Source organism: Heteronotia binoei, chromosome 17, assembly GCF_032191835.1.
Source record: "Heteronotia binoei isolate CCM8104 ecotype False Entrance Well chromosome 17, APGP_CSIRO_Hbin_v1, whole genome shotgun sequence".
Lineage (NCBI taxonomy): Eukaryota > Metazoa > Chordata > Lepidosauria > Squamata > Gekkonidae > Heteronotia > Heteronotia binoei.
In genome coordinates, this window is record NC_083239.1 from 53,585,386 (window position 1) to 53,727,385 (window position 142,000).

At 50.0% G+C, this 142,000-nt stretch overlaps 2 protein-coding genes and 1 non-coding gene across 4 annotated transcripts in view; 1 reads left to right on the forward strand and 2 right to left on the reverse strand.

The window, feature by feature from the left end:
* Positions 1-3,904: 3,904 nt before the first annotated feature.
* Positions 3,905-58,876, reverse strand: SUPT5H (SPT5 homolog, DSIF elongation factor subunit). 2 transcript variants are annotated; one of them, XM_060257885.1, is made up of 29 exons: positions 58,778-58,876; positions 52,527-52,630; positions 50,604-50,766; positions 50,416-50,481; positions 45,611-45,680; positions 44,012-44,080; positions 43,834-43,899; positions 43,597-43,627; positions 42,593-42,661; positions 38,834-39,085; positions 35,884-35,973; positions 34,728-34,798; positions 32,818-32,923; positions 31,374-31,467; positions 31,082-31,218; positions 27,261-27,416; positions 21,282-21,428; positions 18,572-18,718; positions 16,300-16,425; positions 16,102-16,186; positions 14,143-14,247; positions 13,160-13,262; positions 12,780-12,907; positions 11,309-11,414; positions 10,747-10,905; positions 8,335-8,503; positions 7,439-7,642; positions 5,788-5,883; positions 3,905-4,401 (listed from the first exon to the last, which is right to left on the reverse strand). In XM_060257885.1, exons 2-29 carry the CDS (start codon positions 52,605-52,607, stop codon positions 4,258-4,260), a joined length of 3,240 nt encoding a protein of 1,079 aa, XP_060113868.1. In that variant the 5' UTR covers positions 52,608-52,630; positions 58,778-58,876; the 3' UTR covers positions 3,905-4,257. The 2 variants fall into 2 exon arrangements, with proteins under 2 accessions (XP_060113868.1, XP_060113869.1); XM_060257886.1 differs by lacking the exons at positions 50,416-50,481; positions 50,604-50,766; positions 52,527-52,630; positions 58,778-58,876 and adding an exon at positions 48,318-48,426.
* On the forward strand, positions 16,743-16,814 carry TRNAA-GGC (transfer RNA alanine (anticodon GGC)). Its single transcript has one exon. It is a non-coding gene; the product is annotated as a tRNA-Ala (tRNA).
* A 51,307-nt stretch (positions 58,877-110,183) lies between the features above and the next one.
* The window catches only part of LOC132586440 (neuroglobin-like), a 45,359-nt gene continuing 13,542 nt past the window's right edge, over positions 110,184-142,000 (reverse strand). The window contains exons 4-7 of the mRNA XM_060258524.1: positions 133,847-133,954; positions 115,187-115,307; positions 113,806-113,886; positions 110,184-110,306 (exon numbers count right to left, since the gene is read on the reverse strand). Of these exons, the coding sequence (XP_060114507.1) occupies positions 110,184-110,306; positions 113,806-113,886; positions 115,187-115,307; positions 133,847-133,954 (433 nt within the window). The remainder of the gene's footprint in view (positions 110,307-113,805; positions 113,887-115,186; positions 115,308-133,846; positions 133,955-142,000) is intronic.

A 142,000-nucleotide genomic window follows, 5' to 3' on the forward strand; every position in this document is an offset into this window, starting at 1 on the left:
TTAAAGTTGCTTTCTTTCCACCTCCCCCCATTTCCTTCCTTCCAGCTCTCAAACATCTGATGTCCACATCTCGTGGCTCTCAAACATCTGATGTCCACGTCTCGTGGCTCTCAAACATCTGATGTTTATGTCTTGTGGCTTTCAAACATCTGAAATTTTTATGTATTATTTCAGGGGTGGCCAATGGCAGCTCTCCAGATGCTTTTTGCCTATAACTCCCATCAGCCCCAGCCATTGGCCATGCTGGCTGGGGCTAATGGGAGTTGTAGGCAAAAAACATCTGGAGAGCTATCATTGGCCACCCCTGTATTATTTTATTTTAAGCAAGTTAGGCCCCGCCCCCTGCATTAGACAGACAAACCTCCTAGCGCTTTTGGCAATGCCGCTTGCAAAGAGCATTTACAGGGTGGTCTGTTTCAGCGCTTTTTGTGGGAGGGACCAGAGGCTTCCCCTGCCTGAATCCCAAACGGCATCACCCCCGCTGGCCAAGAGGAGTTCAAGCGTGGTCCCTCTAACTGCTTTTGGAAAGCAGGGTGTTTTGAACTTAGGACGCGTGGCAAAGCCAGTTGAAATTTAGGCGCGCCAAAACCCCACTCGCCAAAAGAATTGGAAGGCTTGTAGCTTCCGGTGGTTTAGGCAAGAGAGTGGTGAGGGTTCTATGTCAGAATTCCAATTCCTCTTGAAATACGGAAGCCGAGAGGAAAGTGGAATGCCACAGGCTCGGGAAAGCTGCACTCTTTGCGCAAAGGCTGTGTGATTCTCAATATCTGGATGACCACTGCAGAACATGCAAGGCTGCACTTCGTAGTTTGCCTTGGCTGCCAAAAAACCCCCAAAACCTTGGAGGGGTCACCGTACCAAGAAAGTATGTACTTGCGGGCCACCATACTGAAAACCTTGGGAAGTGCTGGTCCAGCCAGCATAAACTGTCACTGTTGGGTCATCATAACTTGCAAATCGTCGCTTTGGGTTGCAGTACTGAATGCTTTTGGTAAGCCACTCCCCCCCCCCAAGTAACTACAGCTGACATTTTGCAAAACAGCTTCATCCCCTTCCAAAAAAGCAGTTGGTATTGAGTCAGTATTCAGACAGCCAACATGCCTGCAATCATCCCCTACTTAGGCTACAGCTCTTAACACTTGGAGGTTTTTAAACAGAGGCTAGATGGCCATCTGTCAGCAATGAAGATCCTGTGAATTTAGGGAGAGGCGTTTGTGGGTTTCCTGCATTGTGCAGGGGGTTGGACTAGATGACTCTAGAGGTCCCTTCCAACTCTATAATTCCTGATCATTAGAGCAGTCCCTCAGTGGAACAGGCTTCCTCCTTGGGAGGTGGTGGGCTCTCCTTCCTTGGAGGTTTTTCAACAGAGGCTAGATGACCATCTGACAGCAATGAAGATCCTGTGAATTTAGGGGGAAGTGTTTGTGGGTTTCCTGCATTGTGCAGGGGGTTGGACTAGATGACCCTGGAGGTCCCTTCCAGCTCTGTGATTCTAGGATTCTATCCTGTGAATTTAGGGGGAGGTGTTTGTGAGTCTCCTGCGTTGTGTAGGGGATTGGACTAGATGAACCTGGAGGTTCCTTCCACCTCTGTGATTCTATGAACTTCCTGACCATTAGAGCGGTTCCTCAGTGGAACAGGCTTCCTTGGGAGGTGGTGGGCTCTCCTTCCTTGGAGGTTTTTAAACAGAGGCTAGATGGCCCTCTGACAGCAATGAAGATCCTGTGAATTTAGGGGGAGGCGTTTGTGAGTCTCCTGCATTGTGCAGGGGGTTGGACTAGATGACCCTGGAGGTCCCTTCCAACTCTGTGGTTCTAGGATTCCACCCTGTGAATTTAGGGGGAGGTGTTTGTGAGTCTCCTGCATTGTGCAGGGGGTTGGACTAGATGACCCTGGAGGTCCCTTCCAGCTCTGTGATTCTAGGATTCTATCCTGTGAATTTAGGGGGAGGTGTTTGTGAGTCTCCTGCGTTGTGTAGGGGATTGGACTAGATGAACCTGGAGGTTCCTTCCACCTCTGTGATTCTATGAACTTCCTGACCATTAGAGCGGTTCCTCAGTGGAACAGGCTTCCTTGGGAGGTGGTGGGCTCTCCTTCCTTGGAGGTTTTTAAACAGAGGCTAGATGGCCATCTGACAGCAATGAAGATCCTGTGAATTTAGGGGGAAGTGTTTGTGCAGAGGGTTGGACTAGATGGAGGTCCCTTCCAGCTCTGTGATTCTAGGATTCTATCCTGTGAATTTAGGGGGAGGTGTTTGTGAGTCTCCTGCGTTGTGCAGAGGGTTGGACTAGATGACCCTGGAGGTCCCTTCCAACTCTATGATTCTATGAACTTCCTGACCATTAGAGCGATTCCTCAGTGGAACAGGCTTCCTCCTTGGGAGGTGGTGGGCTCTCCTTCCTTGGAGGTTTTTCAACAAAGGCTAGATGGCCATCTGACAGCAATGAAGATCCTGTGAATTTAGGGAGAGGTGTTTGTGAGTTTCCTGCCTTGTGCAGGGGGTTGAACTAGATGACTCGGGAGGTCCCTTCCGACTCTAGGATTCTGACATTTTCAGTTCACTCTTGCCTTTCGGAATAAGGAGATTAAGGAACGAGGAAAGGTTGAGGGACTTGAGATGTTCAGTCTGGAGAGGGGGAGATTGAAGTGGGGGGGAAGGAGGGCTCTCTTAAAGTCTTTGAAGAGGCGTCACTTAGAGGAGGGCAGGGAGCTGTTCCCGCTAGCAGCAGAGGAGAGGACTCACAATAGTGGGTTGAAATTAAAGGCAGGAAGGTACCAGTTAGCTATTAGGGGAATCTCTAGTCTTACAGTCAGAGTGGTTCCACAGTGGAATGGGCTGCCTAGGGTGGGGGTGAGTTTCCCCTCCCTGGCAGCCTTCAAGGAGCAGCTGGACAAACCCTTGTCAGGGATGCTCTAGGGCTGATCCTGCATTGAGCAGGGGGGTTGGACTAGATGGCCTCTAGGGCCCCCTCCCAACTCTGGGATCCTATGGATGGCATTTAGAGATTCCACTTTTTTCTTCTTTTCCTCACAAAATAAAAACCAAACCAGACATCTGGTCAGACTTTAAAGGGCTTCATCTGATGAAGTCCAGATACACAGGTGAGACTGATTTGAAACTTAAGGACCCCATTTTCACAGAACTGTCATTTACACTCTAGGTATTTTGGGGGGGGGCTCATGTGGGCCAAAGTGAAGGCATGAAACCATCACATGGGGTCATGGTAAGGGTGCTGGTCTGAGAGATCCAGGTTCAAATCCTCAGTTGGCCATGGAAGCTTGGGCCTATCAGATATATTAAGACATATTAGGGAGCCAGTTTGGTGTAGTGATGAAGTTCGTGGACTATTCTCTGGGAGAACCGGGTTTGATTCCCCACTCCTCCACTTGCAGCTGCTGGAATGGCCTTGGGTCAGCCATAGCTCTGGCAGAGGTTGTCCTTGAAAGGGGAGCTTCTGGGAGTGCTCTCTCAGCCCCACCCACTTCACAGGGTGCCTGTTGTGGGGGAAGAAGATAAAGGAGATTGGGAGCCCCTCTGAGGCTCTGATTCAGAGAGAAGGACAGGATATAAATCTACGGTCTTCGTTTTCACAAGGGTGTCGGGAGGATAAAATGGAGACTAGAATGATGGAGAGAGCATGAACAAAGTAATACAAATAATATATCTGAAGCCAGACTGGTATTTCATCTGTGCAGTATATTGAAGGGTGGCCAGGTTAGTCTGTCTGTAGCAGCAGAGAAGAGCCCAGCAGCGACTTAAAAACTAACCAAATCTGTGGCAGGTTAGGAGCTTCCATGAGTCGTGGCTCACTTCTTCAGCGTGGAAACATTTAACTGGAGATTCTGTCCCAAAGGAGGAGGCCCAGAGGTGGGGAGTTTCTTTACCCCAGGCAAACACAGCAAGTGCATGAGAAGATTTTTATTGCAGCAAGCGACACGCTAGTTGGTTCCGTCTCACAGGAGGACGCGAAGCACTGTAAGAAAGAAACAACGGCCTCCGAACCCTCTACATTCTCTGCCCGTTTTTGCGGAGGCCCCTGGACTCGTGATGCAAAAGGGGGAAAAGGCTGTTCCCGTTCCCTAAAACCCACAAATTTCCTGTAACGGGGAAGGGAGAGAAATAAACGGGGATTGGAGGGACACAGTGCGGTCAGGGGCCCCTCCGTACAAGGGCAGGTCGCGTCAAGTCTGGAGGCGACGCGCTCACAAAAATAAAACCCGCAAGATGCACGGACCAAGTCCTTCCCTGTCCCCTCCCTACGCCTCCAGCAGCTTGCCGAGGAAACGGAGGTTGAGGATCTTGAGCTGGTCGTCGAGGTCCATCCGGACGATGCCGTCCTCGCCGTCGATGCTCAGCAAGACGCCCGTGGCCTCCCGGTCCTCTCCCAAGATGACCTTCACCTGCAGGGAGAGGGGAAAGCTGAGCGACGGATCCCCCCAAAAAGAGAAGCCGCGAGGGCGTAGTGGCAGCCATAGGAATTGCCGGTTTTAAGGGCTAAGGAGAAATTGAATATCAAATTGAACACTAGGGGGAGTAAAACACCAGGCAGGATGAAACAACCCCCCCCCCCCCCAAGAAACTGGAACTTACAAGACTGATGAGAATGCAGAGAAGATCTTTGCTAGAAACAGGCCTCAGATTCAGCAGGAGCTCACAGGAGCACAGCTCCTGAACCTTTCTGACAGCTCCCCCTTTTCCTCCCCACCTACCTGCCTTGTCCATGGAATAGTAGGTGCAGCTGCATAACAATCCCTTGATTAGGAGAGCGGGCAGCCAGCCACCAGGGGCTTTGCCACACCCGCAGCAGCCCTCATTCACCCCTGGAGAAGCCCACACCACCCTTTCTCCACTTTTTACGTGATTTTAGGCGGCAGGTGGCTTGCTGGCCTTTTAACTGGGGGAGGGGGCGGCCCAGGAGAGCCCCAGGTGGGAAAGGCCTGCTTGGGCTGGCTGGATCTCTACCAGGCCTTGCTCGCCCGGGGTTCTCCTTTTTTACAGCAGGCTGCTTTTGGCTGGGGGGTGGGGAGGTATATGTTAATGAGTTATGCAAATGAGAGCTCCACCACCTATCTTCCTACAAAACGACTCCTGGTTATTTCTGTTCTTAAAAGAGTTACTTTCTCTATTAAAATTGTGTTACAGCCGGGGCGGTTTTTTTTTAATATGAAAAAGCCCAGCAGGAACTCATTTGCATATTAGGCCACACCCCCTGATGCCAAGCCAGCCGGAGCCACATTCTGGTGCGTTCCTGCTCAGCAAAAGACCTGGTTTTCTGCTGGTGAGTTCCAGTCACAGAAGGTATTTATGTGCAGGGCATCAAAACTTCAGACAGCATTCATCCAGCCAATTAAAACCTGATTTGCCATAAATTTATGTATTCAGCTCAGCTGGAGAAACGTTAGATCTGATTTCCGTTGCACGCTTCCCCCCTGTAATCGTAGGACTAGCTAGCACCCGTATCCCCTTAGCAACTTCTTACCTAATAAAAAGAGCCATGCTTTACTTTAAGGAAAATCGCTAGATGCAATGTTCTCATTTTAGCTGGCAAACCAGCCTCTGCAGAGACCCCTTAATATCCTCATTGTGCTGTACGAGAAGTCTCTCTTGGAGGGTTCATTTTAGACATATCTAACTGGGATTTTCTAGATGTGTTAAGCTAATGAGAGAAAACCCTCACGGAGCGATACGGATTCTGACTTTGGGGGCAAATGAGACCATTTCCCATGCCAGCACTGCAGCAGCGTATCACCTACAGGTGGCACTTCTCGCCAGAGCTTTCGACGTACCTTATTGTTCTTGGTGGGTGTGACCGGCTCCAGGTGCTCGCTCGAGATGCTGACCACCTTCTCGCTGTCCTTCAGGTAGACAGAGCACATCCCACCCTGGGGAGCGGAGAGGAGGCGACGGGATTAGTCAGCTGCAAATGACGGGGGCTCTGGGCTGCTTCTGGAGGCAGGGGAAAAACTCCTCCCTGAGCTGTTTTGGGACTGTCCCTGCCTTCTGTTTGCCCCCACCAATGCTAGAGTCGTGAGGGTAGAGGAGACACAAGCTGCCAAGATGCTGAAAAGGCTGCAGAAGGCCAGTTCCCGATATACATCAAGGAAAGCCCCTTGCGTTGGGGGAAAAGTGCCCGGGTCCCGGAATGGTTTGGTGCAATCCAACCTCCTATACCTTCCTCCCCCACAACAGACACCCTGTGAGGTGGGTGGGGCTGGAGAGGGCTCTCACAGCAGCTGCCCTTTCAAGGACAACCTCTGCCAGAGCTATGACTGACCCAAGGCCATTCCAGCAGCTGCAAGCGGAGGAGTGGGGAATCAAACCCGGTTCTCCCAGATAAGAGTCCGCGCTCTTCACCACTACACCAAACTGGCTCACTCTGTTGCACACACAAAAGATTCATGGATTGCATCAGATAGATTCATGGAGGAGAGGTCTATCAGTGAATACTAGACCAACGGAAACCGTTACATTCAGAGGCAGTAAAACCTCTGAATCCCAGTTCCAGGAGGCAACATCAGGGGCCATCAGGAGAAGCCCTCTGCCCCATGCCCTGTGGTTGTTCCTCTAGAAAATGTGCTTGTCCACTGTAGGAGACAGGATGCTGGAGTAGATGGGCCCCTGGTCTGATAAAGACTGTACGTTTCTTTTAAAGCTCAAACACAGTGTCAGCTCTTGGCTTATTTACTCTGCAAACCTTATGCAACTCCCAAGAGAGGCAGGCCTCACTCTTACAGGCTATCACTGCTGCCAATCGATGTCCTCTCCCCCCTTTCCAGCCAACCCACATCTACCGTCTTATTAGGAAGGGAATTGAAAACAAATCAGCCAGTATCATAATGCCCCTGTATAAATCGATGGTGCGGTCTCATTTGGAGTACTGTGTGCAGTTCTGGTCGCCGCACCTCAAAAAGGATATTATAGCTTTAGAGAAGGTGCAGAGAAGGGCAACTAGAATGATTAAAGGGCTGGAGCACTTTCCCTATGAAGAAAAGTTGAAACGCTTGGGACTCTTTAGCTTGGAGAAACGTCGACTGCGGGGTGACATGATAGAGGTTTACAAGATAATGCATGGAATGGAGAAAGTAGAGAAAGAAGTACTTTTCTCCCTTTCTCACAATACAAGAACTCGGGGGCATTCGATGAAATTGCTGAGCAGACAGGTTAAAACGGATAAAAGGAAGTACTTCTTCACCCAAAGGGTGATTAACATGTGGAATTCACTGCCACAGGAGGTGGTGGCGGCCACAAGTATAGCCACCTTCAAGAGGGGTTTAGATAAAAATATGGAGCACAGGTCCATCAGTGGCTATTAGCCACAGTGTATGTGTGTATATAACATTTTTTGCCACTGTGTGACACAGAGTGTTGGACTTGATGGGCCGTTGGCCTGATCCAACATGGCTTCTCTTATGTTCTTATGACCCTGTGTCTACTCACGGTCACGCTTCGGATGACTCCCGTCTGCCCCACGACCTGGCTGTCCAAGTATGTGTCTCGGACGATGACCTGGATGTCGGTGGTGACCCAGTCGCTAGAGCTCTGCTCGATGCCGGAGCCGGGGGTGTGAGGATTGTAGCCGCCTGGAGAGGGAGCCCCGGGGGTCATGGGGCTGTAGCCCACGGGGCTGGGGCTGGGGCTTGCCTGCAGCAGGGGGGAAAGGCAGAAGAGAATGAGAGAGCGGAAGAGCCGGCAGGGGAAAGGTCAAAACGGCCCATAGCTGGTTAAGCCCGGCAGCTTTCAAGCCCAACAGAGCAGGATGATTGCAGAAAACTGATGAACGAGCAGGGTCCTTGTGACATTTCAAACCAGCGAGTGAACTCACTGATCACGAGGCTGCTGTTTTAGAACCTCAAAGGTATATTTAGACCTCGCCTCACTGACCGGAAAGACGGGCAGGGAGGGGGAAATGTGGGATCTGCTGTTGGAGGATGCAGTGACGGACACAGGCAGAGATGGCTTTAAAGGAGCATCAGATAGATTCATGGAGTGGTCTAGCAGTGAATACTAGACTAAAGGAAACCATCACATTCAGAGGAAGTAAAATCTCTGAATCCCAGTTCCAGGAGGCAACATCAGGGGTCATCAGGACAAGCCCTCAGCCTCTATGCCCTGTGGTTGTTCCTCTAGAAAATGTGGTTGTCCACTGTAAGAGACAGGATGCTGGAGTAGATGGGCGCCTGGTCTGACCCAGCAGGGCTCTTCTGATGTTCTTCTCAGGGGAAGGCCTCTCTGCCCTGTTGTTGCCCCTCCAGAGGAACTGGTTGGTCATGCAGGGTTTCTTACTTTCAAGTTGTATCACCACCCCCTTTGAGCATCAAGTTTCCCAGCCATACCTGGTAGGCCATAGGTGACGGTGTTGGGTGGTAACTGGCCGGCGAGTGGGTGTTCTGGTAGCCAACGGGACTGGGCGCCACTTGATGGAAACTCTGAGGACTTGGGCTGGGCTGGTAGGAGCCCTGCGGGGACGGGACAGCGTAGGGAGAAAACTGGTCTGTGTTGTACCTGCAGTGGGGAAGAGAGAGAAGCAAAACCATTCAGCAGACAAAGGAGTGGTGCCAACAGCGGAGCAACCCGGATTCAGCAGAAGAAATGTAAAAGTCTGTTTCTCCTAAAAATACCTGTTTAGATCCATGAAGATAGATCCATGTGGGTAGCAACGTTCACAGGGTCTTGTGAGCAAAAATTGTGTTTTGTGAGCTACTGGCATAAAAGTTGTGAGCTATTGAATGGATTAGTGTGCTCTGGGGTTATCCTTCCTGAGCTAAGACAAAAATTGTGAGCTGGAGGCTAAAAATCTGTGAGCTAGCTCACGCTAACTCAGCATAGAGGGAACACTGGTGGGTAGCCATGTTGGTCTGAGTCCTTTAAGAGCAACAAAGTTTAATTCTGGGTAAAAGCTTTCATGTGCCATGCACACTTCTTCAGATACCTGAATGCACACGAAAGCTTCTATCCAGAATTAAACTTTGTTGGTCTTAAAGGTGCCCCTGAACTCAAACACTGACCATTTCAAATTCATGACACTGGTAACTGAACAGACTGTAAGAAAGTGAAACCCCATAGTTTTGACCACTAGGTGGTACGGCTCTGTACTCAGTGAGCTTTCCAAATTCATCCTAAGGCTGGGTTCTTGTCAGATTTAAATAAAGCTAGCTGACCCGTCAAATATTTCCTCACAACAATGTTACTAGTGCAACAACAAAATGTATGCTAATCATCTATGGTTCTGATACTTCTAATTACAAAAACAAATCCCTAAACATCTACAGGCCAGAAGAAGAAGAAGAAAGGAAGAAGAAGAAAGAAGAAGATTATGACAACCATAGAGTCTCAGAGTGGCTCACAATCTCCTTTATCTTCTTCTCCTACAACAGACACCCTGTGAGGTGGGTGGGGCTGAGAGGGCTCTCACCAAAGCTGCCCTTTCAAGGACAACTCCTATTAGAGCTATGAGTGACCCAAGGCCATTCCAGCAGGTGCAAGTGGAGGAGCGGGGAATCAAACCCGGTTCTCCCAGATAAGAGTCCGCACGCTTAACCAATACACCAAACTGGCTCTCTGAATGTCTGAAAAAAGAATCCTTTTCTCAACAGCTCATACAAATAACACGTGTATCAAAAGCGGGCACGCACACAAAAGCTTCTACCCAGAATTAAACTTTGTTGGTCATAAAGGTGCCACTGGACTCAATCATAAGAACATAAGCATGTTGGATCAGGCCAATGGCCCATCCAATCCAACACTGTCACACGGTAGCCAAAAACCCCAGGTGCCATCAGGAGGTCCACCAGTGGGGCCAGGACACTAGAAGCCCTCCCACTGTTGCCCGCCCCCCCCCAGCACCAAGAATACAGAAGATCAATGCCCAAGACATAAGAGAAGCCATGTTGGATCAGGCCAATGGCCCATCCAGTCCAAGACTCTGTGTCATACAGGGGCCAAAAAACCCCCCCAAGTGCCATGAGGAAGCTCACAGGTGGGGCTAGAAGTCCTTCCACTTTGCCCCCCCCCCCAAGCACCAATCTTTGTTCTTTCATCTTTTTTGGGGGGTGGGGAGGGTTGATCTTATATCCTTGTTTTCTGTACACCACTATGATGGTGACGTTCTTTATTTATATCTCGCTTTCCTCCCCAGTGGAAGGTCCGAACTGGCTTCCCTCCTTCTCCTCTCCTCCATGTTATCCTCAACAACAATCTTGAGAGGTAGGTTGGGCTGAGAGAGAGTGACTGGCCTAACGTCACCCAGCGAGCTGCCACGGCAGAATCGGGCAAACTGAACTGGGACAGTAACTTTTCCAGGCCCTGCAGCAATTCTGGTCGGCCAGCCAGGCCCCGGGAGGCTGCTGCACAGTACATCTGGGCCCTGCGATCCCTGCCTGGCCCCGGGGAGGCTGCTGCACAGCGCAGCTGGTCCCCCCGATCCTCGCTGGCCAGCCAGGCCCCAGGGAGGCTGCCACATGGCTCGGTTCGGCCCAGCAATCCCCGGGGGTCACACCAAGTGACCTCGAGGGCTGCATACGGCCCTCGGGACGGGGGTTCCCCACCCCTGCACTACACCAGTCAGGCTGAGGGAGTGGGGCTCAGCGAGCTGCCACGCCAGAGCAGGCTTTTGAAGTGGGGCCTCCCAGGGAACGACAACCAGCACAGCACTCTTGAGCACGACAGCGGCACCGTCCCATTTGAAGAAACACAAGCGAGGAGCTCTGCCCAGGCCCGAATCCCTTTCAACTACGGTACACACTCACATGGCAGGGGTGCCGGGCGTCTGAGGGTTGTACGGCGGGTTAACCTGCGGGGAAGATGGATCAGGATAGCCCGGAGTCTGTGGGTTGGGTGTTCCCCCATAGCCTTGTGGAGAAGGGGTGGGCTCGTCGTCAAAGCCGTAGTCGAAATCTTCTTCGGCTCTGTGGAAGAGGCAGGACAAGGAAGAGATTGGATTCATACCCCGTCCTTCACTCGGACTCTCAGAGTGGCTTGCAGTCTCCTCTCCTCTCCCCACAACAGGCACCCTGTGAGGCAGGTGGGGCTGAGAGAGCTCTGAGAGAACTTCTCTTGAGAGAACAGCTCTGAGAGAACTGGGACAGACACAAGGTCACTCCAGCAGCTGCACGTGGAGGAGGCGTGGGGAATCAAACTCAAATCTTCCATATTAGAATCTGCCACTCTCCACCGCTACGCCAAGCCGGCTGCCTCACTCCCAGGAGACAAAAGATCTCGGGCGACGCGCGGCCACCTTTCCTCCCATCAACGACTGCGTCGACCTTGAGCTCCTTTGCCGCACCCCTCCTTCCACTGAGCGGCACCCACCTGGAGGGGGTGTTGGGGTTATTGGGGTCCCAAGCCCCGCTCTGTGCGGGGGTCCGGCTGCCGTCATGCAAGGGCGTACGAGAGCCGTAGTGAGGAGTCCGGTTGCCTGGAGGAAGAGGGCATCGTTAATATGTATATCCCCCAGAGAGCACTGAGATCTAGTTCTCAAAATCTTCTAAAAATCCCTGGACCAAAGGAGGCCAAACTGAAAACAACGAGGGAGCAGGCCTTCTCAATAATGGCTCCCCAATCGAGGAATCAGCTACCAGAGGAGGTGCGAGCCCTGCAGGACTTCAATCAGTTCCGCAGGGCTTGTAAAACTGTCCTCTTTCAACTGGTTTATAAGATGGAATCCTGAAAGTGACACCTAGGCATCTTGATATATACGTACTGTTCTGAAGCACCTTCAATTTATAGTGGTTTTAATTTAACTTATTTATCTAATTGTGTTTTAACTGTATTTTATTGTATAAATTGTATTTATTATAATCATGGTACACTCCATGTCTTGTGAGCCGCCCTGAGCCTGCCTTGGCGGGAAGGGCGGGATATAAATAAAAGTTTATTATTATTATTATTATCTTCCCAGCCCTTGAAACGCGGGTTTGCGCTTGCAGACGTTTCAGTGCTTTGCTAACTTTTATTGAGGAGCAGTGTGAAATACAGCCCATTAGGAAAAAAAAAGATGCCCCGTGTGCCTACAGATTTGAAACGGGTGTACGGCTCTGGGTAGTAAGAGACTGAGGCACTGAACGGAGAAATCCACTATCAGAGGCTCAGAAACCTGTCCTTCCTGTCAAAGACAGTGTTGGAGGAAATTTATGCACCACAAGGGATGGAGTTGACAGAGAGAGAGAGAGAAGAAGATACTGGATTTATATCCCGCCCTCCACTCCGAAGAGTCTCAGAGCGGCTCACAATCTCCTTTCCCTTCCTCCCCCACAACAGACACCCTGTGAGGTAGATGAAGGTATTGGATTTATATCCCGCCCTCCACTCCGAAGAGTCTCAGAGCGGCTCACAATCTCTTTTCCCTTCCTCCCCCACAACAGACACCCTGTGAGGTGGGTGGGGCTGAGAGGGTTCTCACAGCAGCTGCCCTTTCAAGGACAACCTCTGCCAGAGCTATGGCTGACCCAAGGCCATGCCAGCAGGTGCAAGTGGAGGAGCGGGGAATCAAACCCGGGTCTCCCAGATAAGAGTCCGCACACTTCACCACTACACCAAACTGGCTCTTGAGAGAGAGAGAGAGAGAGAGAGAGAGAGTGCATTGGCTGAACAAACACTTATTAGGGATGCTTTAGGCTGATCCTGTATTCTGCAGCGGGTTGGATTAGATGCCCTTTATGGTCCCTTCCAACTCTGATTCTCAGTACTAACCTTCTCCTCCACCCCGTCTTGCTGACCCACAGGAAGGTCATTTAGTGACTCCTTTCCCGCCCCACACCAAACACGAGCCCCACTCACTCACCTTCATGCAACGGAGTATGTGAGCCATACATTGGTGTCTGGGACCCTGAGCCGTACATGGGTGTCTGAGAGCCGTACATAGAGGTGCGCCCGTAAGCTGAGGTCATGCCACCTGGCCTCTTGGAGCCGCTGTGGAAAGAGAAAGAAGCTCTGGGTCAAAGCTGGTATTCCCCACCCTGAAAAACCAAGTGAACTTCAGGTTACCCCATAGAAAGGTCCGCAAGCCACACCTGTGCCCACAGGGAATTTTTGGTGAGGTGAGAAGGATAAAAAACTAAGCAAGGGCAGAACCTGGATCTCGAGGTCCCCCACCCCCTCCCCACCCCCCGGAGGTGGATCTCTAACCCCAGCTCTGCAACAAGCCTTCAGGCTGGCTCTTACACTGTGGTGAGACGCTGCCGGTCCACAGAGATCGTCTGGCAGGTGGAGTGCAGTTCCACGCGGGCCGTGGACTCCGTGGCATCCTTGACCACGCCGATGTAGCCTGGGAGAGACAAGAGTGCCGGTCAGCCAGCAGGACACCAAAAGGGGCGGAGAAGAAGGCCCCGCAAGCAGAAGCCTTTCTGCTGGACTGTTGGGAAACCAGATCTCTAAACCATGTGGAGTCTCTCAAGACCATGTCAGGCTGGGCCATGTGTGTATTTAAGATTAGGTAGCAGTGATATAAATTTCATAAAGGACACAGACAAACACAAATATATATATTTTTAAAAACTTAAAACACGCTTAAAACGTTACACTCATTAGCCTTAAAGATGTTTCTTTATATTTCTCCCATGGGATCCAGAAAACTCTGGCTTTCCTTCCTTCCTCAGGGGATGGAGGGGAGCCTCAGCCAATAGAAGAAAGAGAGGATTGGCTCAGTAGCTCTGCTGTGCGATTGAGAAAGCCTGGCAAAGCAAGCTCTCCCTCCCCCCTTCCTCCCCAAGGGAGGAGCCTCAGCCAATGAAGAAAATAAGAGGTTTTGCTCTGTAGCTCCTGTGCGATTGAGCAAGCCTGACAAAGCAAGCTGTTATGCAGAAGGAAGCAAGAGAGAGGGAGAAGGAAGCAGATGACAGCCAGTTGCTCGGGGTCCGGATAGGAGCCCTCCGAGGGCCTGATTCGGCCCCCGAACTACATGTTCGACACCCCTGCTCTAACCCATTTCTACAGAGTTTTCCCACCTTTCCTCCAAAGAGTTCAGGACAGTGTATGGGCTCCTCCCTTCAAGCCCGCTTTATTTGCACGACTCCACAGCAATGTAGGTCCTGTCACCCAGTGTACTTCTGAGCCCAGTAGGAATCTGTCAGCACTGCCCTGCCCTGGTTCTTCCGGGTACCCGGTCGATGCCAACTCCCCTCTCTCCCCAAAGAAGGCAACCTCACCTTTGTAGGGCCCTTGTGAAATCCGCACGGTCTGCCCAATGAGGTCATTGTCTCTGCGCCCACGACCCCGGCTCATTCCGCCTCCTCCAAAGCCGCCACGTTGCCCTGCAGGGGCGAGGAAGAGGGGGCAGAAAATAAAGACAGGTCTGGATCCAACCGGTCACTGACTCCCAAAAGAGCACCAAGATGCACAGGCTAAAGACCCCAATCGTCATCTCTAGAGAACACCAGTCTGCTGTTCCCGTGCTTAGTGCTGTGTGAGTGATCCATGAGCAAGCTGACAGGTGGGAGAGGCCTTTTTGACAAAGGGAAACGCTAATATATGCTCGTTCCCGTCAAAGGCTTCTTTCTGCGCCCACTAGCCTTTGGAAAATATGAACTTATATGGAAAGCCTCGACTTCGGCTTGGTTGAAGGAACAGTTCATAGTTCCATATAAGTTCATATTTCAAAAGTGCCTAAAATTTGAATGGCTGCGGAGCCGTTGTGAGCACCAGCACTTTAAATCCACCGCTTTGCAACGGTCAGAGCGACTTTGAAGCTTTTCAGAGCTGGAAACTGACATGTGCACAGACAAGGACTATTAATGCCGTAGGAACTGTGCAATCCAATAACTGAAGACGTGTATTTAGCGTATGCTATATTGTGAAGTCTGTCTGCGTATTTAACAACGCTGAGTATTTTTCAACAGCTCTGCTCGAAGTCTGCTGTTTCCGTTTAAAACGCATCTTCGGAGGGATTATTTATATTTTCGTTATTTATGTTTTTCGTTATTTCCCACGGTTTTGTGTTTGTTCACAGTTCCCCAAGAAAGCCTGCAAGTGGGGAATATTCTTTCTCAGCCAGCAGCAGCAGAAAACCTCCACGTGGGCCGTGTCCCCTTTGGGAGAGGGGAGTGACGTGCAATTTGATAGGAGTGCCTTTAATCTCAAGAGCGCCAATCACCCAGCATCTTCCAGGAGGGACCGTAATTCAGAAGAATGGCATGCACTCTGAATTTAATAGATCTGAGGTCCGCTGCTCAGTATTCCCAGCTTCAATACTCTGAGGCTGAGACCACATGCAACCAATGTTCCCACATGCAACCAATGTTCCCACGCTTCAATGCTCTGAGGCTGAGACCACATGCAACCAATGTTCCCACATGCAACCAATGTTCCCACGCTTCAATGCTCTGAGGCTGAGACCACATGCAACCAATGTTCCCACATGCAACCAATGTTCCCACGCTTCAATGCTCTGAGGCTGAGACCACATGCAACCAATGTTCCCACATGCAACCAATGTTCCCACGCTTCAATACTCTGAGGCTGAGACCACATGAAACCAATGTTCCCACATGCAACCAATGTTCCCACGCTTCAATGCTCTGAGGCTGAGACCACATGCAACCAATGTTCCCACATGCAACCAATGTTCCCACATGCAACCAATGTTCCCACATGCAACCAATGTTCCCACGCTTCAACGCTCTGAGACCACATGCAACCAAATGTTCCCACGCTTCAATGCTCTGAGGCTGAGACCACATGCAACCAATGTTCCCACATGCAACCAATATTCCCACGGTTCAATGCTCTGAGGCTGAGACCACATGCAACCAATGTTCCCACATGCAACTAATGTCCCCACGCTTCAATGCTCTGAGGCTGAGACCACATGCAACCAATGTTCCCACATGCAACCAATGTTCCCACGCTTCAATGCTCTGAGGCTGAGACCACATGCAACCAATGTTCCCACGCTGCAGAGTCTTGTGAGAAAAAAATTCTAGTTTGTGAGCTACTGCAATTAAAGTTGCGAGCTACTGCATCAATTAGTGTGCTCTGGGGTCATCCTTTCTGAGCTAAGACAAAAATGTGTGAGCTGGAGGCTAAAAATCTGTGAGCCGCCTCATGCTAACTCAGCTTAGAGGGAACAGTGCATGCGACCCGTCCCCTCTGACTGTACTCTGACCCACCTCCTCCACTGGGGTGCATGGGGCTGTTGATCCGAGGGCTCATCGGGGCGAACTCGCCGATGGTGAAGTTTATTACGTCCCGGGGCTGCGGAAAGTGGAGGGGAAAGCAGGTTATTTCGAAAAAGGCAATGGACGGCGAGTGCTTGCGCCCCCCCTCTGTACGGATCTCCTCGCTCTGCCCCAAAAAGCATCTCTCACCTTTGAGCCTCCAGCCAGAACCAAGTGGCGCGTCCTGCAGACAAACATGCCTCCGTTTTCCACCAGCTTCTTGCAGTGCAAAAAAGCAAAGCCCCGGAAGAGGTGACGGATCTCCCCCTCGCGCCCCTACAAGGAGAGAAGGAGCAAGTCATCGGGACATGCCGGGCTTTTCTATCTTTTCCTACTTAGAGGAGGAAAGGGATAATGAAAGGTCCCAGGTTCAATCCCTGGCATCTCCAGTTAAAAGGACCAGGCAGGAGGTGATGGGAAAGACTTCAGCTTGAGACCCTGGAGAGCCATGGAGAGGGGCCACAGCTCAGTGGCAGAACATCTGCTTGGCATGCGGAAGGTCCCAGGTTCAATCCCTGGCATCTCCAGTTAAAAGGACCAGGCAGAAGGTGATGGGAAAGACCTTAACTTGAGACCTGGGAGAGCCATGAAGTGGGGCTGTGGCTCAGTGGTAGAGCCTCTGCTTGGCATGCAGAAGGTCCCAGGTTCAATTCCTGGCATCTCCAGTTATAAAGAACTAAGCCAGGGGTGGCCAGACTGTGGCTCGCAAGCCACATGTGGCTCTTTTACACATACTGTGTGGCTCTCGAAAATCCCACTGTCCCCGTCAGCTGACTTTGAAAAGGCATTTCTCTCTATAAATCACTTCTCCAAGTCAAGCCAGCATTTAAAAGGGAAAGGAAAGGAAAGGTCCCCAGTGCAAGCACCAGGCGTTTCCGACTCTGGGGTGACGTTGCTCTCACAATGTTTTCACAGCAAACTTTTTTTTAACGGGGTGGTTTGCCATTGCCTTCCCCAGTCATCTGCACTTTTCCCCCAGCAAGCTGGGGACTCATTTGACCGACCTCGGAAGGATGGAAGGCTGGGTCAACCTCGAGCTGGCTATCTGAAAACCCAGCTTCCGCCGGGGATCGAACTCAGGTCCACGGGGCTTGCCTAGCATTTAAAAAGCCATGCATTTAAAGTTGTTTTCCTTCCACATTTTCCTCCCCATCTATTTTCCTTCCTTCCTTCCTTCCTTCCTTCCTTCCTTCCTTCCTTCCTTCCTTCCTTCCTTCCTTCCTTCCTTCCCACCTACATCTGACATTCATATCTTGCTGCTCTCAAACATCTGACATTTATTCTAAGTGGCTCTTACATTAAACAGGTTTGGCCACCCCCGGACTAGGCTGCAGGTGATGGCGAAGACCTCTGCCTGAGACCTTGGAGAGCTGCTGCCAGTTGAGTCAACAAAACTGAGCGTGGGTATCTGGGGCTCTGGGGGGGGCTTTTTTTTAGGCAGAGGCATTAAATTTTCAGCATAGCATCCAGTGCCTCTCCCCAAAATACCCTCCAAGGTTCAAAAGGACTGGACCAGAGGGTCCAGTTCTATGAGCCCCAAAAGAAGGTGCTCCTACCCTTCATTATTTCCAATGGAAGGCATTTAAAAGAATAAGAACTGCAGCTTTATACTTCGCCCTTCTCTATGAATCAGAGTCTCAGAGTGGCTTACAATCTCCCATATCTTCTCCTTCCACAACAGACACCCTGTGTGGTGGGTGGGGCTGAGAGGGCTCTCCCAGCAGCTGCCCTTTCAAGGAAAACTCCTGCCAGAGCTATGGCTAACCCAAGGCCATTCCAGCAGGTGCAAGTGGAGGAGTGGGGAATCAAACCTGGTTCTCCCAGATAAGAGAGCTCTGGCTGACCCAAGGCCATTCCAGCAGGTGCAAGTGGAGGAGTGGGGAATCAGACCCGGTTCTCCCAGATAAGAGTCTGCATATTTAACCACTACACCACAGGGAGGCAAAGAGGTTGAATTGACCAGCCTCCAAAAGGTGTGCAGCCCCTTTAAATGCGACGGGCAGAACTCCCTTTGGAGCTTAATTGTCTTTGTTACAACCTTGCTCCTGGGCTCCACCCCCAATGTCTCCTGGCTCCGCCCCCGAAAGTCCTCCGATATTTCTTGAACTGGACTTCGCAGCCATTGTCCTCCCTTGCGGTCCCCCATCTAAGTGCCGAGGTCTGACCAGACCAACCCCTGTTGTGCCGCCTCCCCTCCCCCATCCCGCCTTACGTGGGGCCGAAAGGACAGCCCTGGAGCTGAGCAGACATGAGAACACGGCAGCGTCCACGGCCCGCGTGCTGCCAGAGAGGCATGCCCCGAGAAGTGGCGGCCCTAGCGCTACAGCGACGCCCCAGCAGGGTAGGCTACCTCCACTGCGCGGCCCAAGCGAGGCTCAGAGCCCTTCAGAGGCCGGCTCACTCAGCCCCTCCTCCTCCTCACCAAGTATGGCCCGTCAATCACTTTCACGATGTCCTTCACGTGGATGTTGTTCTGCTCCGAGTCCAGGGCCACCGCGAACCGGTTGTCCTTCTTCCGGTTCACTGCCTGGTGCCGCACCGTCACCACCTTGCCGTACATGTTGAGGACCTTGGGGGAGGGGAAGGAGAAGAAGATCGGAGCGAAGGGCGGGGGGAGGAAGGCCCCGCCTGGTGGGGAAGGGAGTGGGGCACCAGACCCGAACGTAGGAGCTCTGGCTCAGCTCTTGCTTTGCAGGCTGAAAGCAAATGCAAGAATGGTCTCTCCGGCCTCCGGTGACGAGAAAGACTTGCCTCAGCCTGAGACCCCAGAGAGCTGCTGCCAGCCCAAACGAAACAAGTCTCCCGTAGAGCAGGGGGCTGCAGCGTGGTGGCCCCCAAGAGCTTTCCTGGTGCCTCCCAAGCGGGAAGAGTCAGGTAAGGCTTGTGTCCAGCAAAACTTCTCATCGGCCACTGGAGGCTTCATTGGCTGCGCGTCTTTAAAAACTGCTTTGGCAGCATTCATGGCGTTCCTCGGCATCCACACACAGCCTGTTTGTCTCTTTTTTCATATGTGCATGTGTCCGGGGGGGGGGGGGGATTGTGGGAGCCTGTGTGCACCTGGGAGTCACGGTGACCTCTCGTGACTGACCTCTCCTGGGGACCTGAAGGATATTCAGAGAGGTGGCTGAATAAAGCCTGCCCCCGCCTCCTGACTGCTGATATTCCAAGAAGGTCTCCCATCTAAGTTCTTGCCTGAGTTAGCCCTGCTTAGCTTCCACATTAACACATGGAATTCCAGATCAACACGTGGAACTCACTGCCACTGGAGGTGGCGGCGGCTAAAAGCACAGGCAGCTTCAAGAGGGGATTGGATCAACATCTGGAGCAGAGGTCCATCAGTGGCTATTAGCTACAGCGTATCATTGGAACTCTCTGTCTGGGGCAGGGATGCTCTGGATTCTTGGTGCTTGGGGCGGGGCACAGTGGGAGGGCTTCTAGCCCCACTGGTGGACCTCCTGATGGCACCTGGGTTTTTTGGCCACTGTGTGACACAGAGTGTTGGGCTGGATGGGCCACTGGTCTGATCCAACATGGCTTCTCTTATGTTCTTCTGTGACACAGAGTGTTGGACTGGATGGGCCATTGGCCTGATCCAACATGCCTTCTCTTATGTTCTTCTGTGACACAGAGTGTTGGACTGGATGGGCCATTGGCCTGATCCAACATGGCTTCTCTTATGTTCTTCTGTGACACAGAGTGTTGGACTGGATGGGCCATTGGCCTGATCCAACATGGCTTCTCTTATGTTCTTATGTGACACCGAGTGTTGGACTGGATGGGCCATTGGCCTGATCCAACATGGCTTCTCTTATGTTCTTCTGTGACACAGAGTGTTGGACTGGATGGGCCATTGGCCTGATCCAACATGGCTTCTCTTATGTTCTTCTGTGACACAGAGTGTTGGACTGGATGGGCCATTGGCCTGATCCAACATGACTTCTCTTATGTTCTTATGTGACACAGAATGTTGGACTGGATGGGCCATTGGCCTGATCCAACATGGCTTCTCTTATGTTCTTATGTGACACAGAGTGTTGGACTGGATGGGCCACTGGTCTAATCCAACATGGCTTCTCTTATGTCCTTATGTCCGGGGCAGTGATGCTCTGTCTTCTTGGTGCTTGGGGGCACAGTGTGAGGACTTCTAGTGTCCTGGCACCACTGATGGCCCTCCTGATGGCACCTGGGTTTTGGCCACTGTGTGACACAGAGTGTTAGATTGGATGAGCCACTGACCTGATCCAACATGGCTCCTCTTATGTTCTTATGTCTGGGGCAGGGATGCTCTGTGTTCTTAGTACCTGGAGGGCAACAGTGGGAGGGCTTCTAGTGTCCTGGCCCCACTGATGGCCCTCCTGATGGCACCTGGGTTTTTTTGGCCACTGTGTGATACAGAGTGTTGGACTGGATGGGTCATTGGCCTGATCCAACATGGCTTCTCTTATGTTCAGAGATCTGACGAGATTAGTTTTGCCTGGGTTATCCAGGGCAGGGTCACACACAGCCTGTTTCAAACATTTTATCATTATGAATCACCAAAGCTTTTTAGGATTTTTTTTTTTTGGGGGGGGGATTCTTCTAGCCCAAATTTATCTCTGGCGAGGTCAGTGTTTTCTACTGAAGCCCTCACTGAGCACCAACCCACCGACAACTCACATACGCCATTTCAATATTCCGCCCCCCTCCACCAGTTTCCCTTTGCAAAAATGCTTGTTTTTATCTCTGTGCATTAGAGAGCAGACGCTTCCACTCCCAAAAAGAAACCCTGCGGCTAAACCAGTAGATCTGGGAGGCTTGTCTGACTGCCCGACCTGCTCTTCTGTTTACAAAAAGGACAATTAAATCAGGGGTGGCCAACGGTAGCTCTCCAGTTGTTTTTTGTCTACAACTCCCATCAGCCCCAGCCATTGGTTATGCTGGCTGGGGCTGATGGGAGTTGTAGGCAAAAAAACATCTGGAGATCTACTGTTGGCCACCCCTGAACTAAATGATTAAGCGGCTGCACTTCTGGAACTTTGTGTTCCGACATGCGGGTCGCTGTGTCCTCAAAGGACAAGGCAGAGAGCTGCTTCTCGAGGCAAGCCGCTCTCCTTCAAAACCACAACCGTAGAGAATGCGTGGCGCACACCCACCTGGAAGGTCTCCCGCTCCAGACGGACGATCACCCCGACGGTCTGGGGGTCCAGCTGCACCAGCTCCCCCCACTCGTGCTGGCCGCCCACGTCCACACCGGAGGCCGTCTCCGAGCAGAGCTGCAGGTCCCGGGGGAGGACTTTGAGCTGCGGGAGGAGCAGAGGCCGTGGGAAGGAGGGCAGGGATGACACGAGAGAAGTTTACAAGATGATGCACGAGATAGAGGAGGTAAAGAAGCGTTTTTCTCCCTTTCTTACAATACAAGAACTTGTGGGCATTCAATGAAATTGCTGAGCAGTTGGGTTAGAACGGATAAAAGGAAGTCCTTCTTCACAAAAAAAGTGATTGACACATGGAATTCACTACCACAGGAGGTGGTGGAAGCTACAAGCATAGACAGCTTCAAGAGAGGGGATTGGATAAGCATATGGAGCAGAGGTCCATCAGTGACTATTAGTCACAGCTTATTGTTGGAACTCTCTGTCTGGGGGCGTGATGCTCTGTATTCTTGGTGTTTGGGGGGAGGCACAATGGGAGGGCTTTTAGTGTCCTGGCCCCACTGTTGGACCTCCTGATGGTGCCTGGGTTTTTTGGTCATTGTGTGAGACAGAGTGTTGGACTGGATGGACCATTGGCCTGATCCAACATGGCTTCTCTTATGTTCTTCTGTGACACAGAGTGTTGGACTGGATGGGCCATTGGCCTGATCCAACATGGCTTCTCTTATGTTCTTCTGTGACACAGAGTGTTGGGCTGGATGGGCCATTGGCCTGATCCAACATGGCTTCTCTTATGTTCTGTGACACAGAGTGTTGGGCTGGATGGGCCATTGGCCTGATCCAACACGGCTTCTCTTATGTTCTGTGACACAGAGTGTTGGACTGGATGGGCCATTGGCCTGATCCAACACGGCTTCTCTTATGTTATGTGACACAGAGTGTTGGACTGGATGGGCCATTGGCCTGATCCAACAGGGCTTCTCTTTTGTTCTTAACTTTGGAAAAGACCCTTCCTGCGTTCGACACGGTCGACCATCGGCTACTGACCCGCCGCCTCGCCGATGTAGGGGTGAGGGGGTCTGCCTTACAATGGCTTGCCTCCTTCCTCGAGGATCGGGGACAAAGGGTGGCAATTGGGGGCGAGCTGTCCCAGAGGCGCACACTGGATTGCGGAGTGCCTCAGGGGGCAGTTCTCTCACCGATGTTATTTAACATCTACATGCGCCCCCTTGCCCAGATTGCCAGGAGACACGGACTTGGGTGCCATCAATACGCAGATGACACCCAACTCTATCTGCTAATGGACGGCCGGCCTGACTGCGTCCCAGAGAATTTAGACCGGGCCCTGCAGGATTTGGCAATCTGGTTGAGGAAGAGCGGGCTGAAACTGAATCCAGCGAAGACAGAAGTCCTTTGTCTGGGTCGGGGCGCTCGGGGAGGGGAAATACTTCTCCCGGTCTTCGACGGGGCGCCGTTGAAAGCGGCGCACCGAGTTAAGAGCCTGGGAGTTTTACTGGAGCCTGCATTATCAATGGAGGCCCAGATTGCAGCCACTGCCAAGTCAGCCTTTTTCCATCTAAGGCGGGCAAAGCAGTTGGCTCCCTTCCTAGAGCGCCAAGATCTGGCAATGGTGCTTCATGCAACGGTCACCTCGAGACTGGATTACTGTAATGCCCTCTACATGGGGCTGCCTCTGTGCCGAACCCGGAAGCTGCAACTGGTGCAGAACGCAGCGGCTAGACTGTTGCTGGGACTCCCTAAATGGGAGCACATACAGCCTGGGCTGCGCGAACTGCACTGGCTGCCAGTTACATACCGGGTTCGTTACAAAGTGCTGGTCATTACCTTTAAAGCCCTATATGGTCGAGGACCTGTCTACCTTAGGGACCGTCTCTCCTCATATGAACCCCAGAGAGCACTGAGGTCAGCCGGGAAAAACCTGCTGACTGTCCCCGGACCGAGAGAGGTGAAGCTGCAAAGCACCCGTAACCGGGCCTTCTCCTCTGTAGCCCCGAGCCTATGGAACCAACTTCCAGAGGAAATGCGGGCCCTGCGGGACCTAGAACAGTTCCGCAGGGCCTGCAAGACCTTCCTCTTCAGACTGGCTTTCCCTGATCGAAATGGAAATTACGAAGGAAACCGCCATCAGAAAAAGTAAATGTAGCACTAGCACTTTTAAAAAATTAACTTAATTTTAAAGCCTAACCAGATTTTAATTAAATGTTTGATGTTTGATGTAGTTTTATTCACCTGTATAATCTGGCTCTGAGCCATGTTGTTAGCCGCCCTGAGCCTGCTCCGGCGGGGAGGGCGGGATACAAATAAAATTTGTTGTTGTTGTTGTTGTTGTTCCTGCTGGGAACTCCCGGCCTCTGCTCGAGACCGGGCAGCAGGTAGGCCAGGGGCATGCGTAGTCCACAACTGCAAACCATGAAACCGGAGAGCACGCAATCGGCTGCTGCTACTTTTATTGCAACGGTTGTTTAAACAAGGCTGCGTAAACAGAACGGAGCTCTTGGGAAGCCACCCCCTGTGAATGTGTCACTTCTTTCCCTGGAGAACGCCAGTGTTTTGCTCCTGGCAAGGAAAGGCTGGGACAGTTGGGGGCACAGTGATCTCATAAAAAAGAGGCAGAGTGGAGAACCAGCAGGCCAGGATTTGGAAAGGGCATGAAGCCAGGCCACCCAGGCAAAAGCTGTTGGAGGCGCAGGGTGACGGCCTCACATATCAAGGGATTTAAAAAAAAGGGGGGGGGGAGAAGCCAAACTGCAACACAGCGAAGACTAAAATAAGAGCGAAATCCAAGAAAAAAAGCCATATAAACCCTTGTGTTAAAAGCAACCAATACGATTACAACACCGCATGCAAGCTTTTCAAGTTTTCCAAAACTCAGAAGTAGAACCCTTTCCCCATCTCTGCTTTTTAAAAAAAAACAAGTACCGTATTTTTCGCTCCATAAGACGCACCTGAGCATAAGACGCACCTAGTTTTTAGAGCCGTTTGTGTGAATTTAGAGGCATTTGTGTGAATTTTTTGCAGTATTCGCTCCTTAAGACGCACACACTTTTCCCTCCACTTTTTTGGGGGGAAAAAGTGAGTCTTATGGTGCAAAAAATACTGTAAATCTCATTTTTTTTAAACATCCATCTAGATGGAAGGAAGGGCTTTGGAGGTCGAAAGCCTGCACCCTGTGATAGGGTATATTGGATAATCAGATTTATACCCCACCATTTTCTCTGAATCAGAGACTCGGAGCAGCTTACAATCTCCTATATCTTCTCCCCCCCACAACAGACACCCTGTGAGGCAGGTGGGGCTGAGAGGGCTCTCACAGCAGCTGCCCTTTCAAGGACAGAGTCTCAGAGCTGCCTACAATCTCCTTTCCCTTCCTCCTCCACAACAGACACCCTGTGAGACTCATGGTAAATCAATGGTGCGATTTTCCCTATGAAGAAAGGTTAAAACGCTTGGGGCTCTTTAGCTTGGAGAAACGTCGACTGCGGGGTGACATGGTAGAGGTTTACAAGATAATGCATGGGATGGGAGAAAATAGAGAAAGAAGTCCTTTTCTCCCTTTCTCACAATACAAGAACTTGTGGGCATTTGATGAAATTGCTGAGCAGTCAGGTTAAAACGGATAAAAGGAAGTACTTCTTCACCCAAAGGGTGATTAACATGTGGAATTCACTGCCACAGGAGGTGGTAGCGGCTACAAGCATAGCCAGCTTTAACAGGGGATTGGATAAAAATATGGAGCAGAGGTCCATCAGTGGCTATTAGCCACAGTGTGTGTGTGTTTATGTGTCTGATCCAACATGGCTTCTCTTATGTTCTTATGTGAGGTGGGCTGGGGCTGAGAGAGTTCTTCTAGAAGCTGCCCTTTCAAGGACAACTCCTGTGAGAGCTATGGCTGACCCAAGGCCATTCCAGCAGCTGTAAGTGGAGGAGTGGGGAATCAAACCCAGTTCCCCCAGACAAGAATCCGCACACTTAACCACTACACCAATCTGGCTTTCTATTTACCATATTAACACCAATAATTATTCATATTAATGAAAAGTATTTTATGGCTTTTGCTTTTGGATAATAAGGACCAGGGCTTTTTTTTGTAGCAGGAGGTCCTTTGCTTATTAGGCCACACCCTCTTGATGTAGCCAATCCTCCTGCAACTTACAGTAGGCCCTGGAAGAAGTCCCCTGTAAGCTCTTGGAGGATTGGCTACATCAGGGGTTTGTGGCCTAATATGCAAAGGAGCTCCTGCTAGAATCCCACCCCTGGGCCACACCCCCTGATGTAGCCAATCCTCCTGGAGCTTACAGTAGGCCCTGGAAGAAGTGCCCTGTAAGCTACTGGAGGATTGGCTACATCAGGGGGGCATGGCCTAATATGCAGAAGAGCTGCTGCTACCAAAAAACAAAAAAAACCCTGATAAGGACTGTGCTTCTGCAGGAGCAATACACAGGATGACGTACAGAATTCAGCTGCTCACAAAAAGAGCAAGTTTCCAGCCCTCAGTTGTGCAGATGCTTCAATATGCCTGCTGACATCTCAGATCACAGTGGGGATATCAAAGAACTACCACCAAGAGGTTTCTTTGGGGGGATGGGGAGGGTGGGGGAGCTGTCCGCCGCACAAGCAGATGGCACAAAAATAACACAAAACTGTTTACCCCCAATTGGAGGAAAGTGTTAAACTGCTAATTTAAACAGGTCTCGGAGCTGAGCTGTTCTTGGAGCCAGCGCTCCCTCTAAACTGAGCGAATGTGAGCCAGCTCGGTTTTTTAAGCCTCCGGCTCACATATTTTTGCCTTTGCTCAAGAAAAATGGCCCCAGAGCAATTAGCCAAATCGCTTACTCGCAACTTCAATGCCAGCAGCTCATGAAGTAGAACTTCTGTTGACAAGACTCCACAGCTTGAAGGGAGCACTGCTCGGAACCGAGAGCACCCAGCTTCAAGCTTATATTTTATATCGCCGTAAAGATATGTCGGCCTGAAGCAGCAGAACAAATTAGGGTTTGTAGAATCTTTCGGGATCAAGTGCTGTGTTCTACTGGAGAAAGTTTTCCTTCCAGACGTTTCGTTCTCAGCTGCGGAGAACATCCTCAGTGGCGTTGCAGCCGGAGCAGGCGCTCTGACCTTCTTGGCTGCTGTGCATTGAGTGGGGCCAGGGCTGCTGGAGAGCTGCTATTTCTAGGCTGGAGGGGGTGTGATGAAAGGGCAATTGGTTTGTGGATGTGCCCATTGTTTGGTGGGGCTTCCTGGAAGGGTAGTGATAAGGAAACTGGCTGTTGAATGTGACCATTGTTCTGTGTTAATTGCTGGGAGGGTTGGAAGGGGTTTGAAGATAAGGAAGATGGTTGTTGACTGTGCTGATTGTTCTGTGGAATTTGTTGGTTATTCTGAGACTTTCTGCAATTTATAGTCTGTAGGGTGTTTTGCAGAGCTGGGTACCAAGATTGGTGGATGAAAATGCCTTCTTCCTTTCTGTTAAAATAGCAGCTCTCCAGCAGCCCTGGCTCCACTCAATGCACAGCAGCCAAGAAGGTCAGAGCGCCTGCTCCGGCTGCAACGCCACTGAGGATGTTCTCCGCAGCTGAGAACGAAACGTCTGGAAGGAAAACTTTCTCCAGTAGAACACGGCACTTGAGCCTGATAGATTCTACAAACCCTAATGATGTTACCAGCCGTGAAAACCTGAAATCTTTGACAGCAGAACAAAGTTTGAGTCAGCGGCCCCTTGAAGACCTACAAAGCTTACTAATTCCGGGCCTAGGCTTCCATTTGCGTGCGCACAAAAGCTGGTATCCAGGATTCAACTTTGCTGGCTTTAAAGGGGGCCCACTGGACTCAAACTGTGTTCTCCATTGCCGGAACGCTTCAGAGAGCAAGCCACAAAATGACTAAGTGCCACCGTGCCCTCTCCAGGCTCCGCCTCTCCCGTTGCCGCCCAGGTTTTCGCTCTGCCCGGCTGCCGCTCACCTCATGCATCGTGAGGTCTGAGAAGAGGACGACGAAGTTCTCTTCCACGCACACAATCAGCCCCGTGTCGCCCTCAAAGCGGCCTGCGATCACCTTCACGTGGTCCCCCATCTTGAAGTATTTGCGCAGCTCCTGAGCAGGGAACTCCAACATGTCCTAGGGAGAGAAGGAAAGAAGCACGGACGGGAGGAGGAGGAGGAGGAGGAGGAGGAAGAATTGCAGATTTATACCCCTCCCTTCTCTCTGAATCAGAGACTCAGAGTGACTCATAATCTCCTTTATCTACCTCCCCCACAACAGACACCCTGTGAGGTGGGCGGGCCTGGAGAGGGCTCTCAGAGCAGCTGCCCTTTCAAGGACAGCTCTGCCAGAGCTATGGCTGACCCAAGGCCATTCCAGCAGGTGCAAGTGGAGGAGTGGGGAATCAAACCCGGTTCTCCCAGATAAGAGTCCACACACTTCACCACTACACCAAACTGGCTCTCTTGTGGTGGGGCTGAGAGAGCTCTCACAGCAGCTGCCCTTTCAAGGACAACCTCTGCCAGAGCTATGGCTGACCCAAGGCCATTCCAGCAGGTGCAAGTGGAGGAGTGGGGAATCAAACCCGGCTCTCCCAGATAAGAGTCCACACACTTCACCACTACACCAAACTGGCTCTCTTGTGGTGGGGCTGAGAGAGCTCTCACAGCAGCTGCCCTTTCAAGGACAACCTCTGCCAGAGCTATGGCTGACCCAAGGCCATTCCAGCAGCTGCAAGTGGAGGAGTGGAGAATCAAACCCGGTTCTCCCAGATAAGAGAGCTCTGGCTGACCTAAGGCCATCCCAGCAGGTGCAAGTGGAGGAGTGGGGAATCAAACCTAGTTCTCCCAGATAAGAGTCCGCGCACTTCACCACTACACCAAACTGGCTCTCTAAGAAGAAGATATTGGATTTATACCCCACCCTTCACTCTGAATCTCAGAGCGGCTTACAATCTCCTGTATCTTCTCCTCCCACAACAGACTGAGCCACTGAATGGAGAAATCCATTATCAGAGGCTCAGAAACCTGTCCTTCCTGTCAAAGACAGTGCTGGAGAAGACCGCAGAAGAAGACCGCCGATTTATACCCTGCCCTTCTCTCTGAATCACAGTCTCAGAGCAGCTCACAATCTTCTTTATCTCTGTCCCCCGCAACAGACACCCTGTGAGGTGGGTGGGGCTGAGAGAGCTCTCCCCAGCAGCTGCCCTTTCAAGGACAACCTCTGCCAGAGCTACAGCTGACCCAAGGCCATTCCAGCAGCTGCAAGTGGAGGAGTGGGAAATCAAACCCGGTTCTCCCAGATAAGAGGGCTCTGGCTGACCCAAGGCCATTCCAGCAGCTGCAAGTGGAGGAGTGGGGAATCAAACCCGGTTCTCCCAGATAAGAGAGCTATGGCTGACCCAAGGCCATTCCAACAGCTGCAAGTGGAGGAATGGGGAATCAAACCCGGTTCTCCCAGATAAGAGTCCACACACTTCACCACCACGCCAAACTAATAGAAATAAAGTGCACGACTGTATCATCCCGAAACCACTGCCCTCACCACCCCACTCCCTGGAAAAATTGTCTTCCACAAAACTGGTCCCTGGTGCCATAAAGGTTGGGGACTGCTGCCACTACAGACCGTCCCAACCTTCATTTATTTATGTAGTGGATTTATAGTCCGCTCTTCCCTATAATGGGCTCAGGGCGGATCGCAAGCATTATGAAACAGTAAAACTGAAACTGATTCACTATCTTGGAATGGACTGACATTGACCTATGCAATGTATATTTCATTGTAGGATTTTAACTTTTACTTGCTTATGGTATGTTCCTTCTGCTGTTTGGGCACTTTGAGCCCTGCTTGCAGGGAAGGGCAGCCTAAAAATCGAATCAAAATCTAAAGAAAACTATTTTATTTATACTGTAAGCCACCTTGAGCTCCGTAAGGAGGAAGTGTGGCTAAGGAAGGAAGGATCTTTTTCCCTTTGAGCCTTCTGTGGCCTGACACCGGCATACAGAGGCAATTTTGATAGACTTTTCTGCATAGATGGGGAAGAGAGCCATTAGCCACGAGATGCAAAAGGCAGGTTTCTTCTAAAGGTCAAGGTAGTCCCCTGTGCAAGCACCAGTCATTTCCGACTCCGGGGTGATGTCGCATCACGACATTTTCACGGCAGACTCTTTATGGGGTGGTTTGCCATTGCCTTCCCCAGTCATCTCCACTTTCCCCCCAGCAAGCTGGGGACTCCTTTTACCGACCTCAGAAGGATGGAAGGCTGAGTCAACCTCGAGCCGGCTACCTGAAAACTCAGCTTCCGCCGGGGATCAAACTCAGGTCGTGAGCAGAGCTTAGTACTGCGGCTTTAACACTCTGCGCCAAGGGGCTCTTGCTTGCAGGGAAGGACGGCCTAAAAATCTAATCTAAATCAAATTGTTTTATTTATACTGTAAGCCACCATGAGCTCCGTAAGGAGGAAGTGTGCTAAGGAAGGAAGGATCTTTTTTTCCTTTGAGCCCTCTGTGGCCTGACATTGGCACACAAAGGGAATTTTGATAGACTTTTCTGCATAGATGGAGAAGGGAGCCATTAGCCACGAGATGCAAAAGGCAGGTTTCTGCAATCCGCAAAAGGTAGGTTTCTTCTGCAGCCATTGCCTTCCCCAGTCATCTCCACTTTCCCCCCAGCAAGCTGGGGACTCCTTTTACCGACCTCAGAAGGATGGAAGGCTGAGTCAACCTCGAGCCGGCTACCTGAAAACTCAGCTTCCGCCGGGGATCAAACTCAGGTCGTGAGCAGAGCTTAGTACTGCGGCTTTAACACTCTGCGCCAAGGGGCTCTTGCTTGCAGGGAAGGACGGCCTAAAAATCTAATCTAAATCAAATTGTTTTATTTATACTGTAAGCCACCATGAGCTCCGTAAGGAGGAAGTGTGGCTAAGGAAGGAAGGATCTTTTTTTCCTTTGAGCCCTCTGTGGCCTGACATTGGCTCACAAAGGGAATTTTGATAGACTTTTCTGCATAGATGGAGAAGGGAGCCATTAGCCACGAGATGCAAAAGGCAGGTTTCTGCAATCCGCAAAAGGTAGGTTTCTTCTGCAGCCCGCAAAACCCGTTGACAAGGGTTTGTTTGTTTGTTTGTTTGTTTATTTATTTATTTATTCTATGACTTATATCCCGCCCTTTATTTATTTATTCTATGACTTATATCCCGCCCTTCCCATAAAATGGCTCAGGGCGGCTCACAACAAACGATAAAACAATAAACAAAGTGCAAAATTATTACAATTAAAAAGTCAAAGCATTTAAAAACCTTAAAATCTTAACATTAAAACTATACCGTATATTTCACTAAAGTCTGATAAGCTACCTTAATCTAGTCAGGCGTAGGCTAGCCGGAAGAGGCTTGTTTTACAGGCCCTGCGGGACTGAGTAAGATCCCGCAGGGCCCTCACCTCTTCCGGCAGCTGGTTCCACCATGTGGGGGCCATTGTAGAAAAGGCCCTGTCTCTGGTTGTCTTGAGACGGACTTCTTTGGGCCCGGGGATGGTGAGAAGGTTTTGCGTCCCAGACCTCAGTACTCTCTGGGGAACGTGTGGGGAGAGACGGTCCCTCAGGTAGGCAGGTCCCAGGCCATATAGGGCTTTAAAGGTAATGACCAGCACCTTGTACCGGACCCGGTATATTATTGGAAGCCAGTGCAGAGTCCTGCATTACACGTCAGAGTTATCGCGCAGCGGAGGGACTCGAGGAGATCCGACCACTCGCTTGGGAGTCTCGTGCCAGAGGGGGGGGGGGGACGGAAGCTGGAGGGTCACCTTGAGGTCTTCGTGCTTCGGCATGATGGTGATCTTGTTCCCGTCCACGCTCAGGATCTTGCCCTGCAGGTTGATCAGCTCCCCTTCGCACACCTCCACGTTGTCCCCGGGCTGGAAGTTGTGCTCCCGCTCCTTGCCTACAGCGACAGGGAGAGAAGGGAAACTGGGAGAACGCACCAAGTTAGGCACTTCCAGACAGGAGAGGGGGGAGGCCTTCTGGAGGCCCGAAACCCAGGTGCAGTTATGCCGTCATATGCTGGAACAGCGGAAGGGGCTTTTGGGGGCAGCCTACCTGTGCTTTCTATGACCACCTCCAAGTCGATGCCTTCTGGCTGGTCTTCAAATTTCTCCAGCTCGGACAGAGTAGGCTTCACACCTTCCGTGATCTGAGGCCCACAAAGAAGAAGAATTGCAGATTTATACCCCGCCCTTCTCCCTGAATCAGAGACTCAGAGGGGCTTACAATCTCCTATATCTTCCTCCCCCCACAACAGATACCCTGTGAGGTGGGTGGGGCTGAAAAGAAGTAGAAGACGACTGCAGATTTATACCCCACCCTTCTCTCTGAATCGGAGACTCAGAGGGGCTCACAATCTCCTGTATCTTCTCCCCCCAACGACACCCTGTGAGGTGGGTGGGGCTGAGAAGAAGTAGAAGAAGACTGCAGATTTATACCCCGCCCTTCTCTCTGAATCGGAGACTCAGAGGGGCTTACAATCTCCTGTATCTTCTCCCCCCACAACAAACACCCTGTGAGGTGGGTGGGGCTGAGAAGTGGAAGAAGACTGCGGATTTATATCCCGCCCTCCTCTCTGAATCAGAGACTCAGAGCGGCTTACAATCACCTATGTCTTCTCCCCGCACAACAGATACCCTGTGAGGTGGGTGGGGCTGAGAGAGCTCTCACAGCAGCTGCCCTTTCAAGGACAACTCCTGCCAGAGCTATGGCTAACCCAAGGCCATCTCAGCAGCTGCAAGTGGAGGAGTGGGGAATCAAAGAAGAAAATATTGGAAGATATTGGATTTATATCCCGCCCTATACTCTGAATCTCAAGAGACTTAGGGCAGCTTACAGTCTCCTATATCTTCTCCCCCTACAACAGACACCCTGTGAGGTGGGTGGGGCTGAGAGAGCTCTGACAGAAGCTGCTCTTTCAAGGACAACTCCAGCGAAAGCTAAGGCCGACCCAAGGCCATTCCAGCAGCTGCAAGTGGAGGAGTGGGGAATCAAACCCGGTTCTCCCAGATAAGAGTCTGCACACTTAACCACTACACCAAACTGGCTCTCAAACAAGGCAAGAGAATAGAAAGGGACACGGAGGAGATGGAAGGGTTCGGAACCAGAGATGGGACGACTCACGAATGTGAGACCTGGAGAGGTTTCCAAAGGCTCTCCCAAGTTTCAGGCTCTCTCTTTGCCTAGCAGGTGAACGTCAGGACAGGGACTGGGGTCACTCTCAAGGCCTGGAACTTTTAAAACAAACCAGTTGCTTGGGAGTCCTGAGAACTGATTTTGTTTACAGGAGGTTGGAGGACGGTTATGTTCAAGCGTGACAACAGGGCTGTAAAGGGTAAGTTTTAGTGGGGGTGGGGGGAGTTTGAAAAGTGCTCAGGAAAACGTTTCTATGACTCAGGGAAGAAAAGGTGCCCAAGCCCTTCATAGCCCCTGCTAATCCCTTCCCAGCGTCCAAATCTCATGATTCTTCCCCCAGCTTCTCCCAGAGCCCTGCACTCACCACAGCAGACATAGCAAAACTCTTGAAAAGGAAACCCTTCCGGCTGTAACGGTTCCCTTCAAAGATGAGGAAATCCCCGTCTGAGGCGACGTCTCCACCCAGAGACCTGGAATGAACACATTCAATAGGCTGAATCAGTCGGTCCATCGAGGGAGGTATCATTGATTCAGGCCGGGTCTCAGGCAGAGGTCTTTCCCATCCCCTCCTGCCTGGTCCTTTTGAACTGGAAATGCCAGAGATTGAACCTGGGACCTTCTGCATGCCAAGCAGAAGCTCCACCACTGAGCCACAACCCCACTTCATGGCTCTTCAGGATCTCAGGCCGAGGTCTTTCCCATCACCTCCTGCCTGGTCCTTTTAACTGGAGATGCCGGGGATTGAACCTGGGACCTTCTGCATGCCAAGCAGAGGCTCTACTACTGAGCCACAGCCCCACTTCATGGCTCTCTCAGCGTCTCAGACTGAGGAATTCCCATCACCTCCTGCCTGGTCCTTTTTACTGGAGATGCCAGGTATTGAACCTGGGACCTTCTGCATGCCAAGCAGAAGCTCTACCACTGAGCTCCAGCCCCACTTCATGGCTCTCCGGGTCTCAGGCCGAGGTCTTTCCCATCACCTCCTGCCTGGTCTTTTTAACTGGAGATGCTGGGGATTGAACCTGGGACATCCTGCATGACAAGCAGAGGCTCTACCAATGAGCCACAGCCCCACTTCATGGCTCTCCATGGTCTCAGTCGGAGGTCTTTCCCATCGCCTACTGCCTGGTCCTTTTGAACTGGAAATGCCAGAGATTGAACCTGGGACCTTCTGCATGCCAAGCAGAAGCTCCACCACTGAGCCACAACCCCAATTCATGGCTCTTCAGGATCTCAGGCCGAGGTCTTTCCCATCACCTCCTGCCTGGTCCTTTTAACTGGAGATGCCGGGGATTGAACCTGGGACCTTCTGCATGCCAAGCAGAGGCTCTACTACTGAGCCACAGCCCCACTTCATGGCTCTCTCAGCGTCTCAGACTGAGGAATTCCCATCACCTCCTGCCTGGTCCTTTTTACTGGAGATGCTGGGGATTGAACCTGGGACCTTCTGCATGCCAAGCAGAAGCTCTACCACTGAGCTCCAGCCCCACTTCATGGCTCTCCGGGTCTCAGGCCGAGGTCTTTCCCATCACCTCCTGCCTGGTCCTTTTAACTGGAGATGCTGGGGATTGAACCTGGGACATCCTGCATGACAAGCAGAGGCTCTACCAATGAGCCACAGCCCCACTTCATGGCTCTCCATGGTCTCAGTCGGAGGTCTTTCCCATCGCCTACTGCCTGGTCTTTTTAACTGGAGATGCCGGGGATTGAACCTGGGACTTTCTGCAGGCCGAGCAGAGGCTCTACCATTGAGGTACAGCCCCTCCCCAAACATGAGCACACATAAAGTTGCTTCAGGTCCTTGGCCGCTATTGTCTACTCAGACTGGTGGCGGCTCTCCAGGGTCTCAGGCAGAGAAAGGTCTTTCGCATCCCCTCCGTGCCTGGTTCTTATAACTTGAGCTGCTGGGGATTGAACCTGGGACCTTCTGTGTGACAAGCAGGGGCTCTTCCACGGAGCTCCCCGCCCCCCCCGTCTCTACCTAAAATGGAAAAGGGCCTTCAGATGTCTGGCGGGATAGCAGGCAGTGGCCTGACAAGAGGTCCGACCACATTTGTGTCAGAAGGTCAGGTCAATCAGTGCCCGCTTGGCACAGCCTGAAGTGGAACTTCGCAGGTTGGGATGGGATGCCTCACAGGTCAGCCTCTGCAGCCGTCTTTGCTTCACCAAATCCCGTCCGTACCCCCACTCCCCTCCAGGGCTCTTCATCACCCACCAACAGCCTCAGCCGCCAAAGCCCAGGTCTCCCCCCGCCCCTCCTATTCGGCCGCTCACCGGATCTTCTCGGCATCAAAGAGACGCTGTGGGGGACGCTTGAACTTCTTCTGTTTTGAACGCCATTCTTTCTGCGGGGGGGGGGGGGGGAAGGAGGAGGTGGGGCTCGTTACCAGAAATAGGAAGTCCCCCCCCCCGGTGCCTTGGCCACGCTCTCCAAAAACAACTCAGGAAGGGCTGTTTTAGGGAGGAGTCAATGAGAAGGACCCTCCCCTTTCCAATAGAATATCACTGGAACCTTATTAAAGTTAACTATCACTGGAGAATCTCTCCCCTTTCATCCAGAGACTGTTCTGTTAGGCTGCTGGCCCAATGCACCATCAAACAGAATTTCTGCAGACAAGAATGCCCTCTTGCTGGCAGCAGCACGATGGGAGGTTGCTGCACACTGCAAAGACAAGGCTCTGCCTTCAATACATGCTCGGAGAACCCGACTGTGGGATTATTTCCTACTCAGTAAAATCTCAATTTATAATGCTGATGCTCTGACAGGACGTACTCAAGAAAAATTTACTGTGTTCTGGTTCCAATAGCGGAATACCTCAGCAAACATAATATTCTCCAAAAAAAACCCCGTTTTTTATCATGATGTGCTCTATTTCTAATATGTTCTGGGCTCCCTTTCTCTCCTCTGGTCTGAATACAAAAAACGGTGAGCTCTAATTAGTTGAGTTTGATTAAATGGATTTCTTAATAGAATATCGGGACAGTTGTTTGTGCATTCCTACAGTAGAATCAGTCAATAGAACGCATTTTCACCGGATGCTCTTCAGTATAATTGTATGACTGCTCCTTGGTTCTCTCTTTTATGGATTACTCTTTTTCCTGTTTTGTTTTAAATTTGTTTATTATATCCTCACTAAGGCTGCATTATTTGAGGTGATGGATTACAGCGTTCTTTACTGTAAACTGAAAATCTGTTAATAAAAATCTGATTAATTAAAAAAAAATTATAAAAAAAAAAAGTTAACCGAATACTGGTGCATACAGAACGTGCTCCGAAGAGCGGCCGACTGTGGTTTCAACACACTGATGCATTAAAACAAAGGCCATCCTGGCTGATCTGAGAGGCAGGCTTGGGACAGCCAGGCCTGTGAACATCTGATGTCATCTTTCATTACAGGGGTTGGGGTGGGTGTGGAGATAGCCAACCTACCACGCTCTTGCGGGCTTCAATGCGTTTAAAATCAATGCGTGGGATCATCTTCAACGAGATCTGATTCTGACTTGGTTCCACGTAGTCCACCTAAAGCCAGGGGTGGAATGAACAAACAAAGAACAGCATTTTAAAATTATTATTTGATATCCTAGAACCCTAGAATTGGAGAGGGCCACAGAGGCCATCTAGTTCACCCCCCACCCCGCCCGCCCCGATTCAATGCATAAAAAAGGTAAAGGTAGTCCCGTGTGCAAGCACCAGTCGTTTTCGACTCTGGGGTGATGTCGCTTTCACGTTTTCTCGGCAGATTTTTTGCTACGGGGTGGTTTCCCATTGCCTTCCCCAGTCATCTACACTTTTCCTACTACTCATTTTACTGACCTCGAAAGGATAGAAGGCTGAGTCAACCTCGAGCCGGCAACATGAACCCAGCTTCTGCTGGGATCGAACTCAGGTCATGAGCAGAGAGCTCGGACTGCAGTACTGCAGCTTTACTACTCTGTGCCACGGGGCTCTCCTTTGTTCAATGTAGGATCGGCCTAAGGCATCCCTGACCAGGGTTTGTCCAGCTGCTGCTTGAAGACTGCCAGTGAGGGGGAGATCACCATCTCCTGAGGCAGCCAATTCTAGCACTGAACCCTTACTGTAAAAATGTTTCCTCTAAAATTCAGCCAGCACCTTTCTGTCTATAATTTAAACCGGCCCTTGTCTGTGGTGACAAGGGCCGGTTTAAATTTAGAGGTGGCCCTTGCCTGTGGTGTTTAAATTTAGAGCGGGCCCTTGCCTGTAGTCTTTAAATTTAGAGTGGGCAGGCCCTTGCCTGTGGTGTTTAAATTTGGAGCGGGCCCTTGCCTGTGGTGTTTAAATTTAGAGCGGGCCCTTGCCTGTGGTCTTTAAAGTGGTCTTTAAATTTAGAGCGGGCCCTTGCCTGTGGTCTTTAAAGTGGTCTTTAAATTTAGAGTGCGCAGGCCCTTGCCTGTGGTCTTTAAATTTAGAGCGGGCCCTTGCCTGTGGTCTTTAAAGGGGTCTTTAAATTTAGAGTGCGCAGGCCCTTGCCTGTGGTCTTTAAATTTAGAGCGGGCCCTTGCCTGTGGTCTTTAAAGGGGTCTTTAAATTTAGAGTGCGCAGGCCCTTGCCTGTGGTCTTTAAATTTAGAGCGGGCCCTTGCCTGTGGTCTTTAAAGGGGTCTTTAAATTTAGAGTGCGCAGGCCCTTGCCTGTGGTCTTTAAATTCAGAGCAGGCCCTTGTCTGTGGTCTTTAAATTTAGAGCAGGCCCTTGCCTGTGGTCTTTAAATTTAGAGCAGGCCCTTGCCTGTGGTCTTTAAATTTAGAGCAGGCCCTTGCCTGTGGTCTTTAAATTCAGAGCAGGCCCTTGTCTGTGGTCTTTAAATTTAGAGCAGGCCCTTGCCTGTGGTCTTTAAATTTAGAGCGGGCCCTTGCCTGTGGTGTTTAAATTCAGAGCAGGCCCTTGCCTGTGGTGTTTAGAGCGGGCCCTTGTCTGTGGTGTTTAGAGCAGGCCCTTGCCTGTGGTCTTTAAATTTAGAGCGGGCCCTTGTCTGTGGTGTTTAGAGCAGGCCCTTGTCTGTGGTGTTTAAATTTAGAGCGGACCCTTGCCTGTGGTCTTTAAATTTAGAGCGGGCCCTTGTCTGTGGTCTTTAAATTTAGAGCGGGCCCTTGTCTGTGGTGTTTAAATTTAGAGCGGACCCTTGCCTGTGGTCTTTAAATTTAGAGCGGGCCCTTGTCTGTGGTCTTTAAATTTAGAGCGGACCCTTGCCTGTGGTCTTTAAATTTAGAGCGGACCCTTGCCTGTGGTCTTTAAATTTAGAGCGGGCCCTTGTCTGTGGTCTTTAAATTTAGAGCGGGCCCTTGTCTGTGGTGTTTAAATTTAGAGCGGGCCCTTGCCTGTGGTGTTTAATTTTAGAGCAGGCCCTTGTCTGTGGTGTTTAAATTTAGAGCGGGCCCTTGTCTGTGGTGTTTGGACAACCTCAATGCCCAGTTCAACTGGGAACCTTCAGAAAAACGCAGAAAGGCCTCTGAGCAGGTAAGCTAGAGGCCGAAATTTTTTTCCCCACAAGGCTGCAATGGACCGATCTGTTGCTTTCTTCTTAAATGCGTTTTCAACTGCACTGAAACGTTACGTTCTTGGCAGTGGTCGCAACAGTTGTGTTTTTAGCCAGTTCTTTGCATACAGGTCTTCGGGACGTAGGTCAGGGTGGCCTAGAGGGGAATATGATGTCAGACATTCGCTTTTTAACAAAAATTATACACAGAGCAAAGCTAGCTCCCTGGCTTTTCTCAAATGAGATGTGAATCGGTTGTTGGTTTGCGCCTCCAAAATCCTGCCATTGACGGTAGAGGGAGATGTGGGAAGTTTAGAAAGTTATTCTGTAACACAGAAAACCTATGGCAAAGACTGAACCAATCAGCTTTAAGTCATTCCCACCCCTCCCCCACCCCCGATTCCTACCACCATTCCTGGAAAGCTGCTCCGTGCATCATTAATCCCTCCCATTTCGATTTCCTTGTGAAAGAGTTTGCGCTTTTTTTTGCAGCGGGAATTCCTTTGCGTATTAGGCCACACACCCGACGAAACAAATCCTCCTGGAGCTTACAATAGGCCCTGTAGTGAGAACCCTGTAGGTCAGGGGTGGCCAGCGGTAGCTCTCCGGATGTTTTTTTTGCCTACAACTCCCATCAGCCCCAGCCAGCATGGCCGATGGCTTGATGCTGGGCTAAGGCGCCCCTGTGGAGCAGAGTCTGGAGAAGTTAAGAGCGGCCTCGGCCTGTGAGTGGCTTACCTTCACATTTCACTCTTGGAGGATTGGCTGCATCAAGGGGTGTGTGGCCTAATATGCAAAGCAGCTCCTGCTATTAAAAAGGAGCCCCGGAAAGAGTTAAAACCCCGTTTTGCTTCGCTCTCCGGAAGGAAGCCGAGCGAGCAGCTCACCTGAGCGATGTCGTCCTTGTAAATGCCCCTCTTGAGACGCACCCAGGACTTGGGCTTCAAGTTGGTCACCTCCTTCACCACCTTCAGCACGTCCGTCATCTCCTTGATGGGCACCATCTGCTGGTTCCAGTAGCCCATCCTCAGGTTGCCCACCCCTTCGATGGCCTGCTTCACGTGGGTCTGCTTGTAGGCCTCCACGTAGATGTAGCCTTTCACGTGCTCGGGGGCCACCACCGACTTGATCTGCAAAGGCTGCGGAGCAAAAGGGGCCGGGGAGGGTTAAAGCCAGACGCAGGGTGGTGTGGGGCGGAGTCCAACCAGGACGCCTGAGGAAGTCTCAAGAGTCCGGAAGGATGGCGGAAGGACCGCGATTCCAGCTTGCAAGCTTTCGGCCTTGTGTGCTCCACAGCCCGCCTATCAAAGCCAGCAACTGGAACAAAGAAAACGTAAAGAGGCCTGCCTGGAACTTCAGCACTTAAGGCCTCATCTTCTGCAAGGAACATACGTGAAGCTGCCTTCTACTGAACCAGACCCTTGGTCCATGTAAGTCAGTGTTGTCTACTGGAAGAAGAAAATGACGACTGCAGATTTATACCCCACCCTTCTCTCTGAATCAGAGACTCAGAGCGGCTTACAATCTCCTACATCTTCTCCCCCAACAACAGGCACCCTGTGAAGTGGCTGGGGCTGAGAGGGCTCTCACAGCAGCTGTCCTTTCAAGGACAGCCTCAGACAGAGCTATGGCTGACCCAAGGCCGTTCCAGCAGCTGCAAGTGGAAGAAGACTGCAGATTTATACCCCGCCCTTCTCTCTGAATCAGAGACTCAGAGCGGCTTACAATCTCCTATATCTTCTCCCCCTCACAACAGACTCCCTGTGAGATGGGTGGGGCTGAGAGGGCTCTCCCAGCAGCTGCCCTTTCAAGGACAACCTCTGACAGAGCTAATGGCTGACCCAAGGCCATTCCAGCAGCTGCAAGTGGAGGAGTGGGGAATCAAACCCAGTTCTCCCAGGTAAGAGTCGGCGCATTTAACTGCTACTCCAGACTGGCTCTCAGACTGAAAGTGCCTCTCCAGGGACTCAGGCAGAGATCTTTCACATCACTTGCTGCTAAATCTTTTAATTGGAGATGCCAGGGATTGAACCTGGGACCTTCTGCATGCCAAGCAGAGGTTCTTCCACTGAGCCACAGGTCCTCTAAATGGCTCTCCAGGGTTTCAGGCAGAGGTCTTTCACATCACCTGTTACCTGGTCCTTTTCAACTGGAGATATCAGGGATTGAACTTGGGGACTTCTGCGTGCAAAGCAGATGCTCTTCCACTGAGCTACATTCAACCCTGCTAAGTAGGCCTGGGCTGGTCCTGTTCTCTAGCTAGTGCTAACTCCTGCACAATGCTAATAACTTCTGCTGAGGCAGGGGTGTGACCACTGGGCTATGTTTCGTTTTGCAGATCACATCCTCTTTCCAGGGCTAGGTGAAGTGAACATAAGAGAAGCCATGTTGGATCAGGCCAGTGGCCCATCCAGTCCAACACTCTGTGTCACACAGTGGCCAAAAATTTATATATATAGTGTATACATATATATACACACTGTGGCTAATAGCCACTGATGGACCTCTGCTCCATATTTTTATCTAACCCCCTCTTGAAGCTGGCTATGCTTGTGGCTGTCACCACTTCCTGTGGCAGTGAATTCCACGTGTTAATCACCCTTTGGGTGAAGAAGGACTTCCTTTTATCTGTTCTAACCCGACTGCTCAGCAATTTCATCGAATGCCCACGAGTTCTTGTACTGTGAGAAAGGGAGAAAAGTACTTCTTTCTCTACCTTCTCCATCCCATGCATAATCTTGTCAACCTCTATCATGTCACCCCGCAGTCGACGTTTCTCCAAGCTAAAGAGCCCTAAGCGTTTTAACCTTTCTTCATAGGGAAAGTGTTCCAAACCTGTAATCATTCTAGTTGCCCTTTTCTGCACTTTTTCCAATGATATAATATCCTTTTTGAGGTGCGGTGACCAGAATTGCACACAGTATTCCAAATGAGACCGCACCATCGATTTATACAGGGGCATTATGATACTGGCTGATTTGTTTTCAATTCCCATAATAATAATAATAATGTGATTTTGCATAAGGGCAGAAAAACCACATGAAGCAGTGTTGGGTGCCCGTTTCCATATTTAAAAGAGGGGGAGGCTGGGCCAAAGCAAATTTCCCTCTTTAGCAAAGGGAAGATTGGCTTGCAAATACACTGCAAGCTCAGATGGGGTTCCGGAGCACCCGCCACGCATTAGGTTGCATGGGTCTTCTGTCTATCCATGTCTAGAAGAGGAAAGACCAAACGCAAAGCCCGGCAATGTAAGGAAAGCACAAACATTTTCCTTACTTCCTTCACAGATTCTTAGGGCCAGTTTTAACAATTCTGCACAAACCGTTTCCGGGTTCTGTTTACACCCAGCGGGAGTTTTGGAGTCTCGTTCTCTCTGAGTCCAATCTGCTGGGCTACACTGTTGTGGATTGCAGTTGGGTGTCCCCCACGACAGGTAGCCCTTAAACGCCAAAAGGAATTCACTCGTTGCCCCGTTTGAGTGAGCAAACAGCGAAGCCCGACAAATATAGAATTGTCTTCCTGTTGCCAACTCGGAAGCGACTGGTAAATGAAACTTGCAAAAAAAAAAATTATTTTAAGCATCTAGAAGGCGCTTAATGCATTTGCAGATTGCCCCCGGATGGACGGACTGGCTCATCGTCATGCTCGATATCATGGCAAATAAAGGTTATTGTATTGTGCTGCAAAAGGAATTTATTTTATTTATTTATTTCAGCCAGAAAAATCAGCTGTAGCTGAACATGCACTTCAAGAAGGAGACCACGTCATCCACTTTGAAAGAACTGAAGTCCTTTCTACGGTCTCACATTATCATACCCGCCTGAACAGAGAAGCTATTGAGATTTACAAACACCAGCACAATTTTAACAGAAAGGAAGAAGGCATTTTCATCCACCAATCTTGGTACCCAGCTCTGCAAAACACCCTACAGACTATAAATTGCAGGAAGTCTCAGAACAACCAGCAAATTCCACAGAACAATCAGCACAGTCAACAACCATCTTCCTTATCTTCAAACCCCTTCCAACCCTCCCAGCAATTTACACGGAACAATGGTCACATTCAACAGCCAGTTTCCTTATCACTACCCTTCCAGGAAGCCCCACCAAACAATGGGCACATCCACAAACCAATTGCCCTTTCATCACACCCCCTCCAGCCTACAAATAGCAGCTCTCCAGCAGCCCTGGCCCCACTCAATGCACAGCAGCCAAGAAGGTCTGAGCGCCTGCTCCGGCTGCAACGCCACTGAGGATGTTCTCCGCAGCTGAGAACGAAACGTCTGGAAGGAAAACTTTCTCCAGTAGAACACGGCACTTGATCCCGAAAGATTCTACAAACTCTAATGATGTTACCAGCCGTGAAAACCTGAAATCTTTGAATTTATTTTATGCCCCCCCACAGGGGATGGCTAGGAAGGAATGACTGCCCCTTCCCTGTAGGCTGCCAGGAAGCAGCCCTGCACGTTTTCTGCGCGGGGATTCCCCCTTCCCCCCGTGGGGAGCACTGAACCATTTCAGCCCTGCCTTGCCCTCTACCGTGGGACCAGCCCAACGTGGTTTTCGTCAGCTCTGTGAAGAACAAAAGCACAGCACACCTCAAGGACTTCCGTGCTCCGAGACATCCTTCCTTTCCCCCCCGCTTACCGTGTCTGTAAACTGGTAGGCGATGAACTTCCGCATCAAGGCGATGGCTGTGGCCCGCTCCTCTCCGATCTGGGGTGAGAGGAAAGGCCAGAAACGTGTTAGAAGAAGAAGAAGATGATATTGGATTTATATCCCGCCCTCCACTCCGAAGAGTCTCAGAGCGGCTCACAATCTCCTTTCCCTTCCTCCCCCACAACAGACGCCCTGTGAGGTAGATGAAGATATTGGATTTATATCCCGCCCTCCACTCCGAAGAGTCTCAGAGCGGCTCACAATCTCCTTTCCCTTCCTCCCCCACAACAGACACCCTGTGAGGTAGATGAAGATATTGGATTTATATCCTGCCCTCCACTCCGAAGAGTCTCAGAACGGCTCACAATCTCCTTTCCCTTCCTCCCCCACAACAGACACCCTGTGAGATAGATGAAGATATTGGATTTATATCCCGCCCTCCACTCCGAAGAGTCTCAGAGCGGCTCACAATCTCCTTTACCTTCCTCCCCCACAACAGACACCCTGTGAGGTGGGTGGGGCTGAGAGGGCTCTCCCAGCAGCTGCCCTTTAAGGACAACCTCTGCCAGAGCTATGGCTGACTCAAGGCCATGCTAGCAGGTGCAAGTGGAGGAGTGGGGAATCAAACCCAGTTCTCCCACATAAGAGTCCGCACACTTAACCACTACACCAAACTGGCTCTCTTGTGGTGGGGCTAAGAGAGCTCTCACAGCAGCTGCCCTTTCAAGGACAACCTCTGCCAGAGCTATGGCTGACCCAAGGCCATTCCAGCAGGTGCAAGTGGAGGAGGGGGGAATCAAACCCGGTTCTCCCAGATAAGAGTCCGCACACTTAACCACTACACCAAACTGGCTCTCATTCCAAACTGGCTCTCCTTAGAATAAAAATCACGCTCAGGAGCCAAACGGCTCCGCTTGATGCAAAGGCTAAGGCGCCCCTGCGGAGCAGAGTCTGGAGAAGTTAAGAGCGGCCTCGGCCTGTGAGTGGCTTACCTTACATTTCACCGTCCACAGATTGGGATCTCTGGATAGCGGGAGAAGAAAGGACAGGTCAGCGTGTCATCCCCCAAATTGGTGTCGCCCTTTCCTTGCGACGGGCCAGAGGGCATCTCAGCCATGCCTCTTTTGCCACCGTCCTGCCTGGAGTGCCTTGCCTCACCCTGCCCACCGTCTTCAAGGACCACTGCCTCCCGCGCTCGCAAAACCACACGTACAACGCGAGGTCCTTACTTGACACCGGGAAGCAACTGCTGCTGCGCGATGTCATCGGAGAGCTCGTCGGAGCCGCCGTACACCCTGGAAGGGGCAAAGAGGAGAGCGCTGAGCTACCTGAGGCGGAGACGGGGACGCCACCGAGAAGGCGCCGACGCACATGGCCCGCAGGGCAGGAGAGAAGCCCCATACTCACGTCTCTCCCACAGAGGACTTGGCATATTTCTTCATGTAGTACTCCCCCAGTTCCTCTTCTCGCTGGTCCCTGAAGAAATTCAGAGGGAGGGGAGAGACGAATAAGAACACTGAGGTGGCAGGGGCTCAGTGCAAAACCCTTCACTCCACCTCTGGTGGCTGAAAGTGGGGAAGTCCCAGATTGGAACCTCACCTCGGTTCTGGACTCATGGAGCAGCCCTAGACAAGAGATGAGCAAATGGGACCCTCCCTCCCCACAGCCCACGGGGGCTAAGACACTGATAGGAAAACGAGATGCTAAAAGAGTTAAAAGGGAGAAAGAGCAGAGACCAGCCCTCATCTGCGGGCTCACAATTCTCTCACTCCACTCCTTGAACTGCGAATCCGGCAGCTAATAATCGGGCAGGCTAGGTTATTGTAACTCTCTCCACGTGGGGCTGCCCTTGACCCTCCTCCGGAGAAACCAGCTGGTGCAGAACGCTGCTGCGCAGATGTTGACGTCGTCGCCTGCACGGGCAAGGATCCATCCTGTGCTGCGTGAACTGCACCAGCTGCCTACTGAGTACCGGATCCGGTTCAAGGTGGTGGCGCTTACCTTTAAAGCCCTATATGGCCACGGGCCAGCATACCTTCGGGATCGCCTCTCCCTGTATGAACCCCGTAGGTCTTTATGATCAGCGACCCAACAGCTTTTGGTAATACCCGGCCCCAGAGACGTCCACCTGGCCTCAACGAGGGCCAGGATCTTTTCAGCCCTGGCCCCTGTCTGGTGGAACGAGCTCCCCCTGGAGGTCTGGGCCCTGCGGGATCTGCTCCAATTCCACAGGGCCTGTAAAACAGAGCTCTTCCGGCAGGCTTTCAGCTGACGCAGCGGACGTCACTTGTTACCGGCCTCCCCCATTCATTCCATCCCAGTGCTTCATTCTATCCCATCCCACTCCTCCACTTGCAGCTGCTGGAATGGCCTTGGGTCAGCCATAGCTCTCACAGAGCTGTCCCTGAAAGGGCAGCTGCTGTGAGAGCCCTCTCAGCCCCACCCACCTCAACAGGGTGTTTGTTGTGGGGGAAGAAGATAAAGGAGATTGTAAGCCGCTCTGAGTCTCTGATCCAAAGAAGAGGGCGGGGTATAAATCTGTGGTCTTCTTTTTCTCCTCCTCCACTTGCAGCTGCTGGAATGCCCTTGGGTCTGCCATAGCTCTCGCAGGATTTGCCCTTGAAAGGGCAGCTGCTGTGAGAGCCCTCTCAGCCCCACCCACCTCACAGGGTGTCTGTCATTGGGGAAGAAGATATGGGAGATTGGGAGCCACTCTGAGTCTCTGATTCAGAGAGAAGGGCGGGGTGTAAATCTGCAGTCTTCCTTCTTCTTCTATAAGACCTGCTGGACCTGGACAAGATGCCATGTCTGTGAGGCAGAACCTGCCATTTTAGTCTCTGTTGTCACTCTGTAGCTGTAGATTTTATATATTTTAACTTGGTCTTTTATTGCTTTTTACTGTTGATAGTTGTTTATGATGTAACCCGCCCTGAGCCTGTCCTATGGGAAGGGTGGGCTAGAAATCAAATCAAATCAATAAATAATTCCTTTTTTCTAACGGATTACCTCCATAAGTTCTGTAGCCTCCGTGCCCCGGAGCGATCCTCGTCCAGAACCACGTTGTCAATGTTAGATGCTGGGAAAGAGACGGAAGTTTGAGACACAGAGGACAAAAAGGGAAAGGGGGGGGGGGCTGAAGCCAGGAGGTGATGTGGACAAGCCGTTGTTGGGGAGGTGGGGGCGGTCAAGAACTTTCAGAACAGCAAACCCATTGTTTGGGTCTGAACTGTCTGCAATGCTAAAGTCCATTTCACTCTGTAATAATTCCAGTGCATTTGCCCATTGAGACAGGAGGAAAGAGAGAGAGAGAGAGAAAGAAAGAAAGCAAGGAGGACAGAAAGAAAAGATGCATCTAAGAGAATCGGGGGGCAGACCCTGCTGATTACGAGTAACCCGAACGCAGCCGTGCTCAGCCCCTGCTGTTTCTAGAGAGCAAGCTTCAAGAGGTGAAGCTGTCTTCTACCGAATCTGACCATTGAGCCATCCAAGTCTGTATTGCCCACTCAGACTGGCAGTGGCTCTCCAGGGTCTCAGACGGAGGTCTTTCGCATCACCTACTGCCTGGTTCTTTTTACCTAGAGACGCCGGGGATCAAACTTGTGACCTTCTGGCTGCCAAGCAGGCTCTGCTCCTGAGCCACAGCCCCCTCAGAAGCTTCAACAGTCTCCTGATAACAGCGCTCCAGAAAGAAACTGAAGCCCAGTTCTCCCTGGGCACTGCGAGCATGGAATCACAGAATCCTAGAGTTGGAAGAGGCCCCCAGGGTGATCTAGTCCAACCCCCGGTTTCTAGATAGCAAGCCTCAAGAGGTGAAGCTGTCTTATACTGAATCTGACCATTGGTCCATCCAAGTCCAACCCCCTGCGCAATGCAGGAAACTCACAAACACCTCCCCCTAAATTCACAGGATAGAATCCTAGAATCACAGAGTTGGAAGGCACCTCCAGGGTCATCTAGTCCAACCCCCTGCACAATGCAGGAGACTCACAAACACCTCCCCCTAAATTCACAGGATCTTCATTGCTGTCACATGGCCATCTAGCCTCTGCTTAAAAACCACCAAGGAAGGAGAGCCCACCACCTTCCAAGGAGGAAGCCTCTTTCACTGAGGGAAAAAAAAACTGAGGGGAAGAAGAACTAAGAAGAACTGAAGGGAAAAAGAAGTGAGAGGAAGAAGAGCTGAAGGGAAAAAAGAACTGAGGGAAGAAAAACTGAGGAAAGAAGAACTGAGGGGAAAAAGAACTGAGGGGAAAAAAGAACTGAAGGGAAGAAGAACTAAGAAGAACTGAAGGGAAGAAGAACTGAGGGGAAGAAGAACTAAGAACTGAAGGGAAGAAGAACTGAGGGGAAGAAGAACTAAGAAGAACTGAAGGGAAAAAGAACTGAGGGGAAAAAGAACTGAGGGGAAAAAAGAACTGAGGGGAAGAAGAACAAATGGCATCCAGCTCAGAGCCTTTAAAAATGGGTTGAGACCAATGCTCCCTCTAAGCTGCGGAGTCTTGTGAGCAAAAATTCTACTTTGTGAGCTCCTGGAATGAAAGTTGGGAGCTCCTGCATCAATTAACTTGCCCTGGGGCCATTTTTCCTGAGCGAAGACAAAAGCGTGTGAGGCGGGGACTAGAAAAACTGTGAGCTAGCTCGCACTCACTCAGCTTAAAGGGAACTCTGGTTGAGACCCAAATGTCTCAGGCAGAGCTGCCCACTCGGACCCGGTTAAACTGTAGAACTTGCTGCCACAGGATGTGGCGAAGGCTGCCAACTTGGAAGGCTTTAAAAGGGTAACTGGCAAATGCATGAAGGACTGGGCAATCAATGGCTCCTCCTCATGATGAACATCTACTGCCTCCAGTAGCGGAGGCAGGATGCCTCTTTAAAATCAGTATAGGTAGCCACATCGGCCTGCAACAGGAGACTTAGATCTGAGTCCAGTAGCCCTCAGAGATCAACAAGAGTTTCAGGGTAGAAGCTCCCTGTCAGACACTTCAAAATCAGTCACACTCTAAGACATGTGGCTCTTTCACACATATTGTGTGGCTCTTGAAGTCCTCTGCCCCATTGGCTGGCTTGGAGAAGGCATTTGTCTCTTTAAATCACTTCTCCAAGCTAAGCCAGCCAGCCAGCAGCTTGGAGAACACATTTAAAGTTGCTTTCTTTCCACCTCTCCCTCCCCAATCTTCCTTCCTTCCTTCCTTCAAACTTCTGACATCCATGTCTTGTGGCTCTCAAACAACTGATGTTTTATTCTATGTGGCTCTTGAGTTAAGCAAGTTTGGCCACCCCTGCTTTAAGACAACTTTAGAATAAGTTGCTAAGGAGCAGGGTGAAGCAGTTGCAGCCATCCTAATTGCGAGCTTCCCCGAGGTGGCTGGTCAGCCACTGTGTGCGCAGAATGCTGGACTGGATGGGCCTTTGGTCTGATCCAGCAGGCCTCTTCTGATTTTCTGAAAGGGCGATGGACCGTGCCGGGGAGTTCTGCTGCAGGTGACCGAGGTGGGGGTCAAGTTCCTTTCCATCTTCTCCCAGACGGTCCACCCTGCCCTATATCCTGCCAGGGACAAAGCCAAGCGGCTGAGCGTGCTCACCCCTCCCCTCCTCGCACGTGCCGTTTAAGAGAACCCACCAGACCGAAAGGAAGCAGAGAAGCAAGGCAGCACAGCCAGTGAAGAGGAAAGGAGCTGGAATGAGAGGAGGAAAACCAAAATCCTTTTCTTACCTTCGAGTTCTTCTGCTCATGAAGAGGTGGTGGTGGTGGTGGTGGGCGGACAGTATGAGCCAAATAATATCATCAAAACCAACCACAGGGTGGGGGTGAATGAGGGACAGAAAAGCGAAGGAACAAAATTAAGATGTGGCATGGAACAAGCAGAAGCGAATGAAATGCACGTCACTCCAAAGGGAAGCTGCCAGGCCAGGGGAGGTGCCAGCAAGAGCCGAGGGCAGCTTCTCGGGCAACTGGGCAGAAGAAGCACCTAGCCGCTGGCCTTTCCCTTCTCGAGAGCTACCAGGGGGTACTCGCACACCATTCCATATTAAGCTTTGCACCTGTTGCTGTGGCCATAAATCTTACGCATTTTTTTTCACTCTGACAAAGCGGCAGGGAAGGAGTTTGGCCTTGAACGCTAAAAAAGAAAAGAAATTCTAGCTCTCACCGGAAGCTTAAGAATGCGATTGAAATATTTTTCGTTAAAAAATCTTCCAGGCTTAAGGGACTGACGGATTCGAAAGAAGAATAAGGACATTCGGGAAGTGCAAAGACTTTAAACTGCTGGACCGCTTTAACTCGGCGTACCCCCAACCGGGTGGGCCCAGCGAAGTCTGATCTCGGAAGCTCAGCAGAATCAGCCCTGATTAGTTCTTGGATGGGAGACCACCAAGGAAGCCCAGGATTGCTACACAGAGGAAGGGAAAGGCAAACTGCCTCTGATTGTCCCTTGCTTCCAAAACCCTACAGCAGGGGTAGCCAGATGGTGGCTCAGGAGCCACATGTGGCTCTTCCACACATATTTCTCCCTTCCTACTTTCCTTCTTCCCTCCCTTCTTCCATTCCTCCCTCCCTCTCTTCTTTCCTCCCTCTCTCCCTCCCTACTTGCCTTCCTCCCTCCCTCCTTTCCCCCTCCCTCCCTCCTTTCCTCCCTACCTACTTTCCTTCCTCCCTTGCCCCATCAGCTGACTCGGAGAAGGCATTTGTGCCTTTACATCACTTGGAGAATTAAATTTAAAGTTGCTTTCTTTCCACCTCTCCCTCCCCATCTATTTGCCTGCCTGCCTTAAGAACATAAGAGAAGCCATGTTGGATCAGGCCAACGGCCCATCCAGTTCAACACTCTGTGTCACACAGTGGCCAAAATCCAGATGCCATCAGGAGGTCCACCAGTGGGGCCAGGACACTAGAAGCCCTCCCACTGTTGCCCCTCCAAGAATTCAGAGCATCACTGCCCCAGACATAAGGACATAAGAGAAGCCATGTTGGATCAGGCCAATGGCCCATCCAGTCCAACACTCTGTGTCACACAGTGGCCAAAAAAACCAAGTGCCATCAGGAGGTCCACCAGTGGGGCCAGGACACTAGAAGCCCTCCCACTGTGCCCCCCCAAGCACCAAGAATACAGAGCATCACTGCCCCAAACAGAGAGTTCCAACACGCTGTGGCTAATAGCCACTGATGGACCTCTGCTCCATATTTTTATCTAATCCCCTCTTGAAGCTGTCTATACTTGTAGCCGCCGCCACCTCCTGTGGCAGTGAATTCCACGTGTTAATCACCCTTTGGGTGAAGAAGGACTTCCTTTTATCCATTCTAACCCGACTGCTCAGCAATTTCATTGAATGCCCACGAGTTCTCGTATTGCGAGAAAGGGAGAAAAGGACTTCTTTCTCTACCTTCTCTATCCCGTGCATCATCTCGTAAACCTCGATCATGTCTTGCAGCTCCCAAACATCTTATGTTCTTGTCTGTGGCTCTCAAACATCTGATGTTTATTGTTTGTGGCTCTTACGTTAAGCAAATTTGGCCAGCCCTGCCCTACGGGGTTGCCATAAGTCAGCTATCACTTGATAGCAAACCCCCCCTCCCCCCCAAAAAAAGTCAGAAACAAGGTGTGTCCTGAGTCTGAGAACACACGGCCAGCCAGAATCTGCCCGCCTCATCCTCGGGAGTAACGGGCAGAAGGACGCCGTGGGTCTCAAAAGCCTGCATAGTTGTGCATTTTGCTGCCCATCCGTTGGCGGGTCAACATGACAACGGGCACCGAGCCCGCTCAGGCATCCAGATTTGTTTCAGATGTCGATGACGCGAGAAGGACTGGTCTTACCTTTCTCCAAGATGTCCTCCGCGCCGTCTTCCCATTGGTCTTCATCTTCGTACTCGTCATCCACATCTGATGGGGAAAACAAAGGCCCGCTTGGATCAGCGCCAGACCAAACCTGGCCCCCAAGGAGGTTCTTCCTCCAAAGTAGCTCTGAAACGGCTGGCCAAGAGGTGGGAAGGAAGGCCGTTTACCAGCTTCATCCAAAATAAAGCCTCCGTGTCTGGGTTTCTTGGCGGGCCGGTCATCGTCTTCCTCCTCCTCCTCTTCGTCATAGTCGTCCTCTTCCTCTTCTTCCTCCTCCTCTTCCTCCGCTTCCTCTTTCTCGCTGCCTACAGCACTGACACGTTCTTCTGCCTGAAGAATTTTTACCTTCAGTTTCCAAACTACAGTTTGCTGCTTTTCATCAGATCACGCCCCCCCCCCCCCCCAGGTCGTCCCCTGTGCAAGCACCAGTCGTTTCTGACTCTGGGGCGACGTCGCATCACAACGTTTTCATGGCAGACTTTTTACGGGGTGGTTTGTCATTGCCTTCCCCAGTCTTTTACACTCCCTCGCCAGCAAGCTGGGGACTCATATGACCAACTTCAGAAGGATGGAAGGCTGAGTCAACCTGGAGCCGGCTCCCTGAACCCAGCTTCCGCTGGGATCGAACTCAGGTCGTGAGCAGAGGGCTCCGACTGCAGTACTGCAGCTTTAGCACTCTGCGCCACGGGGCTATTAACCATCATAAAAAGGTCAAGGTAGTCCCCTGTGCAAGCACCAGTCGTTTCCGACTCTGGGGTGACGTTGCTTTCACAATGTTTTCATGGCAGACCTTTTTACAGGGTGGTTTGTCATTGCCTTCCCCAGTCATCTACACTTTCCCCCCAGCAAGCTGGGGACTCATTTGACCGACCTCGGAAGGATGGAAGGCTGAGTCAACCTTGAGCTGGCTCCCTGAACCCAGCTTCCACTGGGATCGAACTCAAGTCATGAGCAGAGGGCTCCAACTGCAGTACTGCAGCTTTACCACTCTGCGTCACGGGGCTATTAACCATCATAAAAAGGTAAAGGTGCAAGCACCAGTTGTTTCCGACTCTGGGGTGACGTTGTTTTCACAATGTTTTCACGGCAGACTTTTTACGGGGTGGTTTGCCATTGCCTTCCCCAGTCATCTACACTTTTCCCCCAACAAGCTGGGGACTCATTTGACCGACCTCGGAAGGATGGAAGGATGAGTCAACCTTGGGCCGGCTATCTGAACCCAGCTTCCGCCAGGATCAAACTCAGGTTGTGAGCGGAGAGCTCGGGCTGCAGTACTGCAGCTTTACCACTCTGCGCCACGGGGCTCCTTTTCCCCTCCCCAAAGCAGCTCACCAAAACAGAGAGGCCTCGCCCAGGTTTTTCAAGACCGGTCTTGCTACATCAGCAGGTCAGCAACTGAGAATCTTCCAGGTCCAATTTAGCAGCCTCTCACGCCCCAACAACTATTCACTAACCGAGAAGAGCAGGATTACGTCACACCATATTTGCCTCTGAGCTGCCTCAAGAGCCTGCGCTAGTTTTTCTGGAGCAGATCAACACAGCCACTCCTCTCAAAGCTAAATAAGTGAGAGAGAAAAACCGGGAGAGAGGAAAAAAACGTCTCTTTCCATTTTTCCAATGGAAAAACTAGAAACTTTGTACTGAGATGCCACAGAAATAATTAACCTTTTGGAACGAGCAAAATTCCTTTTAGACGAGTGTTACGCCAAATGTACAGCATGAAGGTTTTTAGCTGAGAGACAGTTTACAGCAGGGGTGGCCAACGGTAGCTCTCCAGATGTTTTTTTTGCCTACAACTCCCATCAGCCCCAGCCAGCGTGGCCAATGGCTGGGGCTGATGGGAGTTGTAGGCAAAGAAAAACATCTGGAGAGCTACCGTTGGCCACCCCTGGTCTACAGCATGAGATAAAGATAATCTTTGTGTGTCTTACAGACGTGTATAAAATATATTCCAAAGCTCATTGTGCAGAGACTAGCGCAACGGTGGGCCCCAGGCTCTCCTGGAAGTTTTCTGGACTGTTCAAACACCACTTGTTTCCTTGAGAAGGCAAGACATACAGGACCGCTTTCTTCCCTCCCGTCAGCCTTACCTCATTCTCCTCGACTTCTTCTCCTTCGCTGCTTCGCTCGCTCTCGTCTTCAGAGAAATTGCTGTCCTCGCTGTCGGACATTTTTGGCAGTGCTCTCCTATATCCTGAAGGAGGAGGGAAGGACCCAAACACGTTGCGTTACAAACAACCCCTGCCCTAGGATGAGTCGAGTCTGCGCGCCGAAGCCATCGTCTTCGCAAAGAAAAAGCTGCAAAAATAAAAAAAAGGCAGAGGGAGGGACGTGCAGGGCTGGAGTTAGGGATTCTGCCACTAGAGGCAGACCCCTGCACCGCCCCTTCCCGCCCCCCACAAGCTCCCTTTATAATTTTTGTTTCGTGTGCATGCCTTGGAAGCCTCTGAAGAGCGCAGTGTTTTAGCGACACCTGGCCTCTTTCAGCTTGAAAGCAGCCAGACGCCGCTTAACGGAAGCCTCCGAAGAGTGTAGCGCACTGTGCACTGGGCAAGGGGAGTAAGGAGGTGCCTAGTGGCACCCCCAGGTGGGGTAGCTCCTTCGGCAGCCACTTACCCCATCTACTCCCACACGCCAGCCCTGTGGACGTGGTAGAATAGGAACGTTCTTGCCCAAGGCCAACACGGAGTTCTTGGGCTCCCACAAATGCGCTGCAATGGTTTGGCAAAGATGGACTCCCACATGCATCTTTCCTGGCACCCTTTGCCATGTTCCGGCTTTGTTGTCATTTCTAGCCTAAAAGGTGTCTGGGCGGAGAGGGACACCATGATTTCAAAGTGAACAAGCCCTGCCTGGTTGTCTGGAAAAAAGCTGCTGTGTGTCAGAACTCCAAAGGGGCTCACAGGCTCAAAATGACTGGGGATCTCTGCTCTGCAGCTGATGTTAGAGCGGTGGGGCCACCTGAGTATTCTGAATTCCACGCCCCCCCCCTCTATTTACATGACCTGCTTCCCTCTGGATCACTTGGGAACGGGCCCCCATGTGAACCAAGAGCTAGGAAGCAAAGGCTAGGTTTCCAAAAGAAGCCTAATAAATGCCGTATATTCACACCCCTAGTCTTCCCCTACACAGCAGCGCTGTCCTGCTAAACAGGCAGTGGCTTTCCAAGACTGCTCTTCCACTGAAACATAGAGATGGAAGGGTCCTCCAAGGTCATATAAGTCCAGGGGTGGCCAACAGTAGCTCTCCAGATGTTTTTGCCTACAACTCCCATCAGCTCCAGCCACTGGCCATGCTGGCTGGGGCTGATGGGAATTGTAGGCAAAAAAACATCTGGAGAGCTACTGTTGGCCACCCCTGATATAGTCTACTTAAGATCATAGAATCCTAGAGCTGGAAGGGACCTCCAGGGTCATCTAGTCCAACCCCCTGCACAATGCAGGAAACTCACAAACACCTCCCCCCGTAAATTCACAGGATCTTCATTGCTGTCAGATGGCCATCTAGCCTCTGTTTAAAAACCTCCAAGGAAGGAGAGCCCACCACCTCCCAAGGAGGAAGCCTGTTCCACTGAGAAGCCGCTCTAACTGTCAGGAAGTTCTTCCTAATGTTGAGCCAGAAACTCTTTTGATCTAATTTCAATCCATTGGTTCTGGTCCGACCTTCCGGGGCCACAGAAAACAATTCCACACCATCCTCTATAGGACAGCCCTTCAAGTACTTGAAGATGGTGATCCTATCACCTCTCAGCCGCCTCTTCTCCAGGCTAAACATCCCCAGCTCCTTCAACCTTTCCTCACAGGACTTGGTCTCCAGACCCCTCACCATCTTCGTCACCCTCCTCTGGACCTGCTCCAGCTTGTCTAGGTCCTTCTTCAAATGTGGTGCCCCAAACTGAACACAAGACTCCAGGTGAGGTCTGACCAGAGTAAAGCGACACCATCACGTCACGTGATCTGCCGCTTCCCTGCACAATGCACGAAATTCACAATTACCTTCCCCCCCCGCTCCCACAGGGGAAGGCAAAAAACCTTTAGGACCCCCGAGCCGATCTAGCCTGGAGGGAAATGCCTTTTTTGACCCCAAAGTGACAATCTTGGGCAAAGAATAAGGACTGCAAGAGCCAAGCACCGGCTCATTCCTTCCTCTCAAGATCTGCCAAATTCAGAGATGCACGGCTGTCAGAAAACCATCCGGTAGCCTCCGCTTGAAAACCTCAAAAGGAGGAGAGGCTGCTACCTTCCGAGGAAGCCTGTTCCACTGAGGAACCGCTCTGCCGGGAAGTTCTTCCTAATGGTGAGCTGAAAACTCGTTTGGTTTAATTCCAATCCACCGGTTCTTGGCCGACCTTCTGGAGCAACAGGAAACAGATTCTCTCAGGGACAGAACCTGACTCCATCTGCCCCAATGGCATTGCAAAGTCACCCAATGAGTACGATTAACTCTTCTCCGACGGGCAGCAGGTCTCCAGGGTGAGGTGCTTTTCCCTGAGCCATTCTGAGCATGTTTCCTGTTTAGAGATTCCCTTGGTGCCTTTCTGGTCCCTGATGAACCTTTACGACTATAGGAGCTTACGACTAATCCTTTGCCTGATGAAGAATTTGAACTGGAAACAGGAGAATAGTTGGAGGACTGCCAATCATATGAATTTTAGACATTCGTGAGCAATTAATGATCGGGAAGGCCATATTCTATCTTCACTCAAATAATTTCTGCCCTTGAAGGCTTCCAACAGGGGACTTTAACGTATCGTGGATTACCCTTGTGAAAGAAGCAGATGCTTTAAATCCCTTGAGGATTCCTTTGGACTTGTATGTTTGATTATTAGAGTAAAGGCAATTGTAAATTTCTTTATTAAAGAAACTGTTTAATTTTCTTAGTAATTCAAGCCACATTTTCTATGTTTTCTAGTCTCTCGGTAACAACTCTGATTCGATGGTCACCTCCAGGAGAGGCCTGGAGACCTGGAACGGCAACTGATCTCCAGATGGCACTTCCCCCCCTGAAGTGGCTGCTTTGGAGGGCGTGCTATGGGGTTGCCAACCTCCAGTTACTGCCTGGAGATCTCCCGCTATTACATTTGTCTCCAGGTATTAGAGATCAGCTCCCCTAGAAAAAAACCAGCTGCTTGGTAAGGTGGATCTTATGCAGAAATGGCCAACGGTAGCTCTCCGGATGTTTTTTTTTGCCTACAACTCCCATCAGCCCCAGCCGGCATGGCCAATGGATGGGGGTGATGGGAGTTGTAGGCAAAAAAAAAAAAAACATATGGAGAGCTACCGTTGGCCACCCCTGCCTTATGCAATTATACCCCATCAAAGCCCTTCCCTTTCCCCAAATCCCACCCTCCTCAGCCTCCACCCCCCAAATCTCCAGGTATTTCTCAACCCAGACCTGGCAACCCTAGTGGACCCCAGGGCATTGTGGTCCCACTCGAAACTTCATACATTTTTTAAACTGGAGGTGGCACCCATAAACCTCCACCACTGAGTGATGGCCCACCTCAGGCCAGTCTCTCTTTCCCTTGGGTCAGTCATAGCTCTGGCAGAGGTTGTCCTTGAAAGGGCAGCTGCTGTGAGAGCCCTCTCAGCCCCACCCACCTCACAGGGTGTCTGTTGTGGGGGAGGAAGGGAAAGGAGATTGTGAGCTGCTGTGAGACTCTTCGGAGTGGAGGGTGGGATATAAATCCAATATCTTCTTCTTCTTCTTCTCTGTGCCTCAGGCTCTCCCCTAGGGTTGTCAGGTCTGTGCTGGAGAATACCTGGAGACTTTGGGGGTGGATCTGGGAGAGGGCGGGATTAGGGGAGGGGCCTCAGCAGGGTGCAATGTCCTAGAGTCCACCTTCCAAAGCAGCCGTTTTCTCCAGGGGAGCTGATCTCCACCAGCTGGAAATCAGCTGTCAAAACGGGAGATCTCCAGGCCCCACCAGGCGGCTGCAGCAACCCACCAAGAGCGACGCGGATAATAGAGCAGGAAATGAAGGTAATAAACCTCCGCAAAACCCAGCCTCAAATTGCCAAAGACTAATACCAAATAAATACAAACACTGGAAATTTATATTCAGTTGTGCAAAAGCATTCCATATATATAAATGGCAGATAAAAAACATAAACCTTCACCCAAAGTCATTTACAGACAAATCAATGTCCAGGAAATTCCAAAGGATGGATGAAGGCAGAAATTCAACCGGTCAAGTCTTTCACAAAGAACAATGCTTCCAGAAGAAGTTTTTTGCATTGAGGAATTTCAAACAGAGAAACGATGCTTCAAAGAACTTGTCCTTGAACATATATATGAACATATGAAGCTGCCTTCTACTGAATCAGACCCTCTTTGGTCCATCAAAGTCAGTATTGTCTACTCAGACTGGCAGCGGCTCTCCAGGGTCTCATGCTGAGGTTTTTTCACACCTATTTGCCTGGACCCTTTTTTGGAGATGCCGGGGATTGAACCTGGGACCTTCTGGTTACGAAGCAGATGCTCTACCACTGAGCCACCGTCCCTCCTTTTGTACAGCAAGGCACATAAGTTTAGGAATGCGACGCGGTAGTACTTTGGTCCCACGTTCCAAAACTTACGTGCCTTGCTGTACGAAAGGATAAGTTCTTTGGAGCATCGTTTCTCTATTTGAAATTCTTCAATGCAAAAAAACTTCTTCTGGAAGCATCGTTCTTCGTGAATAGGGCTGCCAAGTCTGTGTTGGAAAATAGCTGGAGACTTTGGGGGTGGAGCCGGGAGAGGGCGGGGTTTGGGCAGGGGAGGGGCCTCAGCATGCAGGGTCCGATGCCCTAGAGTCCACCCTCCAAAGCAGCCACTTTCTCCAGGGGAGCTGACCCCTGTCAGCTGGAGATCAGGTGTCAAAGCGGGAGATCTCCCTGCCCCACCTGGAGGCTGGCATCCCTAGCTGGGAGAGGGCGGGGTTTCGGGAGGGGAGGGGCCTCAGCATGCATGCTCCAATGTCAAAGCGGGAGATCTCCCGGCCCCACCTGGAGGCTGGCATCCCTAGCTGGGAGAGGGCGGGGTTTCAGGAGGGGAGGGGCCTCAGCATGCATGCTCCAATGTCAAAGCGGGAGATCTCCCGGCCCCACCTGGAGGCTGGCATCCCTAGCTGGGAGAGGGCGGGGTTTCGGGAGGGGAGGGGCCTCAGCATGCATGCTCCAATGTCAAATCGGGGGATCTCCCGGCCCCACCTGGAGGCTGGCATCCCTAGCTGGGAGAGGGCGGGGTTTCAGGAGGGGAGGGGCCTCAGCATGCATGCTCCAATGTCAAAGCGGGAGATCTCCCGGCCCCACCTGGAGGCTGGCATCCCTAGCTGGGAGAGGGCGGGGTTTCGGGAGGGGAGGGGCCTCAGCAGGCATGCTCCAATGTCAAATCGGGGGATCTCCCGGCCCCACCTGGAGGCTGGCATCCCTAGCTGGGAGAGGGCGGGGTTTCGGGAGGGGAGGGGCCTCAGCATGCATGCTCCAATGTCAAATCGGGGGATCTCCCGGCCCCACCTGGAGGCTGGCATCCCTAGCTGGGAGAGGGCGGGGTTTCGGGAGGGGAGGGGCCTCAGCACGCATGCTCCAATGTCAAAGCGGGGGATCTCCCGGCCCCACCTGGAGGCTGGCATCCCTAGCTGGGAGAGGGCGGGGTTTCGGGAGGGGAGGGGCCTCAGCATGCATGCTCCAATGTCAAAGCGGGAGATCTCCCGGCCCCACCTGGAGGCTGGCATCCCTAGCTGGGAGAGGGCGGGGTTTCGGGAGGGGAGGGGCCTCAGCATGCATGCTCCAATGTCAAAGCGGGAGATCTCCCGGCCCCACCTGGAGGCTGGCATCCCTAGCTGGGAGAGGGCGGGGTTTCGGGAGGGGAGGGGCCTCAGCATGCATGCTCCAATGTCAAAGCGGGAGATCTCCCGGCCCCACCTGGAGGCTGGCATCCCTAGCTGGGAGAGGGCGGGGTTTCGGGAGGGGAGGGGCCTCAGCATGCATGCTCCAATGTCAAATCGGGGGATCTCCCGGCCCCACCTGGAGGCTGGCATCCCTAGCTGGGAGAGGGCGGGGTTTCGGGAGGGGAGGGGCCTCAGCATGCATGCTCCAATGTCAAATCGGGGGATCTCCCGGGCCCACCTGGAGGCTGGCAACCCTCCCCTTTCCCCCTTTGCCGGCCTACCTGGCAGGGCTGTTGTGGGGATGTGGCTGGACGTGGGCAGGCGGGGGCCGTCCAGGGCGCGATCTCCCGCGGCCTCTCCGCCCTCCGCCCACCCGCGGCCTACGCAGGCCCCACCAGGCCCGACGCCCGCGCGAGTCGTTCCCGCAGCCCCCAACGGCCCCCGCGCCTCCCCTCAGCCGCCGCCACTCACCGCTGCCGGGCCGGGCCGGGGAAAAGGAACGAGAAGATGGGAAAGAGCGAAACGAAGAAGAAACTCCGTTCCCCTCACGGATTCCGACCAAGTCTCGCGAGATCTGGGGCGCGGACGTGACGTCGCCGGGAAAGGGGCGGGGCCGGAGGACGCCAGAGCGGAGAAGGAAGGGAGGAGGCGGGGCGCGCTCGGGTGACGTTGAGGCGACGCTCGCGCGAAGGGCGGTCTGCGCCGGAAAAGGTCACGTGAGGCAGAAAGGCGACAGCGGATTGGGTGGGTGGGGCGTGGTGACGGAGGCCGGGAAGGGCCTCTTTCCCACTCTCTTTCCCCTTCGCTGGCTAACACAACCCCCTCTGCCTGGCCTACCTTGCAGGGTTGTTGTCATAGATCCCAGAGTTGGAAGGGCCCTCCAGGGTCATCTCGTCCAACCCCCTGCACAATGCAGGAAACTCACAAACACCTCCCCCCAAATTCACAGGATAGAATCCTAGAATCACAGAGTTGGAAGGGACCTCCCGGGTCATCTAAGTCCAACCCCCTGCACAATGCAGGAAACTCACAAACGCCTCCCCCTAAATTCACAGGATCTTCATCGCTGTCAGATGGCCATCTAGCCTCTGCTGAAAAACCTCCAAGGAAGGAGAGCCCACCACCTCCCGAGGAAGCCTGTTCCACTGAGAAACCGCTTCAAAAGTCAGGAAGTTCTTCCTAACGTTGATCTGGAAACTTTTGATTTAATTTCAACCCGTTGGTTCTGGTCCTACCTTCTGGGGCCACAGAAAACAATTCCACACCATCCTCTCTATGACAGCCCTTCAAGCCCTTGAAGATGGTGATCCTATCACCTCTCAGCCGCCTCCTCTCCAGGCTAAACATCCCCATCTCCTTCAACCTTTCTTCATAGGAGTTGGTCTCCAGACCCCTCATCCGTTTAGGTTACACATCTGTCCTCCACAAAACCAGTCTCTCCTTTCAGAAGAGGCTGAGCGCAACTACGCCCAAATAGATAAAGAGGCATTGGCAATCGTGGCGGGCGCATACAAATTCAACAACTACCTGTATGGTAGGCGCTTCACAATTGCCACAGACCACAAGCCATTGCTCGGCCTACTCACCTCAGACCGCCAGACACCGCAGATCCTGTTCCTCAACTCATACACCTACAAGCTCGTCTACTGCCCTGGCAAGGCAATGGGTCACGCAGAAGCCCTCTGCCGCCTTTCGCTACTGGAGATGGACCCAGATCTGACCCCGGCCCACCACGTGATGCTCCTGGAGTCTCTACCGGAGCGGCCCCTCCGTGCAGCGGAGGTAGCCAGGTCCGCGGGCAGAGACCGCATCCTTGCACGCGTTTCGGACTGAGTGGGGAGTAGGGTTGCCAATCCCCAGGTGGGGGCAGGGGACCCCCCCAGTTTGGAGACCCTCCCCCCGCTTCAGGGTCATCAGAAAGCGGGGGGAGGGGAGGGAAATGTCTGCTGGGAACTCTGTTATTCTATATGGAGATTTATTCCCATAGAAAATCATGGAGAATTGATCTGTGGGTATCTGGGGCTCTGGGGGGGGCTGTTGTTTGGGGTAGAGGCACCAAATTTTCAGTATAGCATCTAGTGCCTCTCCCCAAAATACCCCCCCAGGTTTCAAAAAGATTGGACCAGGGGGTCCAATTCTATGAGCCCCAAAAGAAGGTGTCCCTGTCCATTATTTCTTATGGAAGGAAGGAATTGAAAAGGTGTGCCATCCCTTTAAATGTGAGGGCCAGAACTCCCTTTGGAGTTCAATTATGCTTGTCACAGCCTTGATCTTGGCTCCACCCCAATGTCTCCTGGCTCCACCCTTAAAGTCTCCTGGCTCCACCCCCAAAGTCCCTAGATATTTCTTGAATTGGACTTGGCAACCCTAGTGGGAAGGGGTTGGCCCGCGGGCAAACTGGACACTGAATTCAGACCGTTTGTTTCCCGCCGGGAAGAACTCTCCTTACACAAAGGGTGTATTCTTTGGGGCAGCAGGGTGGTGGTCCCTCCCCCACTCCAGAAGCAAGTGCTCGAAGCCTTGCACGAAACGCACTCGGGGATAGTTCTCCCAGATAAGATTATGCAGTTTATTCAATAAAGGAGGGGAACCCAGACTGCTTGGGTCACAGCTTGAGAGAAAGGCTGATTTACCCATATTTTGGGAAGGGATAAAGTGGAAAAGATGAATCCAATCTGTTCAGGGAGAATTATTGATTGATTTAAAACGTTTCCGTGCTTTGTTTCCACCGTAGGTGGGGGGGGGGTTCCCGAGGCAGCAAATGTGAACACATCTCAACATTAAAACAGCATAAAAATATGTGAAATAAACAGTTCCCTAAAAAAACAACAACATAACAATACAGCCCTCCTGATGGCAGTAGCAGGACTGGAGGTTGCTGCACACTGGAAAGACAAGGCTCTGTCTTCGATACATGCTTGGAGACCCCGACTGTGGGATTATTTCCTACTCAGTAAAATCTCAATTTATAGCGCTGATGCTCTGACAGAACGTACTCAAGAAAAATTTACTGTGTTCTGGTTCCAAATAGTGGAATATCTCACCAAACATAATATTCTCCCAAAAAACCATTTTTATCATGATAATGCTGTATTTCTAATATGTTCTGGGCTCACTTTCCTCTGGTCTGAATGCAAAAAACGGTGAAGCTCTAATTAGTTGAGTTTGATTAACTGGATTTCTTAATAGAATATTGGGACAGCTGTTTGTGCATTCCTACAGTAGAATCAGTCAATAGAACGTATTTTCACTGGATGCTCTTCAGTGTAATTGCATGACTGCTCCTTGGTTCTCTATTTTATGGATCACTCTTTCTTTTTCTTGTTTTGTTTTTAAATTTATTATATCCTCACTAAGGCTGCATTATTTGAGGTGACGGATTACAGTGTTCTTTATCGTAAACTGAAAATCTGTTAATAAAAATTTGATTAATTTTTTTTAAAAAAAACATAACAATACAGTAAGGGAGAAGGGACAAAAGAAAGACATTCTCACCTGAACATATATATGAACATATGAAACTGCCTTATACTGAATCAGACCCCTAGTCCATCAAAGTCAGTATTGTCTTCTCACACTGGCAGTGGCTCTCCAGGGTCTCAAGCTGAGGATATTCACACCTATTTGCCTGGACCCTTTTTTTGGAGATGCTGGGGATTGAACCTGGGACCTTCTGCTTCCTAAGCAGATGCTCTACCACTGAGCTACCTTTCCTCCCCAACCTGCTGGCAGAAGGCAACAATAGAGGGAAACAGAGGAGGGATTGCCAAAGTTTCAGCGCCGTGTGTGCAAAAGTTCCAGAGTTGCCCCTGTCTAGCATCAGATGGGAGGGTTATCAGAAGCAGGGATTTTGAAAAAGGTCTGGTAAGTTCTTATGGAGATAAGATGGTCACAGTTAAATTAGATATAGCAACAGCTCCTTCTGGGCATTCCTAACTTCAGTCATCTCAGAGATTCTTTCATATGTCAAAAAGAAACAACCCTCCAGGATCCCTGGCCAGACTGGCCTGGAGAAAAATTGTCGTCTGACCTCAAAGTGGCAACCAGAATTTTCCTGGGCGTGTAAAAAAGGGCCATGAGAACTTTAGCTCCCTCTCGTGGAGTCAGGGTTATATAAGCACTGATAGATCCCAGTAGGCAGCCGCGCTGGTCTGAAGCAATAGAACAAAACAGTAGACAAGTGCACCGTTTAAGACCAACTAAGTTTTATTCAGAATGTCAGCTTTCGTATGCTCTTAGGCAGACTTCATCAGACAAAATGGGAATGGCAAGCAGCAATTCTTGATATAAGTGGGCAGTGAGTTGGTACGTAGAATCATAGGAATGTTTTTAGCAGATTAAAAGAATCACAAATAGGGATCTGTGCTTGTTAGTGTTAGGACAAAGCAGGGCTGAAACAACACTGGAGGGCGATAAAAAGCAGACTGCTGATGTAGGTGTGAAGTGCCATAAATCTAGGTAACATTCTGGCTTTGTTAGTTTAAATAATTGTTTCTCAAGAGGTTATAACATCTATTATAGTTTGCCATTAGAAAAAAAGGAAGACATTAAAATATAACATATTAAAATATAAGCACGGATGCAGCTCTTCCTCCCCTCCTTCTCATGATCTGCCTAATTCACAGGATCAGCCTTGCTGTTAGATGGCCATCTAGCCTCTGCTTAAAAACCTCCAAGGAAGGAGAGCCCACCACCTCCCAAGGAAGCCCCTTCCACCAAGAGACTGCTCTGTCAGGGTCCCTCAATCTGTATGAAGTTGGAAAATGTCCTTTGGAAGACATTTTCTCTCATCAAGGCAATTAAAACAAAAGGTCATGGTAAAGACTCTGGCCAAACACGCTGGAATAGTGCTTATCTTTAAACCTGTCCCCCCAAACCCATATTTCATATTTCGCTCAACTGAATCCTCAAGTTGAACAAAAGTATATGTCATTGAACTTGGTTGTGATTTCAACATGATGGTCTTCAGTTTTCCACTGAGGCACAGATTCTGGCTTGGCCTCATGCCGATCTCCCAGTTGTGCCTCGCTGTCCTCAGTTACAGAATTTGGAAGTAGGCTTCCCAATCCCCAGGTCCCAGTGGGGGACCCCCCTGGTTTTACAGGCTTCCCCCAGCCCGCTGGCCAGCGGGTGGTGGGGGGAAAGCCACGTCCCCCCAGCCACCATTACCTCTAGATCTCCCGCAGGTTAAGAAACCTGCAAACGTGTCCGGTTTTAAAACGCCTCTTTGTGTGTGTGTGGCTTCCGAGTGCCAAGGGAACCCCAGAAGACAATGCTGCGCAAATGGATGAAAGGTATTTAAAGTTGAGCAGGAAGTACTTCATGGGGAAGGGTCAGAAGTAGAGCCTCCATTTCTTTTGCTTTACTTTCAGAGTGAATAAGAGAGAGAGAGTGTGTGTGTGTGTGTGAGAGAGAGAGCAGCGTAGCCCCTGTAATCTTCAGATGTCATGGTGGAGGAACCAGACTCAGTGAGAGAGAGAAAAAGAGAGAGAGTACTTTTCAGAAGTCTTTGTAGGGGAGGCAGTAATAGTGTGTGTCTGTCTCTGTGCTTGTTTTGCATTGTTTTCAGTCTTTGTATAGGAGCCTGTTTATGGGATAGAGGAAAACTCCACCTCTCTCTCTTTTGTTTACCTGTGTTAGGCTGAAGAACAGCGGTTCCTGTGAGTAAAGCCCCAGGGAGATCCCAAAAATGTGAGCTTGCAAACTCTGTGCATTTTGGCTGCTTTTTGTGTGTTTACACTGTCATTTACTAGAATTGCAGCTATTGGGGGATGAGGAAATGGTGACGGTTCAGGTGAACTGTATTTTTATGCATTTATTTTTGAAATGGGAGAGTCTGGCTCTGCCCCAAAGTCTCCTGGCTCCACCCCCAAAGTCTGGGGAGAGCCAGTTTGGTGTAGTGATTAAGTGTTTGGACTCTTATCTGGGAGAACTGGGTTTGATTCTCCACTCCTCCACTTGCACCTGCTGGAATGGCCTTGGGTCAGCCATATCTCTCTTATCTGGGAGAACCAGCTTTGATTCCCCACTCCTCCACTTGCACCTGCTGGCATGGCCTTGGGTCAGCCAGAGCTCTGGCAGAGGTTGTCCTTGAAAGGGCAGCTGCTGGGAGAGCCCTCTCAGCCCCACCCACCTCACAGGGTGTCTGTTGTGGGGGAGGAAGGTAAAGGAGATTGTGAGCCGCTCTGAGACTCTGTCCTTGAAAGGGCAGCTGCTGGGAGAGCCCTCTCAGCCCCACCCACCTCACAGGGTGTCTGTTGTGGGGAAGGAAGGTAAAGGAGATTGTGAGCCGCTCTGAGACTCTGTCCTTGAAAGGGCAGCTGCTGGGAGGGCCCTCTCAGCCCCACCCACCTCACAGGGTGTTTGTTGTGGGGGAGGAAGGTAAAGGAGATTGTGAGCCGCTCTGAGTGGAGGGCGGGATATAAATCCAATGTCTTCTTCCTGGCTCCACCCCCAAAGTCCCTGGATATTTTCTGAATTAGACTTGGCAACCCTATTTGGAAGGCACCCAGTGCCAAGGAAACCCGCTCTGCCACAGAAGACAATGCTGCGCAACTGGATGAAAGGCATTGAATCCGGTGCCACTGGGAAATTGAGAGAGAGCAGCTGGCGATGCTGACTTGTTTGTTTTCCTTTTTCTTCCACTCTGCTGGGTCCTCTTTTTTTACCTGGCGAAACAAAGCAAAGGAAACTGCTGACAGGTGCAAGAAGAAAAAACAACATGATTTGTCATTAAAAACAGAGTCCCTGGAAAGGTGGGATTTCTCCAAGGGGGATAAAAGTCTGAGCGGTATAAAGACCCCAGCCGGTGTGCCTAGTCATTAGGTAAGAGGCGTGGGTGAGGGTACGGCAGACACATCTATGTGATCGGTCTTAGAACTGAATCTCTGGGGCTTTCACTGTTCTGGCCACAAGTTCTCCAAAGGAAGTTCTTGCCAGGTGGGTTTTTCTGCTGTGGAGACAGAAAGCTCTTAACAAGGGTCAGCTGGACTCCTGCTCACTCCACCAAGGGTGTGGACGTAATGCCTCTGATTTATGGATCCTGCAGATATAAAGAATAATAAATAATACTGCAGGGTCAACAGAACAGTCGCTGGAAATTCCAGCGAGTGACTGAAGTCTCTGCGGGATGTACAGCTGCAGGAACGGGATGCGCATCTGCAAACTCATGATATTTTCTCAGTTTTGCCAGCTGCATGTTTCCTAGCAGTGGGCGAGGACAAATAAAGGCAGGTTTGGTGATAAAAAGAAGTGCAAAAATGCTATTTTGGCAGCTGCAGAATTTCAATTTTTTTTTTTTTTTTGGCATTTCTCTTCCTTAAACAACTTTCTCGGTGGAGAAGTTATTATTTTAAATGCGTTTGCAATCCCAGCTGTGATCCCAAAAACCAGAGGGATGGGCTAGCTAATATTTTTTTTGGGGGGAGGACATGTCCTTCCAAAGCTCCCAGCATTTTACCAGGATAAATTTTGCAAAACAGTAAAGGAAATGTGTGTGATGAACTTAAGCAAAATAAGAATGTAAGAAGAACCCTGCTGGGTCAGACCAGTAGACTGTCTAGACCAGCATCTGGTCTCACATAGCAGCCAGTCAATTCCTCTGGACAGCCAACAACAGAGCAGAGAGGCCGAGGCCTTCCCCTGAAGTTGTCTCCTCTTGTAATTTGGGACGGGAGAAAAATTCCCTCCAACTCTCTCCACCCCATGCATCATTTTATAAACCACCGTCATATCTCCCTTTTACTCGTCTCTTTTCTAAACCGAAAAGTCCCAAACTCTTCAGCCTTTCATCATTGGGAAGGTATTTGAATCATCTTGGTATTTGGGAATTTCCTGCACTGTGCAGGGGGTTGGACTAGATGTCCCTGGAAGTCCCTTCCAACTCTATGATTTTCTAATCCTCCACTATACTTTCCCCAGCTCTACAATGTCTTTTTTGGAGCTATGGTAACCAGATCTACACATGGTATTCCAAATGAGGCCGCACCGTAGATCTATGAGAGCCAGTTTGGTGTAGTGATTAAGTGCGTGGACTCTTATCTGGGACAACCGGGTTTGTTTCCCCCCTCCTCCACTGGCACCTGCTGGAATGGCCTTGGGTCAGCCATAGCTCTGGCAGAGGTTGTCCTTGAATGGGCAGCTGCTGTGAGAGTCCTCTCAGCCCCACCCACCTCACAGGGTGTTTGTTGTGGGGGAGGAAGATAAAGGAGATTGTGAGCCGCTCTGAAACTCTGTCCTTGAAAGGGCATCTGCTGTGAGAGCCCTCTCAGCCCCACCCACCTCACAGGGTGTCTGTTGTGGGGGAGGAAGGGAAAGGAGATTGTGAGCCGCTCTGAGACTCTGAGTGGAGGGCAGAATATAAATCCAATGTCTTCTTCTTACAGGGACATTACAATATTGACCGTTTTATTCTCAATCTCTTTCCTAATAATCCCTAATTTTGCCTTGTTCACGGCTGCAGCACAGCTGGGTTGATATTTTTATTGAGGTATTCACTACGACCCCAAGATTTTTTCCCCCAAAAGGCCCCATCCCCATCCAAAGGGGAGGGACAGTGGCTCAGTGGTAGAGCATCTGCTGGGTAAGCAGAAGGTCCCAGGTTCAATCCCCGGCATCTCCAAAAAAGGGTCCAGGCAAATAGGTGTGAAAAACCTCAGCTTGAGACCCTGGAGAGCCACTGCCCGTCTGAGTAGACAAAACTGACTTGGATGGACTAGGAGGGTCTGATTCAGTAGAAAGCAGCTTCATATGTTCATACATTCACAACTCTTTGGGGAGGAACAGTGGCTCAGTGGTAGAGCATCTGCTTGGTAGCCAGAAGGTCCCAGGTTTAATCCCCGGCATCTAGGCTTCCCAATCCCCAGGTCCCAGCGGGGGACCCCTCAGGTTTACATGCTTCCCCCCTTCCCCAGCCAGCTGGCCGGTGGGGGAGCCCCATGACACTCACAACTGAAATGTTAGGATTCAGGGGTACAACTTATTTAAAAGGGATAGGCAAATGAGAAAGGGAGGAGGCGTAGCAGTATATGTGAAAGAGATATATATGTGTGAGGAAATATGTGAATCGGAGCATGGCAGCTCAGTTGAGAGTCTCTGGGTAAAAATAAAAGGAGTAAGAAACAACAGTGATATTATGGTGGGGGTCTGCTATAGACCACCAAGTCAGGCAGAGGACTTGGATGAGATACTTCTACAGCAGATTGCAAAGTTCTTCAAGAGAAGAGATACAGTGATCATGGGAGATTTCAATTACCTGGACATCTGTTGGAATTCCAACTCTGCTAAAAATGAAAAGTCAGATAGATTCCTGACTTGTCTTGCTGACAACTTCCTTTTCCAGAAAGTGAAGAAGGAAACAAGGGGATCTGCTATCTTGAATTTGATTCTCACCAACAAGGAAGAATTGATTGAAGAAGTGGAAATAGTGGGCACTCTGGGCAGTAGTGACCATGTGATTTTGGAATTTACAGTCTGAGGGAAGGGAAAAGCTATACATAGTCAGACTTATAGGTTGAACCTCAGAAAGGCAAACTTTGATAAGCTTAGAACTATGCTGGGTAAAATCCCATGGTCAGAAATACTTAGGAGGAAGGGGGTTCAAGAAGGGTGGGAGTTTCTTAAAAGCGAAATACTGAAAGCACAATCACAGACGATTCCTATGAGAAGAAAAAATGGAAAAAGTCTAAAGAAACCGAAGTGGCTCCATAAACAGCTCTCTAAAGACTTGAGAAATAAAAAAGACTGCTTTAGGAATTGGAAGGAGGGCCTTATAACCAAGGATGAATATAAACAAATCACCAGTGCTTGTAGAGAAAAAGTTTGGAAAGCTAAAGCTCAGTATGAGCTTAGGCTGACCAAAGATGCTAAAAACAACAAAAAAAGAGTTCTTTTCTTATGTTCAGAGTAAGAAAAAGAGCAAGGACATGGTAAGCCCATTGCGAGGGCAAGAAAGTGAAATTGTAACAGGTAATGAAGAGAGGGCAGAACTGCTCAATTCCTACTTTTCCTCAGTCTTCTCTTCTGAGGGAAACGGTGCTCCACATGGCAAAAACAGAACATAGAACGAGGGTATGAAGTTCCAACGTCGGATCAGCGTAGGGGTAGTACATAAACACCTAGTTTCTTTAAATGAAACTAAGTCCTCAGGGCCAGATGAATTGCATCCAAGGGTTCTAAAAGAGCTTGCAGATGTAATTTCTGAGCCTCTGGCAATTATTTTTGAAAATTCTTGGGAAACAAACAGGAGAGGTGCTGGAAGATTGGAGGCGGGCGAATGTTGTCCCCATCTTCAAGAAGGGGAAAAAAGAGGATCCGGGTAACTACCGACCCGTCAGCTTGACGTCTATACCTGGAAAAGTTTTAGAACAAATCATCAAACAGTCGGTCCTGGAACATTTAGAAAGAATGGATGTGATTACTAAGAGCCAGCATGGTTTTCTCAAGAACAAGTCATATCAGACTAACCTGATCTCTTTTTTTGAGAAAGTGACTACCTTGCTGGATCGGGGGAATGCTGTAGACGTCGTTTATCTTGATTTCAGTAAGGCTTTAGATAAGTTTCCACATACTATCCTTGTTGACAAGTTGGTAAAATGTGGTTTGGATCCTGTTACCGTTAGGCAGATCTGTAACTGGTTGACAGATTGCACCAAAAGAGTGCTTGTGAATGGTTCTTCATCCTCTTGGAGAGGAGTGACAAGTGGAGTGCCTCAGGGATCTGTCCTGGGACCTGTTTTGTTCAACATCTTTATCAATTATTTGGATGAAGGAATAGAGGGAATGCATATTAAATTTGCAGATGATATTAAATTGGGAGGGGTTGCAAACACAGAAGACAGAAACAGGATACAGCAGGGGTGGCCAACGGTAGCTCTCCAGATGTTTTTTGCCTACAACTCCCATCAGCCCCAGCCGTTGGCCATGCTGGCTGGGGATGATGGGAGTTGTAGTCAAAAAACATCTGGAGAGCTACTGTTGGCCATCCTTGGGATACAGGATGACTTTGACAGGCTGGAAAACTGGGCTAAAACCAATAAATGAATTTTAACACGGATAAATGTAAAGTTCTGCATTTAGGTAGGAAAAATCCAATGGATGGTTATAGAATGGGGGAGACTTGTCTTAGCAGTAGTATGTGCGAAAAGGATCTAGGGGTCTTCGTGGACCATACACTGAACATGAGACAACAGTGTGATGCGGTGGCTAAAAAGGCAAATGCCATTTTGGGCTGTATCAACAGAAGTATAGTGTCCAGATCACATGATGTGATGGTATCGCTTTACTCTGCTCTGGTAAGACCTCACCTGGAGTATTGTGTTCAGTTTTGGGTACCACATTTTAAGAAGGATATAGACAAGCTGGAACAGGTCCAGAGGAGGGTGACGAAGATGGTGAGGGGTCTGGAGACCAAGTCCTATGAGGAAAGGTTGAAGGAGCTGGGGATGTTTAGCCTGGAGAGGAGGCGGCTGAAAGGTGATTTGATCACCATCTTCAAGTACTTGAAGGGCTGTCCTATAGAGGATGGGGTGGAATTGCTTTCTGTGGCCCCAGAAGGTAGGACCAGAACCAATGGGTTGAAATCAAATCAAAAGAGTTTTCGGCTCAACATTAGGAAGAACTTCCTGACTGTTAGAGCGATTCCTCAGTGGAATAGGCTTTCTTGGGAGGTGGTGGGTTCTCCTTCCTTGGAGGTTTTTAAACAGAGCCTAGATGGCCATCTGACAGCAATGAAGATCCTGTGAATTTAGGGGGAGGTGTTTGTGAGTTTCCTGCATTGTGCAGGGGGTTGGACCAGATGACCCTTGTGTGTCCCTTCCAACTCGGGAGGTGGTGGGCTCTCCCTCCTTGGAGGTTTTTAAACAGAGACTGGATGGCCATCTGACAGCAATGAAGATCCTGTGAATTTAGGGGGGGGGAGGAATTTGTGAGTTTCCTGCATTGTGCAGGGGGTTGGACTAGATGACCCTAGAGTTCCCTTCCAATTCTATGATTCTAGGATTCATCCCTGCTCTAGATGTCAGTTCTTCTGGCGGACATTTTGTTCTGGCTTTTTGGCCACCCATGAGCTCAGCCGCAGCCCACTTGTGAAAAAGTTGCAGAGTTAAGGGACGATGACCCAGGCCAGAGGCGTCCCACAATGCAGTCCTCTTAATGAAGTGGTTCTGCTATCCCCTTTCCCCTCTTCCAAGTGCCAGTCATCTGCACACAAAAAGGAGGGAGGGAAGGCAGACAGAGAAACCGAAGAGCCAGCCAGAAAAGTCCTTAACTTGACAGCAGAAGACCGGAGCCAAGATTAAAAAAAAAAAATCATTATTTGTTAGGAAACCAGCTGGCAAGCTACAAACCAACAACTGCGCATCCTTCCAGAGGGAAAGAGGAGAGAAGCGCCGTCCAAAAGAAAAATGGGCAAGTCAAGAGGAGAAGAGCAAGGGTCTTCTGACATCTTAAAATCTTAACAACACTCAAGTCTCCTCTTGACGTTCTCTGAGCTCGTTCAGGGCTCTGGGATGGAAGGAGTGCCTCATATGCGGCAACGCTACGAGGCTGTGAAGGCACAAAGACATTTGGGTTGGAGAGTAAAGGCTTTCGTTGAGAATCAGTCCCACTGGAATAGTCAGAACAGGCTGGCTGGATCGAGACAACAAACGTTCGGGCTTCCAAGGCAAATACCTCTGGAAGTTTGTGAACAGAACTGGGAGGGCCGCTCCCTGTTTGTCTCCAGAATCTGGGATTCAGAGATATGACCGGAGCTTTTGTTAGCTATCGTTATTAAGGATTTTTGCAGAAACATCCATATCTTCTGGTTGTGGGCACCGCAAGCGAAATGTGCATGGTGTGAAGAAAGCATTCCTTTCTGTAAAATGATGAATACACTCAAAAGAGTTTGAACTCACTTTGACTGCATATGCTGACTGCCCAGCGCCTGTGCAGTGGCGGATATGCTGACCACTTTGACTGATGCAGACGTGTTCGAATCACATCTCTTTTGGTGGCTGAAGAGGCCAATCCCAGGCGGATGGGTGTTTATCAGAAATACCAACGACAATCCTAAGTGGATTTTAAAAAACAACCAGAAATTTAAACTGGCCAATTCTGTTCAGGTTTGCAAATGATTATTGCATTAAAAAAAAAAAAAAAAAGGAATAGAAGTGACCAAAAAAAAAATCAGATGGATGAGAGCTGTTAAAGGAATGAATAGGGCTGTTAAAGGAATGAATTAATAGGGAAGAGAGATGCAGACTCCTTCTACACGTAGCACTTTGCTTGGAATTTTTATCCTTTTGCTACAGTTATCATGGAGAAACTAAGCAACGTCACTGCCAGATCTTTGCAGTGCAGTATTTTCCATGCTGACCTTCCATTTTTTCCCTCAGAACTGGTTTGGGGTGATCATTTTGGATTAGAATGAAGTTTCTGGGCTAGCCTGCCCTTTATGATTTGGCAAAAGCACTACTGGTACATCTGGCAGGCCATACTCCCTCTAAATTGTGGAGTCTTACAAGCAAAAACTCTGCTTTTTGACCTACTGGCCTTACAGTTGCGAGCCACTGAAGAAATTAGTTTGGTCTGGTGCTATTTCTCCTGAGCTTAGACAAAAACGTGCGAGCCGTAGGCTAAAGAACTGTGAGCTAGCTCACACTAACTCAGCTTAGAGGAAACACCGCTGGCAGGATGCCTGGAAATCCGCGCACCCCCCCCCGCCTCCCCCGTGCTGCTATTCTAAGATGTTTCGCAATGCAGCCTCCTTTTCAATTATTTTGAAACGGGGGGGGGGGGATTTCAAAGAGAAAAAGCAATTGGGAACAGTTTAATTAAGACCTCACTTGGAGTCTTGTGTTCAGTTTTGGGCACCACATTTTAAGAAGGATACAGACAAGCTGGAAGGGGTCCAGAGGAGGGCGACGAAGATGGGGAGGGGTCTGGAGACTAAGTCCTATGAGGAAAGGTTGAAGGAGCTGGGCATGTTTAGCCTGGAGAGGAGGCGGCTGAGAGGTGATAGGATCGCCATCTTCAAGCACTTGAAGGGCTGTCGTATAGAGGATGGGGTGGAATTGCTTTCTGTGGCCCCAGAAGGTAGGACCAGAACCAACGGGTTGAAATTAAATCACAAGAGTTTCCGGCTCAAAATTAGGAAGAACTTCCTGACCGTTACAGCGATTCCTCAGTGGAACAGGCTTCCTCCTCGGGAGGTGGTGGGCTCTCCTTCCTTGGAGGTTTTTAAACAGCCTAGATGGCCATCTGATAGCAATGAAGATCCTGTGAATTTAGTGGGGAGGTGTTTGTGAGTTCCCTGCATTGTGCAGGGGGTGGACTGGATGACCCTAGAGGCCCCTTCCAATTCTATGGTTCTAATTAGAGGGCCAGTTATGCTAACAAGATGAACTCTTGTATTTTTTTTCTCGCTTGTAAATGTTTAAACTTCTAAACATTCTTTCCAGTCTCTTGGTTCGCAATAGCAAATTAGCATGAATGACATGTCACTAAAAAACCACCCCTACATTAAAAATGGAACAGATGGCCAGCTAAGCAAGTATCGTGAACTGAAGGCAGCATATACATGAAGCAGGTTTATACTGAATCTGACCTATTCGGTCCAATAAGGTCAGTATTGCCTACTCAGACTGGCAGCTGCTCTCCAGGGTTTCAGGCTGAGGTCTTTCACATCGCCTTCTACATCAAAGGAGTCAAACTCATCTGTATGATGGCCGAATCTGACATAAATGAGACCTTGTCGGGCCGGGCCATGTGTGTACGTATTTAAGATCAGGTAGCAAATATATAAACTTTATAAAGGACATAGTTTTAGTCATGGGTATTTTACTGAGTTTTCAATAATCATTTTATTTTATATTCTAACCCATCTTGAGTTCTACAAGGGAGAAAGATGACTAATAAATGTTCTAAATAAATAAATGAAGTGGCAGCTGTACGTGGAGAGAATTTAAGAACATAACATAAGAGAAGCCATGTTGGATCAGGCCAATGGCCCATCCAGTCCAACACTCTGTGTCACAGAAGAACATAAGAGAAGCCCTGTTGGATCAGGCCAATGGCCCATCCAGTCCAACACTCTGTGTCACAGAAGAACATAAGAGGAGCCATGTTGGATCAGGCCAATGGCCCATCCAGTCCAACACTCTGTGTCACAGAAGAACATAAGAGGAGCCATGTTGGATCAGGCCAATGGCCCATCCAGTCCAACACTCTGTGTCACAGAAGAACATAAGAGAAGCCCTGTTGGATCAGGCCAATAGCCCATCCAGTCCAACACTCTGTGTCACAGAAGAACATAAGAGAAGCCCTGTTGGATCAGGCCAATGGCCCATCCAGTCCAACACTCTGTGTCACAGAAGAACATAAGAGGAGCCATGTTGGATCAGGCCAATGGCCCATCCAGTCCAACACTCTGTGTCACAGAAGAACATAAGAGGAGCCATGTTGGATCAGGCCAATGGCCCATCCAGTCCAACACTCTGTGTCACAGAAGAACATAAGAGTAGCCCTGTTGGATCAGGCCAATAGCCCATCCAGTCCAACACTCTGTGTCACAGAAGAACATAAGAGAAGCCATGTTGGATCAGGCCAATGGCCCATCCAGTCCAACACTCTGTGTCACAGAAGAACATAAGAGAAGCCCTGTTGGATCAGGCCAATGGCCCATCCAGTCCAACACTCTGTGTCACAGAAGAACATAAGAGAAGCCCTGTTGGATCAGGCCAATGGTCCATCCAGCACAACACTCTGTGTCACAGAAGAACATAAGAGAAGCCCTGTTGGATCAGGCCAATGGCCCATCCAGTCCAACACTCTGTGTCACAGAAGAACATAAGAGAAGTCATGTTGGATCAGGCCAATGGCCCATCCAGTCCAACGCTCTGTGTCACACAGTGACCAAAAACCTCAGGTGCCATCAGGAGGTCCACCAGTGGGGTCAAGACACCAGAAGCCCTCCCACTGTGCCCCCCCAAGCACCAAGAAGACAGAGCATCACTGCCCCAGACAGAGAGTTCCAACCATACGCTGTGGCTAATAGCCACTGATGGACCTCTGCTCCATATGTTTAGCCAATCCCCTCTTGAAGCCATCTATGCTTGTAGCCACCACCACCTCATGAGAGGGAAGAAGAAGAGGAAGAAGAAGAGGAGGAGGAGGAGATTGGATTTATACCCCACCCTTTGCTACCCAAAAGAGTTTCAGAGCAGTTTACAAATCTTCTTCCCCTCCCCCTCCCCACCACAGATGCCGTGTGAGGTAGAACAGCCTTGAGAGAACTTGTGGCTGACTCAAGGTCATATCAGCAGGTGCATGTGAATGAACAGGCAAGACGGAGACCCTCGGCCTGATGCCGTCAGGTGTGTGCTGCTTACCGAACCACCGAGCCGGGAGTAGCTGGAACACCGTACAGAGGATGAGACGAGCCGGTGGTGGAGCGAGGAAGCGATGGCTACTCTCTTTCCTCCTTTCTGCACTCCTTCCAGCCACAGCTCTGGTGCGGTTCCTTGGTCAGAGAGAGAAACAGAGAAAGATAAGCCATAGTGTGTCATCAGCACCTGCCTCCGTTGTGGGAGATGCCACGTCCTCCCAGCCACCGGCAGGGGAGTTGGGGATTGGGTTGCCAAATCCAGGTTGGGAAACTCCTGGAGATTTAGGGATGAAGTCTGAGGAGGACAGAGGCTTCAGTGTGCCACAATGCTATACAGTCCATCCTTGGGGCTGCCTATCTCCAGGTGGGGACAGGGGATCCCCCGGTTTGGAGGCCGTCCCCCACTTCAGGGTCATCAGAAAGGGGGGGGTGTCTGCTGAGCACTCCATTATACCCTACGGAGGCCAATTCCCGTAGGGTATAATGGAGAATTGGTCTCTGGGTTTCTGGGGCTCTGGGGGACTGTTTTTTGAGACAGAGACACCAAATTTGCAGCATAGCATCCTATGCCTTCCCCCCAAATACCCCCCAAGTTTCAAAAAGATTGGACCAGGGGGTCCTATTCTATGAGCCCCAAAAGAAAGTGTTCCTATCCTTCATTATTTCCAATGGAAGGAAGGCATTTAAAAGGTGTGCGGTCCCTTTGTGATGGCCGGAACTCCCTTTGGGGTTCAGTTCTGCTTGTCACAGCCTTGCTCCTGGCTCCGCCTTCAATGTCTCGTGGCTCCACCCCCAAAGTCCCCAGATATTTCTTGAATTGGACCTGGCAACCCTATACCATCTTCCAAAGTCTTCCTCTTCTCCAGGGGAACCGATCTCTGTAATCCGGAGATGAGTTCTAATTCCAGGGGGATCCCCAGGTCCCACCTGGAGGGTGGCATCCCTTCTCCGTTGCTTGGTTAGCATCAGCACATCTCCACCGGCCTGCGCCCAGCAGTCTTTATGCCATAACGACTGAGTTGCCAGTGTTTCCTGGACTTCCTTGTCCAGCTCTTTTCCCACAGAACTCTGTCCAGGTTTTTGAAACAGAGAAAATGAACAATCACTAAAGCAGTGGGGACCCCAATGAGGTGCCCCTGGGCACCGTGGCACCTGCCAATGGATTTCCTGGTGCCCTTCCAATGTTTTTAGAAAGTGGGCGGAGCCAAATGCAGCTTTTACCTAGCAGGGCTTCTGATTGGCTGCTGGGGATTTTGATTGACAGTGAAGATTTTTAAAAACACCGATTTGGCAGCAGCTGCTGCCACAATGCAAGGATCTTCACTGGGTGACTAAAGGTACCCGCTGTAGAGTTTAAGACATCTGCTCTGTCCCACTGTGCAGTTTTTCGTACTAATAGCAAGCTCCAGCTGAACCGTGATAAATACAAAAACCTCGTGCTCTCGAAAAAGTGGAGATCTTATAAGTGGGTCATTGATGGTAAAGAGACAGAGCAGGTCCAGTGCTTCAAATATTTAGGTATTTACTTGATGCGACCTGGTCCACCTACTGCAGGTATGCAGCGAACGTAGCTAACATCAGTCCTTCAGCTATAACCGCCAGCTTGTTGAATGAGGCAGCGGGCATCTATCTATTAGACCGGTCGGCCTCCGCCTAAGTCCCTATTGCACTACTGTATTGTAGTGCTGTATTGTGGTACTGTTTTTGTGCTATGCCACCTTGCTGTCGTATCATCTTGCAGAATCATCTTGTTGCACTTCACTGAACGCTGAAGTCGGTTTTGTTGCCATCTTATTGTGGTTTTATTTCTATCTGATGTGCTCCGCTCTGAGCCCCCAAATGGGGGAATGGGTGGAATAAAATAAACAAATAGCAACAACAACAATAACAACACACTTGTTCTACAATGGAGGCAACCAATTTTTGCCAGCTACTATAAGAATTTTTAAGGCCAAAGTAACCCCGCAATTATTGTACGGCATTCCAATCTGGATTAGGTCCTTTGACTGTGCTATTCAACGTACCCAATCCAAATTCCTGGGCGAAATTTTGGGCATGCCAAAATGTGTTTCAGATGCAGTTATTTGCTTAGAAACTGGCCAGTCCTTAACGGAAACCAGTGCACGGCTTATGACATTCAAATTCTGGCGACGCCTACATTATAATTTCGAACCTGAGAGCTTTATATATCAGATGCTCTCTAAGTCTAATTTGTCAAATTGGTCAGCATATATAGAGAAAAAACATTAAAGTGATGGGCAAGTCTATGGAATCGCTGTCCATGCTTACATTTACTGCTGCATTCCAACAAATCACAGGGGTTCCCAATTTGGTACCCGTGAGCACTATGGCGTCCTGTGACACCATGCCTGGTGCCCACCAAGTGTTTTTAGAAAGCTGATGTGGCCAGGTAGGGCTGCTGTCCAGAAATGCTTCCAAATGTGCAAATTAAAATAATGTTGCAGTGGCAGGTTCCACTGCAGTGTTAGCTGTATTCTCTTGCTCTCGTTCCTAATTTTTTTTTAAATCATTCATCATGTCCCCTTCCATTGGGCTTCCTTTGCATGTGGCTCCACCTCTCATGGTGGCCATTTTGCGCCTGCCACCTTGTGTCAGAACTCCAGTAGTGCCCAGAGGATAAAACAAAGGTTGGGGACTCCCACACTATGACATAGGATAGCCCAGGCTCGGATAGGTCAGATCCTGCAAAGCAAGTCCTCCTAGATCCTCCAAGCAGGCTTCTGGGGGAATCACCCACCTGAATGAGACCCACCAGCCTTTCCTCCACCCAAGAGGTTGCACAGGGGGCTCCATGCGTCATTGCGGCAATTAACAAGTTCTCTTCTGCTTTGCCACGCAGAGCGAGATCTGCTTCCTGCAACTCCGCTGAAGCATCTGCAGGAGTGCATTTAGGAAAAATGGCACAGGCTGCTCTGGGTGGCACTCACAAGGCTGGCATTTAGCATGTGGATCTGTGCAGTTCTTTTCCGGCTCCAGTTTGCCCAGGCGGCTGATGAGCCTGGAGAGGATCTTCTTGTGTTCTTCCTCCTCCCTCTTGATCACCTCCAGCTCCAAGCGGAAGCAGTCCAAGTTCTTGGCATAGCAGGTCTCCTGAAAGCAAAAATAGCGGAAGAGTGCTGGGCCCATAACCTGCTGGGGTATCTGGTTTGGTCAATCCAGTTCCCAGAACTAGTTTAGCACAGTGCTTTAAGCTACACAGGTAGAAGTGTCTTTGCACCAGATATCTAAGTTTAGTTACAAACTTGCACAGAGCCACATATCAGACTAATAATAGTCTCTTTATTTAGGAACTACATTCTAGATAGAAAGCTTAGAGGCAGAGATAGTACACGGGTCTAACTTTCTAAGGATGGATGCAGATTGCAAGAGGGTGGAGAGAACATGTCCTCCCTGTTGGTGCGCAGCAACAAGAATACCAAAGATATCACAACCAAATAACTAAGAAACACCAGTATGTACAAATCATATACTTCTTACACCAAAATCTTTCAACACAATCAGTATTAAATACAAAAGTCCATGTATGTGTATCATACATAGACGTTTGTATTTAATGTTGATTGTGAGTTATTTAAAGCTTTTGGTTGTTTGTTTGTTTGTTTGTTTAGTTCGTTCGTTCATTCTGTTATATCCCGTCCTCCCTGCAGAACTAGGCTCAGGGTGGCTTACATATTCATAGAAAGTCACATAAATGACTTATATAATTTGTACATACGGGTGTTCCTTAGTTATTTGGTTGCGATACCTTTGGTATTCTTGTTGCTGCTACTTTTGCACAACCTTTTCCCATTTTTTGCTACTCCCTCTTGGTATGTGCAAGACAGGGTTGCCAATCCACAGGTGGGGGCAGGGGATCCCCCGGTTTGGAGGCCCTCCCCCTGCTTCAGGGTCATCAGAAAGCGAGGGGGAGGGAAATGTCTGCTGGGCACTCCAAAATTCCCTATAGAGACTGATTCCCATAGGGGATAATGGAGAATTGATCTGTGGGTATATGGGGATCTGGGGGACCTGTTGTTTGAGGTAGAGGCACTAAATTTGCAGCATAGCATCCAGTGCCTCTCCCCGAAATACCCTTCAAGTTTCAAAAGGATTGGACTGGGGGGTCCAACTGTATGAGTCCCCAAGGAAGGTGCTCCTATCTTTCATTATTTCCAGTGGAGGGAAGGCATTTAAAAGTCGTGCGGTCCCTTTAAAGGTGATGGCCAGAACTCTCTTTGGAGTTCAATTATGCTCGTCACAACCTTGCTCCTGGCTCCACCCCCCAATGTCTCCGTGCTCCACCCCCAAAGTCACCAGATATTTCTTCAATTGGACTTGGCAACCCTAGTGCAGGAAGTGTGTTGTGGGAAGGAAGAGAGGCAGTTTCCCTGAGAGGAGCATTCTGCATTTCAGACGGACAGTGGCAGAAGAGTAAACACAAGAACATCAGAGCTTTTCTAGGAACTCAGTTTAGGAAGAAAGGACAATGTAAGCAAGATGTGGGTATAAAATTTGTTGATAAAAATTAACAGAGAGAGAAAGGAAGAAGGTGGAGGAGGAGGACAACAACAACTCCCCCCGCAACAGACACCCTGTGAGGTGGGTGGGGCTGAGAGAGCTCTGACAGAAGCTGCCCTTTCAAGGACAACTCTGCGAGAGCTATGGCTGACCCAAGGCCATTCCAGCAGCTGCAAGTGGAGGAGTGGGGAATCAAACCCGGTTCTTCCAGATAAGAGAGCGATGGCTGACCCAAGGCCATTTCAGCAGCTGCAAGTGGAGGAGCGGGGAATCAAACCCGGTTCTCCCAGATAAGAGAGCTCTGGCTGACCCAAGGCCATTCCAGCAGGTGCAAGTGGAGGAGTGGGGAATCAAACCCGGTACTCCCAGATAAGAGTCCACGCAATTAACCACTGCATCACACTGGCTCCAGAGAAGAGTCCACACATTTAACCACTACATCAGACATGAACATCAGATGTTTGAGAGCCACAAGACACGAAGAAGAAGAAGATTGCAGATTTACACCCCGCTCTTCTCTCTGAATCAGAGACTCAGAGCAGCTCACAATCTCCTATTTCTTCTCCCTTCACAACAGACACCCTGTGAGGTAGGTGAGGGTGAGAGGGCTCTCACAGAAGTTGCCCTTTCCAGGACAACTCTTATGAGAGCTATGGCTGACCCAAGGCCATTCGAGCAGCTGCAAGTGGAGGAGTGGGGAATCAAGCCCGGTTCTCCCAGATAAGAGTCCGCGCAATTAACCACTACACCAAACTGGCTCCAGAGAAGAGTCCACACACTTAACCACTACATCAGACATGAACATCAGATGTTTGAGAGCCACAAGACACGAAGAAGAAGATTGCAGATTTATACCCCGCCCTTCTCTCTGAATCAGAGACTCAGAGCAGCTCACAATCTCCTATTTCTTCTCCCTCCACAACAGACACCCTGTGAGGTGGGTGGGGCTGAGAGAGCTTTCACAGCAGCTGCCCTTTCCAGGACAACTCCTACAAGAGCTATGGCTGACCCAAGGCCATTCGAGCAGCTGCAAGTGGAGGAGTGGGGAATCAAGCCCGGTTCTCCCAGATAAGAGTCCGTGCAATTAACCACTGCACCAAACTGGCTCCAGAGAAGAGTCCACACACTTAACCACTACATCAAACATGAACATCAAATGTTTGTGAGCCGCAAGACAGGCAGGCAGGAAAGAAGGCAAGTAGATGGACGGGAGAGATGGAAAGAGAGCAACTTTAAATGCATTCTTCAAGCTGGCCAATGGGGTGGAGGGGGTTTGGAGAGCTACACAATATGTGTGAAAGAGCCACATGTGGCTCCTGAGCCACAGTTTGGCCACCCCTGTTCTGGGCTGATCCTACATGGAACAGGGGGTTGGACTAGATGGCCTCTATGGCCCCTTCTGGCTCTAGGAATTCTGTAAGCTCTCCAGGTCTCTCCTGGAGGATGGCAACCATAGCTTAGACCCCTATAGCTCCACTAGGATTTTGATTATTTTTAGAAAGTCTGTGCTGCAAGGCATTCCACAAATTGTTTTCTTAGATTTAGCCATACTGGTTCCTTCTCTTTTAAAAAACTTGGTTCTGTTTCACTCGGGTTTGGCCTCCTTGCATTAGGTTATTGGAGTAACCGAACATCAGGATTTTAAAAATTCCTTAAAATAATCGTTCTACGCTAAATGGCGTCTCGGCTATGAACCTCTTCTTCAGGACCTTGGCTGTCCTTATCAGTCCGCAGAATGCAGAAGCAAATTGTCTTATGCCGGAGGGATTTTCTCCGAAGGAGTAGAAGATAATTTGGCAGAATTTCTTGGTGAGTCAGTCGGGCCAGCCCTAAACGGGGAGGCTCTTAGCTGGGGAGAGATTTTTGCCGACCGCTCCCTTCTCACCAGAATACAACATCTGTAGAAAATACGCACGTTGAAATCTTCTGGGGTGTATAGTTCTGCGTCGCTGGAGTTGCCCTAAGGAAAAATAGCGACACAGATAGCTAGGGTCAGAGGACGGCCGTGTCAGTCTTCGCTAGAAGGCCTAGCTTCGAGTTCAGGACCGCATTAGAGACCAACCAGATTTTGGGGGCGGGGGTGTACGAACGTTCGAGAGTCAAAACTCTCGAAAACCTAGGGACGGACGGTAGCTCAGTGGTACAGCCAGGGGTGGAATTCTAGCAGGAGCTCCTTTGCCTATTAGGCCACACCCCATGAATGGAGTCAATCCTCCAAGAGCTTGCAAAAAGAGCCTTGTAAGCTCTTGGAGGATTGGCTACGTCAGGGGTGTGTGGCTATAATATAGTGGGTTCAACGCAATGAGGACCTGAGGTGATAGTGATCATAGCTCTTTTTAGTCAGCATAACATAGGGCTGCACTCTGCCTACGGGGACAACTATATATACCCGGGGTGGCCAACGGTAGCTCTCCAGCTGTTTTTTGCCTACAACTCCCATCAGCCCCAGCCATTGGCCATGCTGATTGGGGCTGATGGGAGTTGTAGGCAAAAAATGTCTGGAGAGCTACTGTCGTGGTCCAACTGATGGAGCTCCTAATGGCACCTGGTTGTTTTGGCCACTGTGTGACCGAGTGTTGGACTGGATGGGCCATTGGCCTGATCCAACATGGCTTCACTTATGTTCTTAAGTAGGACTGGTTTTCCCAGTCATCACCAAGATATTCCCTTAATTGCTTCAAGAATTGCTAGCTGCTTTGGTTTTTGAAATATTATTTATTTATATCCTGCTTTCCTACCCACTGGTGGCCACCCACAGCTTTCTCCCTCTTCTCCATTTTTTCATAATGGCCCTGTGAGGGAGGCCAAGCCAAGTCTTTTTTTGACGGGCCCAGGGTCGCTCAGCAAGCTTCCATGGTAGAAGCAGGGATTCAACCTGGGTTACACATGAGGGGGCAGAGAAAAGAGGAAGTAGAACAGGCTGTTCATCTTCAACCTGCTTATTGGGGGCTGCGGTTTGGAAATCCCTCTGTAATTAGAGTCGCCAACCTCCAGATGGCACCTGGATACGGTTGTCAAGCCCCTGCGGCCTCCGAGGGGGCCCCTGTTTTGGGCCCCTGTTTTTGGGCACACAAATATGTCCCCCGTGAGTGACATCATTGCTCCGGTGACGTTGCATGCCAGCCGCTCTAGACGTTTCCAGGAAAATTCTATGGTTTTCCCAGATGCTTTGGCATTCTGGAAGGTAAGAATTCTACGGTACCATAGAGTTTTCCCAGAAACGCCTAGAGTGGCTGGCATGTGACGTTGCCGGCGTGACGACATCACTCACGGGGGACGTCATTGCGCCGGCGACATTGGGCTGGCGGGTTGAGAACCTCCTGGGCCGGAGAACCCCAACCCGGCCGGGGGCTTAGCAGTCCTACATTTGGAGCTCTCGTGCTATTACAACTGATCTCTAGGCGACCAATTTAGGCCTTCATTATTTCCAATGGAGGGAAGGCATTTAAAAGGTATGCGGTCCCTTCAAATGTGATGGCCAGAACTCCCTTTGGAGTTCAATTCTGCTTGTCACAGCCTTGCTGCCGGCTCCCCAGGACCGGATCTAAGTTTTTTTGAGGGGGGAGGGGCAAAATTAAAAAAAGGCACTCCCTTATGGACCCATTCTACCTATGGGCCCATAAAATAGAATGGACTCCATGCCCAAATTGGCGCCCCCTCCTTCCGATTGCACCCAGGGCAAGCACCCCCCTCTGCCCCCTAGATCCGGCCCTGCTGGCTCCGCCCCCAATGCCTCCTGGCTCTACTCCCAGAGTCCCCAGATATTTCTTGAATTGGACTTGGCAACCCTACTCTTCGGGGTCGCCACTGGAGAGACTGGTGGGGGATAAACGAAGCCGATGAAGAAATGAAAACAAACCAGGTGGGTTCCCGCATAATTCCCTTTCCCGTTACCCTCCGAGCCCCTTCCTCAGCGATCGCTCACCAAGCGCCGGATGATGACCTTCAGGATTTCGATGGATTCCGTCTGACACGGGTAATGGCCGCTGGTTAAGAAGGCCATGAACAGGACAGCAAAGGGGACAGCAAGGAGGCCTTTCAAGTCGGATGGAGGCAAGACATCCATGATCCGAGGCATTGTCTTCGGCTGGTAGAGAGCAGCATTTACATCCAAATGCTTCTGGAGAGACACAGATCCTAAATTAAGCAGGGATTTCCAGAACAACCTTCTCAACTCTCCAAAAAGTGAGCCCGTACTCCCGCCTTCCTAGTGACTGGCTATTCCAGGGATGTCAAATTCATTTGTTATGAGGGCCGGATCAGACATAAATGAGGCCTTGTTGGGCCAGGCCATGTGTATACTTATTTAAGATTAGGTAGCAGATATATAAACTTTATAAAGGACACAGGCAAATACAATTTTTTAAAAACTTAAAATATGCTTAAAACATTATCACTCATTGGCCTTAAAGGTGCTTTCTTTTTTCTTTTTGCCATTTTAAATTTTATTAATAAGATAAGAATCGACAGAAAAAAAGAGTACAAAACAAACAAACAACAAGAAAAAAACACAGACAATATAAACTGGAGCGTAAGGATCAATCTAGTTCCATCCTTATCTATTTTTAAAGTCTTACATTTATTTAATTCCATCTCTTCCTGTTTATCAATCTGCGCTACTTTACCAGTTGTCTATTTCGTAAATTAGCCTACCAACTTCAACCAGTCATATAATGGCTTCCAAGTTTCTTTACATTCTTGAATATTTCCTTCTTTCAGCTTAACTGTCAAAATGTCCATTTCAGCTGTTTCCAACAATTTTTGGAGAAATTCCTCTCTCCTTGGTATCTGCTGTGTTTTCCTATACCTAGCATAAGTTATTCTTGCTGCCATTACAGCATGCAGTAAAAATCTATTTGTTAATTTGGACATAATTTGGACAAGGAGCTCGAACATATATTCAACAAATACAGCTCAGGGAGGTGTTGAATATTTATTTTCAAAAATTTTTGCCGCCAACTATTAATTTGACCCCGATATTTCCTAGCCTTATCACATTTCCACCAAATGTGGTAAAAGGTACCATTTACCCAGCATTTATTGGAGATATTGGAATACCTCTTAGACAATTTCTCTGGGGTAATGTACCATCTGTACACCATTTTATAATGGTGGATGATCTTGTAAATTTTGTATTCTCTCTCCATAGCTTCTCCCGTTCTGATAATTCTATGGTGTGCCCAATATTTTACATCCATTTTATCGTACTTTTCTTAATAATTTCGTCCTGCATTCTCATCTCTAATAAAAAGTTATAATTTTTGTGTATACGTTTCTCATTGGTTCCAGAAATTATAGCATCAAATTCATTCATCTTTTTAGCAAATCCAAATTCCTTATCCCTCTTATATCTAGATTTCACTTGCATTTTTGTCCACCGCCTTAAAGGTGCTTTCTTTGTATTTCTCCCATGGGATCTAGGGAACTGGGCAAAGGATGCTCTAGCTCTTTCCTTCCTTCCCCAGGGGACTGGGGGGGGGATCCTCAGCCAATAGAAGGAAGAGAGGCTTGGCTCATTAGCTCTGCTGTTCGATTGTGATAGCCTGGAAAAGCAAGCTATCCCTCCTCCCCTTCCTCTCCAAGGGAGGAGATTCAGCCAATGGAGAAAATAGAGGCTTTGCTCTGTAGCTCCTGTGTGATTGAGCAAGCCTTGCAGAGCAAACTGTGATGCAGAAGGAAGCAAGAGAGGGGGAAAAGGAAAAAGATGACAACCAGTTGCTCGGGGTCCTGATAGGAGCCCTCTGAGGGCTGATTCGGCCCCTGGAACGCATGTTTGACACCCCTGATCTAGACTGATTTGCTCTCTAAGAATTAATCTTTTAAACTACTTAGCCCCATGTATTGCCATGATGTATCTGATGAAACTTGTTTACCACCTTAAATTTTGACAGTACAGGACAACTAACGGTTCTTTGAACTCTCAAAAGCAAACCAGGCAGGAAACCTTCAGAGAATTTCTATCTCTTATCAGAAGAAAATAATTCTCTTTATTACACAAGTCGTTAGAAAATACGAGCATAAGAATATTAGTGCTATACAAATGCAAAAACAAGTGCCGATAATATCAAATCCCTTGGTATTTCCCAACCATATCTGAGTAAGTTAAATTTAAAGCAAACCAGTTTTTGGATTGTTACTTTTAGGAATTTTTCAGTAAACTCGTCTCTCTTTCCCACACACAGAAATCTCACCTAATCTCTTCTGAGAGTTCCATCCAGAGAAATCTGACTTGTTTATCACATCAGTGCATTTATATAGAAAACCAGCAATCTCATCTTCCCAACTTAAACACATGGTCAAGTAATTAGTTCTTAACTATCTATGAGATAATCAAACGGATACATCTAAAAATACATCTGATATGTGCTCATGATCTGTTTCAAACAAGATGGAGAAGGCCAAATTTAACTGCTAATTGCTACCCAAAAGAAGAAGAAGATATATTTCAGAGTCTCAGAATGGTCACAATCTCCTTTACCTTTCCCCCACAGCAGACACCCTGTGAGGTAGATGGGGCTGAGAGAGCTCTCACAGAAGCTGCCCTTTCAAGAACAACTCCTATGAGAGCTATGGCTGACCCAAGGCCATTCCAGCAGCTGCATGTGGAGTGGGGAATCAAACCCCGTTCTCCCAGATAAGAGTCCGCACATTTAACCACCACACCGAACCGTCTCTTATACAGCTAATATTTCTGTAACCGTTTCATTAACTGTCAAAGTTAAAAAGAAAAAAAAAACTTATGCAATCAGATTTGACCAACGGATGAACCTGATACGAGTTCACCACTACATGAAAACATGCACAATCAGGAAGACAACGTGATATAATCCAAATCCTGCCCCGTTAAGATTGAATCTTCTGATAGAAATTCCTTTCAGTAACCTTAGGCCTCTGGTTCTCTCCAAGATAAGTCAGAGAATAATGTTTACGATAACCTGGGTAGAGGGCAGCCATTTTCGTTCTTCTGGAGTCCTTTTCAGATCTGTCCTTAGGTTCTCATTTGTTCTTTCTTTTTTTTTTTTTTTGTAGTCTGAAAAGAGTGAATTCCACCCTTCCTCTTGGAATCCGGACGCTATTTTTATAGTCCTGGGAATCGTGTGTTTATGCCAAACCATTCACGACAGTAGATTAGCAAGCATTTCCAGTACGGATTCATCTTCTGGCAATGAGATCTCTGCCTTTCCTTGCACGAGGAATCTGTTGCTTCCTTGCATGAAGGGGACGAGTGTGGCTCTTAGATTCCGCTGCAGTGGAAACCATCCGAGATGGAGGTCATGCGGCTGGGAAAGGCTATGAAGCCAGCCAGAAGGTCATTCCGGACTCGATGGTGTCCAGCTGACAGCTGCAGTCTCTGTAAAGGATCTCGGGGTGTGGTTGCATTTGCGTTATCATTGGATAAACAAATATCCATGGTAGCACGGTCAGTGTTTTTTCACCTACACCAGGCTTGTCGGCTGGCTGCTTCTTTGTCTGGGTCAAACCTTGCCCCCTGGAGGCTGCCATCTCTACTTGGTTCCCATGGGCACCATGCTGGCGATCCACAGAATCACTGAGTTGGAAGGGACCTCCAGGGTCATCTAGTCCAACCCTTGGCACGATGCAGGAAATTCACAAATACCAACCCCCTAAATTCACAGGATCCGCATTGCTGTCAGATGGCCATCTAGCCTCTGTTTCAAAATGTAAGAACATAAGAGAAGCCATGTCGGGTCAGGCCAATGGCCCATCCAGTCCAATACTCTGTGTCACACCATGGCCAAAAAACCCAGGTGCCATCAGGAGGTCTATCAGTGGGGCCAGGACACCAGAAGCCCTCCCACTGGTGCCCCCCCTCCCACAAGCACCAAGAATACAGAGCATCACTGCCTCAGACATAATGACATAAGAGAAGCCATGTTGGATCAGGCCTATGGCCCATCCAGTTCAACACTCTGTGTCAGTAGCCAAAAAACCCAGGTGCCATCCGGAGGTCCATCAGTGGGGCCAGGGCACTAGAAGCCCTCCCACTGTTGCTCCCCCAAGCACCAAGAATACAGAGCATCACTGCCCCAGACATAAGGACATAAGAGAAGCCATGTTGGATCAGGCCAATGGCCCATCCAGTCCAACACCCTGTGGCCAAAAAAACTCAGGTGCCATCAGGAGGTCCATCAGTGGGGCCAGGACACTAGAAGCCCTCACACTGTTGCCCCTCCCAAGCATCAAAAATACAGAGCATCACTGCCCCAGAGAGTTCCATCAATACACTGTGGCTAATAGCCACTGATGGACCTCTGTTCCAGATGTTTATCCAGTCCCCTCTTGAAGCTGCCTATGCTGGCAGCCGTCACCACCTCCTGTGGCAGTGCATTCCACATGTTAATCACCCTTTGAGTGAAGAAGGACTTCCTTTTATCCGTTTTAACCTGACTGCTCAGCAATTTCATTGAATGTCCACGAGTTCTCATATTGTGAGAAAGGGAGAAAAGTACTTCTTTCTCTACCTTCTCTATCCCGTGCATCATCTTGTAAACGTCTATCATGTCACCCTTCAGTCGACTTTTCTCCAAGCTAAAGAGCCCCAAGCGTTTTAACCTTTCTTCATAGGGAAAGTGTTCCAACCCTTTAAACCTCCAAGGAAGGAGAGCCCACCACCTCCTGAGGAAGCCTGTTCCACTGAGGAACCGTTCTAACAGTCAGGAAGTTCTTCCTAATGTTGAAACTCTTCTGATTTAATTTCAACCCATCGGTTCTGGCCCTGCGTTCTGGGGCTGCAGAAAACAGTTGCCATATAGAATAGCAGTCCTCCTATAAGAGCTGCTATTATCACAATAAAAACTTCTTTTACCTGAAAGGCTCCACAAGACCACAGTTTATTTATTGTGCAGCGGCATCACTCCGGAGCAAAACAGGAGTCCCGGGTCGCCTTAAAGACTACCCCGTTTTTTTATGTCCTTGTGAACCATGAAAGCTTTTGCTAGAAAAAGACCTTTAAAGTGCTACACGACTCCGTTTTATTTTCGGTGTCATGAACACACCTCCTCCTCTAAAGGCCAGATTCTCTTGGGAACGAATGCGGGGAGTCCATTGGGCAAGAACACGGGGTGGGAAAACCCTCCTTGCTTGAAGGAAACAGTCTTTTGTGAGAATTTCTTCGCAGGCTTTTGTTGTGGTTGAAGAACAACCCAGAAGGAAGAGACATCCCGATGAGGGAAGCGCCTGGTTGGAAACACACCAATGAGGCTATCCTAAGTAGAGTGCTGCCATTCCGAATCCACTGAAGTCCGCAGGCTGAGAAGTCTTAACTCTGCTTCGAAGCACATTGTTAAGGCTCAGTAAAGTCACAGATGTGACAAAGAACACCCTCCAAAGTGCTGTAAAAAGGCACAGCATTTCTGTGCGCTGCCGCAATTTGGATCAGGGCCATGCAGAGGGGGTAGGGGAGGGGCTAACCCTTCACACACACCCAGTAATGCTAACTGAAACCAGACTCACCACATTAGTATCACAGTACAATTCCACAGAGAGTTACCCAGCACAAAACTGTTGGAGTCAATGGGTTTATAAGGGTGCAACTCTGTTTAGGGTTGCGCTAGATTCGAGTCCAGGAGGGCTTTAGAGACCCAAATGTGAGAGGTGTGCTCTCTAAAGCTCATGCCCCCCCCAATCTTGTGGGTCTCTAAGCTGATCCTGGATTCGAATCTCACTGTTCTTCTAGTGCAGCCCACCCAACCCAGCCATCCTTTGAAACGAGTCACTTAGGAATGTACCATTTGTGTTTCGAAGGGAGGGGGGAATTCTAAAACGTCACAGGGAAGGAGGGTTGCCAGCCTCCAGGTGGGGCCTGGAGATCTCCTGCTTTTACAATTGATCTCCAGCAGGCAGAGATCAGCTCCCCTGGAGGAAATGGCTGCTTTGGAGGGCAGGAGATCTCCATAACTCATTTGTTATGAGGGCCGGATCTGACATAAATGAGACCTTGGTGGGCCGGGCCATGTCGGGTTGGGCCGGGCCATCTGTGTACGTATTTAAAGATTAGGTAGCAGCGATATAAACTTTATAAAGGAGAGAGCCTGGAAAAACATGCTCTGCCTCCCCCACCCCCGCTTTTCCCCAAGGGAGGAGCCTCAGCCAATGGAGAAAACTGAGGTTTTGCTCTGTAGCTCCTGTGCGATTGAGCAAGCCTTGCAAAGCAAGCTGTGACGCAGAAGGAAGCAAGAGAGAGGGAGAAGGAAGCAGATGACTGCCAGTTGCTTGGGGGCTTGATAGGAGCCCTCTGAGGGCCCGATTCGCCCCCCCAACTGCATGTTTGACACCCCTACACATTGTAGTCTGTGTGGTTCCTCCCCAGGCTTCACCCCAAAACCTCAAGGTATTTGCCAATCTAGAGCTGGCAACTCTAGCTCTAGAGCAAGTCAATCCTGAACTCTTCCTAGATGCTAAAATGCAATTGTATTTGGTCACTTTATGAGAAGACAAGAAGGAGGAGGAGGAGGAGGAGAAATTAGATTTATACTCTGCCCTCCACTCCAAATCTCAGAGTGGCTTACAATCTCCTCTACTTCCTCTCCCAGAACAGACACCCTGTGAGGTGGGTGGGGCTGAGAGAGCTCTACCAGCTGCCCTTTCAAGGACAACTCTGTGAGAACTATGGCTGACCCAAGGCCATTCCAGCAGCTGCAAGTAGAGGAGTGAGCAGGTTAAAAGTAGCAGTCAGGTTAAAACGGATAAAAGGAAGTCCTTCTTCACCCAAAGGGTGATTAACATGTGGAATTCACTGCCACAGGAGGTGGCGGTGGCTATAAGCATAGCCAGTTTCAAGAGGGGATTGGATAGAAATATGTTGGACTGGATGGGCCATTGGCCTGATCCAACATGGTTTCTCTTGTGTTCTTATGTGACACAGAGTGTTGGACTGGATGGGTCATTGGCCTGATCCAACATGGCTTCTCTTATGTTCTTATGTGACACAGAGTGTTGGACTGGATGGGCCATTGGCCTGATCCAACATAACTTCTCTTATGTTCTTCTGTGACACAGAGTGTTGGACTGGATGGGCCATTGGCCTGATCCAACATGGCTTCTCTTATGTTCTTCTGTGACAGAGTGTTGGACTGGGTGGGCCACTGGCCTGATCCAGCATGGCTTCTCTTATGTTCTTCTGTGACACAGAGTGTTGGACTGGATGGGCCATTGGCCTGATCCAACAGGGCTTCTCTTATGTTCTTATGTGACACAGAGTGTTGGACTGGATGGGCCACTGGCCTGATCCAACATGGCTTCTCTTATGTTCTTCTGTGACACAGAGTGTTGGACTGGATGGGCCACTGGCCTGATCCAACAGGGCTTCTCTTATGTTCTTCTGTGACACAGAGTTTTGGACTGGAGGGGCCACTGGCCTGATCCAACATTGCTTCTCTTATGTTCTTATGTGACACAGAGTGTTGGACTGGATGGGCCACTGGCCTGATCCAACATGGCTTCTCTTATGTTCTTCTGTGACACAGAGTGTTGGACTGGATGGGCCACTGGCCTGATCCAACAGGGCTTCTCTTATGTTCTTATGAGTGGGGAATCAAACCCGGTTCTACCAGATAAGAGTCCGCGCTCTTAACCACTACACCAAACTGGCTCTCTGAGCCACTGGAAAAGACAATAACGCTGGAAAGGTTGAAGGCACCAAGAGAAAAGAAGACCCTCAGATAGACTTCATCCAGGAAATCGCTTTGCAAGACCTGAGCACGGTGCTAACGATTGGAGGTTCTGGTAGACAGCGCTGCCATAAATTGGAAGTAACTTGACAGCATTTAACACACACAGAGTTTTAATCTGTGGGGGAAACATCCATTAAAGCCCTGTAATGTTTTTTCATGACAATGTAATCCAGAGAATTACGTTGTGATTGTGGTTGTTCAGTCACACAGTCGAGTCCAACTCTTTGCGACTCCATGGACAAAGACATTAAACCCACAATTCTTCAACATTTTGTAAACAAATGTTCTGCACAATTTAGATCACGGAGCCTCTTCAAAAACAGGGCAGGATTTGAAAACCTCACCCGAGGTTCTGAAGCAGGACATCTCGTAAAATATATGACGTGTTATTGGAAGCAAAATGAAAGGGACAAAGATTTTGAATTTGTTTGAAAGTCAGAAGAGCCTGCAAAATGACTTTAGTCCAGATCGAGGGTGGCCAAACTGTGGCTCAGGAGCCACTCGTGGTTCTTCTGCACATATTGCGTGGCTCTCGAAGTTCCCACTGCCCTTTCAGCTGGCTTGGAAAAGGCATTTCTCTCTTTAAATCACTTTCCCAAGCAAGCTGGCAGCTTGGAAAACGCATTTAAAGTTGCTTCCCCCCCCATGTATCCCTCCATCTCCCCTCCCTTCTATTTTCCTTGCTTCCTTCTTTCCTTCCTTCCATCCGTCTTGCAGCTCTCAGTCATCTGACATCTATCCTTTGTGGCTCTTGCAGTACGCAAGTTTAGTTCACCCCTGATCCAGGTTCACGAGAATTTTGGATTTCTTTAAATCCAAGGACTGGTGCCTCATTTCTCTCATGTCCCATCCTCTTGATTGTACCCATCTTTGTGCGATCAACAGGCGATCAAAAAACCCAGGGCTGGCTAATTGTAGTGAACTGAATGGATTGTCCAAAAATTCAAAGCGAGGACAAAATTATTTATGCGGGATGAGACGTTTTTAGCCAGCATCTCTGAGACAAATGGATAAACAGAATGAGATGTGGTCTCTGCCAATGACAGTCGGACAGACAAACTTGGCATGGCTTTTGCTTCGCTTATTTACAAACGTTCGGGTAGCAATTATGTGGTCAAGAAGCTCTGGTTAATAAACTTCAGCATCTAAAACGTCATTTTTCTCTAGCCCTTGTAGCTGTATTCCTGTCCAGCTTTACTGCTGATCAGTAGATTTAGAAAAACACTTATAACTAGGGTTGCCAAGTCCAATTCAAGAAATATCTGGGGACTTTGGGGGTGGAGCCAGGAGATATTGGGGGTGGAGCCAGGAGCAAGGTTGTGACAAGCATAACTGAACTCCAAAGGGAGTTCTGGCCATCACATTTAAAGGGAGCGCACACCTTTTAAATGCCTTCTCTCCGTTGGAAATAATGAAGGATAGGGGCACCTTTTTGGGGGCTCATAGAATTGAACCCCCTGGTTAAATCTTTTTGAAACTTGGAGAGTTATTTTGGGGAGAGCCACCGGATGCTATACTGAAAATATGGTGCCTCTACCCCAAAGAACAGCCCCCCCCCCCCCGAGCCCCAGATACCCGCAGATCAATTCTCCATGATTTTCTATGGGAATCAATCTCCATAGGGAATAATGGAGTGCCCAGCAGATATATCCCTCCCCCCCCACTTTCTGATGACCCTGAAGCGGGGGGAGGGCCTCCAAACCGGGGGATCCCCTGCCCCCACCTGGGGTTTAGAACCTAAAGAAAACCCGTGACAAAATAACGAATGCAATCATAAATCCACTTGTAATTATTAATGTATGAAACTTCAAAGTATTTGATTATCACGATCCATTCCAACGATTAGTATTTTAAGGTAAGTGCGTATAATTCCTTTGCAAAATGCATCTAAGCACAATGACATCCGTGCTCCTTGCTACAAAGTGCTTGTAAGTCAAAGCGCCAGAGCACTAAGAGGGACGTCGGGGAATCTTCAGATATATTCCTTTTTGGAAGAATAATCTGCGCCGGCACTGGGATTTACAAGCACTTTGTGGCACGAAGCACTTTAAACTATTTGTTCAGATGTCGTTGCGCTTAGATGCGTTTTGCAAATGAATTATACGTACTTGCCTTAAAATACTGATCGTTGGAATGGATCGCGATAATCAAACACTTTGACGCTTCCTACAGAAATAATCACAAGAGAATTTATGATCGCATTCGTTGTTTAGTCACGGTTTTTCTTCGGGTTCTCATCCTATTCCGTGATTCTCTCTATTGTTTTTCCCTCACCTGGAAATTGGCAAGCCTATTTAGAACCCAGCAAGCATATTTAAAAGCGAGTGAGTCCTTTCAGACTAAATAGTGGAAGTTTCAGCCATTGGGGGGTGGAGCCAATTATTTGGAGTTCAATTATGTGACAAGCATAATTGAACTCCCAATTGGTCGAAAGCTGGAAGGAGGAAGCCAGGTGTACCTGTTATCTGGGTGGGTGCTTCTGGCTTTGTGGTGAGGGAGGGAGACAGAAGGGCACAATTAGGGTTGCCAGTCTCCAGGTGGGACCTGGAGATCTCCTGGAACCACAACCGATCTCCATTTTTTTCGTGGAGAAATATGACTGCTTTGGAAGGGGGAGTCTGTAGCCTTCTACCCTGTTAGCAATACTCAGGGCTATTTATATGAACATATGAAGTTGCCTTATACTGAATCAGACCCCTCGGTCTATCAGTCAATCTTGCCTACTCAGACTGGCAGCGGCTCTCCAGGGTCTCAAGCTGAGGTTTTCACACCTTTTTGCCTGGACCCTTTTTAGTTGGAGATGTCGGGGCTTGAACCTGGGACCATCTGCTTACCAAGCAGATTTTCTAACACTGAGCCACCGTCCCTCCCCACGAAAAAAAATGTTTTGTAGAAAAAGCCCAGCAGGAACTCATTTGCTTATTAGGCCACTCCCCCCCATCATCACCATTGTTTCACATCGTTTCTACAAAAAAGCCCAACAGGGACATATTTGCATATTAAGCCACACCCCCTGACACCAAGCCAGCCGGAACTGCGTTCCTGTGTGTCCCTGCTCAAAAAGAGGACTGGCAATACTCCCTCTAAACTACGGAGCCTTATGAACAAAGACTCTACTTTGTGAACTACTGGCATTAAAGCTGTGAGCTGCTGCATACATTAATTTGCTCTGGGGCCATTTTTCCTGCGCGGAGACACAAATGTGTGAGCTGGAGATTTAAAAAACCCGGTGAATTAGCTCACAGTCAGTTTAGAGGGACCACTGCCTGTTAGGGGCTGTTCTCGGGATCCATCCCCAAATCTCCAGGAATTTCTCAACCTGGAATTGGCAACCCACAGTTGCAATACTTGGCTCACACTATCCAGGTGCCCATACGGTTCTTCACACTCACCCAAAAGTCTTGTGTGTTAAATTTGCCTACGCTGGTCACCTGTTGTTCTCTCAGCTGCAGGAGACTAAACTCTCATGAGCAATGTTCCCTCTAAACTAGGGTTGCCAATCCCCAGGTGGGGGCAGGGGAGCCCCCGGTTGGAGGCCCTCCCCCTGCTCCAGGGTCATCAGAAAGCGGGGCGGGGGGCATGTCTGCTGGGCACTCCATTATTCCCTATGGAGACTGATTCCCATAGGGTATAATGGAGAATTGATGTGAGGGTATCTGAAGCTCTGAAAGGGCTGTTTTTTGAGGTAAATGCACCAAATTTTCAGCATGGTATCCAGTGCCTCTTCTCAAAATTCCCTCCACGTTTCAAACAGATTGGACTAGGGGGACCCATTCTCTGAGCCCCAAAAGAAGGTGCCCCTATCCTTCATTCTTTCCAATGGAGGGAAGGCATTTAAAGAAGAAGGAGAAGATGGCAGATTTATACCCCGCCCTTCTCTCTGAATCAGAGACTCAGAGCGTTTTACAATCTCCTATATCTTCTCCCCCCCCCACAACAGACACCCTGTGAGGTGGGTGGGGCTGAGAGGGCTCTCCCAGAAGCTGCCCTTTCAAGCACATCTCTGCCAGAGCTATGGCTGACCCAAGGCCATTCCAGCAGCGGCAAATGGAGGAGTGGAGAATCACACCCGGTTCTCCCAGATAAGAGTCTGCACACTTAACCACTACACCAAACTGGCTCTCTAAAAGGTGTGCGGTCCCTTTAAATGTGATGGCCAGAACTCCCTTTGGAGTTCAATTATGCTTGTCACAACCTTGCTCCACCTCCAATGTCTCCTGGCCCCACCCCCAAAGTCCCCGGTGATTTCTTGAACTGGACTTGGCAACCCTACTCTAAGCTGAGTTAGTGTGAGCTAGCTCACAGATTTTTAGCCTCTGGCTCACACACATTTTTGTCTTAGCTCAGGAAGGGTGACCCCAGAGTGCAATAACTGATGCAGGAGGTCACAAAGTAGAATTTTTGCTCACAAGACTCTGCAGCTTAGAGGGAACATTGGTCATGAGTCAGGGAAAAGAAGAAGAAGAAGAAGAAGATATTGGATTTATATCCTGCCTTCCACTCCGAAGAGTCTCAGAGCGGCTCACAATCTCCTTTCCCTTCCCCCCCCCCCACAACAGACACCCTGTGAGGTAGATGAAGATATTGGATTTATATCCCGCCCTCCACTCCGAAGAGTCTCAGAGCGGCTTATAATCTCCTTTATCTTCTCCCCCCACAACAGACACCCTGTGAGGTAGATGAAGATATTGGATTTATATCCTGCCCTCCACTCCAAAGAGTCTCAGAGTAGCTCACAATCTCCTTTCCCTTCCTCCCCCACAACAGGCACCCTGTGAGGTAGATGAAGATATTGGATTTATATCCTGCCCTCCACTCCGAAGAGTCTCAGAGCGGCTCACAATCTCCTTTCCCTTCCTCCCCCACAACAGGCACGCTGTGAGGTGGGTGGGGCTGAGAGGGGTCTCACAGCAGCTGCCCTTTCAAGGACAGTCTTAGAGCAGCCTACAATCTCCTTTCCCTTCCTCCCCCACAACAGGCACCCTGTGAGGTGGGTGGGGCTGAGAGGGCTGTCACAGCAGCTGCCCTTTCAAGGACAGAGGCTCAGAGCGGCTCACAATCTCCTTTCCCTTCCTCCCCCACAACAGACACCTTGTGAGGTGGGTGGGGCTGAGAGGGCTCCCACAGCAGCTGCCCTTTCAAGGACAACCTCTGCCAGAGCTCTGGCTGACCCAAGGCCATTCCAGCAGGTGCAAGTGGACGAGTGGGGAATCACACCCGGTTCTCCCTAATAAGACTCTGCACACTTAACCATTACACCGAAATGGCTCTCCCTTTAGAGGAAGATACTGGATTTATACCCCACCCTGTACTTGGAATCTCAGAGCAGCTTACAATCTCCTTTCCCTTCCTCCCACACAACAGACACCCTGTGAGGTAGGTGGGGTTGAGAGAGCTCTTCCAGAAGCAACCCTTTCAAGGACAGAGTCTCAGAGCCGCTCACAATCCCCTTTACCTTCCTCCCCCACAACAGACACCCTATGAGGCAGGTGGGGCTGAGTGAGCTCTCCCAGAAGCTGCCCTTTCAAGGACAGCTCTGCGCGAGCTTTGGCTGACCCAAGGCCATTCCAGCAGCTGCAAGTGGAGGAGTGGGGAATCAAACACGGTTCTCCCAGATAAGAGTCCGCACACTTAACCACTGCACCAAACTGGCTCTCCGGTTTGGTGGGATACAAGCTCCTGCTTGGAGGAGAAGCCCCCTTTTCCCTGGGAGAAGTCACATCTTCCATGCACCTGTTTCCCAGCCAGCAGGAACCCTGGTGGGTTCCAAGAAGCAGATCCTGACTCTAGGGAGGGGCAGACATCTGGGAACCTTCAGAACCAGAAAAGAGGACAGTCTCCAGTTTCCCATCTCCACTACTCACCATACCCCGGTCGCTTCTCTGAGTTTCAGCGCGTTTCAGTCTTATCGAGCAGTTTCCTGGCTAGACAGAGCAAAAGTTACATGTCCGGGATGGTCGCAGTGTCGTTTCACTCTTGTTTCTGGAGCTGTCTGTGAAGCATCAGGAGAAAGGCGGGACTCCCAGCTCTGCTCTGACTCTCATCCTGGTTCATCAGTGATGGCTGCCAGGGCCTCTCCAAAGCTTGCCAGCAAGCAACAATAACAATTTTTTAAAAAACAACAGAATGGCAGGAAAAGCTAATCTCTGAGCCCGTCATCGCAGAAAGGAGTGAATCACATCGACCGAGGGGTGGGGTGGGGGGGAAGAGAAGGCCTCAGTTTTAGGGAGATGCTAGACCAAGGGTGGCCAAACTTGCTTATGATAGGGAAAAAGGAAAGGTCCCCTGTGCAAGCACCAGTCGTTTCCGACTCTGGGGTGAGGTTGCTTTCACAACGTTTTCACAGTAGACTTCTTACGGGGTGGTTTGCCCTTCCCCAGGGTGGTTTGCCCTTCCCCAGTCATCTCCACTTTCCTCCCCCAGCAAGCTGGGGACTCATTTGACCGACCTCGGAAGGATGGAAGGCTGAGTCAACCTTGAGCTAGCTACCTGAACCCAGCATCCGCTGGGATCGAACTCTGGTCGTGAGCAGAGCTTAGGACTGCCGTACTGCAGCTTTAACACTTTGCACCACGGGGCTCTTAACATAACTTGCTTAACATAAGAGCCACCTAAAATAAATTTCAGAGGTTTGAGAGCCACAAGACGTGAACATTTATTTATAAATTTTAATTGTATTAATGTTTTATAGATTTTATTGACTTACTGTTTTTAAACGAATGTTGTGAGCCCCCCTGAGTCCGCTTGCGGAGAGGGCGGGATAGAAGTGTAATGTAAATAAAAATAAATAAAATAAATAAACATCAGATGTTTGAGAGCTGGGAGGAAGGAAGGAAGGAAGGAAGGAAGGAAGGAAGGAAGGAAGGAAGGAAGGAAGGAAGGAAGGAAGGAAGGAAGGAAGGAAGGAGAGAGACGATGATATTGGATTTATATCCTGCCCTCCACGCCAAATCTCAGAGTGGCTTACAATCTCCTTTATCTTCCTCCCCCACAACAGACACTCTGTGAGGTGGGTGGGGCCGAGAGGGCTCTCACAGCAGCTGCCCTTTCAGGGACAGCTCCAGCGATAGCTATGGCTGACCCAAGGCCATTCCAGCAGCTGCAAGTGGAGGAGTGGGGAATCAAACCCAGTTCTCGCAGATAAGAGTCCATACACTTAACCGCTACACCAGATTGCCTCAGGTAGACAGGAAGGAAGGGAACAGATGGGAGAGGAGGGAGGGAGAGGTGGAAAGAAAGCAACTTTAAATGTATTCTCCAAGCCACTGGCAGGCTTGGCTGGGAGAAGTGATTTAAAGAGCCAAGAGGCCAAGAGGGGTGCTTGGGGGCTTCGAGAGCCACACAATATGTTTGAAAGAGCTGCACTTTGGCCACCCCTTTGCTAGACTGTCTTGGACTGTTTTGCTCCTGTGAAGTTCCGTTGACGACACCTTCGCTTTGAAGACGTTCCTTCCAGCTGCCTGCGGGTTTGGTGGGTGCCGATACTGTAGCCAGAGACAGCCCGTGAAGATAAAGTTATTCTTGCCCTTCTAGGGTTGCCAAGTCCAATTCAAGAAATATCTGGGGACTTTGGGGGTGGAGCCAGGAGACATTAGGGGTGGAGCCAAGATCAAGGCTGTGACAAGCATAATTGAACTCCAAAGGGAGTTCTGGCCATCACATTTAAAGGGACGGCACTCCTTTTCAATGCCTTCCTTCCATAGGAAATAGTGAAGGATAGGGACACCTTCTTTTGAGGCTCATAGAATTGAACCCCCTGGTCCAATCTTTTTGAAACTTGAGGGGTATTTTGGGGAGAGGCACTAGATGCTATACTGAAAATTTGGTGCCTCTATCCCAAAAAACAGCCCCCCCCAGAGCTCCAGATACCCGCGGATCAATTCTCCATGATTTTCTATGGGAATACATCTCCATAGGGAATAATAGAGTTCCCAGCAGACATTTTCCTCCCCTCCCCCCGCTTTCTGATGACCCTGAAGCGGGGGGGGGGGTCTCCAAACCGGGGGATCCCCTGCCCCCACCTGGGGATTGGCAACCCTATGCCCTTCAGAGTCTCATCAAATGGGTCCCAAGGTCTGGCTAGCCCCCCAAACTTGCATGGCCCATTGGGTTTGGCCTGTGCTGCCCAAAGGGGTAGGCCAAGCTGGGAGGGAGAGCCAATTCTCAGGTTCAGACTTGGGTTGCCAATCCCCAGGTGTGGGCAGGGGGTCTCCCTGTTTGGAGGCCCACTCCCTGCTTTGGGGTCATCAGAAAGCGGGGGCGGGGGGGAGGGAAATGTCTGCTGGGCACTCCATTATTCCCTATGGAAACCAATTTACGTAAGGTATAATGGAGAATTGATTTGTGGGGATCGGGGGGGGGGCTGTTTTTGGGAGTAGATGCACCACATTTTCAGCATAGCATCCAGTGTCTCTCCTCAAATCACCCTCCAAGTTTCAAAAAGTTTGAACCAGGCGGTCCAATTCTATGAGCCCCCAAAGAAGGTGCCCCTAACCTCCGTCATTTCCAATGGAGGGAAGGCATTTAGAAGGAGCATGGTCCTTTTCAATGTGATGGCCGGGACTCCCTTTGGAGTTCAATTGTGCTAGTCACAACCTTGCTCCTGGCTCCACCTCCAAAGTCTCCTGGCTCCACCCCCCAAAGTTTCCAGATATTTCTTGAATCGGACCTGGCAACCCTACTGCCAATATCCTTGCCAAAGTTCAAAGCAATTACTCCTGCAGAGACAGGCAGTCAAAGGACCTCTTTGGGGCCTGGAGATCTCCTGGAATGAGAACTGATATCCAGATGACAGGAATTGGTTCCACTGGGGAGAAGAAGTAGGGTTGCCAATCCCCGGGGGGGGGGGGCAGGGAATCCCCCGGTTTGGAAGCCCTCTCTCTGCTCCAGGGTCATCAGAAAGTGGGGGGGGGAGGGGAGAAATGTCTGCTGGGAACTCTATTATTCCCTACGGAGACTTATTCCCATAGAAAATAATGGAGAATTGATCTGCGGGTATCTGGGGCTCTGGGGGGAGTGTGTTTTTTAGGTAGAGAATCCAAATTTTCAGTATAGCATCCAGTGCCTATCCCCAAAATACCCCCCAAGTTTCAAAACGATTGGACCAGGGGATCCAATTCTATGAGCCCCCAAAGAAGGCGCCTCTATCCTTCATTATACTTCATACTTCATAGTCCGCATACTTCACCACTACACCAAACTGGCTCTCTAAGAAGGTATTGGATTTATACCCCACCCTTCGCTTACAATCTCCTCTATCTTCTCCCCCCCCCCACAGACACCCTGTGAGGTGGGTGGGGCTGAGAGGGCTCTCCCAGCAGCTGCCCTTTCAAGGACAACCTCTGCCAGAGCTATGGCTGACCCTAGGCCATTCCATCAGGTGCAAGTGGAGGAGTGGGGAATCAAACCCAGTTGTCCCAGATAAGAGTCCGCACACTTCACCACTACACCAAACTGGCTCTCTAAGAAGAAGATATTGGATTTATACACCACCCTTCACTCTGAATCTCAGAGACTCGGAGCAGCTTACAATGTCCTATATCTTCTCTCCCCACAACAGACACCCTGTGAGGTAGGTGGGGCTGAGAGGGCTCTCACAGCAGCTGCCCTTTCAAGGACAACCTCTGCCAGAGCTGTGGCTGACCCAAGGCCATTCCAGCAGCTGCAAGTGGAGGAGTGGGGGAATCAAACCCGGTTCTCCCAGATAAGAGTCCACACACTTCACCACTACACTAAATTGGCTCTCAGGAGTCACTGCTATGCAAAGGAGTCCTTGCTACAAAAAAACCCCAAACACAAAACCCTGGGCCACATACCCCTGAATTAGCCAGTTCTCCAAGAGTTTTCAGGGCTCTTCTTACAGGGTTTACTGTAAACTCCAGGAGAACTGGCTACATGGGAGGGGGTGGCCTAATATGCAAAGGAGTTCCTGCTACAAAAGAAGCCCGACCGCCGAGGTCCCCTCCCCTGGCCCCCCCTCCCAAATCTCCAGGGATTTAGAAAAACAAAGAGCACAGAAGGCGGAACACAAACACGACAAATCATCACCACCCTCGCCAATTATTGCAGCTGTTAAACAGCTGCTGGGAGCCCACAATAATAAGGGCAGGAAGCACAGAGGAGAGCCTGCAGATGAGATGGAAGCCGGAGCGAGCCAGGCTGGCCTTGCCTGGTCAGTTGGCAACCCCAATGCAAAAGAACACCCTCCCAATCCTTGCCGGCTAGCAGAAGGTCATAGTGAGACAATGCATGTCCTAGAACGGGGTGGCCAAACTGTGGCTCTTTCATACAGAATATGTGGCTCTCAAAGCCCCCACTGCCCCATCAGCGGGCTTGGAGAAGGCATGTCTCTCTTTAAATCACTATTCCAAGCCAGCCAGTGAAAGTTGCTTTCTTTCCACCTCTCTCTCCCATCTATTTTCCTTCCTTCCTTCCTTCCTTCCTTCCTTCCTTCCTTCCTTCCTTCCTTCCTTCCTTCCTTCCTTCCTTCCTTCCTTCCTTCCTTCCTTCCTTCCTTCCTTCCTTCCTTCCTTCCTTCCTTCCTTCCTTCCTTCCCTCCCCTCCCCTCGTGGCTCTCAAATATCTATTCTATGTGGCTCTTATGTTAAGCAAGTTTGGCCACCCCGCCCTAGGAAACAGTATCAAAGAAAACCATTTTTGCAAGCCAGATTTCCCTAAGGATCTGCAGCCATTCCACCGCCCCTGTTCTTTGGACAGGCAGCAATACCACTCACAAAGTTCTTCCTTCACGCTGGGGAGAGCTACACTGGTTGAACTTTGGCCTGTCCTGCAATTGAAAATGCTTTCCCTCCCCTCTGTCCATTTTCTTTGGGGTTTTTTTGGGGGGGGGGTTGAGAATCGGAGTTCCTTTTCTAGAGAGGCAACACCATAAGATGGCCTGTGGCTCAGTGGTTGAGGCCAACCGTTGCAACCCAGGTTGAGTCCCTGGCATCCCTCAGGTAGCAGGGATTTGCAAAAGCCCTTCCTCTGCCCAAGGCTTTGGCACAGGTGGTCACAAGCAGGCAATAGCTTGCCTCTGCTATTGCCTTCCATTAGCTGCAATTCCGAGGTAGATTGCTCCTGAATGTGGAGGCTCTACTTGGCCATCCTGGCTAGCGGTTGTCCCCAGACCATTTCTGCTTTCCCAAGTTTGTGAGATCTCCTTGCAGAGCTAATCATGTATTATATGGTAGCTCAAGGAGTCTACAATCTCTGCCTTCCACCCTGCCCCTCTTTCTTACCTCGGAGAAACTGGAAATGGCTGACAAAAGTGTTGTTGTCGGACTGTTTTTCTTAGAAAGAGATTGATGCACCGGTATGTTCTTTGAGTCCCAGACAGTGGAGGTACTCTGTGTGTGTGTGTGTGTGTGTGTGTGTGTATTCAGATGCAAGATTTCTCAAGAGAACCCATCACCCCCCCACCCACCCCCTAGTTTCCTGAATCGCCTGAACGGAACAAGATTTAGCCACAAATAATTTTGAATTTCTTTTTCTTTGAAACCACTTCCCATCTCCGGCGGCTCACACTGTATCTGCGGACCACAGAGACGAGACAGACAAGAAAAGGTAAAACGGCTTGAGCAATAGCAAGTTAATCTTTAGGAATCTTGCAGCATGAAAACTTTCTCCATAATGGGAAACGTTCCACCCCCAAATTTAAGAACATAAGAACATAAGAGAAGCCATGTTGGATCAGGCCAACGGCCCATCAAGTCCAACACTCTGTGTCACACAGTGGCAAAAAATTTTATATACACACATACACTGTGGCTAATAGCCACTGATGGACCTGTGCTCCATATATTTATCTAAACCCTACTTGTGGCCACCACAACCTCCTGTGGCAGTGAATTCCACATGTTAATCACCCTTTGGGTGAGGAAGTACTTCCTTTTATCCGTTTTAACCTGTCTGCTCAGCAATTTCATCGAATTTAGGGATGATTGACATAGCAGGTCAATGCATCAAGTGCGATACAGAAGAAAAGGTACACATTGTCCAGACAGGGCCTCCCTCCAATTGAGAGGGGTTGCCAATCCCCAGGTGGGGCCTGGAGATCCCTTGGAGTTACAACTGTTCTCCAGAGACCACAAAGATCAGTTCCCCTGAAGAAAATGGCTGTTTTGCAGGGTGGACGCTATGGCAATATATGGAACTAAAGTCCCTCCCCTCCCCATACCCTGCCTTCCCAGGGTTCCACCCCCCAAATCTCCAGGAATACCCCAATCTGGACATGGCAACCCCACACGGCAGCCAACTCAGGAGGCAGATTTTGGGATTCCCCAAAGGACTGACAGATAGACAGATATGGTGCATTGTTGACCCAATCTACCATGCTCTTGTGTAGGTCCCAGTGACCTCAGCTGTGGCTTATACATGGATATTTGCTGGTGGATCGAAGCCTATATTAGCAACCATGCGGTAATCTGAAGCGAAACCAGAGTGTGGTAATCATTCCATTTAAGGGCCAAAAATCACTTCAGTAGTCCTGGGTAGATTTCAGGAAAGCCAAAAACGGACCCCAGATTGGAACCCAAAGCTCATTCCCCACCAGTGTTCCATCTAAGCTGAGTTAGTGTGAGCTAGCTCACAATTTTTTAACCTCCAGCTCACACATTTTTGTTTCAGCTCAGGAAAAATGGCCCTAAAGCAAACTAAATTATGCAGGGAGCTCACAACGTTTAATGCCAGGAGCTCACAACTTTAATGCCAGTAGCAAACGAAGTAGAATTTTTGCTCACAAGACTCCACAGTTTAGAGCAGGGGTGAGGAACCTTTTTTCTGCCAAGGGCCATTTGGATATTTATAACATCATTCGCGGGCCATAAAAAATTATCATCTTAAAAAACTGCTCCGCCGAGGGAGAATGATTCAGGCCAGAAAAATTAATGCAAATAATTGTTTTTCTATTTGAAGTCATGTGGGAGAGCCTAATTTCACACACACACACCCCAGGCCCGCCACCCTAGGCAAATGTCTAGGTCCAGGGCTTTTTTGTAGAAAAAGCCCAGCAAGAACTCAGTAGCATATTAGACCACATCCCCTAATATTAGCATATTAGGTCACACACTCATTAGCATATTAGGCCACACCCTCTGGGATAATCAAGTGCGAATGGAACTGTGACAGTAACTTTTCCAGGCCCTGCAGCAATTCTGGCCGGCCAGGGAGGGAGGGAGGGAGGAAGGAAGGAAGGAAGGAAGGAAGGAAGGAAGGAAGGAAGGAAGGAAGGAAGGAAGGAAGGAAGGAAGGAAGGGAGGGAGGGAGGGAGGGAGGGAAGGAAGGAAGGAAAGGAGGGAGGGAGGGAGGGAGGGAGGGAGGGAGGGAGGGAGGAAGGAAGGAAGGAAGGAAGGAAGGAAGGAAGGAAGGAAGGAAGGAAGGAAGGAAGGAAGGAAGGAAGGAAGGAAGGAAGGAAGATTGAAAGAAAGCTGGAAGGAAAGCAAATAGATTCTGGGGGAAGGAAGGAGAGGTGGAAAGAAAGCAACTTCAACTTTAAATGCATTTTCCAAGCCGCTAGCTGGCTTGGCTTGGCTTGGAGAAGTGATTTAAAGAGAGACATGCCTTCTCCAAGCCGGCCAGTGTGGGAGCTTTGAGAGCCGCACCATATGTGTGAAAGAGCCACATGTGGCTCCCGAGCCACAGTTTGGCCCCCCCTGGCCTGGGCCATCCCGGTGAGAGCAGAGACCAGCAGAGGTGGCTGGCCCTTGCCTGCCTCTGCGTAGCAACCCTGGACTTCCTTGGGGGTCTCCCATCCAAGGGCTAAGCTGGCCCTGCTTAACTTCTGAGATCTGATGAGATCGGGGCAGAGGGATGACTTGAGAATTACTAGATCCACACCAAGGAAGGCGAGGGCAATAAAGGAGGCGGCTCCAAGAGCAGTGGCCACGGAGGCCTCCGTTTTATTCAAGTGATCGATGGGCTGCTCTTGAAGGATTCCAGAGCGTCACTTCATCTAAACTGAGCAAAGCCAGAAGATTAAGAGGGGCGGGGGGGGGGGGGGAATAGCAGAACGGAAGCCAGGATTGATTGACTAACCAAACAGCTGGGACGAATCGAACTAACGGCGGGCTGGAAAGAAATTCGTTGAAAGCCTTTGCGGGTTAATCCGCCTCAGTTGGCAGCAGAAAGGGTCGACTTGTGGAAGACCTCCAGCGTTGACTTGGGAAGGCTATTCTGCAATCAAGGCACCGTCCCGGAAGTAGCTCGCTCTTTGTTCTATGTGCGGCAGACGTCCCCCCCCCCAGAAAAAGGGGGACATGTTAGAGCAGGGGTGTCAAACTCATGAGGGCCGGATCTGACATAAATGGGACCTTGTTGGGCCGGACCTCGGGCCAGGCCGTGTGTGGACCTATTTAAGATTAGGTAGCAGAGATATAAACTTTATAAAGGACACAGGCAAACACAATTAAAATTGAGCACTCGTTCGTCTTAAAGGTGCCTTTGTTGTATATCTCCCATGGGAACTGGGCAAAGGAAGCTCTGGCTCTTTTCTTCCTTCCCCAGGGGACCAGGAGGGGGGGGGGAGTCTCAGCCAATGGAGAAAAGAGGCTATGCTCCGTAGCTCCTGTGCGATGGAGCAAGCCTTGCAGAGCAAGCTGTGATGCAGAAGGAAGCAAGAGAGAGGGAGAAGGAAGCAGATGACCGCCAGTTGCTCGGGGGCCTGATAGGAGCCCTCCGGGGCCCTGATTTGGCCCCCGGGTCGCATGCTTGACACCCCTGTGTTAGAAGGCTTCTAATGCATCTCTCAAAGGCTAGGGAGGTAGATACATGAGGAGACAGGGAGTGCCATCACTATTAATGCAGTGCCATTGATGTGGATGGTGCTGTGCCAAGTATGTCAGGCTTCTGCCCCAAAGAACTTACAATCTGAAGTTCATCCTAAGAGAGACAGAGGGAGTGGAAGAATGTACAGTTGGGGCCGTGACATCCCCTAGTTTGGAGGCCTTCCACCCACTCCAAGGTTATCAGAAAGTGTGTGTGTGTGTAGGGTTAGGGTTTGAATGTCCGCTGGGCACTCCGTTATCAGCCAGTATCATAATGCCCCTGTATAAATCGATGGTGCGGCCTCATTTGGAATACTGTGTGCAGTTCTGGTCACCACACCTCAAAAAGGATATTACAGCATTGCAGAAAGTGCAGAAAAGGGCAACTAGAGTGATTAAAAGGTTTGGAACACTTTCCCTATGAAGAAAGGTTAAAACGCTCGGGGCTCTTTAGCTTGGAGAAACATCGACTGTAAGGTGACATGATAGAGGTTTACAAGATTATGCGTGGGATGGAGAAAGTAGAGAAAGAAGTCCTTTTCTCCCTTTCTCACAATAGAAGAACTCGTGGGCATTCAATGAAATTGCTGAGCAGTCAGGTTAAAACGGATAGAAGGAAGTACTTTGTCACCCAAAAGGTGATTAACATTTTGGAATTCACTGCCACAGGAGGTGGTGGCGGCTACAAGCATAGCCAGCTTTAAGAAGGGATTGGATAAAAAGAAGGAGCAGAGGTCCATCAGTGGCTATTAGCCACAGTGTGTGTGTTTATATCTATATCTATATCTATCTATATCTATCTATATCTATCTATCTATTGGCCACTGTGCGACACAAAGTGTTGGGCTGGATGGGTCATTGGCCTGATCCAACATGGCTTCTCTTATGTTCTTCTGTGACACAGAGTGTTGGGCTGAATGGGTCATTGGCCTGATCCAACATGGCTTCTCTTATGTTCTTCTGTGACACAGAGTGTTGGACTGGATGGGCCATTGGCCTGATCCAACATGGCTTCTCTTATGTTCTTCTGTGACACAGAGTGTTGGATGGGTCATTGGCCTGATCCAACATGGCTTTTCTTATGTTCTTCTGTGACACAGAGTGTTGGACTAGATGGGCCATTGGCCTGATCCAACAGGGCTTCTCTTATGTTCTTCTGTAACACAGAGTGTTGGGCTGAATGGGTCATTGGCCTGATCCAACATGGTTTCTCTTATGTTCTTCTGTGACACAGAGTGTTGGACTGGATGGGCCATTGGCCTGATCCAACATGGCTTCTCTTATGTTCTTCTGTGACACAGAGTGTTGGGCTGGATGGGCCATTGGCCTGATCCAACAGGGCTTCTCTTATGTTCTTCTGTGACACAGAGTGTTGGACTGGATGGGCCATTGGCCTGATCCAACATGGCTTCTCTTATGTTCTTCTGTGACACAGAGTGTTGGGCTGAATGGGTCATTGGCCTGATCCAACATGGCTTCTCTTATGTTCTTATGTGACACAGAGTGTTGGTCTGGATGGGTCATTGGCCTGATCCAACATGGCTTCTCTTATGTTCTTCTGTGACAGAGTGTTGAACTGGATGGGCCATTGGCCTGATCCAACATGGCTTCTCTTATGTTCTTATGTGACACAGAGTGTTGGTCTGGATGGGTCACTGGCCTGATCCAACATGGCTTCTCTTATGTTCTTCTGTGACACAGAGTGTTGAACTGGATGGGCCATTGGCCTGATCCAACATGGCTTCTCTTATGTTCTTATTATACCCTATGGAGACTGGTCCCCTTAGAGTATAATGGAGAGTCAATCTGTGGGTATCTGGGGCTCTGAGGGGGCTGATTTTTGAGGCAGAGGCACCAGATTTTCAGCATAGCATCTGGTGCCTCTCCTCAAAACACCCTCCAAATTTCAAAAAGATTGGACCAGGGGGTCCAATTCTATGAGCCCCCCCAAAAGGTACCCCATCCTCCATTATCTCCAATGACGGGAAGGCATTTAAAATGAGTGTGATCCCATTAAATGTGATGGCCGGAACTCCCTTCAGAGTTCACTTATGCTCCTGGCTCCAACCCCAGATTAGCTTGAGGCGATTTAGAAACATAAAAGGCACAAAAAGCATTCTGGCTTTTAAAAATCCAGCCAATCAAAACTGAAATCATGCCAATCCAGAAACATCCGTCCGGCGGCCAATGAAAACCGAAAGCATAAGAAGATGTTTGCGCACTTCAGTGAGGCAAGACCCAAGCTGTAAAATCCAAGAAAGCCATCGAAACCTTGCAAGAGCCACCAGGGTAAGGTTGCCAAGTCCGATTCAAGAAATATCTGGGGACTTTGGGGGTGGAGCCAGGAGACTTTGGGGGTGGAGCCAAGATCAAGGCTGTGACAAGCGTCATTGAACTCCAAAGGGCGTTCTGGCCATCACATTTAAAGGGACGGCACACCTTTTAAAATGCCTTCCTTCCAGAGGAAATAATGAAGGATAGGGGCACCTTCTTTAGGGGCAGCTTAATGAAGAATAGGGGCACTCTTCTTAATAGGAAATAATGAAGAATAGGGGCACCTTCTTTTGGGGCTCATTGGTCCAATCGTTTTGAAACTTTGGGGGTATTTTGGGGAGAGGCACTAGATGCTATACTGAAAATTTGGTGCTTCTACCCCAAAAAACAGCCCCCGCCAGATACTCGCGGATCAATTCTCCATGATTTTCTATGGGAATAAATCTCCATAGGGAATAACAGGGTTCCCAGCAGACATTTCCCCCCCTTCTTCTGCTTTCTGACGACCCTGAAGCGGGGGGAGGGCCTCCAAACCCGGGGATCCCCTGCCCTCACCTGGGGATTGGCAACCCTACACCAGGGGTGTCGTGAAAAGGTGTCACACGGCCTGGCAGAGGAAGGCAGACTCTTAAGAGCAGTGAAGACACGGAAGGGAAGAGGTTTGAGCAGGGGTTTCGACCTCGTTGGTTATAAGGGCCGGATCTGACATAAATGAGGCCTTGTCGGGCCGGGCCATGTGTGCACCTATTGAAGATTAGGTAGCAGAGATATAAATTTTATAAAGAACACAAACACAAATATATATTTTAAAAAAACTTAAAACATGCTTAAAATGTTAACACTCATTGGTCTTGAAGAGGCTTTCTTTGTATTTCTCCCATGGGATCCAGGGAACAGGGCAAAGGAAGCGCTGGCTCTTTCCTTCCTTCCCCAGGGGACTGGGGGGAGCCTCAGCCAATAGAAGGAAGAGAGGCTTGGCTCAGTAGCTCTGCTGTGCAACTGAGAGAGCCTGGCAAAGCAAGTTCTGCCTCCCCCTCAAGGGAGGAGCCTCAGCCAATGGAGAAAATAGAGGCTTTGCTCTGTAGCTCCTGTGCAATAGAAGAAGAAGATATGGGATTTATATCCCACCCTCCTCTCCGAAGAGTCTCAGAGCGGCTCACAATCTCCTTTCCCTTCCTCCCCCTGTGAGGTGGGTGCAGCTGGAGAGGGCTCTCCCAGCAGCTGCCCTTTCAAGGACAACCTCTGCCAGAGCTATGGCTGACCCAAGGCCATTCCAGCAGGTGCAAGCGGAGGAGTGGGGAATCAAACCCGGTTCTTCCAGATAAGAGAGCTATGGCTGACCCAAGGCCATGCTAGCTGGTGCAAGTGGAGGAGTGGGGAATCAAACCCGGTTCTCCCAGATAAGAGCCCGCACACTTAACCACGACACCAAACTGGCTCTCCAAAGAGCAAGCCTTGCAAAGCAAGCTGTGATGCAGAAGGAAACAAGATATAGAGAGAAGGAAGCAGAGGACAGCCAGTTGCTTGGGGGCCTGATAGGAGCCCTCCGAGGGCCTGATTTGGCCCCTCAACTTCATGTTTGACACCCCTGGGTTAGAGGCTGGAAGTCCAGAGCCAAGGGTTGAAGCTGCGGATGAGAGCAGAATTAGTAGCAATTCTGAACTCCTGCACAAGATAAAGCAAGCACTACTTCATCCTCCGCTGTGCTCCAGTTTCAGTTCAAATCAGACGGCGCTTTGCATGCCAAGAACGGCTGGAGGAGATGTGGGCAGGGAAAGGGCCTTCCGCCTCCCTCTCCTCTCTGCTGCTAAGACCATCACGGCCTCTCTGTCGCCTGCCCGGGCCACCAGCTCAGTCTTTGCTGCGTCCGTCAAAACCCGTTGGAGTCCGTCGCACAGTACTGAAGTGCGCTGAAGAGCATCGCTGTGCTAAATGACCAGCAGGAGGCGCTGCTGCTTTGGTCAGTCTGCTGGAAGGTCGAGCCACCTTTAGCGAAGGTCTCACCCCCACCCACTCTTCAAATAAGGTCTCCAGTTAAAAATTAAATCTGCCCAGGAAGGGTTCTGGTACTATTGGCAACGGTTCCCTGCTCCCACGGCACTCCTTCCGCCACACGGATGCCACATCTTGCAATCTTCATCGCTGGAGTCAGATACCAGTCACAGTTGGTGGCAGAAACTAATTTATGGCAGGCCGGGTGGCCAGGGAGAGAATTAGGGGGTCTGGAAGGAACAGCTTCAGGGCACCCGGAGAGTAGACTGCCACCCCTAGATCCTGTCTGGGGTGGATTCGACCCTGGCGTTCCTGGAGAGAAGAGACTGGCCGGCCTTTACCTTTTCTTCGGTGTAAAACCCCCTTCTCATCGTGGCTGCCAGATATTGGAAGAGATTCTGGCGGGGAGAAAAAAAGAAAGGGTAAGCTCTTGTAAACTGGATCACCTCAGCTGTGTGAACCCCCCCCCAAAAGGGGGGGGGGTTGAACATAAATGAACCTATGAAGCTGCCTTCTACTGAATCAGACCCTCTTTGGTCCATCAAAGTCAGTCTTGTCTACTCAGGCCAGCAACGGCTCTCCAGGGTCTCACGCTGAGGTTTTTTATGCCTACTTGCCTCGAACCTTTTTAGTTGGAGATGCCGGGGATTGAACCTGGAACCTTCTGCTTACCAAGCAGATTCTCTAGCCCTGAGTCACCATCAGGAAGGAAGGAACATACATATGAAGCCGCCTTCTACTGAATCAGAACCTCTTTGGTCCATCAAAGTCAGTATTGTCTACTCAGACTGGCAGTGGCTCTCCAGGGTCTCAAGCTGAGGTTTTTCACGCCTACTAGCCTGGACCCTTTTTAGTTGGAGATGCTGAGGATTGAACTTGGGACCTTCTGCTTACCAAGCAGATGCTCTACTACTGAGCCACCGTTCCTCCCCAATAATTAAAGGTAGTCCCCTGTGCAAGCACCAGTCATTTCTGACTCTGGGGTGACATCGCATCACTACGTTTTCACGGCAGACTTTTCGACAGGGTGGTTTGCCCTTGCCTTCCCCAGTCATCTACACTTTCCCGCCAGCAAGCTGGGTACTCGTTTTACCGACCTTGGAAGGATGGAAGGCTGAGTCAACCTTGAGCCAGCTACCTGAACCCAGCTTCCGTTGGGATTGAACCCAAGTCGTGAGCAGAGAGTTTGGACTGCAGTACTGCAGCTTTATCACTCTGTGTCATGGAGCTCTTAATTAGAATTCTTAATTAGAATTAACCTATCTCACAGTATTGTTGTGAGTCTAGAAAAGTGTAACAGAAATCCAGGTATTTTCCCCTCCCAAACACTATCTTTTTTACAAAGTTCTGCTCCGCAATAGAACTTTTTTCTACTCCCAGAGGCTTGCCAGCTTCCAGGGAGGACCAGGAGTTTGACCAAAGCGTCAACTGTTGAGGTTGCCAGCTCCAGGTAGAACCTGGGGATCTCCTGGAAAACGCTTGGGGCTCTTTAGCTAGGAGAAACGTCGACTGCGGGGTGACATGATAGAGGTTTACAAGATTATGCATGGGATGGAGAAGGTAGAGAAAGAAGTACTTTTCTCCCTTTCTCACAATACAAGAACTCGTGGGCATTCAGTGAAATTGCTGAGCAGTCGGGTCAGAACGGATAAAAGGAGGTACTTCTTCACCCAAAGGGTGATTAACATGTGGAATTCACTGCCACAGGAGGTGGTGGCGGCTACAGGCATAGCCAGCTTCAAGAGGGAGTTAGATAAAAATATGGAGCAGAGGTCCATCAGTGGCTATTAGCCACAGTGTGTGTGTGTGTGTGTGTGTATAATTACTGGCCACTGTGTGATACAGAGTGTTGGACTGGATGGGCTGTTGGCCTGATCCAACATGGCTTCTCTTATGTTCTTCTGTGACACAGAGTGTTGGACTGGATGGGCCATTGGCCTGATTCAACATGGCTTCTCTTATGTTCTTCTGTGACACAGAGAGTTGGACTGGATGGGCCATTGGCCTGATCCAACATGGCTTCTCTTATGTTCTTCTGAGACACAGAGTGTTGGACTGGATGGGCCATTGGCCTGATCCAACAGGGCTTCTCTTATGTTCTTATGTGACACAGAGTGTTGGACTGGATGGGCCATTGGCCTGATCTAACATGGCTTCTCTTATGTTCTTATGTGACACAGAGTGTTGGACTGGAGGGGCCATTGGCCTGATCCAACAGGGCTTCTCTTATGTTCTTATGTGACACAGAGTGTTGGACTGGAGGGGCCACTGGCCTGATCCAACAGGGCTTCTCTTATGTTCTTCTGTGACACAGAGTGTTGGACTGGAGCGGCCACTGGCCTGATCCAACAGGGCTTCTCTTATGTTCTTATGTGGCACAGAGTGTTGGACTGGAGGAGCCCCTGGCCTGATCCAACAGGGCTTCTCTTATGTTCTTATGTGACACAGAGTGTTGGACTGGATGGGCTGTTGGCCTGATCCAACAGGGCTTCTCTTATGTTCTTATGTGACACAGAGTGTTGGACTGGAGGGGCCACTGGCCTGATCCAACAGGGCTTCTCTTATGTTCTTATGTGACACAGAGTGTTGGACTGGAGAGGCCACTGGCCTGATCCAACAGGGCTTCTCTTATTTTCTTCTGTGACACAGAGTGTTGGACTGGAGGGGCCACTGGCCTGATCCAACAGGGCTTCTCTTATGTTCTTATGTGACACAGAGTGTTGGACTGGAGGGGCCACTGGCCTGATCCAACAGGGCTTCTCTTATGTTCTTATGTGACACAGAGTGTTGGACTGGAGGGGCCCCTGGCATGATCCAACAGGGCTTCTCTTATGTTCTTCTGTGACACAGAGTGTTGGACTGGAGGGGCCACTGGCCTGATCCAACAGGGCTTCTCTTATGTTCTTCTGTGACCCAGAGTGTTGGACTGGAGGGGCCATTGGCCTGATCCAACATGGCTTCTCTTATGTTCTTCTGTGACACAGAGTGTTGGACTTTATGGGCCACTGGCCTGATCCAACAGGGCTTCTCTTATGTTCTTCTGTGACACAGAGTGTTGGACTGGATGGGCCATTGGCCTGATCCAACAGGGCTTCTCTTATGTTCTTCTGTGACACAGAGTGTTGGACTTAGGGTGGCCATAATAGCTGGAGGCCAGCCAGGGACACCTTGAGGGGGGAATGATGTGAGTGCGCGCGCGCCGCCGGAAACAGGAAGTGACGGCCCTCCCGGCGACGTAACTTCCGGTGACGCCATGCCACCGCCGGAAACAGGAAGTGACATCACTTCCGGTGACATCATTTCCCCCGTGCCACCTGCCAGAAGCAGGAAGTGACATCACTTCCTGTGACATCATTTCCTCCAAATGACATCATTTCCCTCCGCCGGCTGTTTCTGATAGCCCTGTGCCCCTCTTTCATTTGATATGTGTCCTGTGCGGGTGCCACCCTCCTACCGGAGCCCGCCACAATTGCCCTGTGCACGCGCAGGGACGCTCCCTCCCTCACTCGCCGCCTTCACCGCCCGCGCGCGCGGCCCACCAGCTCTCTGGCTGGCTAAACCGGGACCTCTAATGGTCCCAGTATAGCCAGCCCGGGAGCCGGGAATTGGGGGCCAGAACCGGGACTTTCCCGGGAGACCGGGACGGTCTGGCCACCCTTGTTGGACTGGATGGGCCACTGGCCTGATCCAACATGGCTTCTCTTATGTTCTTATAATTGACTTCCAAATGACAGAGATCAGTTCCCTTGCAGAAAATGACTGCTTTGGAGAGTGGACTCTATGACATTATACCCAGCTGACCTCTTTCCCCTTTCCGAACTCTGCCCCCCCCGGCTCCGCACACCCCAAATCTCCAGGAATCTCCCACCCCAGGGGTGGCAACACTGGTTTCCTTACCTCCCAGGCTTCCTCAACCTCCGGGGTCCAATCCTCTTTCAGAATGGGCCGGACAGCTTGGATGAACTGCACCCCGATGTACTGAAAAATCAAGCAAATCAGGTAGTAATTTGTCCAGGGATGAGAAGAAGGAGAAGGAGAAGAAGGAGAAGGATGAGAAGAAAGGGAAGAGGAGAAAAAGTAGAAGGAGGAGGAGGAGGAGAACGAGGAGAAGAGGAAGAAGAAAAAGGAGGAGAAGGAAGAGGAGGAGGAAGAAAAGGAGAAAGAGAAGAAGTAGGAGGAGAAGAAGGAGGAGGAGGAGAAGAAGAAGAAGAAGAAGAAAGAGAAGAAGAAGGAGGAGGAGAAGAAGGAGAAGAAGAAGAATGAGGAGAAGAAGAGGAAGAAGGAGAAGGAGGAAAAGGAAGAGGAGGAGAAAGAAAAGGAGAAAGAGAAGAAGTAGGAGGAGAAGGAGGAGGAGGAGAAGAAGAAGAAGAAGAAGAAGAAGAAAGAGAAGAAGAAGGAGGAGGAGAAGAAGGAGAAGAAGAAGAATGAGGAGGAGAAGAGGAAGAAGGAGAAGGAGGAAAAGGAAGAGGAGGAGAAAGAAAAGGAGAAAGAGAAGAAGTAGGAGGAGAAGGAGGAGGAGGAGAAGAAGAAGAAGAAGAAGAAGAAAGAGAAGAAGAAGGAGGAGGAGAAGAAGGAGAAGAAGAAGAATGAGGAGGAGAAGAGGAAGAAGGAGAAGGAGGAAAAGGAAGAGGAGGAGGAAGAAACATGCAGTTTGGGGGTCGAATCAGGCCCCCAGAGGGCTCCTATCAGGCCCCTGAGCAACTGGCTGTCGCCTGCTTCTTTGCCCCTCTCTCTTGCTTCCTTCTGCACAACAACTTGCCTTGCAAGGCTTGCTCAATTGCTCAGGAGCTACAGAGCAAAATCTCTATTTTCTCCATGGGCTGAGGCTCCCCCCTTGTGGGGGGGAGGCAGAACTTGCTTTGCCAGGCTCTCTCAATCGCACAGCAGAGCTACTGAGTCAAACCTCTCTTCCTTCTATCGGCTGAGGCTCCCCCCCCCAGTCCCCTGGGGAAGGAAGGAAAGAGCCGCAGCTTCCTTTGCCCAGTTCCTTGGATCCCATGGGAGAAATACAAAGAAAGCATCCTTAAGACCAATGAACGCTAATGTTTTAAGCATGTTTTAAGTTTTTTAAAAAATATATTTGTGTTTGTCTGTGCTCTTTATAAAATTTATCTCTCTGCTACCTAATCTTAAACAGGTACACACATGGCCCAGCCCCTCAAGGTCTCATTTATGTCAGATTCGGCCCTTATAAGAAATGAGTTCGACACCGCTGCCCTAGATGGTTCTGCTATCCTGAGATGCCAGCTCTGGAGGTGCCCACCCGTGCCCTCCTCACCTCATAGTACTTGGGGGGCGCTTGGTACCGGCAGTGGCTCCTCCCCAGCTCAAAGGCCAGATGCTCCAGTTTGTCCGTCTGGTCCAGCCGCCCCACGCTCTTCTCGATGAAGGACATCACCCTGGCGATGGAGAGACGGGGCAGAAGATGAGAGAGACAAGAGGAGGCAGCTGAGACCGGAACCCGCAAATATATCAGGGCTCACTTTGTAGCAGGAGCTACTTTGCCTATTAGGCCACACCTCCCCGATGTAACCAATCCTCCAAGAGCATACAGGGCTCTTTGTACCGGACCTACTGTAAGCTCTTGGAGGATTGGCTACGTCAGGGAGGTGTGGCCTAATAGGCAAAGAAGCTCCTGCTACAAAGTAAGCCCTGCCAGCAATGATGGTTCGATTTAGACGAGGGGAGGGCAAGCAAGAAGCTTTTAGCAAGGCCCTCTCAATTAGCCAAGGTGGGGGGAAGGTTTGCATATTCGGAGAGTCTTGCTTGGGGAGAGATTTTGGAGCAATGCCACCTGCCCAGCCGGAGAACACACCTGCTTGTCCCAAGAGGCTTTTCTTTGTAGCAGGAGCTCCTTTGCATATTAGGCCACACCCCCTGATGTAGCCAATCCTCCAAGAGCTTACAGGAGGCCCTGTAAGAAGAGCCCTGTAAGCGCCAGGACGCTTGGCTGCATCAGGGGTGTGTGGCCTATAGGGTTGCCAATCCCCAGGTGGGGGCAGGGGATCTCCTGATATGGAGGCCCTCCCCCCGCTTCAGGGTCATCGGAAAGCGGGGTGGGGGGAGGGGAGGGAAATGTTTTTGGGAACTCTCTTATTCCCTCTGGAGACTTATTCCCATAGGAAATAATGGAGAATTGATCTGCGAGTATCTGGGACTCTGGGAGGGCTGTTTTTTGAGTTAGAGGCACCGAATTTTCAGCATAGCATCCACCACCTCTCCCCAAAACACCCCCCAAGATTCAAAAAGATTGGACCAGGGGGTCTGATTCTATGAGCCCCCAAAGAAGGTACCCCTATCATTATTTCCTGTGGAAGAAAGGGATTTCAAAAGGTGTGCGGTCCCTTTAAATGTGATGGCCAGAACTCCCTTTGGAGTTCAATGATGCTTGTCACAGCCTTGATCTTGGCTCCACCCCCAAAGTCTCTTGGCTCCACCCCCAAAGTCTCCTGGCTCCACCCCAAAAGCCCCCAGATATTTCTTGATTTGGGCTTGGCAACCCTTGACTGGCCTAATAAAAAGCCCTGGCATCAAGATCTAATATGGTTGCCAGACCCAGCTGGGGGAACCCTTGGCGGTTTTGTGGGTGGAGCCCTGGTCGGGCAGGATTTGGGAGGGAAAGGACCTTGGGGCTAGGGCTGCCAACCTCCAGGTGGCACCTTGAGATCTCCCGCTATTGTCGGGCTGCCAAGTTCCCGGGCCATGTGGGGGTCACTTGTAGTGACATCATGCTCCGCCGCTCTAGGAGCTTCTTGGAAAACTCTATGGTGGTTTCTCAGATGCTTTATCAATTTGAGAGGGAAAACACCATGGTACTCATTAGCATATGCTGTCCCCCTCCCCTCCCCTGCCACCAGCAACCCGATGCAAGAAAGGAGAGCCCTGGGTGAGCGAATCTTGCTTGGGCTGGCTAGAGATCCAGCCAGCCCAAGCAGGCCTCGCTGGCCTGGGGCTCTCCTGGGCCGCTCTCTCCCATCAAAAGGCCAGCAAGCCCCCTTCTGCCCAAAATCACATAAGAAGTGGTGTGGTGTGGAATTGTTTTCTGTGGTCCCAGAAGGTCAGACCAGAACCAATGGGTTGAAATGAAATCAAAAGAGTTTCTGGCTCAACGTGAGGAAGAACTTCCTCACCGTTAGAGCGATTCCTCAGTGGAACAGGCTTCCTCGGGAGGAAGGTGGGCTCTCCTTCCTTGGAGGTTTTTAAGCAGAGGCTAGATGGCCACCTGACAGCAATGAAGATCCTGCGAATTTAGGGGGAGGTGTTTTTGAGTGTCCTGCATTGTGCAGGGGGCGGGTTGGACTAGATGACCCTGGAGTTCCCTTCCAACTCTAGGATTCTAAGTGGAGAAATGGTGGTGTGGGCTTCTCCAGAGGTTGATGAGGGCTGCTGGGGGTGTGGCAAAGCCCCTGGGGACTGGCTGGCTGCCCGCTCTCCTAATCCAGGGATTGTTATGCAGCTGCACCTCCTATTCAATGGACAAGATAGGCGGGGAGGAGGAGGGGGAGCCCTCAGAAAGGTTCAGGAGCTACTCTCCTATGAGCGCCTGCTGAATTCAAGGCCTGACCGTGGGACCTTTCTCTTCTCAGCTCTTGAGTGCTCAATTTAGACTTCCATGTAAACCAGTTTTCCTAGCAGCCTCAGTTCTTCCATGGAATTCTAATAAAAAGGTTTTCATCCAAAGCCAGCAACCGTCTTCTCAATCCCAAAGTGGCAATCAGCATTCCGCCCCCCCGGGGGGGGGGGTAAGAAGGAGCCATGAGAACCAAGCACTGGTGTGACCCTTCCTGGCCTCCGTCTCATGATCTGTCTCACAGGACCAGCTTTGCTGTCAGATGGCCATCTAGCTCTGCTTACCTCCTCCGAAGGAAGCCTTGAAGACTAACAAAAGTTGTGGCAGGGAACGAGCTTTCGTAAGTCACAGGGCAGTTCTTCAGTGACTCCCAAAAGTTCCTCCCATGCCACAGCTTTTGTTAGTCTTTAAGGTGCCCTACTGATGGACCTCCTGATGGCGCTTGTTGGTTTTTTTTGGCTACTGTGTGACCCAGAGCGTTGGACTGGATGGGCCACTGGTCTGATCCAACATGGCTTCTCTTATGTTCTCCTGTCTAGGGCAGTGATGTTCCGTCTTCTTGGTGCTTGGTGGGCCGCAGAAGGAAGGGTTCTGGAGTTCTGGCCCTGCTGTTGGGCCTCCTGATGGAACCTGGGTTTTGGCCACTGTGTGACAGAGTCTTGGACTGGAGGTGCCATTGGCCTGATCCAACATGGCTTCTCTTGTGTTCTTATGTCTGGGGCAGTGATGTTTTGTATTCTTGGTGCTTGGGGGGGGGGGGCAACAGTGGGAGGGCTTCTAGTGTCCTGATCCCACTGATGGACCTCCTGATGGCCCCTGAGTTTTGGCCACAGTGTGAAACAGAGTGCTGGACTGAATGGGCCACTGGCCTGATCCACCATGGCTTCTCTAATGTTCTTATTCTTGATGCTTGCGGGGGCCACAGCAGGGGGGCTTCTGAAGTTCTGGCCCCTCTTGTGGACCTTCTGATGGCCTCTGGGTTTTGGCCATTGTGTGACAGAGTGTTGGACTGGATGGGCCACTGGCCTGATCCAACATGGCTTCTCTTATGTTCTTATGTGCTCCTGGACGCTGGCTCTTGTCTTTTGCAGCATAGAGTTGGAGCAAGACAACATTTCTCCACTGGCAAAGCTGAGTGCTAAAGGGTGGGTCTAAAAATGGAAAGAAGGGGAAAAAAATAACATAAAGCCTAGTTCTTAGAACTTATCTTAAATCCACAGGGAAGGGATCTTTGGTAATCTTTTCCTGCTTCCATCCAATTTCAGGAAATCAAGGCTATTGTTTCCCGTAAGGCATAGAAAGCAGAGAATCTCGGAGTCACGTAGTCCTAGGAAACAGGTTAAGGAGATGGAAGCGAGCGGGGGGTGGGGGTGGGAACGCTGCATCCTCAGACCTCCTGACAGTTCTTGGCTGCAATCAATTCTGGTATTTCAGACCGGGCCGGTGCGTGGGAGTAGACAAAGTCGGCAGTCGCCTAGGGCGCCACCTGGTCTAGGGGGCACCATTGGGCACCCCCTCCCAACGCCTGACTCTGGCTCCTGACCGCTGCCACCTTGTCCTCTCCCATCATCAAGCTGCCCTCAACAAAGCCAAGCCACCCCCCTCTCCCCGATGTGGGGGTGGAGCCAGGAGACATTGGGGGCGGAGCCAGGAGCAAAGGTGTGACAAGCATCATTGAACTCCAAAGGGAGTTCTGACCATCGCATTTAAAGGGACAGCACACCTTTTTAAATGCCTTCCTTCCACAGGAAATAATGAAGGATAGAGGCACCTTCTTTTGGGGCTCATAGAATTGGACCCCCCCCCCGGTCCAATCCTTTTGAAACTTGGGGGTTATTTTGGGGAGAGGCACTAGATGCTACTCTGAAAAATTGGTGTCTCTACCTCAAAAGATAGCCCCCCCCCAGAACCCCCAGATACCCATGGATCAATTCCCCATTATTCCCTATGGGAATCGTTCTCCATAGGGAATAATTGCCCAGTAGACATTTCCCTCCCTGCCCCCCTCCCCTGCTTTCTGAGGACCCTAACGCGGGGCAGGGGAGGGCCTCCAAACCTGGGGATTGGCAACCCTTTCTCTCTCACACACACACTTACTAGGTCTGGTTTCTCCGCAACGACATCTGAAAAGAACAGTGGTTCCACTACTCTCTCTCTCACACACACACACACACAATCTCTTAGTTGCTCTGAAACGAAAGCAAAACAAACCGAGGGGCTGTGTTGCTGACCCTTCCCATGAAGTACTTCCTGCTCAACTTTAAAGGCACACATACACACATTTTGAAAGGGACCTGTTTGCAGGTTTCTAAACCTGCCCAAGGCCTAGAGCTGCATGGGGGCTGTGGGGGTGGGGCTTCCTCCACCGGCCAGCTGGCTGAGGCTGGGGGGAAGCCTGTAAAACCGGGGGATCCCGCTGGGACCTGGGGATTGGGAAGCCTAAGTGAGCCGGAGGCTAAAAAACAGTGAGCTAGCTCGTACTAACTCAGCTTAGAGGGAGCCCTGATGGACACACGCAAGCTCCAGAAGGTATCTGGAGATCTTCCAAGATGACAACACATCTCCAGGCAACAGGGATGGGGATGTATGTGTGTAGGGGGAGGTATTTGTGAAATTCCTGCACTGTGCATGGGGTTGGACTAGATGACCCCAGGGGTCTATTCCGACTCTATGATTCTATGATCTTATCCCTGGAGAATATGGATGCTTTGGACAGCCATCTTTACGTCATTATCAAAGGGAGGGCAGGAAGGAAGGGATGAGCAGTGCTCAGCTTCCGTGGCCCTTGCTTACATGCCCACAGTCAGGGGTGGAATTCTAGGCGCTCCTTGGCATATTAGGCCACACCCCCTGATGTAGCCAATCCTCCAAGAGCTTACAAAAAAGAGCCTTGGAATTCTAGCAGGAGCTCCTTTGCATATTAGGCCACACACCCCTGATGTAGCCAGTCCTCCAAGAGCTTACAAAAAAAGAGCCTTGTGAGCTCTTGGAGGATTGGCTACATCAGGAGGGTGTGGTCTAATATGCAAAGGAGCTCCTGCAAGAATTCCACCCTTGCCCACAGCCATGCCAATGGCCGCTCTGGGGCCGAGAAGGGATTCTCCTCCAAGCTAGAGTGGCCCAGGGATTTTGGAGATCTTTTCGCCTTCCTCTGGGCATAGAGGGCTGGGTATGGAAAGGGCAGGGACCGCAGCTATGGCTGCCAACTTCCAGATGGAGATAACGAACCAGAGATTCATGGAAAGAAGATGCAAACAAAAGCCAGAGTTACCAGGTCTGACTCAGGAAATATCTGGGGACTTTGGGGTAGGGTTGCCAAGTCCAATTCAAGAAATATTTGGGGACTTTGGGGGTGGAGCCAGGAGACTTTGGGGCGTGGAGTCAGGAGACATTAGGGGTGGAGCCAAGATCAAGGCTGTGACAAGCATCATTGAACTCCAAAGGGCGTTCTGGCCATTACATTTAAAGGGACGGCACACCTTTTCAATGCCTTCCTTCCATAGGAAATAATGAAGGGTAGGGGCACCTTCTTTTGGGGCTCATAGAATTGGACCCCCTGGTCCAATCTTTTTGAAACTTAGTGGGTATTTTGGGGAAAGGCACTAGATGCTACGCTGAAAATTTGGTGCCTCTACCCCAAAAAACAGCCTCCCCAGAGCCCCAGATACCCGCGGATCAATTCTCCATGATTTTCTATGGGAATAAATCTCCATAGGGAATAACAGAGTTCCCAGCAGACATTTCCCTCCCCTCCCCCCGCTTTCTGACGACCCTGAAGCGGGGGGATGGCCTCCAAACCGGGGGATCCCCTGCCCCCACCTGGGGATTGGCAACCCTACTTTGGGGGCAGGGTGGAGCCAAGAGGCTTTGGGGGTGGAGCCAGGAGCAAGGGCGTGACAACCATCGTTGGACTCCAAAGGGAGTTCCGGCCGTCACGTTTAAAGGGAGCGCACACCTTTTAAATGCCTTCCCTCCTTTGGAAATAATGAAGGCGGGGGGCACCTTTTGGGGGGCTCATAGAATTGGGCCCCCTGGTCCAATCTTTTTGAAATTTGACAGGTGTTTTGAGGAGAGGCACTGGATGCTATGCTGCAAATTTGGTGCCTCTATCTAAAAAAAAAGCCCCCCCCCAGAGCCCCAGATAACCATGGATCAATTCTCCACTATACCCTATGGGAACCTGTCTCCATAGGAAATAATGGAGTGCCCAGCAGACATTTCCCTTCCTCCCCTCCCACTTTCTGATGACCTTGGAGCGCATTACCCAATAGAAGGTACCTCCATCCTCAATTATATATCTCCTAAGGTCCCTTTAAATGTGGTGGTCAGAACTCCCTTCATGGTTCAATCATGTTTGTCACAAACTTGCTTCTGGCTCCACCCCAAAGTCTCCTGGCTCCACCCCCAAAGTCCGCAGGTATTTCCTGAGTTGGACCTGGCACCCCTACTACTGGGACTGGAAGAAGAAGATGATGAAGAAGACGAAGAAGATGAAGATGATGATGAAGAAGATGATGATGAACAAGAAGATGAAGAAGATGAAGAAGAAGAAATTGGATTTATACCCTGCCCTCCACTCCGAAGAGTCTCAGATCAGCGCACAATCTCCTTTACCTCCCCCCCCCCACAACAGACCCCCTGTGAGGTAGAAGAAGATATTGGATTTATATCCCGCCCTCCACTCCGAAGAGTCTCAGAGCGGCTCACAATCTCCTTTCCCTTCCTCCCCCACAACAGACACCCTGTGAGGTAGATGAAGATATTGGATGTATATCCCGCCCTCCACTCCAAAGAGTCTCAGAGGGGCTCACCATCTCCTTTCCCTTCCTCCCCCACAACAGACACCCTGTGAGGTAGATGAAGATATTGGATTTATATCCCGCCCTCCACTCCGAAGAGTCTCAGAGGGGCTCACAATCTCCTTTACCTTCCTCCCCCACAACAGACACCCTGTGAGGTGGTTGGGGCTGAGAGGGCTCTCACAGCAGCTGCCCTTTCAAGGACAACCTCTGCCAGAGCTATGGCTGACCCAAAGCCATGCTAGCAGGTGCAAGTGGAGGAGTGGGGAATCAAAGCCGGTTCTCCCAGATAAGAGTCTGCACACTTCACCACTACACCAAACTGGCTCTCCAAGAAGAAGATGATGATGATGATATTGGACTTCTATTCCACCCTATACTCTGAATCTCAGAGGGGCTCACAATCTCCTTTCCCTTCCTCCCTCACAACAGACACCCTGTGAGGCGGGTGGGGCTGAGAGTGCTCTCACAGCAGCTGCCCTTTCAAGGACAACTCTGCCAGAGCTATGGCTGACCCAAGGCCATTCCAGCAGCTGCAAGCGAAGGAGTGGGGAATCAAACCTGGTTCTCCCAGATAAGAGTCTGCGCACTTAACCACTACTCCACTATACCAAACTGGCTGTCTAGTACCTTCTCTCTAGGCCTTTGTTTAGTGGCTGTTCAGGAAGGCATTCATAATTACGTGCCCAGAGATCAGACATGGGAACTCTTCTTCATGATGTGATGGTGTCGCTTTACTCTGCTCTGGTAAGACCTCACCTGGAGTCTTGTGTTCAGTTTTGGGCACACCATTTGAAGAAGGATATAGACAAGCTAGAACAGGTCCAGAGGAGGGCGACAAAGATGGTGAGGGGTCTGGAGACCAAGTCCTATGAGGAAAGGTTGAACGAGCTGGGGATGTTCAGCCTGGAAAGAAGGCGGCTCAGAGGGGATATGATCACCATCTTCAAGTACTTGAAGGGCTGTCCTATATAGGATTGTGTGGAATTGTTTTCTATGTCCCCGGAAGGTAGGACCAGAACCAATGGGTTGAAATTAAATCACAGAGTTTCCGGCTCAACATTAGGAAAAACTTCCTGACTGTTAGAGCAGTTCTTCAGTGGAACAGGCTTCCTCCTTGGGCGGTGGTGGGCTCTCCTTCCTTTGAGGTTTTTAAACAGAGGCTAGATGGCCATCTGACTGCGATGAAGATCCTGTGAATTTAGGGGGAGGTATATGTGGGTTTCCTGCATTGTGCAGAGGGTTGGACTAGATGATCCTGGAGATTTATACCCCGCCCTTCTCTCTGAATCAGAGACTCAGAGTGGCTTACAATCTCCTATATCTTCTCCCTCTACAACAAACACCCTGTGAGGTGGGTGGGGCTGAGAGAGCTCTCACAGCAGCTGCCTTTTCCAGAACAACTCCTATGAGAGCTATGGCTGACCCATGGCCATTCCAGCAGCTGCAAGTGGAGGAGTGGGGAATCAAACCCGGTTCTCCCAGATAAGAGAGCTCTGGCTGACCCACGGCCGTTCCAGCAGCTGCAAGTGCAAGAGTGGGGAATCAAACCCGGTTCTCCCAGATAAGAGAGCTCTGGCTGACCCACGGCCGTTCCAGCAGCTGCAAGTGGAGGAGTGGGGAATCAAACCCGGTTCTCCCAGATAAGAGAGCTCTGGCTGACCCAAGGCCATTCCAGCAGCTGCAAGTGGAGGAGTGGGGAATCAAACCCGGTTCTCCCACGTTAGAGTCTGCAAACTTAACCACGATACCAAACTGACAGAACAGACCTGATTCATAGGAGGCCCGCACTCCTTCCAAGAGATGTAAAAACTCTGGGCCCATCATGGGCCAAGCCAAACGACCCAAGACACAAATCTTGGAAGGCTCAGATTCTTCAGAACGGATGACAAAGGCTCCAGCTAAGCTAAACAGGAACTGCCCAAATTAACTATAAACCTCCAGACTTTGGGACTGTTGCAAATATCAACATGGTAAATGAATACTAACTGCTTTTTCTGGTGGGGGGACGGACTCTTCAAGAGAAACACATGACCTTTTAGCAGGGACAGACAGTATTGATTTTGGAATCAAGGCTGCCGAGTCTAGATTTGGGATTTCCTGGGAAATTGGTGGGGGAAGCTGGGGAGAACGATAAAAGGAGGTACTTCTTCACCCAAAGGGTGATTAACATGTGGAATTTACTGCCACAGGAGGTGGTGGCGGCTACAAACATAGCCAGCTTCAAGAGGGGGTTAGATAAAAATATGGAGCAGAGGTCCATCAGTGGCTATTAGCCACAGCGTGTGTGTGTGTGTATAAATAAATAAATTTTTGGCTACTGTGTGACACAGAGTGTTGGACTGGATGGGCCATTGGCCTGATCCAACATGGTTCTCTTATGTTCTTATGAGACGGGTTTTGGGGGAGAGGGAGGGACCTCTGCAGGATATGATGTCACAGTGGCCACCTTCTCAAAGAGCCATCTTCTCCAGGGGGACTAAGCTCTGCAGTCCATAGATGAGCTGTCATTCTAGGAGGTTTGCAGTCCTCACCTGCAGGTTGGCAACAGCAACCCAATTGGGATATTAAGAACATAAGAGAAGCCATGTTGGATCAGGCCAATGGCCCATCCACTCCAACACTCTGTGTCACACAGTGGCCAAAACCCAGGTGCCATCAGGAGGTCCATCAGTGGGGCTAGGACACTAGAAGCCCTCCCACTGTGCCCCTCCAAGCACCAAGAATACAGAGCATCACTGCCCCAGACAGAGAGTTCCAACAATATGCTGTGGCTAATAGCCACGGATGGACCTCTGCTCCAGATGTTTATCCAATCCCCTCTTGAAGCTGTCTATGCTTGTAGCCGCCGCCACCTCCTGTGGCAGTGAATTCCACATGTTAATCACCCTTTGGGTGAAGAAGGACTTCCTTTTATCCGTTCTAACCCGACCGCTCAGCAATTTCATTGTGTGCCCACGAGTTCTTGTATTGTAAGAAAGGGAGAAAAGTACTTCTTTCTCTACCCTCTCCATTCCACACATCATCTTGTAAACCTCTCTCATGTCACCCCGCAGTTGATGTTTCTCCAAACTAAAGAGCCCCAAGCGTTTTAACCCACCTGCCGATAATTATCACTATCGGTTTGCAAGATCCCTGCTGAACAAACTAGAAGGCCGGGCTGCTACATCTTTGTTAGCCATCTGGATTCAGAAAAGACAAATCCAGGCGATCTTTAAGCCCTTTGTATTTGTTTGTTTGTATGAACAATTTGGCACAAAAGTCAGTTTTTTTGCTGGCACAAGAAGGGATAACGTGTTCTCCCTATTCTTCGACCCGTGAAAGTGCTGTGTGATGAACCAGACAATCTGTCCATCATGGTATTGTCTACTCAGACTGGCAGCTGCTCTCCAGAATCTCAGGCTGCTGAGGTCTTTCCATCACCTCCTGCCTGGTCCTTTTAACTGGAGATGCCGGGGATTGAACCTGGGACCTTCTGCATGCCAAGCAGATGCTCTTCCACTGAGCCACAGCCTGAGTTTATGGCTCTCCACGGTCTCAGGCCGAGGTCTTTCCCATCCCCTCCTGCCTGGTCCTTTTAACTGGAGATGCCAGGGATTGAACCTGGGACCTTCTGCATGCCAAGCAGATGCTCTTCCACTGAGCCACAGCCTGACTTCATGGCTCTCCAGGGTCTCAGGCTGAGGTCTTTCCCATTACTCCCTGCCTGGTCCTTCCAACTGGAGGTGCTGGGGATTGAACCTGGGACCTTCTGCATGCCAAGCAGATGCTCTTCCTCTGAGCCACAGCCTGACTTCATGGCTCTCTAGGGTCTCAGGCCGAGGTCTTTCCCATCTCTTCCTGCCTGGTCCTTTTAACTGGAGATGCCGGGGATTGAACCTGGGACCTTCTGCATGCCAAGCAGATGCTCTTCCACTGAGCCACAGCCTGACTTCATGGCTCTCTAGGGTCTCAGGCCGAGGTCTTTCCCATCTCCTCCTGCCTGGTCCTTTTAACTGGAGATGCCGGGGATTGAACCTGGGACCTTCTGCATGCCAAGCAGATGCTCTTCCACTGAGCCACAGCCTGACTTCATGGCTCTCTAGGGTCTCAGGCCGAGGTCTTTCCCATCACCTCCTGCTTGGTCCTTTTGAAATGGAGATGCTGAGGACTGAACCTGGGACCTTCTGCATGCCAAGCGGGTGCTCTGCCACTGAGCCTTGGCTTCTCCTCAACACATGAAGGCTTACCTGCATTCACATTGTGAAGATTCTTGTTCTGTGGCTGGCAGCTGCTGCCAAAGCAATGGGTTTAAAAAAAAAATCTACACAGGTAATCAAATCTTCAGTGGCTAATAAGGTTCCCTGCTGGGCAGAAGCCTCACCTGGCTCCAGCTGCTTCCTAAAAACCCAGGTGCCACAGGTGGGCACCCTCAGGCACTGTGCTGGAGATCCCTGACGCAGAGGCCATTATTCCCAAGGACTTCACCTACTCCATCTTGGATAATCTATTTTTCAATTCTAGGGACTGTTCTTCCTCTCAGAATATTAAGGCCCTTCACGCTCACTAATTTTGCCCATACGTATGGCTCATTATTATTAAGAACATAAGAGAAGCCATGTTGGATCAGGCCAATGACCCATCCTGGCCAACACTCTGTGTCACATAAGAACATAAGAGAAGCCCTGTTGGATCAGGCCAATGGCCCCTCCAGTCCAAAACTCTGTGTCACAGAAGAACATAAGAGAAGCCCTGTTGGATCAGGCCAATGGCCCATCCAGCCCAACAGTCTGTGTCACATAAGAACATAAGAGAAGCCATGTTGGATCAGGCCAATGGCCCATCCAGCCCAACACTCTGTGTCACATAAGAACATAAGAGAAGCCCTGTTGGATCAGGCCAATGGCCCATCCAGTCCAACACTCTGTGTCACATAAGAACATAAGAGAAGCCCTGTTGGAGCAGGCCAATGGCCCATCCAGCCCAACACTCTGTGTCACAGAAGAACATAAGAGAAGCCATGTTGGATCAGGCCAATGGCCCCTCCAGTCCAACACTCTGTGTCACATAAGAACATAAGAGAAGCCATGTTGGATCAGGCCAATGACCCATCCTGGCCAACACTCTGTGTCGCAGATAAGAACATAAGAGAAGCCATGTTGGATCAGGCCAATGACCCATCCAGCCCAACACTCTGTGTCACAGAAGAACATAAGAGAAGCCCTGTTGGATCAGGCCAGTGGCCCATCCAGTCCAACAGTGTCACATAAGAACATAAGAGAAGCCGTGTTGAATCAGGCCAATGGCCCATCCAGTCCAACTCTCTATCACAAAGTGGACAAAAAAATTACATACACACTGTGGCTAATAGCCACTGATGGACCTCTGCTCCATATTTTTATCTAACCCCCTCTTGAAGATGGCTATGCTTGTAGCCTCTACCAGTGAATTCCAGTGGCAGTGAATTCCACATGTTAATCACCCTTTGGGGGAAGAAGTACTTCCTTTTATCCGTTTTAACCTGACTGCTCAGCAATTTCATTGTGTGCCCACGAGTTCTTGTATTGTGAGAAAGGCAGAAAAGTACTTCTCTCTCTACCCTCTCCATCCCATGCTTAATCTTGTAAGCCTCTCTCATGTCACCCCGCAGTCGACGTTTCTCCAAGCTAAAGAGCCCCAAGCATTTTAACCTTTCTTCATAGGGAAAGTGTTCCAAACCCTTTAATCATTCTAGTTGCCCTTTTCTGCACTTTTTCCAATTATTTTGTTTTTTTGAAAAGGTCAATTATTTTATTTTTATACGTTAGAATTTAAGCATCGCTTCTGATCCTTCTCAAGTGTCTTCCCCAGCAGCTGGCGCATCACCTTCCTTGGTGTTGCGGGTGTATTTTTATTTATTTATTTATTTATATTTATTTATATTTACATTTATATCCCGCCCTCCCCGCCTAGGCGGCTCAGGGCGGCTAACAACATTTCACATATTTAACAAAGATAAAACTTTAAAATTTAACAATTAAAGAAATTAAACATAAAAACCAGTTAATTAAGTTAAAATAATTAAAATACATGATTCATTACATAGAATAAATCTGGCAGCAATGAACTTGTTTGGCGCTGGTTCTGCCAGTTTAGATGGTTCCAGTTTAGATGGTTCTGCCAGTTTAGATGGTTCCAGTTTAGATGGTGTAGATCACCTGGGCTCTGTGCTTGTACATGAGCTTGAATAGACCTTCACTCAGCAGCTCCTGGAGTGCAGCCCTGCCAAGGAGCCTTGGATCTTCAGCCTCTCGGAGACCACAGCAGACGTGATGAGCTTGTAGTTGGGCACCTCCTTGCAGAGCTTGTCGTAGGTGGCCTTGTCGAAGAGGACGAGGTTGTTGAGCACTTCCAGCTAAAAAGATCAAGTCGAAATGGCCATGTGAAGGTCTTGTCCCTGGCACCTCCAACTAAAAGGATCAAGTAGAAATGGCCATGTGAAGGTCTTGTCTTTGGCACCTTCAGCTAAAAGGATCAAGTAGAAATGGTCACGTGAAGGTCTTGTCCCTGGCACCTCCAACTAAAAGGATCAAGTAGAAATGGCCATGTGAAGATCTTGTCCCTGGCACCTCCAACTAAAAGGATCAAGTAGAAATGGCCATGTGAAGGTCTTGTCCCTGGCACCTCCAGCTAAAAGGATCAAGTAGAAATGGTCACGTGAAGGTCTTGTCCCTGGCACCTCCAACTAAAAGGATCAAGTAGAAATGGCCATGTGAAGGTCTTGTCCCTGGCACCTCCAGCTAAAAGGATCAAGTAGAAATGGCCATGTGAAGGTCTTGTCCCTGGCACCTCCAGCTAAAAGGATCAAGTAGAAATGGCCACGTGAAGGTCTTGTCCCTGGCACCTCCAGCTAAAAGGATCAAGTAGAAATGGTCACGTGAAGGTCTTGTCCCTGGCACCTCCAGCTAAAAGGATCAAGTAGAAATGGCCATGTGAAGGTCTTGTCCCTGGCACCTCCAGCTAAAAGGATCAAGTAGAAATGGTCACGTGAAGGTCTTGTCCCTGGCACCTCCAACTAAAAGGATCAAGTAGAAATGGCCATGTGAAGGTCTTGTCCCTGGCACCTCCAACTAAAAGGATCAAGTAGAAATGGCCATGTGAAGGTCTTGTCCCTGGCACCTCCAGCTAAAAGGATCAAGTAGAAATGGCCATGTGAAGGTCTTGTCCCTGGCACCTCCAACTAAAAGGATCAAGTAGAAATGGCCATGTGAAGATCTTGTCCCTGGCACCTCCAGCTAAAAGGATCAAGTAGAAATGGTCACTTGAAGATCTTGTCCCTGGCACCTCCAGCTAAAAGGATCAAGTAGAAATGGTCGTGTGAAGGTCTTGTCCCTGGCACCTCCAGCTAAAAGGATCAAGTAGAAATGGCCATGTGAAGATCTTGTCCCTGGCACCTCCAGCTAAAAGGATCAAGTAGAAATGGTCACGTGAAGGTCTTGTCCCTGGCACCTCCAGCTAAAAGGATGGAGTAGAAATGGTCACGTGAAGGTCTTGTCCCTGGCACCTCCAGCTAAAAGGATCAAGTAGAAATGGCCATGTGAAGATCTTGTCCCTGGCACCTCCAGCTAAAAGGATCAAGTAGAAATGATTTCAGGTTTTCATGGCTGGCATCAACATTAGGGTTTGTAGAATCTTTCGGGCTCAAGTGTCATGTTCTACTGGAGAAAGTTTTTCTTCCAGGCATTTCGTTCTCAGCTACGGAGAACATCCTCAGTGGCGTTGCAGCCGGAGCAGGCGCTCAGACCTTCTTGGCTGCTGTGCATTGAGTGAGGCCAGGGCTGCTGGAGAGCTGCTATTTCTAGGCTGGAGGGGGTGTGATGAGAGGGCAATTGGTTTGTGAATGTACCCATTGTTTGGTGGGGCTTCCTGGAAGGGTGGTGATAAGGAAACTGGCTGTGGAATGTGACCATTGTTCTGTGTTGATTGCTGGGAGGGTTGGAAGGGGTGTGAAGATAAGGAAGATGGTTGTTGATTGTAGAAATGTAGAAATGGTCACGTGAAGGTCTTGTCCCTGGCACCTCCAACTAAAGGGATTAAGTAGAAATGGTCATGTGAAGGTCTTGTCCCTGGCACCTCCAGCTAAAAGGATCAAGTAGAAATGGTCATGTGAAGGTCTTGTCCCTGGCACCTCCAGCTAAAAGGATCAAGTAGAAATGGTCATGTGAAGGTCTTGTCCCTGGCACTGCCAGCTAAAAGGATGAAGTAGAAATGGTCGTGTGAAGGTCTTGTCCCTGGCACCTCCAGCTAAAAGGATCAAGTAGAAATGGTCATGTGAAGGTCTTGTACCTGGCACCTCCAGCTAAAAGGATGAAGTAGAAATGGTCATGTGACGGTCATGTCCCTGGCACCTCCAGCTAAAAGAATCAAGTAGTACTCCCACAATTTTATTGCTTAATCTCACAATTTTTTTTAAAAAAAATTAAATTTAAAATAAAAAGCGTGTAACTTAAAAATGTAAATAGTTTCAAGTTTCTTCATTTCTCCTACAATTCTCTCTTTTTTTTAATTTCGGGGTGTGTGTGTGTGGCGGTAGTGGGCAGCTCGTCTAGGGCTCCAAAAATGCTAGCACCAGCCGCATGGGTATTTTAAACATTTTTAGCCTGCTTTACTCTCAAGGAGACACCAAGCAGCTAGAGCGCCCTTTTAGCAACCTTTCCTTTTTCTAATGGAAAGGGTTTTTTTTTGCATTAAGGCTTCGCTGCCACCCCAAAATTCTGCTTGAATCACACAGCGATTTATTCCACAAAGCCCAAGAAACTGAAACCTTTTGGCAGGGGTTTGCTTTATTGTTCTTTCTCATATGGTCCCCGGGGAAGAAATACATGGAAAGGTTTGGTTTGTGCATCAGACAAATGCTGAAGATGCTATGAAGGACAGACCCAGAGATTGTGGCAGAGTTTGCCATGGTCACTAGCCACAAAGTTTCCCTGATAGCTATCCCGTGCACTGCAAACACTTGCATTGGAAATGGGCCTCCTTTAGTGTTTACTCCCCTCATTTGATATGTTTGTATTGCTGTGAAATTCCAGTTAAACAGATTTCAGTGGATATTGTGCAACCCAAGCGCCATGTCTGCAGGGGCGGTCAAACTTGCTTAACATAAGAGCCGCACGGAATAAATGTCGGCTGCTTGAGAGCCGCAAGACGTGAATAAATATCGCACGCACGTCTTTATTAAAGCTCTTAATACTGTCTTTGCACAGAAAGATAAAGTATGTACGTATGCGCTTTACAACACAACCATGCTAGAAGGGGAGTTTCTTTTAAAAAACAACAACGACGGCAACGAAAGCTGGGAATAACAGTCCCCATAAGACCAGCATAGGGAAAGGTTAGGGAATTAATCTTTGGCACCAGTGGGAGAAGGAAATATACATGTACCGTATAAATCACTGGCCACAGTTTGCATCATTATGTATCTCTCTTTGCCTTGACACCAAGGTTAATAAAGACAGCTTCCACAAGAGTTATGCAATTAAGGGGGAGCCCTGCGCTGCCCCTTCTTCCAGTGGCTCTCTCCTCGGCTCTTGCACTCTCTTTCCCTTCTGTAGGTCTCCGGGCGACCTCTGTGGTGGAGGAGAAGAGCTTGCAAACTTGCCTATTTCCCCCTCCTTCCCTGCATCACACATGGCGGAAATAGTCACCTACCGATGTGTTGTGCATGAGGACCAATGTGAAGACTGCTATGGGTGTTCCTGCCTGGCTCACTGGAGCTATAAGGACTGAGCTTCGAGACCCGGGAACAATGGGCAGCAGGATCCAAATTCCTGCTGCCCTGCACCAATCACAGGCCCCCGGCCGGTTTGAACGATCCAATAACATGCTTCCGCAGGAACCAGGAGTTGTATATAGTTGGCCCCACTCTCCAGTCTTTTGACTGCAGTCCTATACTATACTGCAGTCACTAAGAGCCCCGTGGCGCAAAGTGGTAAAGCTGCAGTACTGCAGTCCTAAGCTCTGCTCACGACCTGAGTTCGAGCCCCAGTGGAAGCTGGGTTTTCAGGTAGCCGGCTTGAGGTTGACTCAGCCTTCCATCCTTCCGAGGTCAGTAAAATGAGTACCCAGAGCTTGCTGGGGGGAAAGCGTAGATGACTGGGGAAGGCAATGGCAAACCACCCCGTAAAAAGTCTGCCGTGAAAACGTTGTGAAAGCAACGTCACCCCAGAGTCAGAATGACTGGTGCTTGCACAGGGGACCTTTTCTTTCCCCCCTATACTATGTTGTACCTAATAAAAGAGCTATGATCACTATCACCTTGACTCTCCATTGCGTTGAACCCACTATATAATACTATGGGTCAGCCCTCAGAGGTTGCCTGAGGTCCCGATGCTAAGCACACTTACTTGAGATTAAGCCTGCATCAAGTTCCTCCTTGATCTCTGGGAACTGCACAATATGTGTGGAAGAGCCACATGTGGCTCCCGAGCCACAGTTTGGCCACCCCTGTTCTGGGGGGTGACTTGTGCAGGCTGGCTGAACTGTGGACCAAGGGGCATTTGAAATATTAACCCCGCCCCCCCCCCAAAAAAAATCCCAAACCTATGCTTGTCACAATCTTACTCCTGGCTCCACCCCAATGTCATAAGAACATAAGAGAAGCCATGTTGGATCAGGCCAATGGCCCATCCAGTCCAACACTCTGTGTCACATAAGAACATAAGAGAAGCCCTGTTGGATCAGGCCAGTGGCCCCTCCAGTCCAACGCTCTGTGTCACATAAGAACATAAGAGAAGCCCTGTTGGATCAGGCCAGTGGCCCCTCCAGTCCAACACTCTGTGTCACAAGAGAAGCCATGTTGGATCAGGCCAATGGCCCATCCAGTCCAACACTCTGTGTCACAGAAGAACATAAGAGAAGCCATGTTGGATCAGGCCAGTGGCCCATCCAGTCCAACATTGTGTCACATAAGAACATAAGAGCAGCCATGCTGGATCAGGCCAATGGCCCATCCAGTCCAACACTCTGTGTCACAGAAGAACATAAGAGAAGCCATGTTGGATCAGGCCAGTGGCCCATCCAGTCCAACACTGTGTCACATAAGAACATAAGAGCAGCCATGTTGGATCAGGCCAATGGCCCATCCAGTCCAACACTCTGTGTCACAGAAGAACATAAGGGAAGCCATGTTGGATCAGGCCAGTGGCCCCTCCAGTCCAACACTCTGAGTCACACAGTGGCCAAAAACAAAACAAAACCAGACACCATCAGGAGGTCCATCAGTGGGGTCAGAACACTAGAAGCCATCAAACTATGCCCCCCCTCCAAGCACCAAAAATACAGAGCATCATTGCCCCAGACAGAGAGTTCCATCAATACGCTGTGGCTAACACCGACTGATGGACCTCTGCTCCAGATGTTTATCCAACCCCCTCTTGAAGCTGTCCATGTTTGTAGCTGCCACCAGCTCCTGTGGCAGTGAATTCCATGTGCTGATCACCCTTTGGGTGAAGAAGGACTTCCTTTTATCCATTATGTCTCCTGGCTTCACCCCCTGAGTCTCCTGGCTCCACCCCCAAAGTCTCCTGGCTCCACCTGGCAACCCCAGGCCTACCTGAGGCCGTGAGCCTGCAACTCTTTGCTCATCTTCAGTTGCTGGAAGTCGTCGATATCACGGAAGAGGAAGAAGGCGTCCTTGCATTCCGGGTGCGTCTCGAAGAGTCTGGAGGAGAGACCAGAGAGAGAAGGCCGTTGAGATGAGCTCCAAGAAGGGCTGGTATCAGCCAGCACAGTGTGACGTAGGCTCAGGGCTTCTGGTTGGAGTTGGACCAACTGCTGCTCGTAGGGTTCTCAGGTCCAATTCAAGAAATATCTGGGGACTTTGGGGGTGGAGCCAGGAGACACTGGGGGTGGAGCCAGGAGCAAGGGTGTGGCAAGCATCATTGAACTCCAAAGGGAGTTCTGGCCATCGCATTTAAAGGGACGGCACACCTTTTAAATGCCTTCCCTCCCTTGGAAATAATGAAGGATAGGGGCACCTTCTTTGGGGGCTCCTAGAATTGGACCCCCTGGTCCAATCTTTTTGAAACCTGGAGGGTGTTTTGAGGAGAGGCACTGGATGCTCTGCTGAAAATTTGGTGCCTCCATCTCAAAAAACAGCCCCCTCCAGAGCCCCAGAGTTTATATCTCTGCTACCTGGCGTTACATTTGATGATACACACAGCCCGGCCTCACAAGGTCTCATTTATGCCAAATCCAGCCTTCATAACAAATGAGTTTGACACTCCTCCTCTAAGCAGATGCAGAAGCCTTCGGAATTTGGCTGGCAAGATGTTCTGTTGCTGGCAAAATGCTCTCTTCATTCCACTTAAGTTTTTATTTTAGAAGCAAGCCAATCCTGAAACTCTTCTTTAACCCGATGCAAAAGCCTTCGGAATTTTCTTTGTAATATTGTAAGGTTGTAGTTCTTTATCATGTGACAAAAGCAGGGGTGGAATTCTAGCAGGAGCTGCTTTGCATATTAGGCCACACCCCTCTGATGTAGCCGATCCTCTGAGAGCTTACAGGGCTCTTTTTTTGGCAAGCTCTTGGAGGATTGGCTACACCATGTGGGTGTGGCCTAATATGCAACGGAGCTGCTGCTAGAATTCCACCCCTGGACCAAAGATTTGTACAATTCCTCAAAAAAAAAAGTTTTAATAAACGTGTTAACCTCCAGGTAGGACCTGGGGACCCCCTGGAATTATATCTCATCTCAGTATGACAAAGATCAGTTCTTCTAGAGCAGGGGTGGCCAAATTCTGGCTTGGGAGCCACATGTGGCTCTTTCACATACATTGTGTGGCTCTTGAAACCCCTACTGCCCTGTTGGCTGGCATCTTGGAGGATGCATTTAAAGTTAAAGTTGCTTTCTTTCCACCTCTCCCTCCCTCCCCATCTATTCCTTCCTTTCTTCCCTCTCTCCCTCCCTCCTTCCTTCCTCCCCTCCTTTCTTCCTTTCCTTTCCTCCCTCCCTCTTTCCTTCCCTCCTTCCTTCCTTCCCTCCCTCCCTCCTTCCTTCCCTCCCTCCCTCCTTCCTTCCCTCCTTCCTTCCCTCCTTCCTTCCTTCCTTCCCTCCCTCCTTCCTTCCTTCCTTCCTCCCTCCCTTCCTTCCCTCCCTCCTTCCCTCCCTCTTTCCTTTCCTGCTTGCTTCCTTCCCTCCTTCCTTCCCTCTCTCCTTCCTGCCTTCCCTCCCTCCCTCCTTCCTTGCAACTGATAACGAAGCTGAAGACAATGCATCCTCCTGGATTGAATCGAGACCTTGGTTTTCTGCCTCACCAGCAATGCTGGCTTCTCCGCACCTAGGACCACTCTGCATATCACGCTGAACTCAATCATGCCTGCTATTGTCATTTGCCTGCTAATGTCATTTTGCATCTGATATCACTCCACTCCTCAAGACATGGCATAGTATCATAAAGTTGCAAGGGATCTCCAGGGTCATCTAGTCCAACCCCCTGCACAATGCAGGAAACTCACAAATCCCTCCCCCTAAATTCCCAGGATCCTCATTGCTGTCAGATGGCCATCTAGCCTCTTTTTAAAAACCTCCAAGGAAGGAGAGCCCACCACCTCCCGAGGAAGCCTGTTCCACTGAGGAACTGCTCTGACAGGAAGTTCTTCCTAATGTTGAGCCGGAAACTCCTTTAATTTCAACCCATTGGTTTTGGTCCTATCTTCTGGGGCCACAGAAAACAATTCACCTTGTCTCACCTGGAGGTTGGCATCCCAGTGGCAAAAATGGTGCAGATTTTGCAATTTGGTTCCCGCATCCAGAAATTGGTTTCAGGCAATTTGAATCCTTACAGTTCTCATCACCAGAAACATTGGCATAGACCCCTAAACTTCTGCTTCTATTCAGCCTTTGGAAACCAATTTTGTTTTGGGGATGCCTCCTAGCTGACGCCATCGCAGTTGCCAAAGGTGATTTCTCCCTCTCTATTGTTAACCTCAGTCGTAAGGGAAATCAACCCAGACTGTTCCCTGGAAGGTCAGATGCTGAAGCTGAAGCTCAAATACTTTGGCCACCCAACGAGAAGGGAGCATGGATTGAGGACGGCATAATATTATACCATCAATTTTCTTGTATCCAGCATTCATTTGCTTGAGAAGAAGGAACTGGATTCCTGATGAAATGTCGTTCCTTAGAGGGATTGAAAGGGATTGCCTTCACTGACTGTAAAACAATTATATTTGGTACTTTTGTATAATTTTGGACTCTTGGTTTAATTTTTTGGAGGTTGAATATCACGGCAGCTATGCTTTGTTTCCCCTGTCCATTTTTACCATGATTCTCTAATTTGGGTACATAATCCCCAGGGGGGGGGGCAGGGGATCCCCTGGTTTGGAGGCCCTCCCCCCGCTTCAGGGTAATCAGAAAGAAAGGTCCCCTGTGCAAGCACCAGTCATTTCTGACTCTGGGGTGACGTCGCTTTCACAACATTTTTACGGCAGACTTTTTACGTTGGTGGTTTGCCATTGCCTTCCACAGTCCTCTACACTCCCCCCCCCCCCAGCAAGCTGGGTACTCATTTGACCGACCTCGGAAGGATGAAAGGCTGAGTCAACCTGGAACCGGCTACCTGAAAACCCAGCTTCCGCCGGGATCAAACTCAGGCCGTGATCAGGGAGCTCAGACTGCAGTACTGCAGCTTTACCACTCTGTGCCACGGGGCTCGGGTCATCAGAAAGTGGGAGGGAAATGTCTGCTGGCACTCCACTATTCCCTATGGAGACTGATTCCCATAGGGTATAATGGAGAATTGATCTGTGGGTATCTGGGGCCAGTGGGGGGGGCTTGTTTTTTGAGACAGAGGCATCAAATTTTCAGCATAGCCCCCAGTTCCTCTCCAAGTTTCAAAAAGATGGGACCAGGGGGTCCAATTCTATGAGCCCCCCAAAGCTGCCGCCCCTATCCTTCATTATTTCCAATGGAGGGAAGGCATTTAAAAAGTGTGCGGTCCCTTTAAATGTGATGGCCAGAACTCCCTTTGGAGTTCAATGATGCTTGTCACACCCTTGCTCCTGGCTCTGCCCCCAATGTCTCCTGGCTCCACCCCCAAAGTCTCCTGGCTCCACCCCCAAAGTCTCCTGGCTCCACCCCCAAAGTCCCCAGATATTTCTTGAATTGGACCTGGCAACCCTATCCCCGTCTCAGGCAGTCTTCTGGCTTGTTAGTAACTCCTGAAAGAAACCCCTTGTTCCTTTCCAGAAGCGTCAGTTGTGTGCAACCGCTTTCATTGAAGCTTCCAACCCAAAATCCATCTGAAACACTGCACAATAAAGCAATGATGACAACGCATCTTTTCCTGGCAGGAGGACGAAGGCATCTTGCAGCCAGGCCAGATTTTAATGCCTTTTGTACCATCTGGATTTTCTTCTCCAACTCCTGTTCAGAAATATACAATCCTTTTGCCTCGGGAAGAGCAGCCCGGCAATCTCAGGGATGTCCACCAGAGGGCGAGGCTGAGCACACATGAGGGCAGCTCCGGATTAAACTGCAGAAATGACTCTCTCTTTCCACAAACCTCTGCTGTAGAAAAAGATCAACCGTCCACGTCCAGGAGCATCTGAAAGACTGACAAAATGTGTGGCAGGAGAGAAGCTTTTTGTGAGTCACTGATCACTTCTCCGGACACAGCTAGAATGCAATCCATCTGCCCAAAGGAGGGGTCTGGAGACCAAGTCCTATGGAGAAAGGTTGAAAGAGCTGGGAGTGTTTAGCCTGGAGACCAGGCAGCTGAGAGGTGATAGGATCACCATCTTCAAGTCCTTGAAGGGCAGTCCTATAGAGGATGGTGTGGAATTGTTTTCTGTGGCCCCAGAAGGTAGAACCAGAACCAGTGGGTTGAAATTACATCAAAAGAGTTTCTGGCTCAACATTAGGAAGAACTTCCAGACTGTTAGAGCAGTCTGGAACAGGCTTCCTCAGGAGGTGGTGGGCTCTCCTTCCCTGGAGGTTTTTAAACAGAGGCTAGATGGCCATCTGATAACAGTGCAGACCTTGTTAATTTAGGGGGAGGGATTTGTGAGTTTCCTGCATTGTGCAGGGGGTTGGACTAGATGATCCTGGGGGTACCCTTTCAACTCGATGATTCTATGCCATGTCTTGAGGAGTGGAGTGATTTTAGATACCAAATGACATTAGCAGGCAGATGACAATAGCAGGTGTGCTTGGGTTCGGTGTGATATGCAGAGTGGTCCTAGGTGTGGAGAAGCCAGCATTGCTGGTGAGGCAGAAAACCAAGGTCTCGATTCAGTCCAGGAGGATGCCTTGTCTTCAGCTTCATTATCAGTTGCAATTTGCCAGTCTCTCTAATCTTCCTTTGCAATTCCTTTGTAAGATAGCCGCCGCTATTAGGTCAGCAACTGAACGGCCTGGAAGATTAAAACGTTCCCCCCCACCACCACCGGTTTTTGATTTTTGTGGTTTCTAATGTCACACTTACTTCCATTTATTCTTTGTCACAGGGGCTGGCTTGTTTGTCCCGTGGAAAGGGTGGAAAGGCGTTATTGACTTGTGATGGCATAAATCACAGTCAAAGACGGAGCAGGGGTGTGAACCCCTGCACCTCTGTGGCTGTGCTTGTTGATTCTTTCCCTGCTGTGTAAAAGAGCTCAGCGGGGTAGAGGAGGAGGAGGTGGCCGAACAAATTACTGGCGCAAGGAGAGAAGCAGAAAAGAGAGGGGCCAATTAAAGGAAATGATCGTCTTGGGGGTGCTGATTGTCCCTACGTAACCCCGGAGCGAATTCCACAAAAGCCAACCCCACCCCCTCCCTTTATACATAGTGCTCCTTGCAGCTGCAGCGTGCTCGTTAGTAGAGGATGCAAACAATTCTGGGCACCCAGGAAGCCGTGGAGAGCATAAAACACGCTGCACAAGTGCCCCCCATGGCTCTTGGCTGGAGTAACAGCAGGGGGCAGAAGAGAGCCACCCCCAACGCGATTTTCCTGCAATTTCTTGTTGTGTTGAGAGTTCTGGCAACCCAGAATTTGTGGCTTCATTTGAGGAGGAGGGGGGGGGGAGAGGAGGAGGTTATTAGCCCCTCCGACTGCACCGGTATACGTTTCCTGGAAGTTTCAGAGTGGATCCATAAGGCGCACACGCGGCTCATTTTTTTCCTTACACAATTATGCTCAATTTGAGAGCAATTCTTCCGGCCCAGCCCCAGTCAGAAGACGCCTGGGTTCTGTTATGTGGAACAGCACTACCAAGCTCTCTCTCCTAAAAAAAAAATTTCACTCCCTCCCACCCTGCAAGAAGGCTGGCTTGTGTAACAGCAAATCATGCCAAAACATTTCTCCTAATAGCCTCTTCTCTCCCCCTCCCCCTTCCTAAAATTCCCATGTAGGGAAAGAAGAGAACAATCCACCCAATTCTGTCAGTACTATCAATTGAAGCATTTATCAATATGAGGTTTGCTGGCTCTGCGTTGGGAAATACCTAAAGACGGGTGTGTGGTGTGTGAAGCCTGGGGAGGGGTGGGAGGGTAGGGTTGCCAATCCCCAGGTGGCGGCAGGGGATCCCCCTGTTTGGAGGCCCTCCCCCCGCTTCAGGAGTTATCAGAAAGTGAGTGTGTGGGAAATGTCTGCTAGGCACTCCATTATTCCCTATAAAGACCGATTCCCATAGGGTATAATGGAGGATTGATCTGGGGCTCGGGCGGGGGAGGGATTGTTTTTTGAGATAGAGGCACCAAATTTGCAGCGTAGCATCCCGTGCCTTTCCTCAAAACATCCTCCAAGTTTCAAAAAGATTGGACTAGGAATGGAGGGTAGGGTTTCCAGATCCAAGTTGGGAAATTCCTGGAGATTCTCAGGTGGAGCCTACGGACAGGACAGAGACCTCGGTGGGGCACAGTGCCATAAATGTCCACCGTCCAAAAGATCCCTTTCCTCCAGGGGAGCTGGTCTCTGCAGTCTGGAGAGGAGCTGGAATTCCGGGGGATCCCCAGGTCCCACCTGGAGGCTGGCATCCCTGAACCTCAGTGGGGCACAAGGCCACAGAGTCCCCCCTCCCAAGCAGCCATTTCCTCCAGGGGAACTGATTTCTGCAGTCTGGAGAGGAGCTGGAATTCCAGGGGATCTCCAGGTCCCACCTGGAGGCTGGCATCCCTGAACCTCAATGGGGCACAAGGCCACAGAGTCCCCCCTCCCAAGCAGCCATTTCTTCCAGGGGAACTGATCTCTGCAGTCTGGAGAGGAGCTGGAATTCCGGGGGATCTCCAGGTCCCACCTGGAGGCTGGCATCCCTACCTCCAGCCAGAGAGCTTTTCTCTGGAATCGCAGGGTCCAAAAGATGTCCCAAATAATCTGCTTTGAAAACTTCCCTGGCTGGGAATCAAACCCAAGTGGCCACAGCAGCCCACTTTTTGCACTGTAGCCCCCCCCCCCTTCCGTGCAGAGCCCCGTGTGTTCTCAACATAGCCTAGGGTTGCCAATCTCCAGCTGTGGGAAGGGGATCCTCCTGTTTGGAGGCCCTCCCCCTGCTTCAGGGTTATCAGAAAGCAGGGGGAGGGGTGAATGCCTGCTGGGCGCTCCATTATACCCTATGGAGACCCTTTCTCATAGGGTATAACGGAGAGTCGATCCGTGGGGCTCTGGGGGGCTGTTTTTTTTGAGGTAGAGGCACCACATTTTCCACATAGCATCTGGTGCCTCTCCCCAAAATACCCTCCAAGTTTCAAAAAGATTGGACCAGGGGGTCCAATTCTATGAGCCCCAAAAGAAGGTGCCCCTACCCTTCATTATTTTTAAATGGAGGAACAGCATTGAAAAGGCGGGTGGCCCCTTTCAATGTGATGGCCAGAATTCCCTTGGGAGTTCAAGGATGCTTGTCACAACCTTGCCCCTGGCTCCACCCCCAGTGTCTCCTGGCTCCACCCCCAAAGTCCCCAGATATTTCTTGAGTTGGACTTGACAACCCTTTATCCTGTTTCCTGAGTCTGCTTTGGCAGGTTGGGCAGGATAGAAATCCCATAAATAATAAACAGGACCTTTTTTTCTGAGCAGGAATGCAGTTTCCAGCTGTTTTGGTACCAGGGGGTGCGGTTTGATATGCAAATGAGCTCCTGTTGGGCTTTCCCCACCAAAAAGCCTTGTGTGAAACAATGGTGATGTCAGGGGGTGTGGCCTAATATACAAATGAATCCCTGCTGGGCTTTTTCTACAAAAGAAAGCCCTGATAATAAATATAAAGAAACAAACACAGCCATACCAGGCTTCCTGGAGGAAACTGAACAAAGCAGGAGTAAAGTTGTACCTTTAAGACCAACCCATTTTTATTTAGAACGTCAGCTTTCATGTGCTCTCTAAGCACACTTCCTCAGACGAGGAATGTCTGCTGGATTCCTCGTCTGAGGAAGTGCGCTGAAGAGCACACGAAAGCTGACGTTCTAAATAAAAATGGGTTGGTCTTAAAGGTGAAACTTGACTCCTGCTTTGTTCGACAGCTTCAGACCAACACGGCTGCCCGCTCGGATCTCTCTTCCTGGAAGAAAGTTGGACTCCCAGCTGTTTGCAAGAGCCTCTTGCTTATATAAGACTTTCGAAGAGAGTGCATTTCCCCCGTGTGCAAATAAATAAGTGACTTATGAGAAGTCTTTACTGGGAGGACTCGACTCCCGTCTGAGAGAGGCCAGGTCACGTTCCAGAAGAGGAACTGATTCCCTTGGCTTCTCTGCTTGCAGCCGCTGCCCGCTGGATGCTGCTGCTCTCCTCCCCCACCC

Excerpts from the sequence above, each read along its gene's own strand:
- SUPT5H (XM_060257885.1), bottom strand. The coding sequence starts at position 52,607 with ATGTCCGACAGCGAGGACAGCAATTTCTCTGAAGACGAGAGCGAGCGA. Across the intron at positions 39,086-42,592 it reads CCTACCAGTTTACAGACACG|CCTTTGCAGATCAAGTCGGT; the intron begins GTAAGCGGGGGG and ends TTTGCTCCGCAG. Across the intron at positions 21,429-27,260 it reads CAGACCTCACGATGCATGAG|CTCAAAGTCCTCCCCCGGGA; the intron begins GTGAGCGGCAGC and ends CTCCTCCCGCAG.